The sequence below is a fragment of the Quercus lobata genome, chromosome 7, assembly GCF_001633185.2.
Source record: "Quercus lobata isolate SW786 chromosome 7, ValleyOak3.0 Primary Assembly, whole genome shotgun sequence".
NCBI lineage: Eukaryota > Viridiplantae > Streptophyta > Magnoliopsida > Fagales > Fagaceae > Quercus > Quercus lobata.
In genome coordinates, this window is record NC_044910.1 from 43,943,490 (window position 1) to 44,081,540 (window position 138,051).

Here is a 138,051-nt window from a genome sequence, read left to right on the forward strand (position 1 = left end):
CCCAACCACCACCAACATCACCTGTTAAAACAACCACCACCACCAAACCTCATTAAAACAACAGAAACCCAAAATCCACATAAAATCAACTCAAAATTAAACCATTAACTGAAAATCCATAACCTAAACCCAAAATCAAAATCAAATACAAATCCAATGATGGTAGAGATTTAAGGGCTCTGAGAATTAAGGAGAGAGATGAGGGGTTTGAGATAAGGGATCTTCATCTTCTTCCTCATCATCATCATCATCTTCTCTCATCCTTGTAGTTTTCGAATTGTAAAAAAAAAAAAAAAAAAAAAAAGAGATGCAGAGACTTTGTGGGTTAGGGGAAAGTGAGAGGCAGAGACCTTGTGGGTTAGGTGGGGGTAGGTGGGAAATAATAGAAAAAGTCATGAAAAATATTATTTTAATTAAAAAGTGTATATAATAGATAAACTGATGTAAGTGTTTTATAAAAATGATGGTATAAAATAGAAAAAGTAAGTTTTTTTGTGTGTAAAATAGATGGAATCTTTTAGATATACTAATGTGGTTGCTCTAAGAGACCTCTTTGGAGGGCATAAAGCTCGACAATGATGTTGGAGGTGTGACCGAGAAATTCTTGATTTAATATATAATTTGACTTTTAATTATATGTGAAAAATGCTCATTCAAAATATAGGAATAACTCTTAAATTATATGTCCATGCATTTTCACGCATTTTCTTCAAAGTTAGATCAGAGTGTATTGCATATTTTGTTTCTTGATTATCTTTGGTCAATTTTTTTTTTTTTGAGAAATAATTATAACATACGGCTAATCCTACAGCTCGAACCCTTTCCCCTCTAGACCCCCAAGCACTTTGTGCATGGGGAAGTGTCAATTCAATTACAAGACCTTTGGCATCTTTGGTCAATTTTGTTTTGATAATTCTTCTCAAAAAAAAAAAAAAAGGTTTTTATAATGACTAAGCCGTGTGTGTCTTGGTTATCTGGTTGTTATTGTCAATTATGCAAATGATAAATGCATGGGGTAATTTTTTTTTTTTTTTTCGTTTTATGTTTTTGGATATTTAACTGGATGATAGATAAGTGAATTGTTTAATATTTGCTATTGCATTCTAAAAGACCAATTGTAGATTGGGCGGGATGGATGCCTAATTTATTCCCACTTGGTAAACTAATATCGAACTTAGTCTATAGAATGTGCATAGATCTTTCCATGTAATTTTTCCTTATTATTATTATTATTTAGAAATAACTTGCATTTGCAATAGGATTACCTTATCTTTAAGTATGAGAGAGAAATATTCTAACGAGAGTTTGCTAAGGAAAGGTTGGTCCTAACATATCATCCTTGCAAACTAATCCCGAACTTAGTCTATAGAATGTACATAGATCTTTCCATGTAATTTTTCCTTATCATTATTATTTTTTAGAAACAACTTGCATTTGCAATAGAATTACCTTATCTTTTAAGTATGAGAGAGATATATTCTAATGAGAGTTTGCTAAGGACAATGTGCCCTTGCTAAATGACCGAAAGGTCGATCCTAACATATAGCCCTTGCAAAGAAAGCTGACAGCCACTTCAGAATGTCCCTCATAAATTGAGTGATTAATCCCAATTTCCTTAGCAAATAACATTGTTCTTCTAGCTACTAATATCGCAAGCATAACCACCGAAGATGGTTTTGAGAATTACGGATCACCAAGGATTAAAGCTGGTGTAATTTGTTTTTATTTTGACAAATATTGTAATTTTGGTAATTAATAAAGTTTGTTTGTTAATTTTAAGATCAGTTGCATCATTTTTATTAGATTTTGTTAAATTGTTTTTATTAAAAATTTAGTATCAGCAACTTGGTTTCTATCCTCATCCACATGCACAAAATCAAATTGCAAATTAATCACTAAACAAAAATTCGAATAAGATTCCAACAAACTGTTGACACTCTTCACAATAGCAATAGCAATAACCCTGAACTTTGTAATCATGAAACGCTATATTAATCATATTAACATTGAATGTGATGTTGCACAGAGTTAGTAGGCTGAATGCTCCGGCTTCGATGGGCTACTAGTGGCTGTGGATGGCCTACAAAGATGAACACACAATCAAAAGGGGACCGAAGTTGACCAGCCAAACACCCTCCAATGGCTAAGTTAGTTTCTCACAAAAATGGAGACCGGTCCTTTATGTAGAGAACCTTGGAGCGGTTATTAACTTAGTAACTTCCCCAAGATTCGTGGAAACCAATGAGTCCAGACATAACTTCCTCAACGGCTACAGAAGTTGCAACCGCTAATGGAAGTTATGTATTCGAGGAATTTATGGCGATAATCATGGGTTTGGTAACCGTTTCAAGGTGTTGAGAATTTCCCAAGTGTTGCACGTTCGTCTATCCATTTCATGGACGATTTGGTTGTTCTTGGATGTCTAATCATCGTCCATGGACAACTTCATTATCGTCCATGGACGATTTCATTGTTCATGAGCGATATTCTCGTCCATGAACATCTTTCTCATCCTTGGGTGATTCCTGATCCTGCTTGCTCTCTAGGTCCTGGACGATACCTTTGGACGAATTGGAGATAAACTAATTTTTCACTATTCCATTAGAATGCATATTGATATTTCAATTTGACTGAAACTCTTTCAATACACCAATCACAGTGATTTTTGACAGTTACCAAACTCTTGACAGTTCCAACAAAAACCTACTCAACACATTTTGGGGCTTGAGGTGAAGTATTTTCTTATAAAACTTGTCCTCAATTTAACGGGAATGTGCAGCACAAACAAACTTGAGTTGCTATACTAGATCCCTGCTGACTATATTTATTTTATGCGAAAAATTATTAATTTCTTCCAATATCTCAAAAATGATTTTTGTTGAACACTTCTTGGCAAAACCATCAATTTGATATTTTTGTGTTTTGAACAATTTTATCGTTAATTGAATTGATTTCCTTATATTGATACCACAATAATCATGCCAAAATCATGAAACATGTTAAATGCCTTTCATGCAAAATAAAGCCACATTATTATGAAGATTTTTATACGTGCATAATATTTTAAATATAAAATATTTATAAAAAAAATTAAAAAAAAAAAAAAACTTGTAAGTTCTAAATAGTGTCACTTCTATCAAATACCTCAATTCAACTTCAAATAGATTTATTTCAAACATTGCTCAAAATCACAGGGCCTAGTTAAAAATTTATTTTTCTTTCTTTTTGAGGTGCAGGATTACTACTAATTATGTGTTTTTGTGTTCAACCTAAGATTTCATTTTCCATTGGTAATATCGGTCAATTCACTTAATCTTCCTTGTGACATATTTTATCTTAAATATGATTTTATTAATTTTAATTTTGGATAAATTATTTTGGCAGATGCAAATGTACATTTATTGTTAGTTAATATTTTATAAGCAATACATGCATTAGAAAAATAATCTAGCATTTTTACATAACCTATTATGTTAATTGGACTATTTTCATCTATTTATAAAATGTATTTAATTTTTTTTTAAATATGATAATAAATCTAAATATTCAATATCATTATAAACATTATGTTTGAGATGATCATTGTCTTTCTTGACACTATTGGACTTTAGGTATTGAATAATGGATTTTAGTAATGAATTTTTCAAAAAACTATTAATACAAATTTTAATTTTGATAGACAGAAAAAGGAACAATAAATTTTGTGTGAGACTAAAATTTTTACTCTTTTTAAAGCGTATTAATATAACGCACAAAATTCAAAATATAATATAATATTTTTAAAAATTATTTTTATTCATTATATTTTTGGGCCTTAATTAAAAATTTTATATTATAAGACATATAGACAAGACATTCTATTGGCCAATAAAAGAAGTTTTTTTTTTTTGCTAGGTGAGATCGTGAGAGGCCTTACTTTTATTTATTTTTCATTATATTATATTTTAAGGGTAGTATTTTTTTTTTTTTTTAAAAAGGCCTTAGTCTATTGTCTAAATGGCCTAATGGTTGAGCCACCCATGATTCCAACATAGACTGAGAAGGCTGCATTTGGAAGGATCAGATTGTGTGAAGGTGGGGTAAGTTTAACACGTTTGGTGTCTAGTGGATGAATAGGTGCAGCAGAGGGGCCAGGGTTAGAACAAATAAATTTAGAAGGTCTAGTTTATAAAAGCATAGACCTCGTGTGGAGAACATAAGTTTCTACCATGTGGTTTGTATTTATGTCAAAGTATTTTGGTTTGCAATTATATCTAGGAAACCTTGACTTATTTTCTGTTTTTTTAAACTAAATTCAAGATCTTTGTCTTCTATTATTTTTTTTTATAGAACACTAAGTATTTTAACACACACATAAGGAAATAGGGGAGAAATTTTTAAAGAAACTAACAATAATGTATATCCATGTCTTTTGTTATCTTGAGTACATAGGATTAGAGTGAATGGACTGTGAGGCTTATCTTTGACACACTGCATGATGTCTTAGGTGTTCTGTCCCTGGTCAAACTAGCATAGCATGTGCTGATGTGCGTCATGTCCAAATTGCAATAAGTTCAGTGTCTGATTGTAAGAGAAGTTCTCCTGAGTTTGTTTGCGAATCAATTTATATGAAATCTTCTTATGATTTTGTTACAACGTAAACTATTCTGAATCCTTTTCTCTCTCTTTTGCCTGAGGCGTAGGCAGGAATTTTTATTTGGGAGGCCTAATTACATAATCATATGTTAATCATAACTCATACATATATTATATACAAAATTGATCATTGAAATTAAATAATATTTCTAAACTCAAATTAGTGTACAAAAATGAGTATAATTTGCTATAAAATTTATATCAACTCTATAGGTTTTCCCGTTCAAATATTCAAATATTTAAATAAATAAATATTTATTGCAACCTAAATTTTCTTCTAGAAAAAGATAAAATAAAAAATTCAATGTTAGCAGAACTTATCAAGCACCTAAATTCAAAAGTAAAAGATAATATCAACTAAAGAAAAAAAAAAATCAAATCTGTGGGCGGATAAAAGCTCATGGGTTCAAGTAGTGCACTGTGCACAATGCGCTTCAAAATTGAACATAGAATACATAGCACATAGAATACATAGCACTTTTGCATTCTTATTATAAAATATAAAAAGGATAGACATATGGCAACTAGGCATTTATTAGGTTTTGTTAAAATAGTTTGTTTTATTTGGGTGGGGTGTACATAAAAACTAACAGTGGAGTGTTATATCATTGCTAGATTTCAAAGGGTGGACTGGGTTCCATGAATTTTTTTTTGGGGGGGGGGGGGGGGGGGGGGTGTTCAATTGGTATAATTGTTAAAGCCCAACTTATTTTTGTAGAAATGCAGCTTATATACTATTATAAAGGGCCTCAATAGTTTTTGTTTTTTTTTTGGGGTGGGGGGAATGGCCCCTCCAATGCTGTACGTGCCTCCGCCCTGCTCTTTAGAGCCGATTTTACTTTATTTGTTTCCAATCCCTTTCTACTGGCAAGTATTAGCCTACCAACTTGTAGCATTATTTATTTTGGAGTAATATCAGAGACACATAAAATGGTACAACTTGTATTACAACTCGCTCACGTAGCGAATTATGAGTGGTAGAGGCAATATGGTGTGGACTTTCCTTCACATTCCCCTCTTGATGGTGACATCATGTGAGATCAATCTGTATTCTTACTAGTTTGTTTGCCTATTCGGCTATTCCTTATATTAGAGCATTCTCATTAGCTCTCTAAAAAAAAAAATGTCATTTTGACACACCAAAAACCCACTTTATCATTTTAGAACATCATTTTACAACATACCATGTATCAGATGTTCTATACTTCAATTCTATACATTAAAATAATATTTCCTACGCATTAAATAATATTAAACAAATTCCAACACATTAAACTACAATCACAATCAGCCTCCACAAACCACCAACGGCAACGACAAATCACCACCAACGGCAAATCAACCTCCACAAACTACAACAAATTTCGGCCCAAATCACAATCACTGGATCTCCAACAAATTCCAAATCAAAAAACCTCAACAAAAAAGAAAAGAAAAAGAAAAAGAAACTCAAAATCTTCAACAAACACTGCCGGACCACTACAGCCACAAACACCGCCGCCCACTACAACCACAAACATTGCCGGCCCAAAACTCAACCAACCACCGCCACAACCACAACACCACCATCGGCCCAAAATCCCAACCCAACCGATCAATCAATGACCCAAAACCCACACATCAAAACCCACTATAGCCACAACACCGCCGCCCACTACAGCCACAAACATCGCCGGCCCAAAGCTCAACCAACCACCGCCACAACCATGACTCCACCACCAGCCCAAAATCCCAACCCAACCGATCAATCAATGACCCAAAACCCATACATCAAAACCCACTACAGCCACAACACCGCCCACTACTGCCACAAACATCGCCGGCCCAAAACTCAACCAACCACCACCACAACCACCGGCCCAAAATCCTAACCCAACCGATCAATCAATGACCCAAAACCCACACATCGAAACCCATCCCAAATATCACACCCATGACCCGATTAAGAGATCTAAAGGTCGGCGGCAAGGGTTGTGGAGGTCGGCGGTGAGAGCTGTGGAGGTTGACGGCGAGGTGAGGCGGCAAGAGATCTTGAGCAAAGATGAGAGAGATCTTGAGCAGGGAGGACTGAGAGGGAAGAGATAGAGAGTGACGGAGAGAGAAGAGAAAAATGCAAAATGATGAGAGAGGAGAGAGAACGATGAATAAAAAAATAATATACAGAAATAGCATTTTCATCCGTATGCTCTCAAAAATGAGAGCGTATTGTAGCATGTTCTATAATTTTAGCACATTTAGCATACCTGATGAGGGCCTGTTTTTGTGTTTGGTGTGTCAAATGTGCCATTTGAGCACATTTGAGAGACCTGATGATAGTGCTCTCATATTTTTCAGGTTGCTCCATCATTATCAATAAATCTCTCTCTTTTAGTTCAGGTTATTTTTTAACTCTGCTTTTAAGGGCTTTGTGTGTGTGTGTGGAGTGTGTGCAGCTTCAAGGGATGTAAATATTTGCAATATATCTATATCTATCAATATATATATATATATATATATATATTGTTCTTTTCTGTTGGCTTTCTCTCGTTCCATACCCTTTTTTAACCTTCATTTTGTAATTGGACCTATACCTTGTATAAGTTATGCTTCCATTTGTATTCAGTACCTCACGTCATCCTGATAATTTTTTTCCTTCTCTCGTGAACTAGTCTGGTGTCAAATTATTTCTTGCTCTGTTGTTTTTTATTTTTTTGGTTGGATAATATTTTTCTGCTTAACATTGAGTCATTTGCATCAACAATAGGTAAAAGACGACAAGAGTTGAGTATCATGTCTGGCTGTCTGCCTCTTTCCTAACTTCACACTTATACTGTGTATTATAATTTGTTTGTGTCACTGTGTCTGTGTGAGAGAGAGTTATTGATTTTGCAGTCTGTTAAAAAAATATTTTTATAAAAACTTGAGTCTTCACTAGAAGAAACATATTTTCAAAGCAAAAATGCCCTATGTGCATGAAATTATGTCTGTACTATACTACTTACGGTTTTTTATTTTTAAATAATCTTTTTGATGTTTTTGTCTGGTTGGTTAGTTGAAGTAGGACAACCACACTATTTCAATTGAACAACAATAGAACAAAGGATAAACCCTAGGAGTTAGCACCAAGCAAAACTGGAGTCGGCACCAGTGTAAAAGAAACACACGTTTTTAATAATTCTCCAAAGTTGTCTAACAATAATCAGAAAAAGTGCTTAAATAGCTAACAATAAAATGCATAAAGAAACCCTAATTATTAAATGCTAGTGCTTACTTAATCTCAAGTCCAATAACTAATAGGCTCCATCCATAAGGCCACAGGTTGGGTCGTCTTCTTTTTTATCTTCCTCCCATACATGTGTATAATTGGGGGTTTGTACCTTGTGTCCGCACCATTAGTTGTCTGTCCTATACAAGTATTTTTTTTTTTTTTTTCCTTTGTATTCTTAGTGATTCACTAAGTGATTTGGTTTTGTTGATTCACTTAATTTTTATTTAGAATATGTTCACATATCTTCGGTGGAAGCCTTAGGTCAGATGTTTGGCCTTACCTCTTGGAAACAACTTTTACCCAGACTTGTTCCTACAATTCTGAATTGTAAGATTTTCATAATTAATACTACTTCAAGCCTAGTAATATTTATAGGATGTTTCACCAAAAAAAAAAATATTTATATGGATGTAGGACTTTTTTAAACCTTTCAAATTCTGATGTAACTGTACTGCACTCCTGTCCCTGCCTTGTACTATAGCAATTTGTATTTTAGGTAACTTGGCCTTGTAACATATTTCCTTTTAACAATTTTTTTTTTTTTTGGTCAGTCTGTGGTAATTTGGGAGAAGTGGAGAACTATTGACAGATACAAAACTGTAGAGAATATTCCTAGAAATATAATTACCTAAAGTCTAATTGGAATGTCATAATCACTTTATATATTTGATGTTTTCGTTATGCTGTTGGCAACCTTTCTCTTGGCATAGGAGATGCCTTAAGTTGTGTTTATCATGTCAGCGTGCTGTGTGTCTCATGTTTGATGATGATGATGATATCTATTCCAATTCGGCACCAGACATCTACATTTTATATCTGAATACTAATTCATCTTGACAGACATATATAAAAAGTTCAGCACTACTTTCTGACTGTTGATTTAGTATACCCTGAGGATTCATTCTTGTTCCTTCTGAGTTCTGAATGTGAGTACCATGTCAGTTTTCTTGCATTGCCAATGAAAAGTTCCATGTATCTGTCTGAGGTGACCAATAACCTATAAACCCTAAAAGGTTATATTAATAATATATTATAGTGTAATACAAATCCTGTGTTATAATGAATTATAACATGTGTACATATAGTAGACTTAACCCTAGACTAATAGACTTCTAATACAAGTAAGAGTCTTGACTTACACACAAAGTAGAATTAGGCTTGGCCTTATGCTAATGGGCTAAAATATCTCTAACAGTATTTATGTCAAAGTATTTTGGTTTGCATTTATATCTAGGAAACCTTGACTTATTTTCTGTTCTTTTTTACTATATTCAAGATCTTTGTCTTCTGTTATTTATTTATTATTTATTTTTTTATTATAAAATACTAAATATTTTAATACACACGTAAAGAAAGAGGATAGAAAGTCCTAAAGATACTAACAATAGTGTTTATCCATGGCTTTTGTTATCTTGAGTACATAGGATTAGAGTGATGGACTGTGAGGCTTATCTTTGACACACTGCATGATGTCTAAAGTGTTCTGTCCCTGGTCAAACTAGCATAGCATGTGCTGATGTGCGTCATGTACAAATTGCAATAAGTTCTGCTCTCCGTGTCTGATTGTAAGAGAAGTTCTCCTGAGTTTGTTTGCGAATCAATTTATATGAAATCTTCTTATGATTTTGTTACAACGCAAACTATTCTGAATCCTTTCCTCTCTTTTTAGCAAGAGACGTAGGTAGGAATTTTTATTTGGGAGGCCTAATTACATAATCATATGTTAATCATAACTCATACATATATTATATACAAAATTGATCATTGAAATTTAATAATATTTCTAGACTCAGATCAGTGTACAAAAATGAGTAATTTGCTATAAAATTTATATCAATTCTATAGGATTTCCTATTCAAATATTCAAATAAATAAATATTTATTGCAACCTAAATTTTCTTCTAGAAAGAGATAAAATAAAAAATTCAACGTTAGCAAAACTTATCAAGCACCTAAATTCAAAAGTAAAAGATAATATCAGCTAAAGAAAAAAAAAAAAAAAGAGATAATAACAATGAATAAAAAAAAATCAAATATGTGGGCGGATAAAACCTGAGTTCAAGTAGTGCACTGAGCACAATACACTTTAAAATTGAACATAGAATAAATAGCACATAGAATACATAGCACTTTTGCATTCTTATTATAAAATATAAAAAGGATAGACATATGGCAACTAGGCTTTTATTAGGTTTTGTTAAAATAGTTTGTTTTATTTGGGTGGGGGTGTACATAAAAACTAACGGTAGAGTGTTGTATCTTTGCTAGATTTCAAAGGGTGGACTGGGTTTCATGAAATTTTTTTTTGGGGGTGGGGGGGTCCAATTGGTATAATTGTTAAAGCCCAACTTATTTTTGTAGAAGTGCAGCTTATATACTATTATAAAGGGCTTCAATAGTTTTTGCTTTATTTGTTTCCTATCCTTTTCTACTGACAAGTATTAGCCTGCCAACTTGTAGCATTATTTATTTTGGAGTAATGTTAGGGATATATAAAATGGTACAATTTGTATCACAATTCGCTCACGTAACGAATTATGAGTAGTAGAGGTAATATGGCGTGGACTTTCCTTCACATTCTCCTCTTGATGGTGACATCATGTGAGATAAATCTGTATTCTTACTCGTTTGTTTGCCTATTCCTTATATCATATTTTTCAGGTTGCTCCATCATTAGCAATAAATCTCTCTATTTTAGTTTAGGTTATTTTTTAATTCTGCTTTTAAGGGTTTTGTGTGTGCGCGCGCGCAGAGCTTCAAGGGATGTAGATATTTGCAAAATATATATATATTTTTTTGTTCTTTTCTGATGGCATTCTCTCGTTCCATTCCCTTTTTTAACCTTCATTTTGTAATTGGACCTATACCTTGTATAAGTTATGCTTCCATTTGTATTCAGTACCTTACCTCATCCTGATAATTTTTTTCCTTCTCTCATAAACTAGTCTGGTGCCAAATTATTTCTTGCTCTGTTGTTTTTTTTATTTTTTTGGTTGGATAATATTTTTCTGCTTAACATTGAGTCATATGCATCCACAATAGGTAAAAGACGACAAGAGTTGAGTATCATGTCTGGCTGTCTGCCTCTTTCCTAACTTCACACTTATACTGTGTATCATAATTTGTTTGTGTCACTGTGTCTGTGTGAGAGAGAGTTATTGATTTTGCAGTCTGTTAAAAAAATATTTTTATAAAAACTTGAGTCCTCACTAGAAGAAACATATTTTCAAAGCAAAAATGCCCTATGTGCATGAAATTATATGTCTGTACTATACTACTTACGGTTTTTTATTTTTAAATAATCTTTTTGATGTTTTTGTCTGGTTGATTAGTTGTCTGTCCTATACATGTCTTTTTTTTTTTTTTTTCTTGTATTCTTTGCGATTCACTAAGTGATTTGGTTTTGTTGATTCACTTAATTTTTATTTAGAATATGTTCACAAATCTTCTGTGGAAGCCTTAGGTCAGATGTTTGGCCTTACCTCTTGGAAACAACTTTTACCCAGACTTGTTCCTACAATTCTGAATTGTAAGATTTTCATAATTAATACTACTTCAAGCCTAGTAATATTTATATGGATGTAGGACTTGTTTAAACCTTTCAAATTCTGATGTAACTGTACTGCACTTCTGTCCCTGCCTTGTAATATAGCAATTTGTATTTTAGGTAACTTAGCCTTGTAACATATTTCCTTTTAACAAATATATTTTTTTTTTGTCAGTCTGTGGTAATTTGGGAGAAGTGGAGAACTTTTGACAGATACAAAACTGTAGAGAATATTCTTAGAAATATAATTACCTAAATTCTAATTGGAATGTCATAATCACTTTATATATTTGATGTTTTTGTTACGCTGTTGGCAACCTTTCTCTTGGCATAGGAGATGCCTTAAGTTGTGTTTATCATGTCAGCGTGCTGTGTGTCTAATGTTTGATGATGATGATGATATCTATTCCAATTCGGCACCAGACATCTACATTTTATATCTGAATACTAATTCATCGTGACAGACATATATAAAAAGTTCAGCACTACTTTCTGACTGTTGATTTAGTATACCCTGAGGATTCATTCTTGTTCCTTCTGAGTTCTGAATGTGAGTACCATGTCAGTTTTCTTGCATTGCCAATGAAAAGTTCCATGTATCTGTCTGAGGTGACAAACTATGGCCAGTGTTTGCCTCTTACATGAACATACTACAGTTTTTACATTTAAATTATTGAAAAGGCTAGTAGGAAGGAAAGATTTAAATTGGTTTAACTATCCTTGCTATTAAGAATTATTTCCAACTAACCATTTTATTTCTCATCCCTCTCCAAAAGTTCCACAATCAACTTCACTCTTTGTGCCTTTATAATTCATACAAATCAAATATCACTCTACATTTCAATACCAACAAATGCAATTCACAACACTTATATTTTTCATCCATTTATTTTCTTGTCGATATATCTGGTGAAAGCTATGTAAATAGATATCATTAGGCAAATATAGAAGAAGGTTCAAAAATTAAGAAAATAACGTTTCCAATACATTACACGCTCCGAATGATACATGATTCCAATACATTACACGTTTCAAATGATACAGAACTTGATTAAACTGTTTATACTGATTCAGTAATAGATCTCAATCTCCCCTATAGGGATCTCCTAGTACCAAAAAGAACTAGCCTAATCCTCTTTTGCCCAACAAAATGCAACTCAAGTTACCTTAGAAGCTTATTGGTGTTTTATACTATCCTGATTAAGTAACCACTTTTGGCAAATCTGAAGTTCGCTACTACACAGCTCTATACATCCATGTTAAAAAATGGGAGGTACATATTACAACAACAATAAGCCTTAATCCCAAATTAGGGTTGGCTATAGATCCTCACAGATACAGAGGGGCATGCTAACGAGTTATCATTTGTGTGTATTGATGATGAATCCTCAGGCCCCGAAGTTCATTCAAGTTATCTAACAACCTATAAACAACTTGGCCAGCCAGTTTGCACAAAATCACTGTGATTAGCATGACCTCAAAAGCTTTGGAGTCCACATACGAACAAACCAACCACTTTCTCCAGATCTAGAATCTACAACCCTTTTCTTATTCTTGGCTTCAGTGTCCACAGAAGTTTCCCCCAGTGCCAAACTCTTCGAGGGTAATTGAGGACTACCAGTCTCTGTTGATGCCTCTGTAATCTGAATCACCATTTCTAACACCTCACTCATCTTTGGGCGACTTTTTGGATTTCTGACCAAGCACCGGTTGGCTACAATTGCCAGCTTTTGTGCTGCCTTTAGGGGATAATTCCCTTCAAGCCTTGGGTCCAATATTTGATGGAATTTTTTTACATCTGACAGAAATGGCTTTACCCATTCCAGGAGCTTCTGCTCGCTCCTGGGACGGTTTCGGTCTAAAGGGCGCCTACCTGTGATGAGTTCATAAAGGAATACCCCATAACTCCATACATCACTTTTGGATGTGAGACGTCCAGTTTGAACATATTCAGGAGCTGCATATCCCATTGTTCCTACAACCTGATGGAATTAAACAGTTGTGAATGCTAATAGATAATTGGTAAGTACTAAAAGATTGAATGCTTGGACAGCATAAATTAAATGGTTTAAATTAATTTTATTCAGTTTCTCATATTGTCTTGGAAGACAGAAAGAGCGTGTGTTGATTTTATTAAAAAAAGAAGTTGGGTCAGATCATTTTCTTAACATAGCCATTGAAGGCAAATCCATCCTCTACATTGGACTATTTGCATCAAATACAGCCCTAAGCACAAGAAACAGTACAAGAATTGGAAACGTCTAATAAATTTCATGTCCGCTTGTTAAAACGAGTACCAAAATAAAATGAGGCATGCATTTGTATGTATGCTTGCGAGTAATTTTAGTGATACCACGAGCATAAATGAATTCATTTTCCATGTGTAACAAAAGACTAATCCAATATTGATGGGATATCCAAATAGCAGTAAAATTTTGATCTCCCAAGTTGTTACATGATTTTCATTACAAGTAATTTTTCATGACCACTTATGGAGATATAACTAAACCTGTTCAGCAAGGAAGTTTGTTTGAGGAATCAGATCTGGGTTGAGGTCCCCTATCTCTAAAATGGATCTCTCAAAAATTTACATGCAAATGATTATGATGATCAGATGGTTGTGCAATTTCAAGGCATAGTGCAAAAGCAAAAGCAAATCCAAGAATGCAATATTTATAGGTTAAAATACTGTTTTTGTCCCTAGAGTTTGCATGAAGTTTGTTTTTCGTTCATAAACTTAAAGTTCTTTTTTCATCCCAAAACTATTGACAATGTTATAATTTTTGTCCTCAAACTTTCAAAAGATTGGTTTCGTATTTGAACTATTGAAAAAGTTATTGCTTCCCTAAACTTTAAAAAGATTTTTCATACCATTCATGTGACCAATAATTTCATGCCACTTGTTCAGCTCATGTGTGTCACATGTAACATTTCAATAATTTAGGGATGAAAAACAAACTTCATGCAAATTTTAGGGAGGGAAACAATACTTCTGCCGTATATTATCATTAGCAAGTAAGTAAAACAACCCAAAGTTAACAGCAATTGGAAAAATCTTTTGGAAGATTTATGAGGTAAACAACATGAAGTTGTAGCATTGCAGGTCCCACTCTCAGGTGAGTTTCTCATTACACACTAGTAAATGTATCTTTAAGTTGGTATGCAGTCAAGGAATAGAGATTAAGTAAGTAATCAGATTGTATGATCATACCGCTGTTGAGACATGGGTTAATCCTTCTGAAGGGCCCAACCTAGCCAATCCAAAATCTGATAGCTTTGCATTCCATTGCTCATCCAGAAGGATGTTGGAAGATTTGAAATCCCTGAAGATGATCTATAACAAAATTATTTGATAATGTCAGCAGCATGTCAAATAGAATGCTAGATTAGTTTGCTCTCTTTAGTTTCACTTATTAAAAAAAAATTAAAGAATTTGCAACTCTAGAAATTGTTCATAAGAAACAGAATCTAGCTTCCCCCACCATTTTTTCTTCAACATGGGAATCAAATAAACAAAGGAAACTTTCAGCTTAAATGCAGCCACAAATGCATAGGAAATATCCGTGCACTAGAATGAACACACTAACAAACCAAATATATCATGAAATGGAAAATAAATTTTGGCATATACCTGAAATTCCATTTCTTCATGTAGGTATGTTAAGCCTCGAGCAGCATCTTGGGCTACCTTCAATCTCATGGCCCATGAAAGAGGTATCTCTGCCCGAGTGGATAGATGGTGCTCAACACTTCTGTTAGGCATATATTCATATATCAGAAGCCGCTGGATTCCTCTTTCATCATCCTCAGCACAGTAACCCACAAGTTTGACAAGGTTAGGATGCTCAACCACCCCAAGAACATTAACTTCTGTCACCCATTCCTTGTGCCCCTACCAAAGAAAGGATGTCCACCAGAATATTAGTTAGGCAGAAAATCTTGGTAATAAATGTAAAAAAAAGGTTTATTAGAATTAGATTCAGTAATTTGCAGTGCCACTATCATGGAAGAAGAAAAATTTTGTGAAGGATGGCAAGAAAGACAGATTGTGCCAACAGTCACTGCTGAAAAACAGAAGATTGATGTAGTGGCCTGGTATGAGTGTGTCATCACCAAATGGACATCTTTTTGAAAGATTAGGATCTTTGGGTCAAATTTTATGAGTTTCCAGGGTATGGCCATTGAGGTTGCCATGCCATTCCCCAGGAATGCACACAATATCTAGAAAGAGATTATTTATTTTAGCTGAAACTACTTGCTGGTGAATACATTGTTTATGTGACTAAATCTCAAAATTCCAGAAAACAATGTACATTGCCTCAATGATTAGACTTATGATTAATTGTTGAATTTCTTCCTGAATGCAGCAACAAATACATACAACTAAAAAAATTAACTGATGTTCAACACTAGAAAACACACTACAGAAGTTTTCACTATGATACTTCTAGATATGATTCACAAATAAATTGCAAAAAAGTTATCAATGACAAATGGATTAAAGGAAATTTCTAAAATGAAATCATGAGGAATAAGCCTTACCTGCATCCCCCTTTTACCAAGTTGTTTCACTGCAACTTCAATTTTTGTTGATGGATCTTCTGCACTCTTGATTACCCCCTTATAAACACACCCAAAACCACCTTCTCCAATCATAACAGAGCGACTGAAATTTCTGGTGACTGATCTAAGCTCGGACATTGCAAACACTCTAAGGTTGCTGGATCTCTGAGAAAAACTAGGAAATGAGGTTCTCCGTAAGGACTCTACGGGATTGTCTAAGACATTCTGAGAATTCAGTTCAGACCCAGATCTCCTCACATCACCCTCATTTAAAGTGGAATTGGTGGACAGAACCGACACTGTCTTTGTGCTCTTTGGTTCATCCTTCTTCTCTCCATTGGAGAATGAGAAACACTTCATAGCTTCTAACAAGAACACTAATTATATCCTTCACTGCAGAACCAGAAGCAGTAGAGGTAAGTGGCCAAAGTAACTTGAAAATCATGGAAAGTGGGTCATGAATTGGACATTAGATGCTCCATAAATTTAAATTTCACTCTCTAATCATGCAGGGTTGACACACACACACACACACAATGAATTGAAATTAAAGAAAGTTCAAAGAGGATTAAATTAATAAAGATTTCCCATTTCTCTCCTCAACTCCAAGGCCACAACACAAGTTGTAATATAATTCAAATCACCAAACTTTACTCATTAAATTAGACCAAAATTAGAATCTCTTTTCCCCCAAAAACAAAATATTAAAGAAAATACTTAAGTAACCAGCTTAACAAAGAACAACTTTGAATTAATTGTTCTTTTGCTTAAATTCACTTATCTTTAAAACCCTTACCAACAAATTTCCAAAAAGCCAATGAAAATAAATTAAGAAAACATATTCGACGGTTGTTCCTATATCCATTGCAATACGAAACCATAGTAACTCAATATCTCACTTTCTTTACAAAAACCAAAGCTACCAACAAAGCCCACCTATCCCTTTGTTTTTGGCAGGAGGCATACTACAAAGACATAATAAACTCCAACCCTTTTTTTTATTATAGAATTGTGTCCTCCCAAACCCATGAAGAGCAACAAAAATCCAAATTAAAGTTCATTTCAATTTCATTTTTTTTTTCTTTTCTGGCAGCGGAAATCAGACAAAACAATAACTAAAAAGTAAAAAGTTGGTATATAAACAAAGTAAAAATTATGAAAGAACTAACCTTTTTATTATGCAATATAATAATCCACAGTTAGATCCCTCAAAAACCAATCTCCTCCTCTAAACTTTTAACAGATTCTCCTTCCTTTTTGCAAATCTAAGAGAATCCCATGCAGTCCACTGTCCCCAGAAGACCTCAATAGGCAAAATTCGAGAAGGGGTATTCAATGAATCCAATGAAAGTCCTCACACGGCAGCTGAACTTGAAGTCAAGCTTAACCCACCAAAATGAAACCCAACAATATTTACGTTACACGTATCATTAAAAAGTAAAAACATCAAATAATTAGACAGGAGTGAATCAAATCTAGAGTGTGAATAAGGTCTTTGAATATGGGGACCAGTCTCCAATAAGACCAGCTGACAAAGGAATAACGAGTTAAGAAGTCTCTGTCTGGGCAATATTTTTAAGTCAAGGTGGTCTTTGAAGGAATTTTGGAACCTTTAAACAAGCTTATCTATATCTATTATCTATTATCTACAGGTCTTATACAGTTACAGTTTTATTGGGTTTTAAGTTTTAACCGTTAATGTGTGAATGATACAGTTTTTGCAGTAAAAAGCTAAAAACGAGTAACTGTATTGTCTCTCGCGAGCAAGAGGACGCACACACCGTAACAACAACAACAACAATAACAAAACAAAACACTGGCACATTACCAAGGCTAGGTTAAGCCCATTACCCTCAAACTTTCCAAGTGGCCATAGCTCATTAACAAGCGAAAACCCATAAGTCAATGGCCCAAACAAATGCAAATGTATTTCTAGGCCCCATCTTGGTCCAGGTTCAGATGGGCCTAGAGACATTTGTAACGAGTTGAGTCTGGTTAATCTAGTTGGGGTTGAAAATGGGTTCAAGTAAAAATTTGGCTATCTTTTGCTTGTGAGTCGGGTTAATTGGGTTACAAATCAACCATATTTTTTCACATGTTAAATGAAAAAAAAAAATACTAAATAACAAAATACTCAAAAAAAAAAGTTAAATAATAGATAAACTCTTAATTTTACATAATTTAAAGTTTACTGATGCTATAATTACCATAAAATTTAGGTTATTTGTCATCTAAAAAAATGACAGTTTTTTTTTTCTTACATTAAAAAAATTCATAAAATAAAGAAAAACAATTTAAAAAAAATAACAGCAGGTGTCCATAACTTTGCTGGCATTCTCGTGCAATAGTGATATATTCCTTCGACTCTCTTCCTCTTAGATATAGACTTCATTTCGCTTGGAGACAGTGAAAGAGATGATTCATTTGCAATAGATGAATATGAAAATGACAAGGATCTTATGAGTTTTATTGCAAAAATTTAGGGTTTAGATCAATGCTTTGGATCTTTTATCACACCAAAAGATGTAGAAATGTTTCAATCTAAGCTATTTGATACTCTCAAAATTATATATTATAAGCTCAATTTCTCTTATTCTTGTTGCCTTACGGTCAAATTAGGAAGAAAAATTTTTGGTGGCTGTTATTTGATTCAACGTAGTCATTACCTTTGGATGGTTGACGTTATATTTCCTTTACATGGTTTAGCATTTGAAGTGATTTGCTAATTTATATGGTCACAGGTTAAAAGGGTTGACCCAACTTGACCTAGGAAAAAACAAGTTGAGTCATGAGTCAACCCATTTTTATTTAGATAAAAAAAATCTTAGGTTTGAGTCAAATATTTTCCTTCAAGCTATCGGATCTGAGTTTAATTTTATCAGATCTATTTGAAATTATACTATTGTTCAAAAACAGTGAACTTCTTAAAATGCCATTTGTTTTACACTAGAGGTGATAAGAATTTATATAAAAATCTTGTTTATTACTTAACAAAGCCAAAGGGTATCATTAAAGAGTGTCCAAGAGAATTAAGAGCATCTCTAGCTATCTCTTGACTTTCTTAACCAAAATGGAGAGAGAAAATCCACATTTTTATTACAGAAAGTCAATTTTCATATAATTTTATAAATTGGAGAGAGGTAAAGAGATATAGGTTGGGATTGTGTTTATATCCTAACGTGTCTAGTACACTAATGCACTGGACACAAACCAGATTCAGAGGATATAAATATAAGTTTGTTTGTTTGTTTTTGTTTTTTTTAAGAATGAATATAAATTTAAGTAGTTAAATGAGCCAATTTTTAAAAATAATAGTAATATTAATATTTTCCCTCCATTAATAAGAGCCAATTGTTTGTGTGTGTGTGTTTGTTTCTCCAAAAAAAACAAAACAAAACAATTCAGCTCCATTTTTATCCCTACAATTTAGCCACCCATTCCTCCCTGCCATTTCTTCATCTCCAAATCTGGACCCTACAAAGCTCACAAGGTTTAATCTCACAACACCTTTAACCAACATTTCCTAGTTACGTTCAACCTCCATTGTTGTTCTGCAACAAGATTCTCTAACGTTCAAACAGCATTTTTCCAAAGCACCCATTATCACTCAACTCTTGTTCTACAAAAACTAAATTGAAAAAAAAAAAAAACTTTGTTTTGAAAGTAGCACAATGAAGGACTAATACTACCCATGATGCCATGTTTAATCACTATATATGAATTACCCAAAATATAGTCTCTACCATTCAAGAATTTGGTTTATGATTGTGATCACTTGGATGGTTTTCCTAGAGTTTGTGATTTGGAGAGGTTCAAGTGATGGGAATGAGTGTTTTCAGGGCTAATGTCAATTGGGTTGCCCATGTTTTATTGTTTCTCATTGTACTTGTGGGTCTAGTGCCTTGTATTCATTGTGTGGATGGAGATGATTACAGTAAGACCGGTGACCCAGCTCTGCTTCCCGTTGTTACATAGGTTATCTATGGTCGCCTTTCCAATCTCACTAAAATTTTGACCCAGGACATTGTTAACAATTTGGGATTTTGCATTAAGGATGTGTGAGTAATTTGATTTATTTATTTACTTAAAAAAAAAAAAAAATAGTTTGATGCTTTATTCCACTTGTTTTGTTCTGACCCACGATTTTGTTTTTGTTTTTGTTTTCTTTTTCTTTTTAGGAATACTGATTGGAATGGTGCATTCAATTATGCTAGGAAGTTGGATTTCTTGACTAATTGTATTAAGAAGACAAAAGGTATGATTATCCGGGCAATTGCAAATGGATTTGCTGTATTTGCAGAAATGTTGTACCCATGTACAATGATGCTTTAGAACTTTTTGTTAGGACTTGTAGATTCATAACATCTCTATATAACAAACAAGAAGCATTCTTGTTTTGCTAGAAATAAACAAGGGGCATTAAAAATGAAACAAAAGGCACAAATTTTCAGTTTATAAGAGATAAGAATCTTATATAAATAATATAACTTGTGAGAGGGAGGGTTGTTCATTACATCCCTGAAGCTATGAAAATTACTTTTCATTTGGTGCATATCGTACGTTTGGATTAACTTTTTGCTCAAAGCTTATTTGATTATTTGTTGAAAGTTTGCAAAAGTATAGTTGTACCTAGAAAAAATGAGGCATTGAAGAACTATACATAAGTAAATATATAAGCTAATAAACTAATAGATAATAGCTAATCCAAATGCATCAGAATGGCTGGACCACCCTCATCTAGGGTGCAGAATGTTAAGATCTAGCTAGTATCAAGATAGAACTAGGAACTAAAGGGCTACATAGAGTTTGTAGGCTAAGTAATCTGATCCTATATATTAACATCTCAACTTTCATCTCTTGTGGATTCCTTCCTTTCAAAGGAATACCCTTGCCTATGTCCTGATGATGGATGTTGATAAATTATAGATTGACCCAAAAGTTTAAACAATTAAGAAATGGTAAATTTAATCACTTAACCATTACTAACACTTTTGCTCATGTGTGAACACGTGAAATTTTTATTAAGTGAATCCCAACATGTGAAATTTTTAACTTTTTAATGAGAGGTAGGGTGGAGACGAGATTCAAACTCAGAAGCACGTGCTCTAATATCATGATAAATTATTAATTGTCTCAAAAGTTTAAGGTATTAGGAAATGATGACTTTAATCACTTGACCATTATTCTAACAAATGTGAGCTACTTAGCAGGAGATGTCATGCAGAGACTATGTACAGCAGCAGAAATAAAATTCTACTTCAGTAGTTTATTTGAGAGGGGGACAGCAGATGACAATTACTTAAAACCTAACAAGAACTGCAACTTGACTTCATGGGCTTCTGGATGTGGGCTAGGTTGGGGTTGTAGTGTTGGCCAAGACCAGAAAGTTGATCTCAAAAATTCAAATAGTATGCCTTCTAGAACTCATGATTGTCAACCTTGTTGTGAGGGCTTCTTCTGTCCTCAGGGTATTACTTGCATGATACGTAAGTATGTTTTAAATTGATGGAACATAACTCATTGTTGGTGTTGAACTGTATCTAACAGTTTTTTTTTTTTTTTTTTTTCTTGTAAATAAGCTTGCCCATTAGGTTCTTACTGTCCGCTTGCAAAATTTAATAAAACGACTGGAATCTGTGACCCGTAAATTTTTTAATCTAATCTTGACATTCTTTATCTCCTATTCCAGAGGTTTCTTATGGCTTTGTACCATGCATTAATATTTATTAATTGAGACAAATTTGCAGATACAGTTACCAAATGCCTCCTGGAAAACCCAATCATACTTGTGGGGGTGTTGACATTTGGGCTGATGTTGAAGGCAGCAGTGAATTTTTCTGTTCACCAGGATCTTACTGTCCAACTACCACACAAAAAGTTCCTTGTAGGAGTGGGTAGTGCTTTTATCTCAGAACTCACAAAACCCATCTCATTTTTAGCATAGTGCTTGATACAAATCAGTACAATATATTAACCATTTCTTTACTTATAAAAAAAAATAATAATAAATCAATACAAGAAATTTATTGTCCCCAGTTTAATGTCTTTTGGCATGACTTGATAATATAGAATTTCCTTCAACCCACCATGTGGCAATTCGAATGATAATCCATTTGTACTTTTAGACACATAAATATGATATGAAATGATAATCACACAACCATGTGACTGGTTTACATGATTAATAGATTATGTGATTAAAGAACACATGGATAGTTATCTAAATGGCTAGATAATGGATAGGAGGAGATTCCTCCAAACTGGCTTTGTCCCTTAATAATATAGTGCAATTTTTCGGTTCTCTGTATCTGTTTGTCCTTTAATAATATGATTTTCTCTGTATCTGTTTGTACTAATATGATTTTCTCAGAACATCAACCTTCTTGTAAACTTTAGAACTGACTCACCAAGTAATTTCAATTTTCAAACACTCCATTGAAAAATTCTCAGAACATCTTAGTGATGTAAGAGCTTCTAGAATCTATTCACAAAAGATCTTGATTAGATTAATCAAAACTGTATGATTCAAAAGAATATAGACAAATCAAGAGAATAACCAAATAATAGGACAGACCAAAGCGCTTGAAATATGAAAGTTGCTAGAACAACAAATCTCTTCTCTAAGCTAGCTGGCTAACATAAGGAGTTCCAGCCAGTGCATCACTGATGGTAATAAATAAAATGATCTTAAAACTCCTCTGGAAACATCAAGCCTGATCAAAAGTTCAGGAGGCAAATGAACATGCATTTGCGCCTTTTTGACAAGCACACCTGCTTCCAATGTCTTACTAGTAAGGCCTGCTTAATTAGAAGAAAATATTAGATCCACAGCATTACTAAATCAGATTCAAGAACTTTATTTAAAAAAATAGAAATAGACATCCATCTAATGATTGTACAGTAACAACTTGTGTAATACACCAAACCAGCAGAGGAAAACCCACCTTAGATGATAAAATGTGTGCAATTTTTGTATGCCGACACATGCTCATAGAAATTTCCCTTTTCCCCCCTCCTTACAGAGCATGCTTCTAAGCCGGATTTCTATTACACCATAGAAATAGGGAACTAATAGTTGATTGCTACCTGATTTCTAAAACATGCCAGTCAGTTATCAAGATCCTTAAATTAGCCTTGAGAGAAGTGTTTAGCATTGCCTAACCCGACTCTCTTTTTGCTTCCTTTTTCCAATTGAACATGGTGTACCATATAGAGAGATCTCCATCTACCCTGTCTGTAACAATCTGATCCAACTAAAAACTCTTCCCAACCACAACCCCCATTCTCCCATCTGGTCTACCCTATGAGAATTGGGAATCATAGTAGTAGTAGACAAAGCTGAAAGCCATGACTTAGTTGAGGGGTGTTGATGATGGAAGATTAGGGTGACAATATGCATTGTTCAGCTAAACACCACTATAGGTATGGGGCGCTCAAACTTAAAAAAAAAAAAAAAAAAAAAAAAAAAAAACTTGCTTGGAACTGAAGTTCATGGAGCTCGAGTTCCAAAACGCCACTATAGGGTCTTTAAAACACCATTATAGGGCTCCAAATATATAGATATATATATATATATATTTTTTTTTTTAATTTTCAGTTTGTTATAACTCGATTGTCCAAAAATCGAGTTTTAAATTGAAACTCGATTTTTAGAAAATTGAATTTCAAAACAGGGGCATTTCCTTAATTAGTTTGGAAAATGGGGTAAAATGTTGGATTTTTTTTTTAAAAAAAGGGTAAAAGTCCATTTTCTCCGTCCATTTACTATTGACATAAGCTATCTTGTTGACATATCTATTGTAAATAGTTATAACAAAGCGAAATTTAGATTGATTACATCAAGTTCAAAACACAAAAAGGAGGAAATGATTTGAACTAAGATAACCATTATATCATACATTTAAAGTCCATTTATTAATAACGTGAGCTATCCTGTTGACATATCTATTGTAAATAGTTAGACCAAATCTGAATCATCAGTATTATTTGCGATTATTAAGTAGAAAATATATAGGGAAATACTACATTCATATGTATTGGCCTTTGCTTATTTTATTTTTATTCCTAATTTTGTAGGAGGCAAAATCTTGTTCAAATGACCACATAGCTTGATTATACTTTTTAATTTATTGTGTTTATGATAGAAATTGTATATTGAATAATGGCTTAAGACTCTACAATGGAACACTATTCCCATGCATGTCGATGTGTGTATGAGGTTTTATGAAATTTCCGTACTAAAAACACTCTTTCTTAAAGTAGACTAGTGATGTGAATTTCATGTATCTCATGAAATTCACATTATTTACATGATGCATCACATTAATTGCCTGTTTGTGTATGACTTTTTAGGGTCATGTGGCTTTGTTTGATAAGATTCATATCAAGCTAATTTCAATCCGTTGGACTAATACATGGGGATGTACATCATTGACTATACCAAATTGATGCATATAAATTTTGTATGACTTTATTCTATTCATTTTATAATATTAATTTTTGATCATATTAAAATTATGCAAACATTGAGAATAAAAAAAGACATTATAATCTAACGGTTAAATTCTCAAAATATAAATATAGTAAAAAGTTATTAAATTGTATAATATTACTTAGAATTGCACTGAATATAACCTTAATCTAGAAATACATGCCCATATGACAATTGATAAAATATAAATACAATACCACCATTATCTATTTAATTATTAGCCAAGTCAGCAAGAAGACTGACAAAAGTAATTGGATCACCAAGAAGACTACTAATAATTGTCTTGAGAAATATTTTGAGTATTTTCAAGCACATTTACCCATCCAACCGTTTCTTTTCAATCGACGTTGAATAGGCAGCCCCAAATTCTTCAAAGCCAAAATATCAGTTGTTCCATTCTCTAATTCGTCAACTATTAGTTCCCTTATGCAAGAAACATGAACATTATACTCACCACACTCGGACACGTACGACCAAACCTCAATTCCAGACAAATCAATTTGATTGCAAAATATGCACTTTGCCTTAGTCCCACGAAGGTGAAATTTCACATGATCAATTTGGAATTCTTTCATGAGGTTGAGACAACAGGGGTGCAAATCCAAGTCCTTTTCAGGGCAATGGTAGATGAAACCTTTGACATGTTTCCCACAAGCATTACAATATCTCTTGGTTCTTTTGCCGTAGAGTTTCGAAGGGGGTGGTTGCTCATAGAATTTGAAAACGAAGTCTTTGAAGATCTCGTGGGTTGTGGTGGGCTTGCTAAACATGCAATCTTTGTGAAGATCATAGTTGCAATCATCACATCTGTATCTCATTCCATTGTTGCCATATTCCTTGCATCCGTTGCATTTGTAGCATTTTTTGTTTGGATTGTTATATAGCTTGAGCTCATGCTTCTTGGGACAAGTGCGATTTATCTCCATACTATAGCCAATTTCCCCCCTTTCTGATCACATATAGAGGAAAGAGGTTTTTTTATTTATATACAATGTATCACTTAATTATTCATTAGTAATGATAGGATCTCGCATGTCTCAACATTTGATGTAAAAATATTTCTCATGCTATAAAATTAATGATTTATTATTATTGATTTGTACTGGTAGATTAATGCTTTGCACACACAATCTTTCTAATTATAAATTATTCATTAATTTTGTAAAAATAGAATCATAACTTATTTTATCAAACATACAAACAATATTTTGTTTCATGTCAACAGAAATAGGATAAATCATTAGTATTTTGCCTTTTAGTTCTTTACTTCTAGGGATAGTTTGCTTTTGGTCACTAGAAAAACTTCTATGTCAATTTAATCCATACCCCTTATGTACCCACTTCAGCGTGCTCCTTGTCATCATCTAACTCACCAAAAATGTTGATATTGCTAATAAATTGCTTACATGTCACTTAATCACAATAATGAAACTATTTAATTGGTTTTAGAAAAATTCACATCAAAAACTTATGTGGCATTTGTGTTTTATTTTTTATTTTCCTTTTTTCTTTTAACTTTCATGCCAATTTCTTGGTAACCAAACAAACACACACACACACACACACAAATTTCAAAACAGAAAATCAAATGACAAATACCAGCTTAAATATCCTCAAAATGGAACAATTCAAAATATATAAATATATATATATATATATAAATACATAAGAAAAATAATTTATATAAAAAAAAAAAACTTAAATATGCTATGAATTTCTATTTTTCAAAGTATTTAACATATTTGTTACAAGAAATTGGAAGATGTCAGGAAATGACGTTGTGTGAGGGGTTTGTTTCTTATTATTATTATTAACTTAAGGCTTGTTTGGTCTTAGTCATGTGTGGTGTGGCATATACCGGGTTGCTTAGGATCCTCTCCATTCCATTAGAAATGGAGAGTGTCTAGTTAAGGGCTAAGATTGATATAAAATAAATCCATGGCCTAAAATCTGCCATGTCATTTAAAAGCACTAACATGAGACTTAACTAAGTAAAAAGCTAAACTAATGTTAGTTTCAACGTCTAGGTTTTCTTTTCTAAGGGTCCGTTTGTGATCTGCTTATTTTGCTGAAACTGAAAACTTTTGGTTGAAAATACTGTAGATAAAGATAAAAGTTAGCTGAAATAGTACAGTAGAATCTATGAATAGTACTAAAAAGTGCAGTAGGACTCATAAATGGTACTAGAAATAAGCTAAATAGTAAAATAAGTTGGCAAAATAATCTTTGTCAAACGGACACTAACTCTCTATCCCTCTCCTCTTTGTTTCTCTCTCCCTCCCATCAAACCCAGCGATGGTCAAGCTTCTCTAGTTCTCCACCTATGTTTCTAAAGGAAATTTTGATATCAAATTTATGTTTTTTTTTTTTCCTTTTCTTTTCTTGTTGTATTTGCCAAGATCATCCCTTTCTTTCATTTATAGCACAAAATATTATGCTTTTCTTTAATTGAATTTTTTTTCCTTCTTTGCTATAGATTTGGAGTAATTGTAGTTGGTGTATGAGTCTCTCTCTATTTTTTTTTCTTTAATTTTTATTTTTGTTTACCGAACCCCTTGGATCTCTTTTTGTTTCACTTTTGATTGGCTTAATGATTGAGTTTTATTATTAAGTATAAAGCTTGATGATTTTGCTTGGGTTTTAAAATTGGGTTATTGGCGGGTCTAATTTGAATGCTAATGTAAGTTTGGTAGTCATCAGATCATAGTCGCAACTTGAATTAAGCTTTCATACGTAATTGCTTCTTATTAGGATACCCTTTTGCTTATATGGACAATAAGGATAGATGATAGAGATAAGTGTTGAGTTTGGCAAGCCTAGTAAGAGAAAAGGCCCAACAACATGGGCAAACCAAAGTTAGCAAGCAAGAAAAAGTCATTGAGCATAAGTGGCAAGAATGAATGGCTCACGGGCTCATAAAGTGAATCCTAAAGAAGCAAACGGGCCTGAATAGACCCGAAAAGAGAGAGGAAGCAAACCTATGGGCAATATGTAGAAAAGCGAGAATAGGCCACAACAAGCCCAAAGTAATGTAAGCAAAGAAAGTAAGGGGCTAATGGAAGACCCATTAGCCCCAAGGATGAAGTATAAAGTAATTGGGCTAGGGCAGCCCAAAGAGAGTTAGTAAAGGCCCATGGGAAAGCAGGATTGGAAAAGGGCTAAGGAAGCCCAAGGAAAGCAAATGGGTCAAGGATGCCCAAGAGGGAAATGAGACACAGGAGCTCGCAAACAGTGTAAGAAAAGGCCCAATGAACACACTGAGTCACTAGGAGGGAAATAAACAACAGGCACAAAAAGGCCCAGCAGGATTGAGTCAAACAACATTACAACAAGATTAGCAGAATGGAACAGTAGGAAAATGCTAACAAGGCCACAGAGTGAACACAGAATAGGCCGAGGGAAGAAAGACCCATGATCCAACAAGGCCCAATCCCCAAAAGAAGCAAGTCATAAAGAATGGCAGATTGGAAAACAACCCACGCCATAAGAAGCCAAAAGTACACGGTAGAACGTACAGACCAATCTCCAGAACATAGCAAATGCATGAGTGACGGGTGAAGAAGGTGAAGCACACGCGAAACCCAGGCACCACTAGCCTGTACCCAGCCAATATAAGAAGTGGTGGGTCATGGGTCAGAGGGCATGGTCTGGCAGTGGGGAGAGGGAAAAAACCTATTCTGGGGTTCTTACTTAGGCTCTTTTGGGGGAAATATCCTGCTGGAATAACAGGCCACCCAAAGAAGCAAGGATGAGTTGGAACCACTAGGTGCATGCTATGAGGGATAGAGAAAGAACACACACACTGTAACGAGTAGAAAAAGCCACAGCAAACAAACAAACAAAATAGCCTTTTTTGTCTAGCAGAGGGGAATGGCACAACCAGCACAGGTAAGTGATGATGGTTGAACCACTAACGACTAGTAAGTGGTCAGCAAGGACACCCACACTAGACAAAGGTAGTTACGGGCTAAAACAGTAAATACCAGTCACGGCAAGCTCTATAAAGGACCCTTTGCTGTGCATTGAGAAGAGGGGATTCGGAAAAATCACAGTAATAGGAATTTCCAGAGAAAAACACAACTCAGAAGTAAGCGTTGAGAAGGAAAGGAAGAAAACAAAAGAAAAAGAAAACTAAGAAGTAGGAAGGAGAGGAAAAGAAAAAACAGAGAGTTTAGAACGGCAGGCATGCACCGATAGGTTGACTTCCTCTCTCCCTCAATGGCCTTGCTCTCTATAAAAGGCAAGAGATCCGGATTTGGGCATGGACCATTTAGGCCTGTTCCCTCAAAGCAATTAATTTCTTCTCTGAAATTACTCACGTTGAGGGAACGGTTTTTTCCCTTCTTGGTTTCAACCCCGTGTATTACTTGGCGTGGCAGACTAACGCTTTGATTTTGCTAACTCTTTTTTTTTTTATCCTTCACTTAGCTTGTTCTATGTACAAAGAGTCTTTTGTTGCTCACGTTTATTTATTGTAGCTAAAAGTAGTGATTGTGTTTCTTATATCATCTTTATTATATCTACCTGCCATAACTTACTCATAGTGGTTCTGCCTGCCGTGGGTTTGTGATTAAACTCTGGCGAATGGGGCATAGTTTGTGCACAAGCCGAATCAAAGTGAGTTACAATTGGACCGGTCCCGACTCTCTTATTCAAAAAATTTGGGCCAAATACCACAAGAGGCAGCCCAGCCCAACATTGCAAAAAAGGCCCACTACAATAAGTAACCACACGTTTGTATTGAAATAAGCTTTCAACTTATTTTAGTTTTTTAGTTATTTTTTTTTGTATTATTTATGGGTTCCGTTGCACTTTTTGGTACTATTTATGAGTTCCATTGTACTATTCAGCTAGCTTTTAACTTCTTCTTTTTTTCTACACTTTCAACAAAAAATTTTCAGTTTCAACTAAAAAAATTTTAGTTTATAATTATTTAGAGGGAGTCTATGTATGCTACTTGTATATACTTATCCAAAAAAAGAAAGAAAGTATGATGCTTGTATATAAATTTTCTTGTTTACTAATACAATTTGTATCACTTGATTCACTTGTCAAATAATAAGGCTTCCACTTCTCCTTGAAATGTTAGTTTAGTGTCTTTTAAATGATGTGGCATATTTCAAGACATAGATTGATTTTAGTTAAATCTCAACCCTTAACTGGACACTCTCCATTTCAAAGAGAAATGGAGAGGATCCAAATCAACAATAACAAAACAAAACACTGGCACATTACCAAGGCTGGGTTAAGCCCATTAACCTCTAACTTTCCAAGTGGCCATAGCTCATTAACAAGCGAAAACCCATAAGTTAATGGCCCAAACAAATGCAAATGTATTTCTTGGCCCCATCTTGGTCTAGGTTCAAATGGGCCTAGAGACATTTAAAACGGGTTGAGTCTAGTTAATCGAGTTAGGGTCGAAAATGGGTTCAAGTAAAAATTTGGCTATCTTTTGCTTGAGTCGGGTTAATTGGATTACAGGCCATATTTTTTCACGTGTTAAATGAAAAAAAAATACGAAATAACAAAAATGACAAAATACTCAAAAAAATAAGTTAAATAATAGATAAACTCTTAATTTTACATAATTTAAAGTTCACTAATGATATAATTACCATAAAATTTAGGTGATTTGTCATCTAAAAAAATGACATAGTTTTGGTTTCTTTTTCTTACATTAAAAAAATTCATAAAATTAAGAAAAATATATATTTTTTTTAAATAACAACAGGTGTCCATAATGATGGTTTTTAGACCCCTTAAAAACACAATTGGATTAACCTAGGTAATTAGCCAAGTTGTTACTTAGTCCAATTTAACAAAACTAGGTTATCACAATCAAAACAATCATATCATGCAAAGCAGTGAAAAGATAAATAACATAAAGATATGATCACCCAGGAAACCAAACCGGTAAAAACTTGGGGAGGATTTAACCTAGCTATCCTCAAGGTAAACTTGAATCCACTATCTTGAAAGAATCGAAGTTCATACAATAAGACTTACAAGCCCCCACGCTCGACTTCTTATTGCTACCCACCAGTAGAACTTACTGACATGACCACGTGCAAGCTCCGAATCCACGGACTCCTTCTTTCTTGGATTCACCACCGGATACAAGCACACCCACTTATGTATCTTTAAACTTCAATGGCAGCAACTGAGTTGATCATCAAGGTGTAGATGATATCTCCTCCTTGAAAACCCTAAGTTTGTGTAAAGGAAAGCTCCTCTAGATCTCACAAGAGATTTACACAACCAGCAATATGAGCAACACTAAAACGTGGCTAGGGTTTGCCTTTTATACTTAGGACAAATTAGAAAACCCTAAACGTTTTAAACAAACTAGGGCTGAGTTCGAAATCTGTAGAAAAACGCATTCTACCTGAGATTCGATCGATCGAGCCTAAGCTTCGATCGATCAAGCCAGGTCGAAATGCATGTTAACTTCTGCATCAGCTCGATTCCAACTTTACATAAACGATACAACTTTGAGCAAGTCTAAACACTACTAAACATATTGTTTTGATCATGGTTTGCCAACAATACACATTAGAGTTCTAAATACATAAAAACCTAAGTCTTTAGAACCTAACACATAACTTTGCTGGCATTCTCATGCAATAGCGATATATTCATTCGACTCTCTTCCTCTTAGATATAGACTTCATTTCGCTTGGAGACAGTGAAAGAGATGATTCATTTACAATAGATGAGTATGAAAATGACAAGGATTTTATGAGTTTTATTGCAAAAATTTAGGGTTTAGACCAATGCTTTGGGTCTTTTATCACACCAAAAGACGTAGAAATGTTTAGACCAATGTTTCAATCTAAGCTCAATTTCTCTTATTCTTGTTGCGTCATGGTCAAATTAGGAAGAAAACTTTTTGGTGGTTGTTATTTGATTCAACGTAGTCATTACCTTTGGATGGTTGACATTATGTTTCTTTTACATGGTTTAGCATTTGAAGTGATTTGCTAATTTATATGGTCACAGGTCAAAAGGGTTTACCCAACTTGACCTAGAAAAAAACAAGTTGAGTCATGAGTCAACCCATTTTTATTTAGATAAAAAATCTTAGGTTTGAGTCAAATATTTTCCTTCAAGCTATCGGATCTGAGTTTAATTTTATTAGTTCTATTTGAAATGATACTATTGTTCAAAAATAGGGAACTTCTTAAAATGCCATTTGTTTTACACTAGAGGTGATAAGAATTTATATAAAAATCTTGTTTATTATTTAACAAAGCCAAAGGGTATCATTAAAGAGTGTCCAAGAGAATTAAGAGCATCTCTAGCTATCTCTCGACTTTCTTAACCAAAACAGAGAGAGAAAACCCACATTTTTATTATAGAAAGTCAATTTTCATATAATTTTATAAATTAAAGAGAGGTAAAGAGATATAGGTTGGGATTGTGTCCAGTACATTAAAGCACTGGACACTTTAGGATGTGGACATATGTCTATATCCCAACGTGTCCAGTACACTAATGCACTGGACACAAACCGAGTCCAAGAGATATAAATATAAGTTTGTTTGTTTGTTTGTTTTTTTTTTTTTTTTTTTTTATAAAAAAAAAACAAATATAAATTTAAGTAGGTAAAGAGCCAATTTTTAAAAATAATATTAATATTAATATTTTCCCTCCATTAATAAGAGCCAATTGTTTGTGTTTGTGTGTTTGTTTCTCCAAAAAAAAAAACAAAACAAAACAAGTCTTCTCCATTTTTATCCCTTCAATTTAGCCACCCATTCCTCCCCGCCATTTCTTCATCTCCAAATCTAGACCCTCCAAAGCTCACAAGGTTTAATCTCACAACACCTTTAACTAACATTTCCTAGTTAGGTTCAACCTCCATTGTTGTTCTGCAACAAGATTCTCTAACGTTCAAACATCATTTTTCCAAAGCACCCATTATCACTCAACTCTTGTTCTACAAAAACTAAATTGGAAAAAAAAAAAAAAAAAAACATTGTTTTGAAAGTAGCACAATGAAGGACTAATACTACCCATGATGCCATGGTTAATCACTATATATGAATTTCCCAAAATATAATCTTTACCATTCAAGAATTTGGTTTATGATTGTCATCACTTGGATGGTTTTCCTAGAGTTTGTGATTTGGAGAGGTTCAAGTGATGGGAATGAGTGTTTTCAGGGCTAATGCCAATTGGGTTGCCCATGTTTTGTTGTTTCTCATTGTATTTGTGGGTCTAGTGCCTTGTATTCATTGTGTGGAGGGAGATGATTATAGTAAGACCGGTGACCCAGCTCTGCTTCCCGCTGTTACACAGGTTATCTATGGTCGCCTTTCCAATCTCACTAAAATTTTGACCCAAGACATTGTTAACAATTTGGGATTTTGCATTAAGGATGTGTGAGTAATTTGATTTATTTTTTTTATTATTATAAAAAAAAAAAAAAAAAAAAAAAAAGTAGTTTGATGCTTTATTCCACTTGTTTTGTTCTGACCCACAATTTTGTTTTTGTTTTTTCTTTTTAGGAATACTGATTGGAATGGTGCATTCAATTATGCTGGGAAGTTGGATTTCTTGACTAATTGTATTAAGAAGACAAAAGGTATGATTCTCTGGGCAATTGCAAATGGATTTGTTGTAATTGCAGAAATGTTGTACCCATGTAAAATGATGCTTTAGAACTTTTTGTTAGGACTTGTAGATTCATAACATCTCTATATAACAAACAAGGAGCATTCTTGTTTTGCCAGAAACAAACAAGGGGCATTAAAAATGAAACAAAAGGCACAAATTTTCAGTTTATAAGAGACATAAGAATCTTATAGTAATAATATAACTTGTGAGAGGGAGGGTTGTTCATTACATCCCCAAAGCTATGAAAATTACTTTTCATTTGGTGCATATCGTGCGTTTGGATTAACTTTTTGCTCAAAGCTTATTTGATTATTTGTTGAAAGTTTGCAAAAATATAGTTGTACCTAGAAAAAATGAGGCATTGAAGAACTATACATAAGTAAATAAGCTAATAAACTAACGGATAATAACTAATCCAAATCAGGGGCGGCATTACACACAGCCCAGGGGGTTCAAATGAACCCCCTGAATGCCCCCAAAACAAAATTATATATAAACTTTTTTATTTATTTATTTATTTTTGTTTTGACCCCTTTAAAATAAAATAAAAATTTGAACACCTTGATCCTAATTTAAAAAAAAAAATCCAATTGAAATCAACTTAAAGATGATCATTTTACTGCTATTTCAATATTTTCACAATAAAAGTTAAATAATACGTTGTAATTGGCATTTATCTAGACCTGTAACTAACACAATTTTTTTTCCATCTAGATTTTGTTGCAATATTTTTCTGAAAGTGTTGTGTCAAATTGTTAATAGCACTACTCTTAAAATATTTAAATTTATAAGAAATAAAAAAAAGTCAAATTTTCGCTCATTCATTAAATTTTTTTTTTTTTTTTAAGCCCTCTCTCAGTATTTGGCTTACTTTGGCATTAACAACAGAATAAAGTTTTTTTTTTTCCTTACACTTTCCTTCTACATTTGTGGTTTATTAAATGTATGATTAGTTATTTGACAAGAATGTATGATTAATTATTTAATTCTATTTGTTTATGTATTCAATAATTGTTGTCTTACCAATCTTTAAACTACTAATAATTTTTTTAGACTATTTTAAAATATAGTTGTATTGTATACTAAATTGTATGGAAGTGGTGTATAAAGGGAAAAAAAATCTAGTCATTTTATTTTTTTAATTCCCTATAAATTCTTTGCTCCACTAATGCTAACCCCCCTAGAAAAAAATCCTAGAGCTGCCACTAATCCAAATGCATTAGAATGGCTAGACCACCCTCATCTAGCGTGCAGAATGTTAAGATCTAGCTAGTATCGAGATAGAACCAGGAACTAAAGGGCTACATAAAGTTTGTAGGCTAAGTAATCTGATCCATTATATTAACATCTCAACTTTCATTTCTTGTGGATTCCTTCCCTTCAAAGGAATACCCTTGCCTATGTCCTAATAATGGATGTTGATAAATTATAGATTGACCCAAAAGTTTAAACTGTTAAGAAATGGTAAATTCAATCACTTAACCATTACTCTAACACTTTTGCTCATGTGTGGACATGTGAAATTTTTAATAAGTGAATCCCAACACGTGAGATTTTTAACTTTTTAAATGAGAGGTAGAGTGGAGATGAGATTCAAACTTAGGAGCACCTACTCTAATACCATGATAAATTATTAATTGTCCCAAAAGTTTAAGGTGTAAGGAAATGATAACTTTAATCACTTGACCATTATTCTGACAAATGTGAGCTACTTAACAGGAGATGTCACGCAGAGACTATGTACAGCAGCAGAAATAAAATTCTACTTCAGTAGTTTATTTGAGAGAGGGGCAGCAGATGACAATTACTTAAAACCTAACAAGAACTGTAATTTGACTTCATGGGCTTCTGGATGTGAGCCAGGTTGGGGTTGTACTGTTGGCCAAGACCAGAGAGTTGATCTCAAAACTTCAAATAGTATGCCTTCTAGAACTCATGACTGTCAACCTTGTTGTGAGGGCTTCTTCTGTCCTCAGGGTATTACTTGCATGATACGTAAGTATGTGATAAATTGATGGAACATAACTCATTGTTGGTGTTGAACTGTATCTAACAGTTTTTTTTTCTTTTTTCTTTTTTCTTGTAAATAAGCTTGCCCATTAGGTTCTTACTGTCCGCTTGCAAAATTTAATAAAACGACTGGAATCTGTGACCCGTAAGTTTTTTAATCTAATCTTGACATTCTTTATCTCCTATTCCAGAGGTTTCTTATGGTTTTGTACCATTCATTAATATTCATTGGTTGAGACAAATTTGCAGATACAGTTACCAAATGCCTCCTGGAAAACCCAATCATACTTGTGGGGGTGCTGACATTTGGGCTGATGTTGAAGGCAGCAGTGAAATTTTCTGTTCACCAGGATCTTACTGTCCAACTACCACACAAAAAGTTCCTTGCAGGAGCGGGTAGTGCTTTTATCTCAGAACTCGCAAAACCCATCTCATTTTTAGTATAGCTCTTGATACAAATCAGTACAATATATTAACCATTTCTTTACTTATAAAAAAATAATAATAAATCAGTACAAGAAATTTATTGTCCCCAGTTTAATGTCTTTTGGCATGACTTGATAATATAGAATTTCCTTCAACCCACCATGTGGCAATTCGAATGATAATCCATTTGTACTTTTAGACACATAAATATGATATCAAATGATAATCACACAACCATGTGACTGGTTTAAATGACTTAATAGATTATGTGATTAAAGAACACATGGATAGTCATCTAAATGGCTAGATAATGGATAGGAGGAGATTCCTCCAAACTGGCTTTGTCCCTTAATAATATAGTGCAAATTTTCGGTTCTCTCTATCTGTTTGTACTGATATGATTTTCTCATGCAATTTCAGACATTACTGCAGGATGGGCGCCACTGCTGAAAAACGTAAGTTTTTGAATCTTTATGGTTTGTGCCATGTAACATGGCACTAATCTCAATTCTTCACTTGTGCACAAAATTCCATGGTCTTCTTGTTGTATGTAATCTATGTGCAAACGAGCTATCTTGGAGCTACCTTTTTCCCAGCACATCTGTCTCATTTACTGTTATGATTGCTTTAGATGAGGAATTTGGGAAATGAAGATTTTTAAGCCTAACCCATATCAATCGGTGTTAACGGAGAACTCATTCATTTTGAATGTCCTTCCTAGTATACTTGGTGAATTTCATACCTGTCTGGGGGAGAAATGAGTCAAACAATCAAAAAAGTGTCAGATTGTCACATCTCATATGGAGGAACTGGGCTCTTAAATACAGTAGATCTCATGACTAAATATATGCATTTGTATACTTTCAGATAAAGACATCAAGTTGTAATTTTATCTCTTTACTCGGATTATGTTATTTATTCTGATAATATGTAGTTTGGCTAGAGGAAGTTTGGATATAACCCAGGGTGTATTGTGATAAAATCAGTTTGATGCACCATATTATCTGTCTGTAATTGACATTTTCATTGATGATTCCTATTAGCCTTTTTACTACTTGTTTACATGGATAATTAGTTTACTCAGAAAATTTACTCCATATCTTCAGTTTGAATGATTTTGGTTCTTGTTAACCCTTTTGCAGGGTGCTTCAAGTTGACTACCTGTAATCCAAAAACGGCAAACCAAAATATTCATTTTTATGGGGTTATGCTTTTTGTAAGTAATTGCCCATCTTGTCTTAGATAAAAGGTTGACCATTAATTTTTTAGATGGTTCAGTGTGACTTGTTGTTTATTGAAACAAGAATACATACATACTTATTTGGAGAACAATATTTACAATCTCCTGAGTTTTCATTCAGCATTTCTAAAAGGCAAACATTTATCTGATATGCTTGTCAAGCATTATTTCTCCCGTGGGTCCAGCATTTTGAATTTGATGTGGTTAACTTGCCTATGCAGGCTGCTCTTTGCACTCTGCTGATCATCATATACAACTGTTCTGATCATGTTCTCACTCTTCGGGAAAAAAGAGAGGCTAAATCTAGGGAAGCTGCAGCCAGGCATGCACGAGAAACTGCACAGGCACGAGAAAGGTGGAAATCTGCAAAAGATACTGCCAAGAAGCGTGCAGTGGGGTTGCAAAATCAGTTATCCCGCACATTTTCTCGTAAAAAGTCTGCAAGACAGTCGGGGGAGCTGAAGGTTTTAAGTCAAGCCAAACCTGCAACAGATGCTGCATCTTTACCACCTTTGCCTTCAAGTTCTTTAAGCACATCTGGGCAATCATCAGCAGCTCCCAAAGCAAAGAAAAAGGAACCGAGTAATCTCACAAAAATGTTGCATTCCTTTGAGGAAAATCCAGATGGTCATGAGGGCTTTAATCTGGAAATTGGGGACAAAAATATTAAAAAGAACATGCCAAAAGGTAAAAAAATTCATACTCATAGCCAAATATTTAAGTATGCATATGGTCAACTGGAGAAGGAGAAAGCTATGCAACAGCAAAACAAGGACTTAACATTCTCAGGAGTAATTTCAATGGCTACCGGTAGTGAAACCAGAACTAGGCCTACGATTGAGGTGGCTTTTAAAGATCTAACTCTTACTTTAAAAGGGAAAAAAAAGCATTTGCTTAGGTGTGTCTCCGGGAAATTCATGCCTGGTCGAGTTTCAGCTGTCATGGGTCCTTCAGGGGCTGGAAAAACGACATTTCTTTCTTCTTTGGCTGGAAAAGTGACTGGATGCACCATGACAGGTTTAATTGTCATAAATGGAAAAGTTGAATCCATGCAATCGTATAAGAAAATTATTGGTTTTGTACCGCAAGATGATATTGTGCATGGGAACTTGACAGTGGAGGAGAATCTCCGTTTTAGTGCAAAGTGCAGGTATGCAATTATTTGCCATGCAATCTATCTGCAATATTTGTTACCATTCTTGAATTCATATGTGGAATTCATTTACTGCTCATTATCAATAATGGTAGCAACTATTTGCCATGGAAATTTATAACTCATTATCACTATCAATGGTCTCAGAGATTATTACATAACAGGATATATCATTATATGTCAGAGATTATCACTCGCCAGAATTTTCTTCACTTTTAACTGGAAACTTAAAAACCTGATGGTATTAATTGTACTCCTTTCAATTAGACACACATGGTTTTGCCAAAAGATTGATTCCATTTCCTTCAGCAACGACTGCAATCACCTTACATTTCACAAGATAGAGACTATTTTAATCAAACTCAGATTATTGCTGATTGGTCCAACCCCTCGACTTAACTCAATTATGAGTCTATCTAGTGTGCGTTTGGCATCAGGTTATTTGGCTATTTGCTGAACGCAAGCTAAAAAGATACTTGTACTTTGAAAAATTGAAGTTTTAAGAAACTGTTCATAAACAAAAAAAATACTAAAAGCTAAACAAAAAGGCTGGACACAAACGGACTGCAAATATGCATCCCCCCTTGATGGATTTATCATGTTCTGGAAATTGATGTTATAGGGGCATCTTTCTCCGTGTTTGTGGGCTGTAGCTTGGTTTTATGCCCCCTGCACCATGTGGGCTTTCCAAGGAAAAAAAAAAAAAAAAAATTTCTTCTTCTATTAATGCTGATATGAACTCTGATACCTAGTTACACACCACGGACAATTTTTTTTTTTTTAGATGAATGTAGTGACCCAAAAAGGGGGGTCTTGCATTCCATGGAATCCTGCCCACACTTCCGGCTAGGGCATGGCTCTGATACCATCTGTAACAACCCCACCCCAACTGTGTAGATATTGTCCGCTTTGGAGCCCATACCCCTCACGGTTTTGTTCTTCCCCAGGTTGCGCTGGGGAAAAGGCCTCTACACATTGAAGGGAGGTCATTCCTTATAAACACATTCTCATGTGGGCACACGCGTCCTCGCGTGTGGGGCCCACACTTCCGGCTAGGGCATGGCTCTGATACCATCTGTAACGACCCCACTCCAACTGTGTAGATATTGTCCACTTTGGGGCCCATACCCCTCATGGTTTTGTTCTTCCCCAGGTTGCGCTGGGGAAAAGGCATCTACACATTGAAGGGAGATCATTCCTTATAAACACATTCCCATGTGCTTCCCTAGGCGATGTGGGATTCCATAGAATGCAAGACCCCCTTTTTTGGATCACTACAATGAATGAGCAATTTATTTCAAAAGAATTAAAAGTCATATACAACAAAGCACCTAAACCAAAGAGCTGAAAATAATCAGCTCTATTACATCCTACCCCAGATCAATAAGAAACACTGAAACAAACAGGGGATCCACCTAAAGGAGTGTCCCTAAGAACAGAATGAGAAACACCCCAAAAGCAACAAATGGCTTTGTCAATAACAGAGTTACAAAAACCCTTTTTGAGATTCTAATCTGCACTTTACTTCATATTTGATCATCTTCAATATAACTTCCTCGGAGTTAATCCTTCCTTGATGAATCACTGCATTACACTGCTGCCATATGTAGTAAATACTTGACCATAGAGCTAGTTGACAAACCACAGCCTCTCCCCAACTTATGACTTCATTCCAGTGGAATTTTGGGTGTCTTATAAGGCACCAGTTTGAAAAAGGGCACTGGAAAAACAGGTGATCTTCGTCTTCTCTTCTACTCCTACGTAAAGCACATTGTGGATCAACATTGAGTCCCCAAAGAAATTTGTCCTTTGTTGCTAGTCTATTCTGAATAGCCAGCCACCCTATAAAAGTATGCGTAGGGATATGCCTAGGAAACCAAACTAGTTTCCAACAGCTCACTTCTTGGTTTTTGCTTCTGATGTGATTCCAAGTTTCTGCACAAGAGTTATGCCCAGATTTGGACAGAATTGAAACTGGCTTGTCTTCCTCTCCCAATATCCCCAAACCATGCTTGCTTCGTAGGTTCACTAAATTTTCTGATCTTGCAGGTTTCCAAAACCAGTTCTTTCCCTATAAGACACTTGAGAGCTTGGCATTGAAGTTAGCAGTTGCATCATATATAGCTCTATGTCCATATTTTTTATATAGAATACCATCTGGATGCCACCAATCATGCCAAAGAAATATATTTTTACCTGAACCTACTTCAAATTTAATGAAGGTTCTAGCCTCTTCTCGAATTTTTAGAATTTTCCTCTAACTCCGATGATAACTAGCCTCTTCTTGAAGTTTTTGAATTTTCCTCTGACTCCATAAATAACTTCTTTATCCTAACATAATTTAAGGTGACTTGAACTTGTGAACTTAGGATCAATCTCTCACTCGGGAAGTGCCATCCCCCACCCTCCTACTAGCTGGGGTGCCATTAGACCAACTGGTAAATGTATCAGAAGTATTACACCATTCAATTTCAGTAATTAGAGCCTAAAACTTGAAAACTATATTAGTAGAAGATATGACATAACCAAAAGAAGTAAGCCTACAAGAGATCTGTAGGTCAATTGGTTGGCACCTCCTGGTGTTTCCAAAACATCTAGGGTACAAATCTCTCTTACCCCGTTGTAATTATCGAATTATAAAAAAAAGAACACCAAAAGCCTTGTAGCTCAGTTGCTTGGAACCACTTGATGTTACCAAGACATCCAGGGTTCAAATCCTCTCTCCTCAATTTTAAGTATTGAATTATCCAAAAAAAAAAAGTTAAGCCTTCAAAATTTTCAATATCTAGAGTTTCATACTTTATTTAAAATCTCTGACAAGACACAATGTAGAGCACATGATGTGTCTCAAACAAATATGCCTGCATAATTTCAACAGTGAGAGCCTTATACTTTTGTGGAGATCCTAGTTATTATATTTTTATTACCATATGTTTCACTTTACAAATCCATGTTGTCAATTAATTGATCTGTCATGCTGAACCAAACATATTCTTTTCTAATGCCTGTTTATGATTAAATATCGTTTTTCTTGCCACTGATTCTTCACTCTACAATTTTGACTTCCAAATTAAATTGATTGATATCTGGAGTTTATTTAGTTCCACTCTCATTGTTCTTTCATTTCTATTTCCGGACTCCTTGATACTGTAGACTATCTGCTGACTTGCCCAAACCCGATAAGGTTCTAGTTGTTGAAAGAGTCATTGAGTGCTTGGGACTTCAGGCAGTGAGGGATTCTCTAGTTGGAACAGTGGAGAAGCGAGGAATCTCTGGAGGCCAGAGGAAACGTGTAAATGTGGGGCTAGAGATGGTCATGGAACCTTCATTGTTGATCTTGGATGAGCCAACAACTGGTCTGGACAGTTCATCTTCTCAGTTACTTCTTAGAGCACTTCGACGTGAAGCTCTTGAAGGGGTAAACATCTGCATGGTTCTTCACCAACCGAGGTATGCTCTTTTTTTTCTCTAAAATTTTTTTGTGGTCTACATAAATGGCCAACAAATAACTGCTCTTTTAAAACTAAAATGATGACATGTTTCTCCTTTTTCTTTTGTCTTGCTCATCTTTCAGTGTTTATGCATAACTTGTCACAAATTGCAATCAAAGAATTTTACTGAAAGCTTTTATATATACATCTGAGTTCTATATTTTACTATTTCGCACAACAACAAAAAAAAAAAAAAGGCATAGGTTTTAATGGTGAGCTACTGGCGAAAAGGATCACAACGAGAGGTTCATTAGGTCTTTATATTTTGGTTACTGTCCATGGTAGTGAAGTTTTATTGTCCATGTTAGTATAGTATTTCCAATCAGTTAACTATGGAAATAAATTCAATGAATTTTTGGCCTTCATGTAGGATTTCTGTCAAGTAATTTATAATTGGGTCGTTCAATCATGTTATCAGCGTTGTTTTCTCTTCCTCTTAATAGATTTATGAAGGAATAGAGTCACATATTTATTTTTCTTTTTCATGACTAGTTCAGTAAAATTTGAGGTTGATTCTTTTCCCCCCCTCTTCTCCCATACAGTTATTCTTTATTCAAGATGTTTGATGATATAATACTTTTAGCCAAAGGTGGTCTTACTGCATATCATGGACCTGTAAAGAAAGTTGAAGAATACTTTGCTGGTCTTGGGATCACTGTACCAGAGCGAGTTAATCCTCCAGATCACTTCATTGACATTTTGGAAGGTATAGTGAAACCAAGCTCTAGTGTGACTCCTGAACAGCTTCCTGTCAGATGGATGCTTCACAATGGGTACCCAGTACCCCCAGATATGCTGCAACTTGTTGATGAACTTGCAGCTCCCTCAACTAGCTCAAATCCTGGTGATGGAGCTACCGAACAATCTTTTGCCGGGGATTTCTGGGAGGATATGAAGTCTACTGTTGAGCTGAAACGAGATCATATACAGCATAACTTCTTAAGGTCCAAGGACTTATCCAACCGACAAACTCCCGGTGTAGCCCGGCAATACAGATACTTCCTTGGGAGGTATAATCCACCATTCTTTTCTGATTTGGATAACTAAAGCAACCAAAAATTTTCTACTTTCTGAAACTGGTTAGATACAAATGAACCAATAACTCTTAGATTCCTATTCCACACAAGGCAATCAGCTTTGCTTGTGTCTATAGCAAAAGTAATTTGGAAAGATAGATGAGAGGTTTACACATCTATGTGCAGCTTTCTTCTGGAAGGTACTGTTTTGATTGGTCATCCTCAAAAACTTTAGTAGCATTGAATTTGAAATTGATCTGCTAGTTAAGCTGTTCAGTTTTAAAGATATAACTCACAATTTCTATTTATACAAGGGAGTTGGTTATCCTTCTTTGACTTCCATCAACTATCAAGCTTGCTACACAAATTTCTTAACATATGGTCAAATGTTTCAGGGTTGGTAAGCAGCGACTACGAGAAGCTAGATTAGAAGTAGTTGATTACCTGATTTTATTACTTGCTGGAGCCTGTTTGGGAACTCTTGCTAAAGTGAGCGATGAAACATTTGGGTCCCTCGGCTATACTTACTCTGTCATTGCTGTTTGTAAGTCTGAAAATGCAAACTTGCTAGCTATTTCATAGGTGTTACTTCCAACACCTTTGCTGAATTGCATCATGCTAGTATCACTTGAAACCACATGTATTGCATTACAGGAGAGTCAAACCTGAGAGGCTGAGACACCTGGTTTTAATCCACTGCCTTAGCCAACTGTCTCACTGGCACTGGTTTACTTTGCCTCTTTTAAATCTTAACCATTTTAAATGAAAATTTATCATCCCCACTCCTCTCCCTTTTAAATATAAGTAGCAATCTGTTATCTCCCTTATGAAGTACATAGTATCTTGCAAAAAATTAGAATGTACAAATTAATTATGTTTTCATAACTCATAAAGTAGATTTTTTTTACTGCGTCCTTTCTTATGGTATATCTTTAACTGTCCATTTTCAGCACTACTAAGCAAGATTTCCGCATTGAGAACATTTTCTCTGGACAAATTACACTACTGGAGAGAGAGTGCATCTGGGATTAGCAGTCTGGCCTATTTTCTGTCCAAAGACACAGTTGATCATTTCAGTACAGTCATCAAGCCTTTGGTTTATCTATCCATGTTCTATTTCTTCAACAATCCAAGATCATCCTTTGCGGATAATTACATTGTTTTGCTCTGCCTAGTTTACTGTGTAACAGGCATCGCTTATATACTTGCCATCTACCTTGAACCTAGTCCTGCCCAACTGGTATATACTGGAAGATGACATTGATCAACTCATTGTGTATAATATGTAATTTTTCTCTCTCTGTCTCTCTCTTTTCTAATGAGTGTTCTAATTCATTTTCCCCTTGCAGTGGTCGGTGCTTCTTCCTGTTGTTTTAACTCTTATTGCAGCCCAGGATACAGACAGTGTTTTTGTGAAGCATCTAGGCAATTTGTGCTACACAAAGTGGGCTTTAGAAGCTTTTGTAATTGCAAATGCTGAAAGGTTTGTTGTGACTATGTTCCTCCTCCCCTCCCCCCTCCTCCTCCATGTAATGGACTCACACTCACTCAAATATGAACTTGGCAACCTAGTGCATGCATAGACAATCATGCAAAACTGGATATTGTTATCGGGAATTCAGCCCAAATTTGCTTAAAACCTCATTGCATCATTTTATATGGAATAATGGCATCAGTGAATATTTTATTTGGGGTACAATGCTCAGAATTGCAATTTAGACATATAAGTGAGGAAACTGAGTGGTAATGAGAAGTTCTTTCTATGTGGTTCCTCTGTGCTGCCTTCTGTTGACTTCTTAAGGCTGCATTTTGGTTAACGAATAAGTTGCTCCTTGCATTTTCCAGGTTTATGCACATTGCCTTTTAAATACCTAATAGAAGAAACTAGTTTTACCATCCAAGAAAACCTCTCCTAGATACTGTAAAATGCTAATTTCCTGATAATGTGGAATATGCAGTACCTATCTATTGAATATGTAATAGTTGCTTCAATAATAGCTACTCAGATATAGAGAGTTTATTAGTGACCATAGGTTTGCTTACAAAATTGTTTACTCTAAATTACCAAGAGAATGCTACAACTTGCTGCCTATTAATTAATGGAACTATGCCTGGAGATTCAATAGAGATTCAGTGGCAAGACAAGAAAAATATCAGAAATTTTAACTGAATGATCTGAATATCATTGTATTTCAGTGGCGTTGACACAGAAGTGATGATTCATACTTAGACATGATGTAAGTCTTTTGGATTTGATTAGGTTGTTTTAGGTATCATTGAAGTTCAGCAGTGTTCTCAAAGAAATTAGACCACTCTCATTCAGAACTTGTGTTTGGGTTCTTTCTGTCATTGAACTCCTCTGTACAGTTTCATATCTATGCATGTGAGCTATAATTTGCTTCTACATCATACTCTTTTGACTCATATAAGATCCTGATGTAACTTGGGGAAACATTGCTTCATAGTAATTATTTTAAGATTGTACATCTCTAATCAACTGCATTACGTAGCCAATTTGCCATGTAACAGTTTTATCTGCTGTGTTCCTCAGGTACTCTGGAGTGTGGTTGATTACTCGATGCAGTTCATTAATGCAAAGTGGCTATGATCTCCATGATTGGAATCGTTGTTTAATTTACCTCATTATTACTGGAATCATTAGCCGTGTCGCGGCATTCTTTTGTATGGTAACCTTTCAGAAGAAGTGATTTTGGACATGCTCTTTTTACTGCTGTCCTAGTGTACAAATTTTAGAAGTCAATTTTGGTACCCTTATATCATAGAGGCTCACAGTGGGATCCAAAACTGTCAGTGATGAAAGAAAATTCCCTTTAGGAATAGGAATTGATGGCTAACAATTAATCAGAATCATGTAAATCAAGTCTCATGACCCAGTTTAGGATTTTTAGGATATATGGTCATATCCTTTTGTACTTTAGTATGTTTATTTGTAGATAATTAGAAAACTGACACGTTTATTTGTAGGTAATTAAAAATGATGTTTATTTGAGATTCTCTATTTAATCTTTACTCCCTTACTCACTCTCTCTCTATCATTAGGGCATGACAGGATGGCCCATAAAGCAATTAAACGCTACTTTTTGTATCTTGTTTGGGTTCTCTGTCTCTCTCAGTTTTTTTATTTGGATAATTTCAAAGTGGGTGGAAAGGAGATTTAAATCCTAAACATTCTCAATGAAAATGCTAAGAAATGTCAATTGAGTTATAAAGTTTTTAGTAAAAATTTTATTTATCTTTGAACTATTAAAAAACGCTTTTTTTTTTTTTTTCGTCCCTATTTTCACCCTTAAACTACTGAAAAAATCTCTTAAAAAGGTTTAGAAAAAAAATGCGAAATGTATAAAGTTGAAGGTTGAAAAAAGAGAAATTCCTACAAATTTTATGGACATAAACAATATTTTAACCAAATATATGAATCTCATTCTAATTGCGTGTCTCCATTTGGATGGGGGTGGACTTATAATAATTGATTTCTTTTGGTTTATCAAGGAAGAGATCAACAGAAATCAATTGGGAAATAAAAGAGTAATGATAGTCACTCTATATTACACACTCACTGTGCATACATGCGGCCACATGAACTGAAATCGTGTTTTAATTGAAATTTTTTTTTAAAACATAATCTTAAAAGGAAATGTACACAGAGTACAATAACAAGTGCGTAATAAGATTTTCTGTAAATAAAAATAGTTCTTGGTTGAATCAATTAAAGAAACCAGCCCATGGGCTTCAATAAATTGGAGAGGTACTCAACACAAGGTACATGCATAGACACTGTCACTATTCAAAAACATCAGTTGGTTTAGGTGGTTTTCGACTGTTGTAATAAGATGTTCAAGGCATTCAAATGGCCCAAACTCGATGTAAACCATACCAAAAAAATAAGGCGAAAAACACATTTTGGTCCCTACATTTTTAGTCGATTTCCGTTTTAGTCCCTAAGTTTTTTTTTTACCGCTTTTAGTCCCTCTCCTGAAACACGCTTCCATTTTAGTCCCTGCCGTTACATCAAAAACGGATATTGCAGACATGGCAAACGGCAAAGTTAAATAATAATAAACTAATGTACACGTGGCCTAAATTAATAATAAAAAATATTTTTTAATGCCACATCAGCATCTAAATTAAAAAAATTAATTTATTAATTTTAACTAAATAAAAAAAATTAAAAACTAAAAATATTATTGTGGGGCCCAATAATTTATGGGCTAGGCACATTTGCTCGTGGAGAGTCCGAAGGTCCAAGCCGAGGAGAGCTATGGCCCAAACCCGATAACATAGAGCACAAGACAATTTTGGAATACAGCCGAGGACAGTTCAGTCATCGACAGATCCAAAATCCCACCGGAAAAAAGGGGTAAAACTGGTATAGGACTAAACTTGAAAAGAGACCTAAAATATCTTGGGAAAGTTACCCTTATGACCCTTCCCAAATAAGACTCTGCACCTAGCAGAGCCGTATTCTTCAGCTTTATCAATCATCCCCAACAATTCTGGGATTAGACTGATGGGACAAATATCAGTCTTGTAAAGGTTGACCCTACACGTGGACGAAGGACAGCTAACGCAGGCGAGTATAAAAGAAAAAAAAGTAAGTAAATCTAGAAGGAGGCTCCCATTCCACCTCCAAAAAAAAAGGGCTCCATGGGGGAAAACACCAGGAGAACACCTGCACATCACAGAAAAACCCCCCGTCGGGTAACCGGGGTAAGACCTTAATGATCCTCGAATCAAGTCCGAGGAGTCCAACCTCATAGGATGCGACACTGTAGGGCTTAAATGTTCAAACCCAACTCCTCTTTCTATATGAATTCCTCTAAAATCAAGACCGGAACATCGCCCCGTGACCAACGGCTAGTTTTTCAAGCCCACTCTCTACAAATCATATTGTGAGGGATCTTTCATGTGCGAGCCTAACATCATCATTGGGCCGCAAAAGAATCGTGTCCTTACAATTGGCGCCGTCTGTGGGAAAGGCTTGCGCGTTGGCGCGGGTGGCGGTGGAGTCGACTCTCTAGCAAGCAGAGGTTCGTGAGGTTTCCTACGTCACCGGCAACACACAGCTGTTGCTCCGACATAAACTTCTGCTAGGGGTTATGCCTTGCAGTGCCAACGGCGCGGGCAGCTCTAGGGGTTTTTGGCCACAAACCAGCTCTCCCAGCCCTGGTCTAGGGGCTTACATTTGAAGCATAAAATAAAAAATAAAAAAAAAAGAGAAAAAATCACAAGTTTTGGACAGAACCAAGGCCTTGTATGGTCCTCGAACTCAAGCCTATGGGGAAACCAAGTACAAAAAGAAAATCTTACAAGTTTTGGACAGAACCAAGGCCTTGCATGATCCTCGGACTCAAGCCTATGGGGAAACCAAGTACAAAAAAGAAAAAATCACAAGTTTTGGACAGAACAAGGCCTTGTATGGTCCTCGGACTCAAGCCTATGGGGAAACCAAGTACAAAAAGGAAATCTTACAAGTTTTGGACAGAACCAAGACCTTGCATGATCCTCGGACCCAACCTATGGGGAAACCAAGTACAAAAAAGAAAAAATCACAAGTTTTGGACAGAACCAAGGCCTTGTATGGTCCTCGGACTCAAGCCTATGGGGAAACCAAGTACAAAAAAGAAATCTTACAAGTTTTGGACAGAACCAAGGCCTTGCATGGTCCTCGGACTCAAGCCTATGGGGAAACCAAGTACAAAAAAGAGAAAAAATCACAAGTTTTGGACAGAACCAAGGCCTTGTATGGTCCTCGGACTCAAGCCTATGGGGAAACCAAGTACAAAAAGGAAATCTTACAAGTTTTGGACAGAACCAAGCCTTGCATGGTCCTCGGACTCAAGCCTATGGGGAAACCAAGTACAAAAGGAAATCTTACCAGTTTTGGACAGAACCAAGGCCTTGCATGGTCCTCGGACCCAAGCCTATGGGGAAACCGACTATTTAAAAAAAAAAAAAAAAAAAAAAAAAAAAAAACTATGGCGCATAAACCTCAAAATTCATCCGAAGAGAACTCATCGTTAACAGTTGGGTTAATCCCTTAATTGCACGGATTCCCCGGTCTACCCTCGGATCCCCAGTACCAAAGGGGCTGATGCGATACGGTGCAATATATTACCCAAAAGCACAATCAAAGTCCCTCGCTACTCGGCTACCCTCTCGGACGAATTATTTAGAGTTTATCGTTCTTGGACATTGGTCTAGCATGCATCGCGCAGCACTCAGCGGTTATCCCGGTTAGTTCCAAGAGTTTAATTTATTGAGGGTTACCATTGTGATACTTGATAATATTTGTGATTTTAAACCGGTAAGAATCTATGTTAAGGCATTTTTCTGCCCGGAATATCATTAAGGGCAAGTTTACATTTAATATTCATGCACAAAGTAGTTGTTGCAGAGAAGAAAAGTATGTGTAAAGAAATAAACACATCTTTTATTAAGACAAAGGAACAGTACAGTGTACAATGAAAAGCTGAAACAAGCTTACATTAAAGCTAACTACGTAAGTAAAGAAAAATACAAGAGAGTGAAGATAAAGCCGAGGAGGTAGCACAGAGGAGAGGTTGGCTACTGCTTCAAGACCTTATTCTTCCTCAATGCTTTTGCATGCCCATAACTCAGGCAGCCAAAGAACCCAACTTGAGCCTCACACCGCTGAAGGAAAGGTGCAGGGAGCCGGAAGTTGAGTAGCCTTCACCAAAAATTTGCCTGCAACAAGGCAGAGGTGCTGGTGGCGGAGAATCTTTCTTCTGGCACACCAAAATTCTGGCATGAACAGAACCTGCTTCGGATTTTGACTAAAAGAAGGAGAAACGCCCTTTCCCCTCTATCGAAACGGAATATTCCCTTGAATTTATGCCTCCTTTGCCCGTACCTCACTATCTTGAGTCTCAGGAGGACACGGCGCCTTTGTGGCGGAGAGAGTTCCTTTTCCCCAACCCTCGCCTCAAACATGATGTACTAAGGGAGGAAACTGAAGGATTTGTGCATAGGTAAAGCAACTTTCTCTCCTATTTATTTAAAAAGATAAGGTGGTGGCATTTAATTCACGCAGCGTCCCAAGGAACGCTACAGACAAAATGTCTCCGGCTCGATTTCCAACGCTGTCTGCAACCCTGGGATTAAAGGAGTCTCGTGAAGGCGCACCTCGAACACTGGGACGCCAAAAAGTACCGCGTGACCTAAGACTACGGAAATACCTCTTAATTTGTGGGCCCAGTAAATTCGCGGCCCAGGCCCGTTCTGCATGGGGGCCCAGGGACAAAACCAAGGCCTTGCATGGTCCTCGGACTCAAGCCTATGGGGAAACCAAGTACAAAAAAGGAATCTTACAAGTTTTGGACAGAACCAAGGCCTTGCATGGTCCTCGGACTCAAACCTATGGGGAAACCAAGTACAACAAAGAAATCTTACAAGTTTTGGACAGAACCAAGGCCTTGCATGGTCCTCGGAATCAAGCCTATGGGGAAACCAAGTAAAAAAAAAGAGAGGAGAAAAATTACAAGTTTTATAACTGCTCAGATGGGGAAAGTTCCCGGCTCAAATACTGTAAAATGTTAAGGCCAATAAAAGTGTTAGGATGATGGTGGGGCACTCCACTATTCGGTAGCCTAAGGGGGCTGTTCATTTTTGCGGGTGATATGTCTTCGAATGATTACTTCCTACACCGAATAGAGCATCCAGTTCTAATCTCGGCATTGTTTCGGGCAAGTATCGTTATTCACAGGTACGCACTGCTATATCAAACAATTCTGTTAAAGTTGTGGTGACATCTTTTTATTAGCAAGTATTTTGGCCTTAGTTGTCATCGATTCAAATGTTATATTATTGTGCCGAGCAGCGTTTGCAAATTTGTAAAAACATAGAGACAGAACATGCGAAGTAAAATAACAACAATTTTTATTAATATGAAAAATTATTACAACGTACAAAGAGGGGCTCAAACAAGCCTATACAAAAGGTGAGCTGCCGAAGCAACACTAACATCCGCAGTACAGATAAGTAAACAGCCAGGTGTCTTTTAAACTCGTCTTCAAAGTCTCTCCAATCTCTGCCTCAGTATTGCTCATATCGAAAGAAGAACCTTCTTTGGAAAAAGATGAAGGAGAAGGAAGAAGAATTTGAAGGAGAAGGAAGAAGAAGATGGAGGAGATGAATGAGGAAGATGGAGGACATGAGTAAAGAAGGAAGAGAAGAAGAGAGAAGAGATGAAAAGAAAGAAAAAGGAGCAAAAGAGGGAGAAGTGAAAGCACCAGGAGGGATCTGGTGCTGGGAAGACTAAGAAAGGGAGGCGGAGGGGGCCACCAGTGAACAAAGAGAGGAAGAAGCGGAGACACTTAGTCCCTGCCTCGGTCCTGACTCCTAACACGCTGAGGCCATATTAGGTGAGCTCATAAGAGAGCGGTTGGTTATGATGACGGGAGTTATCGACTCAGTCACGCCGAAAGTTGGACGTGATGAGCCCCTGCTTCGAATTTTGGCTGAAGGGAAGGTGAGACAAATCTTAAGTCTCCGCCACCCTTGCCCTAACCGAGCCATTCCGAATTTTACTAGAACATGGTGCTTTGAGGAGGGGTATGGTTCCTTCATCATTCGTTGTGGTAAACGTATTCTGATTGGGTGTATAACAATTGGGTTAAGTAAACGCTAAGGAAGAGGGACTGAGGATCTCGGATCTCGGAGAGGCAAAAGGGTCTCTGTACGAAAGTGATGGCCTCCTACTTGCCTTCTTATAGGGAGGGCAAAATGGAAGGTATTAAATTCGTTCTGGTTTCCAAAAGAATCTGAAAAACAAAAGGTGCGTTCGTTCCACTTCCCCACCTCATCAGATGAGCCGTCGGACGTAAAAGAGTCTCGTAAAGGGAAGTCATTAAAGGCGCGTTTTGGACAGCCAAGCGGCAGGAGCGGGTCACAAGCAAATTAAAGGGAGCGCCTTGTAAGCCGATATATTTTCTGGGCAGGTGGAGAAACCGTCAGCATTAATGGAGGGCTAAATTAAAGGAGCTGTAATAAAGGCTCGACATTGCCAAAACCCCCATTTCCAACCGGGAGGTTGGACAGCCGGGTTTTGAGGGGCTATTATGGAGCCCAATAATTTATGGGCCAGGCACATTTGCTCGTGGAGAGTCCGAAGGCCCAAGCCGAGGAGAGCTATGGCCCAAGCCTGATAACATAGAGCACAAGACAGTTTTGGAATACAGCCGAGGACAGTTCAGTCCTCGGCAGATCCAAAATCCCACCGGAAAAAAGGGGTAAAACTGGTATAGGACTAAACTTGAAAAGAGACCTAAAATATCTTGGGAAAGTTACCCTTATGACCCTTCCCAGATAAGACTCTGCACCTAGCAGAGCCGTATTCTTCAGCTTTATCAATCATCCCCAATAATTCTGGGGTTAGACTGATGGGACAAATATCAGTTTTGTAAAGGTTGACCCTACACGTGGACGAAGGACAGCTAACGCAGGCGAGTATAAAAGAAAAAAAGTAAGTAAATCTAGAAGGAGGCTCCCATTCCACCTCCAAAAAAAAAAGGGCTCCATGGGGGAAAACACCAGGAGAACACCTGCACATCACAGAAAAACCCCCCGTCGGGTAACCGGGGTAAGACCTTAATGATCCTCGGATCAAGTCCGAGGAGTCCAACCCCATAGGATGCGACACTGTAGGACTTAAATGTTCAAACCCAACTCCTCTTTCTATATGAATTCCTCTAAAATCAAGACCGGAACATCGCCCTGTGACCAACGGTTAGTTTTTCAAGCCTACTCTCTACAAATCATATTGTGAGGGATCTTTCATGTGCGAGCCCAACATCATCATTGGGCCGCAAAAGAATCGTGTCCTTACAATTATGAATTGAGATCTAAGTGTGCCTTGAACAAGAACACAAACCCAGATCCAAGAACACAAACCCAAAAATTATTTATAAAAAAAATAAAATAAAAAAATAAAAAAATAAAAATCTAACCAAAACTAGAAATTCCGATCTCAAAGCCAACCCACAACAACCCAAGCCAAGAAAATCAACCCACAGCCACAAACCCAGAAAAAAAAAAAATGTCAACAGCTCAAATCTAAACCAAAAGACAGCAAAAAATAATAATAAAAGACAAGAAAAACAATTTCTTAGGAGCTGATGGATATTGTTAGCAAATTTGGGTTCGTGGATATTGTTATGGATTTTTGTTGTTTTTTTATTTTTCTTTGTCTTGGCTGGTTTCGGTTGAAAAAGAGAGAGCAAATCTGGGTTCGTGAGAGAGAAAGTGTGAAGGGAAAAATGGGTAGGGGGTTAGAGTGCTGGGTTGAGCGACGACGATGGCGAAACAACAGCAGCCGCCGCCCCCGCCCCCGCCCGTGTCGGCGAGGAAGCTGGCGGCGACGCTTTGGGAGATGAATGAGAGTCCGTCGCCGATTCCGAGCGTCAGAGAGAGCTCCGACGAGCGGCGGATGAGAAAGAAGGAAGCGATCAGAGGTAGAGAGAGAATCGCTCGGTCCATGCACTCCGGCTCTCTGCCGCCGCATTTGTCCGATCCGTCTCGCAGTCCCGCTTCTGAGGTTCGCGATCTTCTTCCCCTGTAGATTCTTTTGCTTCTTTTTTGAATTTTTTTTTTTTTTTTTTTTTATAAATAATTTCTGAGTTTGTGTTCTTGGATCTGGGTTTGTGTTCTTGTTGTTCTTGTTCAAGGCACACTTAGATCTCAATTTATAATATTTTTAGTTTTTAATTTTGTTTTTAATTTTTTTTATTTAGGGTCCGTTTGGATTGAGCTTATTGTTGCTGAAACTGAAAACTGAAAACTGAAAACACTGTAGCAAAATAATTTTTAAATGTGTAAATAGTGTCGTGGGACCCATGAATAGTGCATGAACAGTGCGTAAACAGTGCATGAATAGTATTTTTTGTCCCCTGCACAGTGCTTTTACTGTTCACGTGCAGAGGAAAAAAAAAAAAAAAGGTAGGAAAACGTAGAGCTGAAACGCAAGTTTCAGCTCTACCCAAACGGGCACTTAGTTAAAATTAATAAATTAATTTTTTTAATTTAGATGCTGATGTGGCATTAAAAAATATTTTTTATTATTAATTTAGGCCACGTGGACATTAGTTTATTATTATTTAACTTTGCCGTTTGCCACGTCTGCAATATCCGTTTCTGATGTAACGGCAGGGACTAAAATGGAAGCGTTTTTCAGGAGAGGGACTAAAAGCGGTAAAAAAAAAACTTAGGGACTAAAATGGAAATCGACTGAAAATGTAGGGACCAAAATGTGTTTTTCGCCAAAAAATAATGAGAGAAACAAACCAACAGAGATATCCCTTATCATCACAAAAACCTAGCAAATCACTGAAACTAAACCCCTTACAAAATACAATGTCCCATCCCCCATACAATGTGAGAACATTGCAGAGAAATCCCAATCACATGGACGTTAATGGAGGGAATCCAACTCTAACATATATATGTAATGTTGTACACCAGAGAATGTCATCTCACCCTCCACCGTATGAAGTATAAACCATCAAAACAAAAATTATGTCAACCGCAAAAATGTCATGCATCAACACACAAGATGGCTAGCAAGACTTATATTAGATCAATATTGCTCGGCACTTCATCAATATGAGTATCGTAGTACTGCTCTAAGTCTTGTAGGATTTTGATTTCATCAGCTTTGGCCAAGTTTATTGCAACAACCCACAAACATTGAAAAGTCGGTTTCGACAATGCCCAGATCAACTACAAGATAGAGAGAGACAGATGAGGAAAACAATAACATTAGCTAGCAGACTAGTTAGCAAGAAATGAATAAGGGTGACAAACATGGAAAAAAGAGAATTTGAGACAATCAGCAAAAATATTTCCACAGCGCAAAATATTGATTATAAGTATCCGTTTGGGAACAGCTTATTTAATTGAAACTGAAAACTTTTTGCTGAAAATACTATAGATAAAGATAAAAGTTAGCTAAAATAGTACAGTGGAACTCATGAATAATAGCAAAAATAAGCTGACAAAAATAATCAATGCCAAATGCACACTAAATTGCAAAATCAAGCAAAATGTAATTTGCACTAAAAGGTTAAGTGGCATCCAGTAACAGTTAATTGAACTTGTAAGTTTACCAGTAGTTTCAATTTTTCATTCACAAGCAATATATATTTTTACTGTTTGTTTAATTTGGTAGTCAGAAACAAAATGTTGTTTATCTTTTCAATTTTGCACATTAGAAGCAATATGATGTGCTTTGAATATCTTTCATGCAGAGAAAAAAAAAAATGACAGTCAACTCCTTGCACAGAAGAAGGCCAAGCAGCATCACCAATTTCTGAATTCATCCATGATAATTGATACAATATAACATAATAGAATAAATATTTACCTTTCTTCCTTGAGGACCAGAACAACCAATCCGACGAATGTAAAGCTCAGGATTGTTTGGAAGGTCATAATTGATCACCAGGAGAGGAACCTGGCAAGAGAAAAATGAAGATAACATGAGTGGAGAAGTATAAACACCACAAGTCATTCTTCCACATAAAACTACATGGCCACAAATAGAAATATAATATACAAGTGAATATATATTGTGGTTATGGAAGCTCAAATGCACAAGATGTGATCATTCTTGTGTAGAACAGAAAATGAGTAAAATGATATTTGCCTATGGAGGACAAAACTCAGAATATACAATTTACGGACCTTGCTTAGAAGATCATTTGCCAAAACCCTCCATATATATATATATATATATATATATATTACATTCAAATACAAACACACATCAACACATGACTACATGAAACACACCTAACTATTGTAAGTTACACTTACACACACCACCAGTGGGTTTTAAACCCACAACCTTACCCTCACTCAGGTTTGTATGAGGAGGAAGTGTTATTTGAGTCAAGGCACTTTGTTACTGACAGTGTTTTAGCAATGGCAACTTAAGGTTTTCTCATTTACCATTACAAATTTTAGCTTGTTGCAGAATAGTAATACATCGCCAAGAGCCTTGTAGCTCAACTGGTACTGCATGATATTTCAAATTCTCCCCCCCTTTGTTGTAACTAATTATTTAAAAGAACATACAGTGCCCGCAACTGCAGAACAAGTTCAGTTTGTTAAGTTCAAGGTCTAGCTTTCGATCCTTGGGCCAGTTCCAACTTCTCCTCAAGGTCTTCCTGTTCAGATAATACATTCAACCAACTACAAGAGCAATACCCAAGAATCAGAATATGAAGTGATGCGAGAATAGTTCATAATCCTGAAGATGAAATTCTATTAGGAGAAACAAGTCCCCAAAGCTAATTAATGTAAAATATAACAGAGAGGACTATAAATTCTAATATCTGCAAGAGATGCAACTTTTGCACACTTGAGGATCCATTGCTGACCCCAAAAACTTTTGGGACTTAGGTTTTGTTGTTGTTGTTGTTGTTGTTGTATGTTGTCGCAAGAGATGAAACTTTTGCACACTTGAACTCAAATTTAACAATTTATGAGTATCATAACAAAATATAACTGATTGATAGAAAAGATGAACTGCATACCCTTTTGCTCTGGTACACTCCCATTGGTGAGAATAATGTGGGACTGAAACTTCTTCCTTTCGAAGAGAACTCCTATATAAGCCCATAAATAGTTTCTACTAGAGACGCAAAACAAACTAAATATGTGTTGCTAACTCATATTAGCTCTCTTCTTTCACTTTTTACTGCCAGCAGAAATGTGAAACTGAATTCTTTTTGTGGTCTAGAATCCTTTAAACGGTTATTGGTGATGAACCCTCCAAATCTAAGGCCTGGCAGTATGAAGGCTGCTCACAAGTGAAGAATATACTCTATCATCAGGTGTAAGGCCCAACTTCATCATCTCATCATACAATCTAAAAGCTTCATCTGATCTCCCCTCCTTAGATAAGCCTGAGATCATTGCTGTGTAAGTGACTACAGTCCGAACTAAACCCTTCCAAGACATTTCATCAAACAGTTTTAGTGCCATATCTACCTTCCCATGAACACTTTCCCCATGTATAAGAGATGTGTATGTATATGTGTCCAGCTTTATACCCTTATCTTCCATCTCATCTTTTAGCCTATGAGCTTCTTTCATCTTTCCTTTCTTGCTATACCCATCAATTAAAGCATTGTATGTAACTGTATTTGGTTTCACTCCCTTCTTTTCCATCTCACTGAACACCCTCTTTGCCTCTACAAAGTTTCCTTCTTTGCAATATATGTCAATCAAGGTAGTCAAAGTCACTGTATTTGGAGCCACACCCCTTTCTACCATTGTGAATAACAACGTTTTCGCTTCCTCATGCCGATTCAATTTACACAACCCTCCAGCAATTATGTTATAAGTAAATGTATCAGCCTCAAGTCCTTTATTTTCCATGACACCCTTCAATCTTAGAGCTTCATTTATCATCCCCCTTTTGCAATACCCATCCATCAATGTATTAAATACCACTTGATTCAGGTCAAGTCCTTTGCTTTGCATCTCATTTACCAAGATTTCCGCCGCTTCCATCTGCCCCGCCTTGCATGAACCATTAATTAGAGCGCCATAAGTATGCACATTAGGAACAAGGTCTCTCTCAGTTAATTCATCAAACAACACAAATGCCCTTTTCATATTTCCCAATCTACAATTCCAACTGATAATTGAAGTATAAACATGAACATCTGCTTTTATCCCTTTCTTACACATTTCCTCAAACAACCTCTCTGCCTCTTCAATCTTGCCACAACTCCCATACAATTCAATCAAAATTGTATAAGTCGCTACATTGTAAGCCACTTGATCCCTCTCCATCATGCTCAACATCTCATTCACACCCCCAAAATCCTTTCTTTCAACATATGCATTCACAAATGTGTTGTAAGTGATCACATTGGGTTTAATCCCTCTACCAACAACTTCAGCCATCAACTCCCTACCCCTTTCAACCTCTCCTCTCTTGCACAACCCATCAATCACACTAGTCATTGCATAAACCGTAATCTCAACACCCGACTCAACCATTCGATGAAAGAACTCGAAACACAGCTCCACCCTATCACACCTCTTCAAAGCAAGCAAAAGCACAAAGCAAGACCTTTCCTCAATCTCAAACCCATTCTTCTCCATATAATCAAACACCCCAACAGCCTCTTCAAACATTCTATCATCCGAGTAAACCCTCATTAGCATATCACACAATTTCCCAACAAATTTAGGCTCATTAAACCCATCCTCCTCAACCAACGAAACAATAATGGAAACCGGGCATCGGAGATTATCATCAGCCACAATACAATTCAATATATTCTTCATTTCAGCAAACTTTCGAGCCCCATGTAACCTACAAACAAGAGTTACATGGGCTCGAAGATCAGGTTTTTGTGGAGTTAAAGATTGATTTTTTTGCAAAAATTTGAAGAAACTCAAGCAAGAATGAGGTGGGACATGTGGGTTTGAGAGAACAAGGTGGATTATGTGGGAATCGAGATTGGAGAGCAGGGATGGTGTGGCCTGAAGGGGTTTAAGGCCCGAGCTCACAAGGGTTTTAGCTAGCTTTTCGGCAATTATTTCTTGGTTCGATATCGAAGTGGGGTTTGAGGGGATGACTTTGTTGAAGGTTTTCAAGAGCTTTGCGATCGACATTTTCTACGACAGAAATGGAAGAAAACTACAACTGAACTGGTTGCACACCAAGTTCAAGTCGATGACAACTTTTACGAAACAGCCCAATTTCTGCACTTTTTTAAATTCCCACTTTTTCAAAAAACTGAAACATACTCATCCTAAATTAACATTATACACTCATTTTATATGAATTTTTTTTTTTTCATAGTGCTTAAAGTTTTAATTCCAGTATAATATTACATTGTAATAGGAAATGAAATATGAGTTTTACTAATGTATGCCTTAGCCTTAAGGGCATACACTAGTGAACAAATTTAAGAAATATTTTATGAAAAAATGAAAAAATTATCAATTTTTTCAATTCTCCATAAAATGTTTTTAAAAATAAATGATTAATATGTATCTCAAGGACATACATTAACTGGACTCATAAAATATTAGGATTGATGCTCAACTGGAGAGGAAAGCGAGCATTATAGAGGCTCAAGCAATGTCTTGGTAGTGACAGGACTTAACTTGGGGCATATGCAGATTTGCTTTTTTAGTTGTTAAATGATAGAGCTAGGTTTGGTAACGTTGTTTGAATAACAGTTTTCATTATTTAAACAACAAAACACGTATTTTCATCCACACATATTTTCACAACACTTAAACAACGTTATTAGAACAACATTACCAAACGGGCCCCTAGCTACTATGGATGTGGTATTTTTGCCTTACGGTTAGGTTTCTGGTATTTTAAATGACTGATGGAAATTTGCTGTTACGGCTTTTGTCTCTTGAAGATGGATTTATCTCTTGCTAGCTGTAGCTTCAAATCTGGAGGGTGTCCCAACTTGACCTTAAGCTGGCTGTTCAAGAATTCAAGCTAGCCTAGAATATAACTCAAGTTCTTCAAAATGTTAATATGTATGTTATTTTGTTAGGTAAAATTGTGTTCTTCAAGTGAGTGTGTATCTATTTCTCCACAGCTTCTTAGCAAGTATTATAACATCTTAATTTGAAACGGGTTACATGATTTTATTTTTCAGATAAGATCCTATTTGTCACATGCACTACCTTCTTTCTAAGACCAATTACTTGTTTGCTGTTGAGAAACTGTGAGCATTTCGAGGCAGTTTGGAATGGATGGCAATATAAAAGGGTCTCCTTCTAAGCTATTGAGGTGAACAATCAAGGTTCACTAGTACTATGCAAAGGATTTAAGGTCAAATTATTAGTTGTAATGCATGTATATGTACCAATACTTTAATGCTACTTCAGGTTTTCACAGCTCCTTCAGTGAGATCACAACAGGTCCGCAAACGCCAATGGCACCTTCAGTCTTCTCTTACTATCGCTGTTTTGGAAAGCTTATCCCCAGACTAGGAATCTGTGAAGAAATGAATCTGAAAGGCCATTAATAACCCCAAAAAAAAAAAAAAAAATGTAGTGACAAAAAGGGGACGGGAAATGCAACACATGGGTTACAACATTGTCACATATTCATGCCATGATAACAAAAAGAAGTGAACTTTACTAGTTAAGAAAGAAGAAAAATAGGGATCATTCTGCTTGTTGAGTTATGTGGAGCTTAATTTGAATTTGATCAGATTATGATCCAACCTAATATAAGAGTGTCATGGTTTAATTGGAGATTTCTAAGCCTGAGAAAAATTTTGGCCTGTCTATGTGGGATATAAATACAAAAACATTGTATCTCTCTATGTATTAAGTTCAAAGAACATCTTACTCTCATGTGGCAAGAAGCAAACAATTGTGAAACTTTTACTTTGTCTATTTTATTACATTATGTTATATAAACACTAGTGTAACCCTAAATTTTTATATAGTGGAGGTGGAGGCACTCGTTGTCGAACCATGTAAAATCTTTAAAAAACTGGTTGGTGCCCTATCATAATAATAAAATAGAAGAATGAAAGTACAAATGAAAAACTGTAAGGTATCAAACACCAGCTCTGCAATATCGACGTAAAAAAAAAAAAAAAAAACTTGTATTCCAGAGCTACGCATCCAAATTAAGGTTAGCTGATATAACACATACAACCAAAAGTTACCTCCAGAGTTAATTGTGTAGGATCTATGGCGAACTCAGACTCAGCCAGGTCAGGAATCAACTCGAACTCCGGGTCGGCCATGTACATGCCTCTCTCTCTGTCTCTAGAAAATTATAGTGTAAAAAAAAAATCTCTGTTTTTGATTCATCGTGTGTAGAAAGTAGAATATATATACAAGTCCAGCTAGAGTTGGTTAGTACTGGGTTTTTTTTAATTCTAAAAAGTATAAACAATGGCTAGGCCTAGTTGTGTTAGGAACTAAGATGTTGATGAAATCAAACGAGAGGTAAATTACACCCTTTGTTGAGTAGCAGAAGTAGCAGGGTGAGGGAGAGAGAGCTCTCAAGTTCATCACTGGCGACATTATCAAAATGAAGAAGTACTGGTTGAGAAAGAATTAACCTTATTCTCATTGATTACAGTGTTATTATATATACAAATCTCTTTTTTTTTTTTAATCGAAAACAGAGGAAGTGAGGGAGGAAATTAAATAAATTTGAAAGTAACTAATTAATCTAGTAGCCTTTATACAGTCATAACGGCCTTGACGTGCTGCGTGTAATAAATCCTGAGCGCACTCGCATCAAAAATTGTATAATAGAATAAGAGGCATATATATTTTAGTTAATTAAGTCCAAAATTCACCCATATTAAACCATGCAAAATTATATAAAAATACATGATTACTACAATAGCTTTGTATTTTTTTTTTCTCTCACCTCTTACTCTCATGTCTCATTAGATTTTCTTGATAATAATTTTAAATTAATTAATGAAAATGATTTTTTAAATAAAATATAATGTAGAATAGATAATTTGATGTAGGTATTTTTAAAAATTAGTTGTGTAAAATAAAATAAAAATAGGTTTTTATGCTAAAATAGATTAAAAAAAATTTACATAAACTAATGCGAATGCTCTAACATATTCCTTGTTATTTTACTTTTAAAAAACATTTTTAACTATTCAATAAGGGTAATTTTTGCCCAATAAATAATGGACATCGAACCTAATAATAGTATAGATAATAGTCTAGAAGATGAAGGGGTTTGCTATATTTGGATGTGGATATAGGTGGTACGAGGCAGCATTTGTGATCTTGGCTCCAATGGTAGCATTATTGACTCCATGCATGGTTTTCATGAATATTATTGTCCATATGTAAGCTTGTAAATGAGTAGAGTAAAAATAAGTATGAAAAGTTTAGGATATTTTCATTTAATTTTGTTGTCAAGTTGGAATTTTTCACCAATGTAGGTTGTAAATGAGCTGAGCAAACTTTGATTTATTTATTTTTATTAAACAAGTTTGAGCTTATTCACAAATTACTCGATAAACTTGTTCATAAATATTAATGCTAATATTTTTTACCTTTTTACAAATATATATTTGTAAGGACTCGATTTTGCGACGAACCTAAACAGTATTGGGTTCGTACGTACAAAGGCCCAAACAATATCATTTGTAGAGCGTGGGTTTGAAAGGCTAGGCCTTGGTCACCAGACGGTGGATTTTTCGTGATGTTCCCATATGGTTAAGTTTTCTTCACCCCTGGAGTCTTTCTCCTGGAGGTGGGCTGAGAGGCTCCGGTTTCTGGCCATTTTTCCCAGCCCCTTCCCTAGGTCACTTATTTTCCCTTTTATACTGGTCTGTGTTCGCTGTCCTTCGTCCACGTGTAGGGTCAAACTTTCCAAGACTGATACTTGTCCCATCAGCCCATACCCAAAGTCGTTGGGGGTGGTTGTAAAAGCCAAAGAATGCGGCTCTGTCAGGTGCAGAGCATTGAATGGCCGTAAGGGCAGCTTTCCCCGGATATTTTAGATTTTTCTTCCTAGTTTTAATCCTATACCATTTTTACCCCTCTTTCTGATGGGACTTTGGGTCTACCGAGGACTGAACTGTCCTCGGCTGAATCCCAAGGCTAACCTACCGAGCTTGGGCCATAGCCTTCCTCGGCTTGGGCCTCTGGCCTCCTCACGGGTAAATGGGCCCGGCCCATAAATTATTTGGACCCCACAATAGCCCCTCAAAACCCTGCTATCCAACTTTTTAGTTGGAAAGGGGGGTTTTGGTAATACCAAGCTTTTATTATGGCTCATTTAATTCGGCCTTTCACTAATGCTGGCGGTTCTCCATCTGCTCAGGAAACGCACCGGTCTGTGAGACAGTCTTTTGATTTTATTCCTGATGCGTTCTTGTCGTTTGGTTATCCAAAACGCGTTTTTAATGACCTCTATTTACGAGACTACTTTAATTCGATGGTTTTTTATGAGGTGGAGAAGTGGAACCGGCATATTTGTGTTTGCAAATTCCTTTGGAGATCTGAACCTATTAAATGCCTCCCGCTCCACCCTCCGTATAAGAGGGAAGGTAGGAGGTTATTGTTTTTGTAAAGAGTCCCTTTTCATCCTTCTAAGATTTGAAATACTTGGTCTCCTCTAGAGTTTATTTTACCCACCAGTTTATACACTAAATCGTGATACGCTTTACCATAACAACGAGTAATGAAGGAACCATACCCCTCCCGTAAACGTCACGTTCCAATAAAGCTCGTAATGGCTCGGTCAGGACAGGGATGGCGAAGACTCAAAATCAACCTCACCTTTCTTTCAGCCAAAATCCGAAGTAGGGACTCGTCACGTCAAACTTCCGGCGTGACTGAGTCGAGGACACCCATTATCAGTACCAACCGCTCTCTCATGAGCATACCTAACATGGCACCAGTGTGCTAGGAGTCAGGACTGAGGCAGGGACCAAGCGCCCCTGCTTCTTCCTCTCTTCGTTCACTGGTGTCTCTTTTTGCCTCTCTTTCTTCTTCTTTCCACCACCAGGTCCATCCTGGTGTTTTTCCTTCTCCCTCTTTTGCTCATTTTTCTTTCTTTTCATCTCTTCTCTCTTCTTCTCCTCCTTCTTTTCATTCATCTCCTCCATCTTCTTCATTCATCTCTTCCATCTTCTTCCGAAGAAGGTCCTTCTCTCAATATGGGCGCTACCGAGAAGAAGGTCCTTCTCTCGATATAGGCGCTACCGAGGCAGAGTTTGGAAGGACCTCAGAGACGAGTTTAAAAAGAGATCTGACTGTTCACTTAATGTATTGCTCTTTTTTCTTCTTTTTTTTTTTTTTTTTTTTGACAATCTACTTTTTGTATAGGCTTGTTTAAGCCCCTCTTTGTACGTTGTAATACATCTTTATATTAATAAAAATTGTTATCACTTTACTTCACATGTTCTTTCTCTATTTTTTCGAGATAATAGCGTAATGCATAGACATACAACTTTGTGAATTCTTTTTATTCTTAAACCGTGGCCGACGTCTAGGACCAAAGTCCCAGTTAATAAAAAGATCTTGCTCTGTGTTTATAAAAACAATCCGACTTAATAATAATACTGAATCGAACAAATGATACTTAGGGCTGAAACTCCCATTAGACAGGAAAAGAAAGGACATTATGATGAGCTTATTGGGTTGGCCTGGCACAATACCGCCGACCTTAGAGTACAATACTTGGGGGCCCTAATCCTTTATCAAAGAGAAGGGCACTATTATGAATTTGCAAGTGTTGTTCGGCACAATAATATAGCATTTGAATCAATGACACTTAGGGCCAAAATGCTTGCTAAAAAAGATATCACCATAACCTTAATAGAGTTGTTTAGCACAACAATGCCAACCTATGAAAAACGATACTTACCCCAAAACTAGCCAAGATGATAGCTCAATGCCCGGTGCAGTGTAGGAAGTAACCATCCGAGAACATATCACCCGCAAAATGAACTGCCCCCCTATGCTACTGAATAGTGGGGTGTTTCTCCATCTTCTTAACACTCCTATTGGCATTAGCCTTTTACAGTATCTGAGCCGAGGATTGAGTAACTTAGAATTGTTATTAAGTAGCCAACCTTTACAAAGCTCAATCTTCTTCTCATCCAAGAAATTGGTTGCCCAAGTAGCTGGTTTCCCCATAGGCTTGAGTCAATACCTTGGTTCTATCCAAAACCTAGTTTTCCTCATCCAGGTAGTTGGTTTCTCCATAGGCTTGAGTCCGAAGACCATGCAATGCCTTGGTTCTGTCCAAAACCTAGTTTTCCTCATCCAGGTAGTTGGTTTCCCCATAGGCTTGAGTCCGAGAACTATGCAATGCCTTAGTTCTGTCCAAAACCTAGTTTTCTCATCCGAGTAGTTGGTTTCCCCATAGGTTTGAGTCCGAGGACTATGCAATACCTTAGTTCTGTCCAAAACCTAGTTTTCTCATCCAAGTAGTTGGTTTCCCCATAGGCTTGAGTCCGAGGACTATGCAATGCCTTGGTTCTGTCCAAAACCTAGTTTTCTCATCCAGGTAGTTGGTTTCCCCATAGGCTTGAGTCCGAGATGCAATGCCTTGGTTCTGTCCAAAACCTAGTTTTCCTCATCCAGGTAGTTGGTTTCCCCATAGGCTTGAGTCCGAGGACCATGCAATGCCTTGGTTCTATCCAAAACCTAGTTTTCCTCATCCAGGTAGTTGGTTTCTCCATAGGCTTGAGTCCGAGGACCATGCAATGCCTTAGTTCTGTCCAAAACCTAGTTTTTCTCATCCAGGTAGTTGGTTTCCTCATAGGCTTGAGTCCGAGGACCATGCAATGCCTTGGTTCTGTCCAAAACCTAGTTGTCCTCATCCAGGTAGTTGGTTTCTTCATAGGCTTGAGTCCGTGGACCATGCAATGCCTTGGTTCTGTCCAAAACCTAGTTTTCCTCATCCAGGTAGTTGGTTTCCCCATAGGCTTGAGTCCGTGGACCATGCAATGCCTTGGTTCTGTCCAAAACCTAGTTTTCCTCATCCAGGTAGTTGGTTTCCCCATAGGCTTGAGTCCGAGGACCATGCAATGCCTTGATTCTGTCCAAAACCTAGTTGTCCTCATCCAGGTAGTTGGTTTCTCCATAGGCTTGAGTCCCGTGGACCATGCAATGCCTTGGTTCTGTCAAAACCTAGTTTTCCTCATCCAGGTAGTTGGTTTCCCATAGGCTTGAGTCTGTGGACCATGCAATGCCTTGGTTCTGTCCAAAACCTAGTTTTCCTCATCCAGGTAGTTGGTTTCCCCATAGGCTTGAGTCCGAGGACTATGCAATGCCTTGGTTCTGTCCAAAACCTAGTTTTCTTTGGCGCTGGACCTTGGCTTTAGGGGAGTTAGCTCCTCGGCCAAGCCCCTAAAATTATCTGGGCGATTAACGCTACCAAGCGTAGCCCCTAGTCAAGAAGCATAGCCCCTAGCGGAACTTTACTCTAAAACTCTATAACCAGTTGTCAGAAATGACAAGGGAACTCTCTCGACCCACCGCCTATGCCAACACACAAGCCTTTCCCACAGACGGCGCCAATTGTAAGGACTCGATTTTGCGACGAACCTAAACAGTATTGGGTTCGTACGTACAAAGGCCCAAACAATATCATTTGTAGAGCGTGGGTTTGAAAGGCTAGGCCTTGGTCACCAGACGGTGGGTTTTTCGTGATGTTCCCACATGGTTAAGTTTTCTTCACCCCTGAAGTCTTTCTCCTGGAGGTGGGCTGAGAGGCTCCGGTTTCTGGCCATTTTTCCCAACCCCTTCCCTAGGTCACTTATTTTCCCTTTTATACTGGCCTGTGTTCGCTGTCCTTCGTCCACGTGTAGGGTCAAACTTTCCAAAACTGATACTTGTCCCATCAGCCCATACCCAAAGTCGTTGGGGGTGGTTGTAAAAGCCAAAGAATGCGGCTCTGTCAGGTGCAGAGCATTGAATGGCGTAAGGGCAGCTTTCCCCGGATATTTTAGATTTTTCTTCCTAGTTTTAATCCTATACCGTTTTTACCCCTCTTTCTGATGGGACTTTGGGTCTGCCGAGGACTGAACTGTCCTCGGCTGAATCCCAAGGCTAACCTGCCGAGCTTGGACCATAGCCTTCCTCGGCTTGGGCCTCTGGCCTCCTCACGGGTAAATGGGCCCGGCCCATAAATTATTTGGGCCCCACAATATTAATTTTAGTAATTAAATTATAGTTAAAATTATATTGTTATATGTGTCTAAATGTAATAGTTCTCATTCAAAGTAAAAGAGTATCTAAGTTGGAAAATCTTTCCATGGATGTTTAGTTAAAGCCTAGGAATTAAAATTTTGAATTACCCTATAAATGATTGTGATAAGAGAAGAATATACATAACTTTTTATTTTTTCAAATTATTTTTTAGAATCATACAAAATTATTCTTATAGGTTATAATCCCCATTATTGAGCAATCCCATAAAATTTTAAATCCTAATTCCTATGTAATCATAATAAAACAAGAAATAATTTTTACTTTTTAAAAGGCAACAGTGGAGACATACAATGCAAACATGAAACAACCCCACTTTTCGGATTTTTTTAGAAAATAACTATAAAATCTAAACAATATCATTAGTTAGCAAACGTTTCAAACTATTTTGGTTTCTAACAATTCGAGTTTATTGGAGTCGATTTGTGGGTTGTAAAATTGAGTTTAGGATACTCGATTTTCCTTTTTTGCAGTGAATGGCGTGGGAAATGGGCGTACAGAAATCGAGTTAAATAAACTCGATTTCCATGCTTACAAACCAAGTCCAACGAACTCGGTTTTTACACATGGAAATCGAGTTAAATAAACTCGATTTCCATGCATACAAACCGAGTCCAATACACTCGGTTTTTACACATAGAAATCGAGTCCATTGGACTCGATTTCTGTGTTTAAAAAACAAGTCTATTAGACTCGGTTTGTATGTATAAAATCCGAATCTAAGTTGGTTTTGCCACACGTGTCTCTCAACAAAACTGAAAAAAAAAACTCTCATTCAAAACAGTCTCAAAAAAACTCAGTCCTCCCCACACTTACAATACTCTCAAAAAAAACTCTTTAGTTCAAAAAACTCTCTCATTCCCTCCCACACTCACAGTGCATCACTCAAAAAACTCAGTCTCTCTCTCTCTCTCTCACTCTCAGTCCTCTTCAGCTCCGTCCTTCTCCGTCGCCGTTCCGTCGCACTCATCCCTCTCTTCAGCTCCGTCGCCGTTCCGTCGCACTCATCCCTCTCTCCGTCGCCGTCGGCCCTCCATCTCGCTCCGGTCTCTCACTTCCCGTCGCCGTCGCCGTCTGGTTTTCACAAACAATTTCCATTTAGGTACGTTTCTATTACTTCACCGATTTCTTATTTTCTAACTTTTTAATGTCAAGTATTGGGCTTTCCCTCTGTTTGGCAGCCGAGAAACTGCAGGAAAGCAAAAGAAAATTAGTAAGAAAAGTTTGAGTCTTATGTTAAAGTATTTTTTTTTTTTGGAGTTTTTATCTCAGCGAAAGCATTGGTTGAGTGGTGAGTTTTGCTTTTTGTTGTGTACCAAAATAATGAATAGCCTTGGATCATGTTTCTACTACGATCTATCATCAAATTAATATGGGGTTTCATTATGTTGATTTGTCATGTGTTAGAAACGGTTCATGCTTGAGAAAATTATCTGTGTATTCTTGTATAAAGTATGAGTACTATATGTTTGAAGAAATGTTTAAATGAATAGAATCTATTTTATTATGACTTGTACCTCAGAGCATGATTTAAGTATTTGTATATGTGTGTACTTTTGCGATTCCTTTATTATGTTTTTATATGGTGGTTGAAGTAATTTGCCTGATAGAGGTGCTGAATGCTGATATTGTCATCCTAAACATTCAAACTGGTTGGCATCTTCTAAGATGGATGTTGGCTCCAAGTATAGCATAATATGTTGTTAAGTTTAAACGTCTTGTAAAATGGAAAATTGGGTTGGAAACATTAGATAGTGTTATGAATGTAGACGTGTTAGATGTTTAATTGGTGTCATGTAGTTACCTTGTGCATCAATTTATTATACTGTTTATAATAGTATTGTTTTGGCTGCTTTGTGCTTTTTGTATGTAGTCTTTTTTTCAATAAAATTATTCTTATAAAAAAAAGGCTCTCCTAAATATTACAATATGAAATTCATCATATATATTAAAATTTCTGTCTAGAAATTTATTTTCCTTTCTTCCTTCTTTATATAAGCATAGAAATGATGTATAGCCTCCTAATGTGGTGCATTGATCATCTAGGACTGCAAACTGTAGACATGTAGTTGTTTGTACAATTTCGTCCTCTACGCCGACTTCTGCACGAGGCTCCAAAGTGACGTATAACTCAAAATCTGCTACTTGTTTCCATTTGTCCATCTTACTAAACATGAATTTCACATGTTTGTCCTCTGTTATCGCCATATATCTGTAATTAATGCATTGATTGAGGACTTCATATGGAGAACGGAAAGTAATATGTATGTCATGCAAAGCAGGGTTCACTTGCAACTCTTCCATAATTTTTACTTTCAGCTCATTCAAGATCTTTAGCTTACGGCGTATCATCATATAGTAGCACTGGATACCCGGACCTTGAAATGAGACTCCATCATAAGGGTTGGCATTGCTAAGGGATCCACCGTAGTATATATTTATATAGATCATTGTCAACCTATAGATCATCAAGTGCAATTGTGTTAGTGATAAATTTATAACGCTCAATCAACATCAATCACAAAACTTTGCGTATGAAATGCCAACAATACTAACCTCAACCAAATTTGCATATATACTCACCTTTAGTAATCTTATAAAAATAGTAATTACCAATTTCATATTCTTTAAAAATTCTAAATCATTCTAGGGGCATGACTTTCAAAACCCATTCAAATAAGTTATGATGAACAAAAATATTATATACCAACCAGTTATCCATTGAAATCTCTGTTACAAATCTTAAACAAATATATCTTGAAATAATTTATGGTAAAAAGACTACTATCTTAGGTATCAAACTCATAATCCATTTCATATCCATGAGAAAGACCTAAAAGTACTAAATATTCCTAACAATTGATCACAATATTTAGTACTAAATATTCCCAATAATTAATCACAATATTAATTTTTTTTTTAACTTAGCATATTATCACAATATTTACACTAACAAACAAAACAAATATTCCCATATGTTGTAATAACATAATAATCACAATATTTGGTACTAAATATTCCCAATAATCACAATAGTTGTAGTTATTTTCTAAAAAAATCCCTAATGACTCCGTTCTTTTTGCCAATATCTAATCCCCTAAAATCCTAAAGGGCTATGGAAATGGACAGTGTTTGCTCTCTTTCTATTTTTAAAGTCTGCTCCTTTTTTCCTAACTTGGAATGTTACAAATGGTAACAACACCAAATATTTAATTTTTTTCACAAACTATACGTGCTCGTGCTGCACCATCCTTACACATTCATTCATGGTCATGGTCATGGTCATGACCATTTCATGTTACAATTTTACTGTTGCAACTTCCTTAAAAAAAATAAAAAATAATTGGATTTATAAGATTTTGAGCTTCGAACCTTTAGCCAAAAAAGTTTTATATATTCTCTTAAATGAAAAAATAAAAATAAAAAGGAACAAAATTGCATATCTAGAGTACTCAAATTTTCACATAATAATCACAATATTTGGTACTAAATATTCCCAATAATCACAATATTAACTTTCTTAAAAAAAAACTTAGCAAATAATTTAATCACAATATTCACACTAACAAAAAAAAAAAAAAATTCCCCAATATGTTGTAATTTAATCAAAATATTTTACACTAACAAAAAAAAGTTCCCCAATATGTTGTAATTTAATCACAATTATTTACTAAATATTCCCAACAATTAATCATTAAATTACTACTCATTATAGATATTTTTTCTTAAGTAGATTCATGATCTTATATAAATGTGTCATAACATTAATTTAAAAAAAAAAAAAATAGCAAATAATCACAATATACTAACAAATAAATTAATCACACTATTTACACTAACAAATAAGAAAAACAAAACATTTCCTAATATGTTCTAAATTTTTCTTTAAAAAAAACCTAGCAAATAATCACAATATACTAACAAATAAATTGATCACAATATTTACACTAACAAATAAGAAAAACAAAACTTTTCCTAATATGTTCTAAATTTTTCTTTAAAAAAAATCTAGCAAATAATCACAATATTGTAAAAATATTACCTGAGAATGTTGTGTGATGAGTGTTCTGTGAGTGAGTTGAATATAGAGAGTGTTCAAGAGAGAGCTGAATATAGAGAACTTATTCCCAAGAGAGAGCTGAATATAGAGTGTTCTGCTGATATATGGAAGACATTCACAATACAGAGAACTTTCCCACGGCAAGAGGGACAGGTCCAGCTGGGACCCACAGACACGTGGAGGGCTGGGGGACTGAAGCTGCTGTGGGGGAACTGTGATGCCCACGTGTGTTGCTGCTGTGGGGATGCTGTTGGATGGGAGTGCTGCTGTTTGATGGAACTGATGCTGGCAGTTTTAAAAGGAAATCGAGTGCAAAGGACTCGGTTCCTAAGCCTGAAAATTAAGTTTGATGAACTCGTTTTCAAAGAGTGGAAATCGAGTCCAATGAACTCGATTTCCAGGCTTTGAAACCGAGTGCAAAGGACTCGGTTTCCATGCTTTAAAACCGAGTCCTTTGAACTCGTTTTCCTTTTAAATTTTAAAATGAGAACAATTTCGTTCTTCCATTTATTTTCTATTTAAAAGAAATTTATTTACACGTTCTGGATCAATTTGATTTATGTATTTCTCTCAAATAGTTTTTATTTCAATTTGGTTGTAGTGAGATAGCTCAACATTTGTTGTTGACTTGTTGACCAACGTAAATAAATTCTGAACAAAAAAATAGATGAAATTATTATATGTTAAACATTAAAAGACAAAGATAGGATAGGATTACATGTCTAAATGGAGTGTGTACGGATTACATGTCAGATTCACGTTTATGTTGCTGCTGTGGGGATGCTGTTGGATGGGAGTGCTGCTGTTTGATGATGCTGGCAGTTTTAAAAGGAAATCGAGTGCAAAGGACTTGGTTCCTAAGCCTGAAAATTGAGTTTGGTGAACTCGTTTTCAAAGAGTGGAAATCGAGTCCAATGGACTCGATTTCCAGGCTTTGAAACCGAGTGCAAGGGACTCGGTTTCCATGCTTTAAAACCGAGTCCTTTGGACTCGTTTTCCAGGCTCAGAAGTCGACTTCTTTCAACTCGATTTCTCGCAATAATAAAATAAAAAACCCAGGAAATCATCCCCTCTGAACTCGAGTTGTTATATTCCAAATTAGTTTCAAACGTTTCCTAACTAATGAAATAGTTTGAGTTTTGTAGTTATTTTCTGAAAAATCCCCCACTTTTCCCAAAAAAGCCCAAAAATATGAGGCCAGCGTTTCGAAACGCTTACTTCAACCTGAGTCGCTCCTTAAACCCCAACCCCACCAAGCTCACTTTACCACCCTTCTCACTCAACGCATTCCCAACTTTCTCCACTTCTCTACCACCAACGTTTCGTACCTTTCGCTTAACAACCGAAACGTTTCGTCCAACTCGCACCTGCTGCTCCTACTCTCCGATGGCTGACGGTGAAGCCCACGCGCCGCCCACCTCGTTTCCTTCGCTGGAGAAGCAGTTCGAGGTCTTCCGCGTCCAGCTCGAAGACTCCGGAAGCTTGCGCGAGCGCATTCGAGCTGTGGTGATGGAGATCGAGTCCACTACAAGGCTCATCCACGCCAATCTTCTCCTTGTCCACCAGTCTCGCCCAACTCCTGGTACTCAATCTCTCTCTCTCTCTCTCTCTCTACATTTCTAGGGTTTTGGTTCGCACTCTGTTTTGTACTGATTTGAAAGAAAATGGTGTGTGTGTGTGTTTTTATTTTGGTTTGAGTTAGAGCTTTTAGAGAAAGCGAAGGCTCAGGTTGGTGTGCTGAAGGAGCTGTACAATCGGCTTGCTGTGGTTCTGAGTGAATGCCCTGGGCAGTACTACAGGTGAGTCGTGAAGAAGAGACTTTTCTTATGCAACAAGTTCATTTCTATGTCTAATGCTATGAAGCACTGAAACTTCGAAAACCCCAGCGTGTCCGGACACGTCTGGGACACTTCTACATGCGTGTTTTTTTCCCTTAAATTGAAAAAAATCCATAAATGAACAAAATTTACATAAAAATATGTATTATTTAATTAATTGCGGTATCCCCACTATGTCGTGTCCTAATTTTTTCAAAGAATTGATGTGTAATTGGTGTCCGTGTCCGTGCTTAATAGGTCTAATATATGGATGTAATTTGGTTTATTTATGTATGGTTAGGCAATTTATCTTGGTTTGTGTTGTGCTTGTGAAAAGGTATCATGGTGATTGGAGGAGTGAGACACAGACAGTGGTTTCTTTGCTTGCTTTCATGCACTGGTTGGAAACAGGAACTCTTCTTATGCACTCTGAAGCTGAGGAAATGCTTGGGTGTATGTTTGCTTTTACTCTCTCTTTTTTGTTTCTTTACAATAACGAGTTTTTATTTTATTCATCTTGTTCTTTATTATCCCTCCCCCAAGTGGGTGTGTTTGTAAGTGCATACATCTGGATTATGTTACTTGAGCTATGTGCATTATATTTCATAATTTTCCATGTGATAGAAGTGGCAAAAACTGCTCAAACCCATTACCCATGTGTCTCATGATTTGATCCTAGGATGACTCATGGTAGTGCAATGCTAGACTAGCAATGGAGTTATAGGGCCAACGTATACACATTGCATTTTGCCTGAATTTGTGTATGAATAAGTGCTATTTTTTAAGACCATGATTTGGAGCAATTTATGATTACATGTTTATTTCTCTTTTAAATATGGCACCTCCATGTGAGTTGACGTTGGTGGTATCTATGGGAAAGAAGTGGCATGGGGGGAAGATCCTTGTGATAATCTCATTAAGAGAGGAGTCAAATTAGTAGGGTGGTGTTGTATGCTTGTATGTGTCGTTGTAATGGACGGACCATGTAGCATATTTTGTTATGCTGTAATGTTGCGTTCAAGCTGTGGAGTTTTGTTTTAGTACCTTTGGGCTTCCATGGGTGCTACCCAGAATGGTCACTGATCTTTTGTTTTGATTGTGGAATTGCTTAGGCAAGTAGTCTTCACATATTTGGAATCTGGTTCTGTTATATTTGATGTGGACACTATGGCAAGAGTGTAACCATATTACAATTGAGAATTTGGAAATTACAGGGACATATTTGATAGAATTGTTTCTAGATTGTTGTTTGATTGGTCCTGGGTGTGGGGTTTTACTAATGGTAACTCCATTTCTGAGTTTCTAGAATCATTTTCCCCTTGTGCATAACATCTTGTAATTCTTTAGACTCCTTTGTATACATTCCCATGTGCATGAAGTAGTCTCACTCAATAAAATTATTATTACTAAAAAAAAGGAGAAAGCAGTGGCAACAATGTGGTAAGGGGGTGTTTGGATATGTGGGTTTCCATCACTCATCACCCAAAATAAGTGGGTCCCACGGAGAAGAAGCTTGTTTGGCTGTGTTTCCAAGTTTTGTTTTCATCACTCAATTCTTTGATTTTTGAGTAATGAGTTAGCAAAACTGAAAACAACTTTTGGGTGTTTTTGAGTTAGCAAAACAAAGTGATGATGACATTTTCGTAATATCCCTCACATAAGTGGGCCCCACGGTCAGAGTGTAGTCAAATCCACGACAAACTTCGTACTCCCCACCAACGGCTCTAATGAGCATTTGCTCCCACGCCTACTCCTCATCTGCCTAAAGCCACATACCTCCATCTTTCTTCACTTCCTCATCACAACCCCATCTTCAGAGTAAATGAAGGAAGTTCAGCCCAGCCACGTCTAGCGAGCCATCTGACCTGATACAACCCGTGGCGGCCATAGCTCAGATCAGCGAAGGATGACGGCAAGATAACCCGAAAACCCAAGAGCATTTCTTCAAAGTTTCAGAAACCCCAAGCTAGATCCACCACTCTCTCTTCCTTGAACAAACATGAATGGGTGTTGGGTTTACTTGTTTAGATTCTATTTTTATTTTTCTTTTATTTTTCCTGCTTCTGTATTTAGAACACCGTGGTGTTGTGTGTTAGGTGTTCTTTTTTTTCTTGTTTGGGATTTTTGAAACTTCAGTGGGAGGGTTTGGAAAATTTATCACGAAATCAACACAACTTTCTTTCATGGATGGGTTTACATGGTAGCAGAGGAAGGAAAGGAAGGAAGAAAATAATATCATAAAATCCAAAAATTTGAAGAACAGAGGTTTCGGGAGAAAGAGAAGAAGCATTGGGTGAGTTGAGTGATTCTTTATTTTACATTCTTCTTTTATTGTAATAGTGTGGGTCCCACTTTTTTGAGTTTTTGGATTTGAAAACATATCCAGGTTTAGGTGCCAAACCGGTTTAAGGTGATATTTGGGGATTTTTGAGTGATAGGAAATGAGTTATAAGGTGATGAGTGATGATATTTGAGTGATGGGTGATGAGTGAGCATTTTCTTTCATCCAAACAGCCCCTAATTGTTTTTAATTCTCACTTCCCCTACACTTATCTTCCCCCCAAAAATATCTTGAGTCTTTATGCCCTAATTTTTTAGTTAATTAATATCTATTACTGCCTACAGTGTTTCCTATCATTTCCGGTCATAATAATACAGTTTAAGTTGCCAAAGTAATATGCATGTATCCAGCTTTTGTTCATTTTTCACTTTTGCACTGAACTATATTCTAATATTATTTATTTTTCAAATATGTAGTGAACAATTCAGAGTTTGGTCTGGACATTGAAGATTATCTTGTTGGTAAGTTTTCTTGCAGCATCAAATATCTTATTGGTAATTTGTCATAATGATGTGGATGATACCAACTTGTTGGTCACATATAAGTTCCATACAACTTCTCCTTTTTGTGTGTGGGCCAAAACACCACCAATACACACAGTGACACAGACTTATGAATTCAATACAGGTGCGTATGGTACAGACTATAGAAGTGTGATAATCAATTTCACAGTTCATTTGCACTTGTACGACTATCCTCAAGAGTCCAATTTATACTATCTAATTTGTTGTAGATACTAAGTCAGCATGTAGTAGTGGTCATTCTTTTTATGATAGATATATACTGATGTTGGCATGTTCTTAATTATGCAGGTATTTGTTTCATGTCCAATGAATTGGTAAGTACTCTTCTGCACAATTTCAAAAGCATGGCATCTTGCATATGCAAACTGCAAACATTTGCTCTGCATGTTTGTCATTAGTCTTGATTAAAATGGTAGGGACACCAGGAAAGTGTGAAAATTGTATATGAAAGTAACAAAATGTGAAGAGGTACATTCTGGAGTATACACTCAAACCATGTATTTTGAACATTATAATATGATAAAGATGAGCAAATTGATTGAGTTACGCTGCTCATTGATTGGCCTATTTGTTAGTGTTAAAGTAAACGATAAATTAGTAAAAAGGAAGGGTTTCTTAGGCAGTACATTGTGTCTTTGCAGCCAAGGTATGTGGTGAACCAAGTGACAGCTGGAGACTATGATTGCCCAAGAAAGGTGTTGAAATTCTTAACGGATCTGCATGCAGCCTTCCGTATGCTTAATCTCCGAAATGATTTTTTGCGCAAGAAGTTTGATGGTAGGCCATCTTATCAAACCTTTTTCCCTTCATAAACCTTATATCAATGCAAAATTTTCAAGTCTGCTATTATTTTGAATGGGGTCCTCTTGTATTAATCTTCTCTCATCTTTCACCTGTGGCAGGTATGAAGTATGACCTAAGAAGAGTTGAAGAAGTTTACTATGATGTTAAAATTCGAGGTTTGGCCGCTGCCGGTGATGCAATTGGAGAACAAGGAATTGAAGGACAATCTTAAATTACAAGAAGTTTTCTGATTCTTAGTTATCTCTGTACGTCTTGATGATATGACAAGTCAGTAACTTCGCTTAATTGAAATATTTAAGATGGCTCAAAGGGTTTTTGTGGTGCAAAATCAAAATCAATTCCTTTGAAAATGCCTGGTCTATCAAAGTCATCAGATAATTAGGTGAGATATACAGGTGATAAGTCAGTAATTTTGCTGTTTGACAGATTTAGATAGCTCATAGAGGCTTTTGTGTTCGCAAAGTCTAAATTAAATTCCTTTGAAATACCTTGTCTGTCAAAATCATTATAGATAATTGGGTAAGATACAATCATACAAGTAGTGCGATGAAGGGTTTTGACCTTTGCATTCATAAATAGCGTTTTAGATTCTAATGTTTCAAAGCTTTTTGAAGGACATAAATGGAAGTTTCTTGTGCGGATTTCTTCTCTCTTTGTCCAAGTAATAGTTTTTTTTTTTAAAGCTTGTCCAAGTAATAGTTTAGCAATTATGATTGCAACCACTATTTTTTTAATTTTTCCCCTTTTTATGCTTTCAATAAAGTTTTCCAGTTCATTCGAAAAAGATATTAAAACACAGACATTTACATTTTTGACCATGAAAACAGAGACATTATTGGTGTCATTGTCAATTCTTAAAAGTGGAAAATAGCAAGGTGTTAGAAAATCAGAACTGTACCTACCAAACTCATTACAAGGGCGTTAAAAGACGCCTCTGAACTCTGAAGTCATGAAGATATTTGCGATGCGAACTGTTATTCTCCTTTAGCGGTGGATGTCAATGAAATTAACATATGATATGATTTTAGTAGGGACCATCAGATTTAAAAACAATAAATCTTCATGATTATATATATATATACACAATTTGCACAAGAAGCTAATGTTTCTTTATGTTAGCGATAAGATTATGTGAAAAACCAATATTAACTTATTATGGACAAATTTTGACTACAAATCTGGTTGTAGTTAATTACTACAATTCTCACTAAAAAATATATATATAATTTGAAAATTTAACTGTTGAATTATATATTCTTTGTGTTCTTAACAAGAGTGTCAAATTCTGTGTCAATCGGATGTTATTTACTATTTGATTCATAAACTTAATTTTTATACATAATTTTAGACTACAAAAACTTGAAATTTAAAATTTGGAATAATAGCATAGCTATTGATCTTTGATCTTTTGGAAACTTTGTAAGCATAGCATAGAATATATAAGAAGAAAATATAATTCAATGATAGATTTGTCAAAATTTACATCCAATAAAAAGATATTGAGTATAGTTGTAGTCATTGCCCACAACATAGTTTGTGACAATCTTTGTCCCTCCTCAATAGCACTTCTTTGGAATTCAAACTAAGATGTATGACTAAATTCAATACTAATTTAATTGTACAATCTTTGATTTTTTTTTTTTTTTCATCTTCTTTATAAAAAAATTGCATATTTATTTAGTATAACTTATTTTTATTGATTTATTTTGTTTTAAAAAATAAGTAAAGAAACTAGAAAAAAGTGAGACTTCTAAAGTTGTATACATTCTAAATTAGTTGTTCATTAATCCATCACACACACAGATTTTATTTAAGGTTTTTCTTTAGTTGTGTGATTAGAAATTTCATCTTAGGATCATACTGGCACATGTTGAAGTGGAGTTTAGTAAAAGCCTAATGTTAATAGCATATTTTATTGGGACACGTCTTGTGTTCAATGCATCAATACATTAAACACAAGGTTAACCCATTTTATGGAGAAACTATACCATGTTTCGGTAATACCAACTCAGTATCTGGTTTGATATTTCCTATCCAATAAATGAGTGACATCTGTTTCAAAAAAATCACATCAAACTACTCTAATAAATTAATCACAATCTTCTATATTATCGGGAAGATAAATTAATCATTTATTGGAATAATCTGATATGATTTTTTGAAACATGTGTCATTTATTTATTGAGTAAAAAAATACCAAAACAAAAACTGAGTTGATATTACCAAAACATAGTATACTTTCTCCATTTTATGATATCTTACATTCAAAGTTCTAACTCTACCTTTCCTTCTCTACTATGTACTTATATAATAATAATAATAATAATAATAGCTGATATTTATTGATCACTAATTATTATGTAATTTAATCGGACCATTTAAGTAATTTAAAAACTTGGGAAATGGCCCCCCCAACCCCAAGTCCACACTTTTGTTGTATAGCCAGTCTGGATTATGAAAGCTTTTAGTCGGTGAATCATGTGAACTCATGCTCGTCCCTAGTTTAGCCACGCGTCAGGAATCTACTGTACACCAATGTTTTTATTTGCATTCCTAATTTGGCAAAGACGCATGGATATGAAAATTTTATATTTTACCCCACTCAATTAAATCAAAACTCTAAATATAGTAGAATATACTCCCTCCGTCCCACTTTGTTTATCCTGTTTGAAAAGTCAAACTTTTTAAGGGAACATCATTTATTGTCTTGTCTACCTTTTAAAAATATATAAATTTCCAAAACTACCCCTAAATAAATTTATCAAAAAATTGAATTAGTAAATTAATAAGGGTATAATAGGAACATTAGTAAATTAATGACTTTTATTTTTAGAAACAGGACAATATTTTGGGACATCCCAAAATGGAATAGAGGACAAACAAAGTGGGACGGAGGAAGTAATTATTTGTGGTTAGATGATATATAATTTACCACCGCACACCCTTAGCTTGATGGTCACTTCATAAGTATAAGTGTTTGTGGAATGTGGGAAGTAAGAACTGCGGTTCAAGTCTCCAAGTGAGAACTTTACACATATATACACTTAAATTAGGTTAGAGTAGAATTTTTATTTTGTATTAAAAAAAAAGATGTTATATAATTTAAGCATTTTCCTATTCAAGCTAGATGTGGATTTATAAATGGTGTTGGTATTTTTCCTTAAATAGATAAGACAGAATTTTAATAGGAGATTCTATAATAATGGTTTTTTATCATTAGATTATGATACTAAATTATTTTTAGTGTAGATGAAATGTGAACCTTAGATCTCTCAATATTATTAAGATTTTTTTGACAAATAAAATATAAATTTAATATATGATGTTCACTAATTGGTTTTTAGTGTAGATAGGTTTGAACCCCGCAAAGGAAAACAATTTAGAATAACTAAAAGAAGTTTTAAAACTCCTTTTAGTTATTAGGTAGGTATTGGAGTCTGTTTGTATTCCTAATTTTATAAGGAAATGACAACGTAACAAATAGAAATATTTATGTAGTGTCAGTGTTTCTCTGATCTAATGGTTTTCAGGGCTCCATCACCTGCTAACATTAGACTGTAGAATGTTCTTGTGAGTGTTTTTGTTTGTATCCTTGAAGTAACTAGCTTACTATCAAGGCTTGTAGGGCTTTGTTTCTTGGGGTTCTAGGAAACAGTAAGTGCTTTGAGTGTTTGATCTCACAGTTTTATCTATGGACGATATCATGAATGGATGGAAAAAACTATCCCTCTCAGACAGGGAAGGGGGTGAATTCAAATTTCAGGCGCAGCACAAATCTCAAGAGTTCTCGATTGTGGCGAAGTTCTTCACACCTAGAGCTCTAAATGTGGAAGCAGTAGCGCGCACTTTTAACCCTATCTGGAGATCAAAGAATGGGTTTCAGATCCAAAATCTTGGTGAACACCGATTATTGTTTCTTTTTGAAAATAAATCAGATGTGGAAAGGGTCTTACGCAATGGAGCTTTGACAAGCATGTTATTGTACTACAATACTTTGACAAAACCCTCCCTTTGCGTGATGTGGTGTTTAAGGAGACCGTTTTTTGGGTGCAAGTGCATGACATACCGATTACATACATGAACCAAGCTACGGCTAAAGCTTTGTGTGCATCGATTGGAGAGGTGATACATGTGCCGGGGAATTCTCCCTTGGGCGGAAGAGGTTTTATGAGGGTCCGGGTTAGAGTGGATGTTACTCAACCCCTTTGTCGTGGTAGAGTGGTGACTTTGGAGAATGGTGAGCAGTCATGGGTGGCCTTTAAGTATGAGCGGCTACCAATTCTTTGTTATTGGTGTGGACGTCTGGACCATACCGATAAGGACTGCGAAGAATGGATACAGAGTAATGGCACCCTCAAGCTAAAGGACAAAAGGTATGATTCTAGCATTAGAGCCTTGCCTTTCTATCCCTCAAACAAAAATTCTGTTTGTGTGCCTGGTTATTTTGAAACACAGAAACAGAAAATCAAAGAAAGGGCGTCTTCCACGTTGAAATCCAATCGGAGAGGAGAGCCGGATGTTCAGTGCCGGCAACAAGAAAAACCAGATAAGGAAGGTGCGCCAAATCAGGATGAATTTAATGCTGACTTGAATTCAGACAAGCCGGATTCACCGCCTATTTTTCAGAGTCAACATGAGGCCGTTAATGATGAGACAATTTCGGAGCGCACGTCCAGGGATTCTGATCTGCATGGGGTTAGCCAGCTCGCTGATAACTCTTTGGATGACACGGTGGAAGTAACTGGGTCTAATGAGGCCCGTGTGGGGCTAAGCCCAACAAGCATTGGAAGTAAAAAGGCCCCAATAGTGAGACCGGGCCTGGTAAGTGAAGTTTCAGCTAAATGGGTGAGGATGGCTCGGCCCATTATTCATTACGTAGAAGCTAATAACGCTGCACAGCTGGGAAAGCGCCATGTTGAAGCTGCTTCCTCTGAACATCCATAAGCAAAGCGTCGTTTGCAACGAAATGAGGCTACACAGCCACTCTCTTTCTCAACGGTGGAGGCTGCCCAGCAACCCCGCCGATTCCAATGAGTTGGCTGTGCTGGAACGTGCGGGGGCTTGGGAACCAACGCACCGTTCATGAGCTTGCATCGATTATGCGGGCGCAAGATCCTGCTGTCCTGTTCTTGGCCGAGACATGGGCAGACGATGATAGGCTTTCTAAGATTTGTGATGACTTGCATTTTGATGAGAAATGGGTAGTTCCTAGAGTGACAAGGGCTGGCGGTTTGGCCCTCTTATGGAAGAATACAATTCAGATTGATGTGGACTCCTCTTCGCTCAACCATATAGACGTTATAGTCAACAAAGAGAAGGAGGATTCATGGAGGTTCACGGGTATTTATGGGTTTCCGGAGGCTAGCCGGAAAAGTGATACTTGGAGCTTACTGCGTACTCTCCATCGGAAATACACCCTTCCATGGTTGTGCGCCGGCGACTTCAATGAAATTCTAATGTCACACGAAAAGCTTGGAGGGGGACTAAGAAGTGCAGCAGTGATGAGTGAATTCAGAGAAGTTGTGGATGATTGTGGGTTCATGGACTTAGGTTTTGTGGGGAAAAAATATACTTGGAGAGGCAAGAGAGGTAATACCATGGTATTGGAGAGACTTGACCGTGCTCTTGCTACTCATTCATGGCTTGCTCAGAATCCAGCTACTAGAGTTCATTGCTTTCGGTCCAATGTTTCGGATCATTATCCCATTATTATTAATCCTGAAGGGGTTGCAGATAGACCTTGCAAACCCTTTAGGTTTGAACACATGTGGTTGAAAGAAAGTGGGTGTGGTGATACTGTCAAGGAAGCATGGCTGTCTCCTTCCCCTGATTCAAGCTCTCCGTTCATGCATGAAAAAATAAAGCTTTGTGGTATTAGGCTTATGGAGTGGAGCAAGAGATCCTTTGGCAGCGTGAGGAAGCAGTTGGGGGAAAAATCAAAACTTTTGGAAAAGGCTGAATTTGCTGCGGCAAGAGGAGCAGATTATGAGCCAGTGAGATTACTAAAATTGGAGGTTAATGAATTGTTGGACAAAGCGAGCCTAATGTGGCAGCAGAGGGCTAGAGCTTTGCATCTTAAGTGTGGTGATCAAAACACACGGTTTTTCCACAACAAAGCTTCTCAGAGATTTCGACGCAATAGGATTATGGGTTTATTGGATGATTCTAATTCATGGTGCACAGATACTAAGCAGGTGGCTGATATTATAGTTGGGTTTTATTCGAGGTTGTTCACATCGGAGAGACCAGCCAATGCCCAAGGTATTTTGGAAGTGATACAACCAATAGTCACTGAAGAAATGAACACCAACCTAACTAGAGAATTTACGAGACAAGAGGTTGATCTTGCTTTGAAGGAGATGGCCCCACTTAAGGCTCCAGGACCCGATGGTATGCCTCCTCTTTTCTTTCAGTCTTTTTGGCCTTTGATTGGTGATGATGTCTCTAAAGCTGTCTTGGATTGTTTACATTCTTGTTATATCCCTAAAGAGTTCAATTTCACATATGTGACTCTTATTCCTAAAGTGAAAAATCCTGTAAAAATTGCTGAGTTCAGACCGATAAGTTTGTGTAATGTTATTTATAAATTGATTTCAAAGGTTCTAGCAAACCGATTGAAAGCTTTATTGCCTTCTATTGTGTCTGAGAATCAAAGTGCCTTTCAAGCTGGGAGGGTAATCACAGACAATATCCTCATGGCATTTGAAACTTTACATTACATGAAAACTCAGCAAACTGGCTCCACAAGTTTTATGGCTCTCAAACTCGACATGAGTAAGGCGTATGACCGAGTTGAATGGTCTTTCTTGGAATGCTTGTTAAGAAAGTTGGGTTTTCATAACCGTTGGGTTGATCTTATGATGGAGTGCATTACTACTGTCTCTTACTCCATTCTGATCAATGGGGAGCCTTCACAAACCATCTATCTTAGCAGAGGATTGCGACAAGGGGATCCTATCTCTCCATACCTATTCCTCCTTGTTACAGAGGGTTTGCATGGCCTTATTTCAAAAGCGGCCACTTCTGGTGATATTAGAGGTATATCTATATGCAGGAATGGACCTCGCTTAACCCACTTATTTTTTGCAGATGATAGTCTTCTTTTCTGTAGAGCTTCTTTACAGGAATGCAATCACATACAAACCCTTCTGGCTACTTATGAGCAAGCTTCTGGGCAACAGCTTAATCGGGAAAAGACAACGCTGTTTTTCAGTAAAAATACGGGCATAGAGGTCCAAGAATCTATCAAAGATTTGTTCGGGGTTCCGGAGATAAAGCAGTATGAAAAATACTTAGGCTTACCATCTTTTGTGGGTAAGCGAAAGAAAGCAAGCTTGGCATACATTAAAGATCGGATTTGGTCTAAGCTCCAAGGGTGGAAAGAGAAGCTCCTCTCCCAAGCTGGTAGAGAAGTCCTTCTAAAGGCTGTGATACAAGCGATCCCAGCCTACTCTATGAGTTGCTTTAAACTCCCTATTTCACTTTGCCAGGAGATTGAGACTTTGATTCGTCAGTTTTGGTGGGGACAACGTGGTACAAGAAGACGTATTCATTGGGTAAAATGGCGCACTTTGTGTAGGTCAAAAGCCTATGGAGGTATGGGGTTTAGGGAACTCAGAAATTTTAATGACGCCATGCTCGCCAAGCAAGTATGGCGCCTATTAAAAAATCAAGACTCCTTATTTTACAGGTTCTTTAAATCAAAATATTTCCCTCATGGATCTATTTTTGATGCTAAAGACACTAAAGGCTCTTTTGCATGGAAAAGCATTTTGAAGGGTAGAGAGCTCATTAAGGGGGGATTGAAATGGAGAATTGGAGATGGTGCACAAGTGCGCATTTTTCATGATTCTTGGCTGCCTGGGTCTCAACATGGTAAGGTGGTTTCCCCTGCCCCTGAAAGCCATGAAAATGCCTTGGTGTATAGCCTAATTAACCATGAAGAAAGGAGTTGGAATGTGGATGAGATTGACAGAGTATTCTTACCAGAGGAGGCAGCCACCGTTAAGGCTATCCCACTGAGTTTGTTTGCTCAGAACGATCTTCCCTTTTGGCCGTTTTCCCGTGATGGAAGGTTTTCGGTAAAATCTGGTTATCACCGTTTAATGGAGCTTGATGAAACAGAGATGCATGGTACGACGCCCACTGGGAATGCAGCTCCGGTTTGGAAGACCATTTGGCGCATGAACGTGCCAGATCGTGTTAAGTCTCTCGTATGGCGAGCTGGGAGAGATGCCCTTCCTACACGAGTGAATTTGGTCCGGCGAAGAGTCCTTACGGATGCGTTATGCCCAGAATGTAAGGTGCAGTCGGAGGATACGCAGCATGCTCTCTGGTCCTGCCCGATTCTAAAGGATGTGTGGAAGGTGAATTTTGAGAAGCTTGTGACAGACACGGGATCTTGCTCCAATTTTCTGGAAGTTCTGGAACGTGCAGCAGCGGAAAAACCGTCGTTGGATCTGTTTGCAATGATCGTAGCAGAAATATGGCAGCGCCGAAACAAAGCTCGTGTGGGAGAGCCTACTGTACCGGTCTGCCAGGTTGCTCTTAAGGTCACTTGTGCGCTTCAGGAATTCCAGCAACTCCGCCCCATCCATGCTGTGATTCCAAGAACAGCCCGTGCAGTAAAATGGAGGCCTCCCTCTGCAACATGTGTGAAGGCGAACTTCGACGATGCTATCTTTTCCCAAGATGGACTAGCTAGCGCCGGAGTGATAATCCAAGATGAGCAAGGATTGGTTATGGCTGCTTTATCACAACAAATTCCATCACCTGCTTCGGTGGAGATGGTGGAGGTGTTAGCAGCTCGTCGGGCTTTGGTTTTTGCTAAGGAACTTGGGTTTGATAGGTTGATCTTGGAAGGTGACTCTGAGACAGTTATCAAGGCTATTCTTGGTGACTATATGGACTGCTCCTATTTGGGTCATGTACTGAAGGATATTAAGTTCTTGTTTTCTAGTTTTTCTTTCATTTCAGTCAAGCATATTCATAGGGAAGGGAATTGTGTTGCTCACAAACTTGCTAGACGGGCTATTAGAGATCCTTTTCTTGTCTGGATGGAGGCTGTTCCTCCAGATATTTTTGATGTTTATCAACTTGACCTCCTGAGGATGCATTAATAAATTTAACCCAAGGGGGTTGTTTCTCAAAAAAAAAAAAAAGGTTTGAACCCCAAATTCCTTGCTTGATGACAATATATTTTACCAATTGTACTAGTTAGAATTCACCTACACTCCTAAACTGAGGTTATTTGGATTTTATACTATGAAGTTTATCTCCATTAAAAAAGGCAGCCACTTTGTTAGTAGACCTATTAGCATGGCTATCAAGTGACATTTGGAGTTTAATCTATAGCTTTTTTTGCCACATTAGCAAAATGGTGGGCTACTTTTGTTAACACATGTAAATTTTAGGATATAAAATTTAAATAGTTCCAAATTTTAAAGGTATACTTTGCCATTTACACAGTAAGTTGGGGAAAAAAAAATAGCTGTATTTAAAAATGGTATAAATGCATAAGAACAAAAAAGAAAACACAACCATTTTTTGTATTTTTGAGAGTACAGTATTAGGATATAAATTTATCGATAACAACAAAGCAGGCAAATTCAGCCATGGATGTAACCTGAACCAACCTGTGGGCTATATATGTAGCCTAGAGCCTAGCTTAAAATAAATGGTTAAAACTGAAAATATCTTTCTTCTTAAAAAAAATAAAAAACTGAAAAAAAAAATAATAATAATAATAAATGACTAAATGACGCGATAAGGAATTATCCCCCGGATCTGGTGCCACGCATCATCATCATCGCAGCCCTTTTGACGGTGCACGCTAATAATTTAACGATTGTCAAAAATCTATATTTATTTTGGATTTTGCTAATGCGTACTTAAGGGTAAATAATAATTTTTATTTTTAGAAAATAAAAGAAATTTTAAATTAAAAAAGTATTGACAATTTTTTCATTTCTTAAAAAAATGTTTCTAAAAATAAATAGGGCTCATATTAATCAGACACATTTATTTTTGAGAGAGTTTTACGGCTGGTTTGGTAAAATTCTAGTTACGTTGTTTTATATTTTTTTAAATATGTGAGTGGAAAAGTGTGTGAAAATATATGTAATGTTATTTAAACACTTATAATAAACGGATTCTAATTTCTGACGTCCATTTCTGATGGTAACTTTTTATTATTAGATCGAGATACTAATCGATTTTTGGTGTAAACAGAAATTAAATTCTAAATATCTTATCCAATCATTAAAAATTTTACCAATTAAACTAACTGAAGCGTACCTAATTTTGTTTTCAAACGTGGACTACGAGCAAATTGAAGACTGAGTATACAGTAAAAAAAGCAACGAGTAACGCTCTTTATTAAATGTTTACCACGTGGCTTACCTCACTCGCTCTCTCTTATAAATCACATTCATTTCACAAACAAGAAATTAGGTCACGAACTCAACTGTGTCAGTGTGTGTGTCAAATAAATTTATTGAATAGGTCGAAAAATACTAAAATTATAAAATAAATAAATAAAACACAGAGAGAAAAAAAAAACATTTAGATTCCATCGAATAAAGAAAGAGAAAGAGAGAAAGAAAACGCACCCATCCATTTTTTTTTTTTTTTTTTGTTTGTTGGTTTTTCTAATTCGTCTATATTATCATCCCTCGTTTCGTGTCGCTTTTTGGCGGTTTTAAGGCTTTGCAGTTTCGAACATTCGCTCGAATTTCTCTCACTCTCTCTCTCTCCATCGCTCACTCACAGGTTAGATCTCTTTCTCTCTCTAACTCTGCTTTTTTTTTTTTGATTTATGGTAGATCGTGATTTTGTTTGTGTTTTTTTGGTTTAGATTGTCTGAGCTTACAGATCGGAGAGTTTGAGGTCGCTGGGATTTACTTTTACCGATGAATGAGGTATTTTTTTTTAAAAAAAAAAATTTGGTACTTGTTTGGTTGCGGAGAAAACGAAGGAAAATGATGGGAAATATATTAACTTCCGTGTTTTTTTTTTTTTAATTTTAATTTTTATTAAAATAAACACCTTTGACTAAGCTAAGGTAAACAGTTCGGGTACAGCTCACGTTGTTGTCTTTTTCATTTTTATTTTTTAATTTTTTAAAAAAATGTGTGTATGGCCCTAAATGATTTGCTTGTCTGTGTGGTCCTAGATCATGAAGATTATAATATTAGATGATTTATCTTCTTTAGATTTCTTCATTTTTTTATTTTTTAAATTGATTTTCTTTTTTTCCCCTTTTATGAAAATCTTTGATTTTATTTTAAATTTATTGATTAATTACTTTTGTGATTAGATGGGTATTGCATATTAATGCAGATGGTTGTTTTTGGTCCATCTTGTAGTTATAAAAATTCATGGGCAAATTCTTTCATGGTGGATTCCCCATTCATAAAAAGATAGTCATTACTCATTAACAGTGACATTAGAGGACATAGGAGTGATCACAATAAATGATCAAAATAGACACAAAATTCTAGAATTGATCCTTGGTCTATATATATATATATATGGAGTGGTGTCCCGGCCTTTGGCTACACTATTCCACTCCCTGCCCATGAGACGCCTCGGAAATTCATGGAGACTTTGTGGTGGATTGAACTTGTAATATGAGAGTTTTTTTTTTTTTTTTTTATAAAAAAAATGTTGAGATTTACACTAGTAACAGCAATGATTATAAGGGGTAGCACAGTTAGTTGGGGATCATGCTTCAAGAAGTGGATGTCAATATCCTGAATCTCTCCTTTCCCTCCCTATGGTGTCAAAACCTACTTGTAAAAAAAATGATGGTTTGATGATTTAGGAAGATGGCGATGATAGATCTGAACATGGGATGTTAAATGTTGGTCAGAAATACTTTAGGCTTTTAGGCTGTAGCGCAACTTTGTAAGCACAATATTGCAAAAGGGGGGAGTAGAAGTTGAGCTAGGAGTTCAATTCTTAAAGGGCCAAAACCAAATGTTTCACCTAGTTCCTACTTGAGGAAACTAATATCTAAACTTTGAGAATTATGATGCATAAGAGGTTATCTACTTATAAATGGGAATAAGTAATTATGCGTTATGTTTGGCCGTGTGTTATGACTATTCCTTCATACTCTTTGTTATTGTACCTTACAACTCTGCAGATAAGGAAAAATGCGCAAAAAGGATTAGAATATCAGAAAGTATACTCTATGTCATATGTAATATTAGAAGAGATGAATGCAAATATGCTTTTACTTCGTTTATGAGGATCTTAAAGTATTTTCTTTTACCCCTAATGTCACCTTTTTATAAAGCTATTTTCTTCTAGTAATTCTGTGGTGCTTTATTCTCATTTTAATTTTTTTTTTGGTCACTTTTAATTGTTTATGATTGACCTGAATCTACTTATTTAAAAAAAAAAGAAGTTTTATGATTGACCTGAATCTGTATAGTTTGTCTACTTGGGCATTTTCTGATGGCCACGACAATAAATTTTACTAATATGTCTTTTCCTGTATGTGCTAGGCACAATGAGCCAACTGATGCATCATTGAAACTGTCATTTCAAGCTTAAGAGGATAAATGATATGGATAAACAAGCACATTTTCATAAGAAGGTTGCTAACATGAAATGCCAGAGGGTGAGAATATCTTACTGGGTGTTGCTTTTATTATTATGCCAGAGGTTGCCAACAAATCATGTTTTTAATTTGGAATGACTTGTGATTTTTTTTTCTTCTTTCAACATTGCAACTTGCAAGGAAAGGATTTACATACGTTACTATTTCATTAGATTGTGCAGAGTCATTATTATAACATGGAAAACTTCTAAAAGTAAGAAACTTAAGATTAGGGAAAGCAACTAGGCAAAGAAATGAGTTTGTCAAACTAAAGTATGTGATGTCTAATATTTAATTATAAAAAAGGGTTGAGTGAAAAGCGTTTTCATTCAACTCATTACAATTGGTAGGAAAAATACTAGAAAATCTGGTCAATAATTTCACCCAAGCTGATCAAACTTTTAACAATTTTTAAACGATGGAGTCTTATATCTTTCTGGTCTTTATAACATTTTTCATGTGTGGAGTCATGATAACATAATATGATGTTTGCGCTTTTGAAATGAATATATTTCCTTCTCTGTTAGTTACACATGTAACCAGTTGGGTTAGAACCCATGGCATCATTGTCCCCCCATACTTGGAGAAAACGAAGTTCCATTTGAGCCAGAGCTCATTGGAAAATTTGTTAAAATTAACAAACTTAAGATTAGGTAAAGCAACTAGGCAGAAAATTGGGAGTATCAAAGTTATTAAAAAAAAAAGAAAAAAGAAGAAGAAGAAAGAGACGAGTCTAATATTTAAGCATAAAAAGGGGTTTTCTTTAACTCATTGTAAGTGTTAAGCAAAATACTAGAAAATCTGTTCAATTTTAATCCCAGCTGATTAAAATTGAAAAAATTTAAAGCAATTGAGTCTAATTCTCTTTGAATGTTTTAGGAAGCTTTTTTGTTTTTTAAATGAAATGTCGTAGGAAACTTTGGTTCTGCATGATTTGTAAGATGGTACTTTAATAAGGGATTCAAGTAAAAATTTACATAAGTAGCATAAATATGATTAGGAGCTGACTGATCAAAAAAAGAAAATAAAAAGGGATTAGGATCTGGTAGGATAATGGCAAGGGATTGTGGTTAGTGTGTTTCTGACTTTCTGACCAAACATACAAAACACCGTTTCACGCAATTCAAAAGAAACCTCTTTGTGCACTGCTTGTGTGCCTTGTTTTCTCTGTATTTTCTTTTATCATATTTCAACAAAGTTTATTATTTATCAAAAAAAAAAAAAAAAAAAAAATCTTAAAAAGTTGAAGTGAGGAGTGTGAGAGGTTTCATGAGCATGGAATATTTTTTTTTTGAACTTATCTGTTTGCATGATAGTGGCATAAAATAAGCGTATTTGGGCCTTAAGATGTTTGCATGTTTTGTATGATGCATGTCCCAGTTCATATTACATATTTTAAAAATGTTTTCTTAAAATTGCTAATGGAAAAAATTGTTTCCATAAAGTCAGTTTATGTAATTCCTGCCATAGAATATGCCTGTCTGTATCTTGACCTTTCCTTAACTGTCTCTTGTGACATTGTCCTTTACAAACATCCTTTTGTTGTTCGCTTTGTAGGTAAAAAAAGAAGAATCATTTGTTTCTGCTTTAGACGATGAAGCGATTGAAGTTGAGAACTTACTTGCGGAACCAAAAAATGAGCATGTTTCAGTAGATGGTGTCCTGAGCTTTGGTGGGGAGAATCTGGGAAAAGGCTTGCAAATGGATGATTTCTCCTGTGGATTTGAGTATGGACTAAGAACAAATAGTGGTAATACTCTAATGACTTGTCAGCTGGCTCCTTGCTGTTGCTTTTATCTTTGAAAGAATGTATATCATGGTCCGCTTGTTTAGATAAAGGGGAGAAGATAGAAGTTTCAGGAGTACTTGATAACACCCTCTCTGTCTAATCCATCATGATTATCGTGAGTAAATTTGGAATATTTTCTTGGGTTCATAAACTTTGTTGAACAGACTGAATCCCCCTCCCCCTCCCTTTTTTTCTCTCTAATGATATCATCCCAACCTGTTGTGGCTGAAGATTACCTAAATATTGCAGAAGTAAAAAAAAGAATGTGAGAACACCTATATATACATTACTCAAAAAGACGATGGAGATGAGTTTCATAGAGTTTTCAGCACTTCCTCAAAAAGTTTGAAACAGATTTTTGTGGGAATGATTCCTTGTGTCTGTAGTATGCACCTAGGTTGTCACACACAAACAGCATTGCAGGGAATTTAATTTTTAAATTTTTTTTACATTAATTTTGATCACTATATAATCTTTAAATTTGGACTTATATTTCCCTCCATTATTTTTTATGATTATGTTGTTTCATAGTTGAGTGTTTTCTGTCTCTGAGAAATTACTAGTGAAATTTGATACAGTATTGAGTGGGGATATTAATATCTGTAAATGAGCCAAGCTGAGTCATATTCAGGATTGGTTTATTAATTTTTACTTGAGCTCCTCATTAAGTTAGATTACATATTCAAGCTTGGTTCATTTTCTTATCTAACAAGGCTTGTTCATGAGTTATTTGATTAACTTATCTTTCTCCTATGTGTGGTAAACATTGTGGCTAAAAAGGTTTACGCCTTTACAAATCCATGCTAATAATTACCAACTAAATTATAGTTGAAATTATATTATTTGAGTTAATTAGATAGAATGATTTTCATTAATGAACTTTTTATTTTATTTATTTATTAATAAGTTAGTGAATCTTGAACCCACGACCTCGTCCTCCACCAAGCATATATAAAGGGAGGAGTTGTTGATTGAGTTAGATCTCATTGGTAATCAACTTATAAGAATTAGATTCACCAACCTTGTATTGGTAAAACTACAAACTACTGTTTAACTTATTTACAAAATTACATAATCCAATCTCAAACTCCCTCTCTCTCTCAATATATTTTTTGATAAATATATGAAGATAAACATATAATATTATAATATACTCAAATTGAGCCTCATACTCACATACATGTTATTAAGTTTGAGCTTGGCTCATTTAATAACCAAGCTTAAACCTAGGCTTGATCTTAGCTCATTGCTAAATAAATGAACAAAAACAAGTTTTTCAAGCTGATCACAAGTTGTTCATAAATACCTTGATTCATTTACAGCCCTAATTGGAATACATACTTGCACAGTCATATCAGAGTGCATTAAGGGATTCTAATGTTTGACAGACATCTTATTTAAAAAAAAAGGGATTCTAATGTTTGACGCAGATATCCTGGATATCTGTACTTAGAGATAATTTGATACATTTACGTAGGTTAACCCAAGAGCTGTACATCTGGTGTTCACCTTTTTCCTTGACAATTTTAGCTTTCTGGCTATTTGCATGTTTTCTGCTTTTCCTGTTTACTTTGTTTATCATGCTAATACTGGTGAATATTTTATTCATCTCAAGGTGGGTTGGATTCTAATACTACTCAGGAAGGAGAAGATTTACAACTTGAAGTACGTATCTGTTTTTGTGGATATTTATACATCATGACACTTTTATTATTCTGTATGATTTTCTTTTACCTTGTGAATACTTCTATTTACCACTCGAGGGCATGGCTTAGTGGTAGGAAGTTTGAGTAGTGGCAAGCCCCATTATTGCTTGGGCGGTTGCACGCCATATAAGAATAGGGTTTAAGTGGGTGGGGACAATGACCACATGCACAAGTGCCCCTTTTATTCTGTCAACAAAAAAAAAAAAAAGTGTATACTTCTATGTAATTGGTTGTTCCCCATTTTGGCACTTTTTAAATTAATTACTTATCAGAAGAATACACTCAAATTTTCTTTGCAAAAGTCATCCATCAGTTCTGGCTTGCTTGAATTTGAATTTTCATCCCCTTTTGAGAACTATGCACTTCTAGAACTGTTTTGATGCTGCTAATTTATGAGCAACATCAAAAAAAAAAAAAATTGTTTGTGATTGATCTCTGATTAATGTTTTAGTAGGTTCTTGATGGATTTCTGGATGAAGTTGAGGAAGTAGATGATCTGGAAGCGACACATGGTCTCTCCAATGCATGTGAAGATTTTCTTCTGGGTAAATTTTTATGATGTCTCATTTGCTAATCTGCTATTGTAACTTGATTAGATTCAGTCAATGTGATACTTTCTCGCCTTTTCTCTGCAAGAACAGACATTGAATTTGAGAAAGTTGAATTGATTTCTGGTCCTCGTGTGGGATCATACGTGGGAAACTCAAGCTCGGAGAGTCAGTCTCCTGGATTAAGTGGAAGTAGTAATGGTGCTGTAGGGATTTCAGAGTCATCAACAGTGACTATTCCAACATCCGAATGCAAGAATGGTGCTATTAACAAGGCATTAACCTGTGAGTTACATGGTGGCTTCAGGAGCAAATGTGGATGTCAAACACCAGCTGAAGGCCTTGCTTCACTTGAATTAAGGAAATTTGATGACTTTGATAATGACGATAAGAGCTTTTTAGAAGCGAGCAAGATTGGTGGAGTTCTTAGAGAGAAGAGATTGCGTAAGCCTACTAGGAGGTACATTGAAGAAGTTCCAAATAAAAAACCGAAATGTTTGAAGGGAAGAGAAAAATATTTGGCTGCTGCTACAAAAGATACAAGTCTGAAGGTTAGATCTCATAGTGAACTTCATAATGTGAGACGTAGAGCATTAACAGTAGTTCATGGGGAGAAACCTTTGCGTGTTGCTAGTATTCAGTCAGTGTCTGAAGTTCGGGCACGGAGGGGACGGCCAAAGAAACAGGCGACAAAACAGGCGCCAATTTTGGTAAGGAAGTCCTAACCCATCACATCCTCTCATTTCTTCCAGTAATTTAGAGGCTTCATTGAACTCAAACCCCTCTCTCCCAATATGTGTGTGTGCAGGCTTATAAACATGCTCACATGTTTCCATGGCTTAGTTGAGTTGAAACGTGTCCAATCTTTTGTAAAACAAAATTACAATAACTGTCTTTGGAGTATATTTTTGAAATGGTAAAACTATATTGTCAGTTTCAGATTACTATCTACTTTTTTTTTTTTTTTTATATCAAGATGTTAGCAGTTAGTGGCCAAGGGGCTATGGTTTTAATTAGTCATTTGTACTGGCCAGGAGCAATGTGGCCCTCTGAGATGAGAGCCTGAGGGTCTTATGATATATTTAACATTTTCAGTCAGGATTTTGTTGTTGCATTTCAGAGGGATCTGCATCCTAACATTTGTCATTAGCCACCAATGAGCTCTAGCTCAAATGGTACGTCCTCTCACGAAAGTGAGTGGAGGGTGAGGTTGTGGGTTCAAAACCCACTAGATGTGCATTACTTATCAGTAAAAAATAAAATAAAAAAGGACATTTGCCATCAGGCATATTTTATGCCTGCATATATCCATAAATATTTTGATTCTTGTAGACTGATTTGTTTTTGGTTGTACCTTATTGATGAAATTGTCCTTTGTCTATCAAAAAGGATATAACTGAAATTTTCAGGGGAAAATTGATTTTTTTCCATATTCAATGATAGGTAAGTTTTCTGTTCTTTTCCATCCTTGCACGGGAAGTATTGTTTTGCTTGAAATGCTGAGGTTTGGTAGACATGATCATGTGCTGCTGTAGTTTCAGAATATCAAATATTTAAGTTTATATATGATCATGTGCAGCTGCCTGAATCTGATGAGGAACCTCTCTCATCTGAGTCTGAAGATGACCGTGTGACAAAGAAAAAATCTAAAAAGCATGATCGGAGAAAGCATCAAAGGATGTGGACCCTTTCCGAGGTGATGAAGTTGGTTGATGGTATTTCTGATCATGGAATAGGCCGATGGACTGATATAAAGAGGAACCTGTTTTCAGCATCTGCTTATCGCACTCCTATTGATCTCAGGGTATTTTACAATGCCTTTCTAATTAAGCAGTTGTATTTAAACATGAAATTTCGCTTACTATCCATGACTCTGCAGGACAAATGGCGAAATCTTTTGAGAGCTAGCGGTGCACAAAAAGCAAGCAAAAAAGGGGTTAGCTCTCTTACTTTCTTTTATTTGCAAAGAGTTAGTTAAACTTGTTATGATATATACTATATTACAACTATTCTAGTGCTTGAAGGATTTTATGCTGAATCACTGTAATAAAAGCACATTTGTTCTTCATTTTAAGTTGCAAATGTCATCTGGACTTGTTTTGGTACAATCAATAATAATGTTAATTTTATGGCAAATGCAGGTTGAGCAGAAGCAGGAGCATGCCTTGCGTCCCTTACCAACTTCTTTGCTAAAACGAGTCCGTGAACTAGCCAAAATTCATCCATATCCAAGGGTGCGCATGTCAAAGAAATCAAGTCTAGGTCAAGTTGCCCCTCTCATGCTTCCTGGGCCAAGTAAAGGTGCACCATCTAATCTTGGCGGAGGAAGAACTGTACGTAGGAAGAACTGTACTTGAAGGACCATTTCGCCATCTGCAGTAAAGCAATAGTCAGGAATATTAAATTAATTTTTAGTTGTAAAAATCTGCATTTTGGATTACAAATCTTGTTAGCTATGCTCTGCACATAAACATCTAATTCTCGGATCTTCTCAAAACTCTGGTTAGAGAATGTGATGTATGTTGCAAAAGTGTCTAAAATTTCCATTGTAATAGATGCTAGCAACTAACTGATATGCTTAAACAATAGTAGTTTATCTTTGACAATTCGAAACCCCATGCACGGCCTGATGTTCTTAACGGCCTTGGTTTAAAGGGTCGATTATGTAAAAAGTCTTTTTCTCTGATTTAGAATTATTATTGCTGATGATGAATCTGCCATTTTGGAGTTTTAAGGCTTTAAGCTAGTTAGTTTTAGACTTTTAGTTGATGGGTGTGGTGGTTGAGTTGGGATTTTCTGTGGAGAAAGTGGTGGGAGGATTTGCAGGTGTTTTGTTGGGTTTGCTATGTAATATCCATCTTTGGAGTTGCATATAGCAAGAACTTTAAGTAGAGATTAAAACATTGGAGGTTCTCTCTTTATTCTGTTATATTTAAATTTTAATTAATTTGATTTTGGATGATTCATACTTTTTATTATGTAAAAGCGGTAGGGTCCTTGGGTTGAATTTATTGGAGGAAATTGAGATTTTGGGATTGTCACCATTTATACTTATTTGTTTGTCTTTCTCCTTTTTTGGCCCAATATCATTCGTATTGGTTTGGGAATTACCATCGGGGGGAAATGGATAGGAACGTGACATCTAAAACCTGGAAGTTTCTTCCATAGCTGCATTAACGAGAGCATCTTTTGCACAGTTTTATAAGGACAGAAAAGATAAGATGCAGTATTCTTCTGCTTCGTCCAAATTCAATTCTTATGTTGACAACAAATAATTTGCACAGGCTCTTCGAGTGAGACCGTTATTCAAACTTTATATGTAAAAGCATTGGAGAACATGTAAGTGTTGAAAATATGCTCTTTGGGCTCGCCCTAACGATTAAGGATTGCAATAGGGTGGGATGGAGTTGGATTAGAGGTGCTCCTCTCCCTGTCTCCTTTTTGCGAAAAAAACTGAGTGGGGCAAAAATAAGGCAATTAGAGGCGGGATGAGTTGGAGGTATTTTGCCATTTCTAATGAAATGGTTTTGACATTAATGTGAGAGAGAGAGAGAGGCAATTGGAGGCGAGATGAGTTGGAGATATTTTGTCATTCCTAATGAGATGGTTTTGACATTAATGAGAGAGAGGCAAAAATAAGGCAATTGGAGGCAGGACGAGTTTGAGGTATTTTGTCATTCCTAATGAGATGGTTTTGACATTAATGTGAGAGAGAGAGAGAGAGAGAGCTTTGAAGAATAGTAATAAAATATCTAAATAAATAAATTAGGAATATATTATGTATAAAAAAGATTAGATATGCGAAACTCACCCCCACCTAAAAAGGTGATATAGCACGATATGCAAAACTGGCTTCCAACCATTAGTATATTTCATCCCTACTAATCTTACAATGAAACATACATTATTATGATTTCTAAGTCAGCTATAAACAAGCCGAGTCAAACCAAGTTTAAATGTTTAAATTTGTTAATTTAATTTTATTTCGAACATGAGTCGAGCTTGAACTTATTACCAAATAAGATAACATGTTCAAGTTTAGTTGATTTTCTTGTCAAATAAGCTCAAGCTTTTTCATGAGCGAGTTGATTAACTTATTCTTTTTCTATTTATAGTAAAGCCATAACTAAAATTTTTTATCCCTTCACAAATTTATGAATTTTTACTACAAATAATAATTTGATATCATATGAATCTATTAAAAAACTTATATAATCTAATTTTAACTTTGTGTAAGATAATTTTAGACAAGTATAATATTATATATACTTGAATGGAGTCTCATCATGTTTACAAGCTTGTTAACAAACACATTATTATGTTTAAGCTTGGCCCATTTGATAGTTGAGCTTAAACTTGGACTTGAGTTGGACTTAGTTGCTAAATAAACAAATATAAACAAGTCTTTTCCCCGAGTTGAGCTCGAGTTGTTTATAAACAGTTTAATTTATTTAAAGCCTACAATTAAGTGTTAGGGACGTTTTGGAGAGAATGATTTAGAACTTTTCATGAATTCCAACAAAAACAAGACTAAGTGAGATCTTTAGTCAAACTTAATATCTTTTACATACAATATCACGATAGTACTGAACATACACTCTTCAATTTGGATCCTAACGTTCCTATACTGCAATATACATTCTTATGACACCTGAAGTGTTGAGGGACTGCTAGAGATAAAGATTTAGAACTTTCCATGAATCCCAACAAAAAACAAGACTATTATCACAAACTTTGCAAGCTATATAAGGAAACTAATAATACGAACGAGACCTAACAAGCCATCAGAAACACACACAAAACTACTGACAACCATTTAGATAAATAGATATATCAACACTTTATTCACATCAAATACTCCAAGTTCATGGCCAAGTATTGTTACCCATTTCCACCTTCATTACTCTCACCATTTTCTCCTTGAGAAGAGCCATCCCCACTATTGAAATTCTGTCTAGGTATGGTATGGTGGTTGTTGATGCTGCTATCAGGGTACTCAACTTTGCTCTCTTCTTTACTATCTTCCATTGCCTTTCTCTTCTGAGCATGGTATAGCTGCTCTTGTCCATATATACCACCCAACATACCTCTCCTCGGCACTGCCAAGCAAGAAGAGCTCACGACCATTATAACCAAGAACAACACTACAAGCTTCATTTTTTGTGGTGTTTTGTATATACACAATCTAGCTATAGCTAGTTGACACTATTTATATAGGAAATAATGCCAATGTCATTTAGTGACACATAGTATTTAAAATTAAATTATGGGCTCTCCACCGAAAATGAGACAAGACATTGGGACTAATATGATTTGTTTAATAGCGGATTCGCAGTAGCAGCCTCAACAGGGAAAATCCACCTTTTCAGTGGAAATATCAGTATATGCAAAGTCAATCAAGCATAATGAGTTTCCTATTTGGTTGCTTTTGGTATGCATCAAAGCATAAAAATAGATTTTGCAAGCTAATTACCTGTAGAAGATATTAATATTAGGTAGAGGGGCTCTTTGATTTGCAACCTTATCAAAACTGTCTGTCCATGCTTAAATTGGAGAGTGGGAATAGAAATTAAATTGTATGAAGGTAATTGAAAACCATAAACCTGCTAAAATGCTTGTAATTGGAGTTTAGAAGTAATAATAGAGTGGTATTAGTTAGAAGTGCCCCCAAATAGTTGCCTTGGCCATTAATGGAAAGATACGTGCATGAGAACCAACATTGCATATTTTTCCCTTTAGAAAAAAGAGGTACTGAGTCTGAGGTAAGGTAAGCACTCTGATTTGCTCTAGAACCACATTTTGCTTCCCAACAGTAACACCCCCAAAAAAAAAACCATCCACCTCTGTTTTTTCTCTTCCCTTTCTCTTCTATATGGGAGACTCACTGTAGAGTATAGAATAGGGATAGGGGTCCTATGAGTGATAATTATTGCTAATATAATGGGTCCATGATAGATTCTATTATGTAAGAGAGACTGATGTGAAGATAATGAATTTTAATGTTAAAATGGCACCACCCAGTTTTTTTTTTTTTTTAAATAATTCAATAGTTATAACATGGAGGGAAATTTGAATCTAAATGTCTTGGAATTACCATAAAATATCAACAAGTTAAGTTATAAGACTCTTGACCCTAGATGTAATTCTCTTCAATTCTTCACGTGTCTAATAAGTCTTAAGAGATTTATTAGTTAGATTAATTATAATGTGCAAATTAACCTGTAATACTTCATATTGTTGACAATGAGTTTTTTACAATATTTTATAGTAGCATCTGGTCTGATTCACTTTGCTTTGTTTCCAAGAAGTTCAACTACAACCTGCTATTTCAGTCAAAGAACTGTGGTGAGGGTTGTGGATCTTGTCTCTTTTTTCTTTCCACTTGCTTGTTGAAAAAAATGATGTCATGGGAAAGAGTTCTTTTACCTAACGATGTGTTACTTTTATTGTTTTTAGGGATGGAGATAGGATATGGCGAGAACGGAATACGGGCGTTCTGTCCCCTCTTCAAGACAAAGAAAATTTATGTGAGGATATGATAAGATCGAAATATGGGCATTTTGTCTCCTCTTCAAGACAGAGAAAATTTATGTGAGGATGTGATGAGTGAAGATGTGATGAGATTGGAATATGGACATTTTGTCTCCTCTTCAAGACAAATAAAATTTATGTGAGGATGTGATGAGATCGGAATATGGGCGTTTTGTCTCATCTTCAAGATAGAGAAAATTTATGTAAGGATGTGATGAGATCGGAATATGGGTGTTCTGTCCCCTCTTCAAGACAGAGAAAACTCATGTGAGGTGGAAGTGAAATATAGGTCAAGATGGGATGAGATGGAATCATTTAACCATTATTAATGAGGTGGCATTGATGCTAATAAGATTAAGAGAGATGAGAAAGAAGGGGCAAAACAAGACGGAGTAAGGTAGGCAAGGACAGAATCAAGACTTATCCTTGAGCCTGGACAAATTAAACATGAACAATAAAATTTAATCATTTAAAAATAAGAAATATATTAAAATTTAGTATTGATAAAATTAGTACCTATTCAATATTAAAAAAATGTATACAGAATAATTGTTTCATAATAATTTTTTTAAATTATTGGTTCATAATACATCTTAACTCAATCATTTATAATGTATCAAAATGAAATATGACTTTTTTTGCTAAACCCCGATAACCAATTTTTTTTTATTTTTAAAATCTCTTTTAATATACAAAATTAAAAAATAATTTACTCGAACATCCATGTCCATTTTGTTGCAGAACCTAGTTTTGATAATATTCATGTTTGAAAATGTTTGTTCCATAGTTGCAGTAAAAACTAAAAGAGTATACGCAAATACAAAGTGTTATATAAAATACGTAGTTATAATATATAGATCATGTATATAAAATGGATTTGTTTTCGTTTTGTTAGTAAAATTAAGGTATTTGTGTTTTTGTTTTATTTTGGAAAGGGACACCCGCCACAAATATAGGCTAAGTGACCACTTTACTTATTAGGTTAATTGAGGCTAGATTTTAATTTTGGTGAATCAAGTATGAATTTTTTTTTTTCCCAAAAAGTAAAATAAAATTCTAACATTGCCTCTTAATATATAGTGTTTTAAAATTTTCAAAATTCCAAGAGGGCCATGACCCTTGTTGGTCTCTTCTTGGTTCCATGTCGAGGGTAGGCAACATCCATCCTTGTCCTATCCTCTCATCAGTGAGGAACTTTTGAAATGAACATTATGTATTTTTCCACTTCATTTCAAAAAATTTGATGACTCTGTGTTATTTTATTTATTTATTTTTTTTATAGGAGACTCTGTGTTATTTAATTGTTATAGATGTAGAGAAAGTATTGAACCAAGAAACTAGCTTTGGTTTGCAAGAATAATTAGGAGTTGGGAGTTATATACTGTGGTAAGCCCACTATCACAAAGACAGAGAAATTGAGACTTGTTATTTCACAAGGTGCCAAAATCCCCGAAAATCTAAGATACCATCCATTCAACATATTATATACATGAAAAAAAAAAAAAAAAAAAAAATAGCATTAGGCTCTACCTTTGTGCCTGCACCATTATAATAGAAGTTTCACCCCAAAGTGAATGGTGTGTGGTGATACTGATGAGTACTTTCTAGAATCTACATTAATCCAAGAGTTCAGGTTTGAAATTCATTGGTTCAATGTGCATTGCCAGTACTTTATTTTATCCTAAGTTCCTAACCCACTATCAGCTCTGATTTTCAGGGTCTCAACCTGTCTATTACTCTATATTTAGGGATTTACAAAATAAAATTATCTGTGGGAGTTACCATAAAATAAATAGAATTGGTAGATTATACTTGGATATAAAATTAAAAAAAAAAAAACAAAAACAAAAACAAACTAACTAACTAATATCTCTTTTTTTCTTTTTCTTTTTCAGTGGTAAAGAGTTTATAAAAGAATAAATGAAAACAAAATAAAATATACCATTTTTTATTTCACCATTTATCTTTTATGTGTCATTTCTCAAAATAGGGATATAAAAGTATTTCATCTTCATTTCATTAGCAATTTTTTTTAAAAATGATTTAGTAGAATTTAAATTTATGGTGTCTTCTCCATGACAATTACTCCTTATCAAGCAAAAATACTACTTTTTTTGTTGTAAGCAGGATTCGAACCCAACCTAAGTCCCCTATTTGATGATAAGTGATTTTACCAGTTAATTAAACTAAAATCCACAATTTGTTTGAGAGAAAAAAAAAAGAATAAATATAAAAGGGACTAAAATGAATTTTTAAAGAATATTTCAAATATTCATTTGTTTGGGAGTTTTGTGGGAAAGCATGAAACCCATTTCATTCTATTCTATTCTTATATATACTTTCCTCCTAAAAGGTGGGTGAAAGGATCTATTTCTCTTATAAATTTTGGAGAAATTACATTTTTGTTATACGTAAAGCTACATACATAAAAAATTTCATAACAATTAGATTGATAAAGTTTTTATTGATTCTTATTTGAGCCCACCACTAACATTAATTTTTTTTACCTACCATTAATAATCTACAACATTAGGAAATGTTAAACTTTTGTACATATAGACTTGCATTTTTATTATTACTATCGCAGACTCACACGATACGAGGAAAAATTTTAATATAATCATTTTATAAGAATATAATGTAAAATTTGTAGGTTAAATAGTGCTTGTGTTATTTAAAAGTATTTTCTATTTGTATAAGTTTTTATAATTGAACATATAATGTATTTTCAATTCAACAACAATACAATGATAAATATATGGAAAACGTAATTTAATAAAAAAAATTAATTACATAATTATAATATTATTTTATATAAATGAAGAAGATGTTAGTTAAAATTATTTTCTATTTTTATAGAATTTAAAAAAAAAAAAATTGTACACCTCCATTCCAAGGAACACATGTAACAAGTTACATTGAGTTTAAATTATTATATAAATTTAGAATTGTAGTATTTTTTTTCCCCTTCCAAATATAAGTATAATGGCTATATTATTTAAACTTGAATTTTTAAGGTAATCTTTTGAATATTTATCATTTTCATTACTTTTTTAGGGACCATATCTCTAATTTCTAGTGCCTATTTTATTTGTATTTTTTAGCTCAAAACTAAAGAGTTTTGTCAAAATAGGATAAATTTTATACTTTTCAAACCAAAAATTAAGGGGAAAAATGAAATTTTGAGCCCAAAACTAAAAAAGAAAACTACAAAACGAATCAATTTAAGGCGCAGTTAGTCTAAAATGGACTAAACTAGACCAAACTGGATCAATTGGATCGAAATGGGGCAAATGGAACAGAAATGGACCGAATTAGACCAAAGTAGACTAAAATTCTATGCTAATGGGACTCGAAATAGTGTAGCAAAAGTAAATACTATGCTTTAGCTTTTATATATTCTAAAGATTTGTAAAACTTATACACAATATAACTTGTACTAACTTCATTTTGTAAATTTTTTAGTTAGTAAACATTATCGTTTAAATGTTCTTTTTACTATTAAAATTTTGAATGAAAACACTATGCATTATTTAAAGGATCTTATTGTTTGATTAGTATTACTTAAAAGAAGCTTAAATGAATTCATGTACTAATAGATTTGGACAAAATAATTAAATTAACTCATTTAATTATATACTAATAGATTTTACAATTGAAATGGACTGAATGGATTGAAGTAAACCAAAATGGACCAAAATGATATGCTGATATGGCTCAATAGGAGTATAAGAACATTAATAAATGCTACACTTTAACTTTTATATATTACATAAATTTCTTTAAAACACAAATAAAATATGCTAAGCATGGTGGTAAAAGTATACATTTATTTCATTTGCTTTCTTTTTCTTCTGCAAACTACCAAATACACTTCAAAATATATCTATATATCTCGTTGCTTTCCATTCTATTCTGTATAACCCATGCAATGTATTCCATTCCTCTATCAATTTCTATAGATATTATATAGGTTCTTCTCAATTTCAGGATGAATGCTTGCGAGGAAATGGGATGAAACCATTCATTTCTTTAAAAGCACCTCCGAAATGAGAGGGAGTGGTTTTTCTCCATCTAAACAGGCTGTAAAGGAATGGAAAGAATAAATAAATTAGAAAGGAATGGATGGAATGAAAAGATTTGTGAGCTCTTTCTCTTAGTACTTATTGCAGTTTATAAATAAAAGAAATATATAATTCTATTTATATCATCATCTTTTATATGTAATATATCCGATAACAATAATTTAGAATTTTCATCCACTTTTGATTAAATATTTTTTTATAATCTATTCTTCTAAAATCCATTCAACCCAATAATTATCTTATTTATTCGTAACATCTCTCTCATAACATATGGGACTTTACATATGTCATTGATATATTACATATATGATATATCAAAGATATAAGATACCTTCTCTATCTAAACAAGAAAGGATGTGAGTCCATTCTTTCCCTGCCATTCATTTTCATCCTAAAGAATGGTCAAAACACATAAACACCCTATCAACCACTCTCAACAACATCTTAAGCCAAAGCAAATTCTAGTTGCAGACCCCAAAAAAAAAAAAAAAAAAAGTATTTTCCATTCCAAGCCCAATGTATTGCTTGACAAGTAAACTTTGATTGATTCTTACCAAAAAAACAAAAACAGAGGGAGGTAACAATTTAACATTATTAACCAGTGCTTCCCCAAAGGAAGCATGGGGAGGAGTTAATAAGAGGTTATGGGTTGGGGTGGTTGGGGGAAATATTTATATATATATAAAAAAAATGTGGCAGAGATTGGGAGTGACAGCTAATAAGAGCTGAGGAATGCACGTGCAAGGAAGCTGAGTGAGTCTTATCAAATCATTGTAATGCAAAATGGCCTGTTGTCGGCTGAGACACAATACGATATTGACTATTGAGTGCTTTGAGGTGTCACCAACTGTCTCTGTGAGTGAGCCCTCCTCTCTTCTTCCTCCATTCTCCCTTCTCTTCTTTTGTGTGTGGCCCAACTTCATGTGCTCCCACCACCCTCACCCTATCACATACTTGTGGCTCTCCTCCTCCTTGAACAATTCTCTACTTTTGTCAGTTCGTTTTTTTTTTTTTTTTAAACAATGATTGGATTTGGGGTGACTTATCTATTATAATTGGTACACGTAAAAGTGATGTTAGATGTTAATGATCGGAACCTCATGAAAGTATCTGGGTGATAGACTTATTGGTTTGGGACGTGATGTAAACCTAAATGTCTCAGTTTAATCTTCCGCGCTATTGGTTTATAAGGTTACTGAGGTGTCTTATGGGATCAAAGAGTTTTAATGATTATAAACTAGTAGTAGAAATGTATCGGATTTATTTAAGTTACTTCAACGTCAAGTATAATCCATTTTAAGTTAATTTACAAATTATATCCTCCAATTTTAACATGTTTTGAATTTATTCTTTTAATATATATTTTTTCATTTCCTTCCTTCCATTTTAATATGTTTTCAATTTAATTCTTCTTCAACCAATTTTTTCATTGGTTTTAGTATTTTTTGAGAATCTTTATTTTATATATATATATATATATAATTAAAAAAAGGGTAGCAAGAAGCCACCATCTTAGCTTTCCTACATGATATCACTATAATAGCATTCTACTCATTGGGTTCGAGACTACAAATAGGATACTAATGAGTCAGTTGTTATCCCAACCTCACAAAAGCACTAGTGGACATTGAGCCAGAGGCATGAGGTTTTTTCCAAGCGGTTTCCATTGTAGAATTCAAAGTTGAAACCTCTACCTCAAACCACTTGAGAGTAAATCCAATGACCATTAAACCACCACTCTCAATGGTATGGGTTGGTAGTTGTCTTTAAAATATAAATATAAATATATATATATATATATATATATATATATATATTTTTATAGATTTGTTATTTGCTTCAAACGAGTCTCAAGCACACATACCCTCTTGAACTTGAACTTACCCAATAACTAGCTAAATAGGCTTCTCCTTTTGCCTCATCTTAATTTCATTTAAATTTTAAGAAATAAGTCAATAACTGCACTTGTAAGGACACGATTCGCGGCGGACCGTAACAGTGTCGGGTTCGCACGTAAAAAGGCCCAAACAATATCATTTGTAGAGCGTGGGTTTGAAAGGCTAGGCCTTGGTCACCAGGCGGTGGGTTTTTCGTGGTATTCATTCGTGGCTAGGTTGTCTTCACCCCTAAAATCTTTCTCCTGGAGGTGGGCTGGGAGGCTCTGGTTTTTGGCCATTTTTCCCAGCCCCTTCTCTAGGTTACTTACTTTTCCTTTTATACTCGTCCGCGTTCACTGTCATTCGTCCACGTATAGGGTCAACCTTTCCAAGGCTGATACTTGTCCCATCAGTCCATACCCCAAGTCGTTGGGGGTGGTTGTAAAAATCAAAGAATGCGGCTCTGTCAGGTTCAGAGTATTGAATGGCAGTAAGGGCAGTTTTCCCTGGATATTTTAGATTTTTCTTCCAAGTTTTAATCCTATACCGTTTTTACCCCTCTTTCTGGTGGGATTTTGGGTCTGCCGAGGACTGAACTGTCCTCAGCTGTATCCCAAGGCTATCTTGGGTTTTATACTATCGAGCTTGGGCTATAGCCCTCCTCGGCTTAGGCCTTTGGACTCCTCACAGGTAAATGGGCCTGGCCCATAAATCATTTGGGCCCCACAATAGCCCCTCAAAACCCTGCTATCCAACATCTTGGTTGGAAAGGGGGGTTTTGGTAACACCGAGCCTTTATTATGGCCCATTCAATTCGGCCTATCGATAATGCTGGCAGTTCTCCATCTGCCCAGGAAATGTACCAGTCTATAAGACAGTCTTTTGATTTTACTCCTGATGCGTTCTTGTCGTTTGGTTATCCAAAACGCGCTTTTAATGACCTCTATTTACGAGACTACTTTAATTCGACGGTTTGTTTTGATGAGGTGGAGAAGTGGAACCGGCATATTTGTGTTTACAGATTCCTTTGGAGATCTGAACCTATTAAATGCCTCCCGCTCCACCCTCCGTATAAGAAGGAAGGTAGGAGGTTATTGTTTTTGTAAAGAGTCCCTTTTCATCCTTCTGAAATTTGAAATACTTGGCCTCCCCTAGAGTCTATTTTACCCACTAATTTATAGACTAAATCGTGATACGCTCTACCATAACAACGAGTAATGAAGGAGCCATACCCCTCCCGTAAACGCCACGTTCCAATAAAGCTCGTAATGACTCGATCAGGGCAGGGATGGCGGAGACTCAAAATCAAACTCACCTTTCTTTTAGCCAAAATCCGAAACAGGGACTCGTCACGTCAAACTTTCGGCGTGACTGAGTCGAGGACACCCATCATCAGTACCAACCGCTCTCTCATGAACATACCTAACATGGCACCAGTGTGTTAGAAGTCAGGACTGAGGCAGGGACCATGTGCCCCTGCTTCTTCCTCTCTTCGTTCACTGGCGCCTCCTTTTGCCTCTCTTTCTTCTTCTTTCCACCACCAGATCCATCCTGGTACTTTTCCTTCTCCCTCTTTTGCTCATTTTTCTTTCTTTTCATCTCTTCTCTCTTCTTCTCCTCCTTCTTTTCATTCATCTCCTCCATCTTCTTCATTCATCTCCTCCATCTTCTTCCGAAGAAGGTCCTTCTCTCGATATGGGCGCTACTGAGGCAGAGTTTGGAAGGACTTCGGAGACGAGTTTAAAAAGAGACCTGACTGTTTACTTAATGTATTGTTTTTTTTTTTTTTTTTTTTTTTTTTGTTTTGGCAATCTACCTTTTGTATAGGCTTGTTTAAGCCCCTCTTTGTACGTTGTAATACATCTTTGTATTAATGAAAATTGTTATCACTTTGTTTCACATACTCTATCTCTATATTTCCGGAATGATAAAGCAATGAATAGACATACAATCTTGTGAATGAAAAAAAATTTTAAACTGTGGCCGACGTCTAGGAACAAAGTCCCGGTTAATAGAAAGATCTTGCTCTGCGCTTATAAAGACAACCCGAGTTAATAATATTAAATCAAACAAAAGATACTTAGGGCTGAAACTCCCATTAGGCAGGAAAAGAAAGGACATTATGATGGGTCTACTGAGTCGGTCTGGCACCATACCGCCGACCTTAGAGTATAATACTTGGGGCCATAATCCTTTACCCAAGAGAAAGGCGCTATTATGTATTGATAAGTGCTGTTTCAGCATATTAATATAGCATTTGAATCAATGACACTTAGGGCCAAAATGCTTGCTAAGAAAAAGATATCACCATAACCTTAATAGAGTTGTTTGGCACAACAATGCCGACCTGTAAAAAAAAAACGATACTTACCCCAAAACTGGCCGAGATGATAGCTCAATGCACGATGCGGTGTAGGAAGTAACCATCCGAGGACATATCACCCGCAAAATGAACAGCCCCCTTAGGCTACTAAATAGTGACGCGTTTCAACATCTTTTTAACACTCCTATTGGCATTAACCTTTTACAGTTTTTGAGCCGAGGACTGAGCAACTTAGAATTGTTATTAAGTAGCCAACCTCACAAAAACTCAATCTTCTTTTCATCCAAGAAATTGGTTACCCAAGTAGTTGGTTTCCCCATAGGCTTGAGTCTGAGGACCATGCAATGCCTTGGTTCTGTCCAAAACCCAGTTTTCCTCATCCAAGTAGTTGGTTTCCCCATAGGCTTGAGTCCAAGGACTATGCAATGCCTTGTTTTTGTCCAAAACCCAGTTTTCCTCATCCAAGTAGTTGGTTTCCCCATAGGCTTGAGTCCGAGGACCATGCAATGCCTTGGTTCTGTCCAAAACCCAGTTTTCATCATCCAGACAGTTGGTTTCCCCATAGGTTTGAGTCCGAGGACCATGCAATGCCTTGGTTCTGTCCAAAACCTAGTTTTCATCATCCAGGCAGTTGGTTTCCCCATAGGCTTGAGTCCGAGGACCATGCAATGCCTTGGTTCTGTCCAAAACCTAGTTTTCATCATCCAGGCAGTTGGTTTCCCCATAGGCTTGAGTCCGAGGACCATGCAATTGCAATGCCTTGGTTCTGTCCAAAACCTAGTTTTTCCATCCAAGTAGTTGGTTTCCCCATAGGCTTGAGTCCGAGGACTATGCAATGCCTTGGTGGTTAAAAACCTAGTTTTCCTCATTCAAGTAGTTGGTTTCCCCATAGGCTTGAGTCCGAGGACTATGCAATGCCTTGATTCTACCCAAAACCTAGTTTTCCTCATCCAAGTAGTTGGTTTCCCCATAAGCTTGAGTCCGAGGACTATGCAATGCCTTGGTTCTATCCAAAACCTAGTTTTCCTCATCCAGGCAGTTGGTTTCCCCATAGGCTTGAGTCCGAGGACCATGCAATGCCTTGGTTCTGTCCAAAACCTAGTTTCTTTTAGCGCTGGAACTTGACTTTAAGGGAGTTAGCTCCTCGGCCAAGCCCCTAGAATTATCCGCGCGATTAACGCTGACAAGCGCAGCCCCTAATCAAGAAACATAGCCCCTAGCGGGACTTTACGTTAAAACTCTATAACCAATTGTTAGAAATGACAAAGGAACTATCTCGACCTACCGCCTATGCCAACACACAAGCTTTTCCCACAGACGGCACCAATTGTAAGGACACGATTCGCAGCGGACCGTAACAGTGTCGGGTTCGCACGTAAAAATGCCCAAACAATATCATTTGTAGAGCGTGGGTTTGAAAGGCTAGGCCTTGGTCGCCAGGCGGTGGGTTTTTCGTGGTATTCATTCGTGGCTAGGTTGTCTTCACCCCTGGAATCTTTCTCCTGGAGGTGAGCTGGGAGGCTCTGGTTTTTGGCCATTTTTCCCAGCCCCTTCTCTAGGTTACTTACTTTTCCTTTTATACTCGCCCGCGTTCACTGTCTTTCGTCCACGTATAGGGTCAACATTTCCAAGGCTGATACTTGTCCCATCAGTCCATACCCAAAGTCGTTGGGGGTGGTTGTAAAAGTCAAAGAATGCGGCTCTGTCAGGTTTAGAGTATTGAATGGCAGTAAGGGCAACTTTCCCTGGATATTTTAGATTTTTCTTCCAAGTTTTAATCCTATACCGTTTTTACTCCTCTTTCTGGTGGGATTTTGGGTCTGCCGAGGACTGAACTGTCCTCGGCTGTATCCCAAGGCTATCTTGGGTTTTATACTATCGAGCTTGGGCTATAGCCCTCCTCGGCTTAGGCCTTTGGACTCCTCACGCGTAAATGGGCCTGGCCCATAAATCATTTGGGCCCCACAACACTTTTATTCAATAAAATAATAAACTTTTTTTTTTTGTTTTTTGAGAATCGAATAATAACCTAAATAAACTAAGGTATGGTTTTGTTTGTTTTTTTTAAAAAAAAAAAAAATAAAGATCCGGTTAATGTATGCCCTTAATTAGGGCACACATTAATCATCATTTTATGAAACTTTTTCTGGAAAATTGAAAAAGCTATCAAAAAATTAATCACTTTTTTGCTTTCCTATAAAAAAATTCTTTAAAATGGTTTACTAACATATGCCTTAAGAGTATACGTTACTAAAACCAAAATAAACTAACGAAAATATTAAGTCCCTTCAAAACATTATCTTAAATACCAACCTGGGTACCCATTTTTTTATACAGATGATAGCATTGATTCTAAAATTGAACTATTGCATGATCTGATGATAATCAGGGAGTGTATTGGCTTCAATTTGGAAGATTTTTTGCCCGAGGACTAGTTGAGAGGGATGACTATGCATTGGAGCTGGCCATGGGCGATGAATAAGCAAATGTACAATATCAATATAGGAAAATGAGGATCCATGGAGAGAAACATGTAGATTGTATTTTGTTCCCCTCCCTTTTTCATATTCCTTTTCAATTTTTGCCCTTTAATGTATGAATATTACTGATTAAATATTCCACGTTATGTATGTTCGGCTAGTAAATTCCATATAGTTGTTTTGAAGGTTTAAATTAAGGGTTTTACTAACGTATGCGCCTAGGGCATACGATAATAAACTATTTTAAGAAATTTTTTATTAGAAATTAAAAAAGTTGTAAAAAAAAGTTGTTAACTTTTTCAATTTCCCATTATCTAAACCCTTAAATTTAAATTAAAAAGGTTCGGAGATTTACATACACGCATGCACCTCTTCCAAGAGACATGACAGATATATATTCGAAAATAGAGAGTTGATGCCTTTCTCTTTTCCAAAAAAAAAAAAAAAAAAAGAAAGAAGAGGAAGAAGAAGAAGAAGAAAAGAAAGGGGGAGTGTCAGTAGAAATGTTAATTATTTAAGTGCTTTACAATCAATGTAATGTTTTGAATGAACTGACGTTGACCCTGACTCCAAATTCTTGGGGGGCTGTTTTTGGTATATAATTTTAAATACATGTTTTCAGTTTTCAAACAACATTACACGTATTTTTACATACTTTTTTACTCACATGTATTTTTAAAAAAATTGAAAACTGTTGTTTAAACATACGTACTAAACACAGACCCTTGGTCGTCACAATAAATTCTGTGCTCACAATAATGAAGGTGTATTACTGTATTTAGCTAAATTCTATAATTTCCTGAGATGTTTTTACAAGATAGAAAGCATTTATATGTTTAAAAAACCCAAAAAATAATGACATAAAAATATCAACCGTTTCTCTTCTCAGTCCCTCTCCTTGTCTGCAAAACTGTTGTCAGTCAAGACAAATGATGTGTCCTGGTGAGGAACTCTTTCTCCTTCAAACAACTGAGTACAGCACAAACTGTCTTCAGGGGATGAATCCATGCGCTGGCTTTCAATCATCTCTGAGCAAATATAAACTCAGCAATGAACCCATGTATATCCTCACACAAGTGTATCCTCCACGCTACACTTTCTCAATCTCACAAACTATTCTTGTATTTACACATTGAAAGAGACTCTGGACAATGTTGAGTTTGAACTTTATCGTTTTCTATTAATGTCCCTTTCCAACCTCAAGGTCCTCAACAGCCCCTTTACATTTGAGCCAGGACCTCACAATTGTGTACTCATATTAACTCACTTATTTCAAGACAATTGAAAAGAATGGAAAACCAGCTATAAGGTTCTTATTGTATTTAAAAATATCTTACATAGAAAGCATAAGCCTTCCATATGTATGTGTTATTCATGCATATATTGTGTAGATCTATGTATATGTGAGAGTGGTGTTGCATAAACAACTATTGTTGGAGAATATAAAAAGTGATACTTCCAAATAATGGTATAAAGTAATTATATAACGAGGCGAGTGATAGATATTGAAGCACATATCAAGTCGTTCTCTTGAGACAATTTGTACCCTCTTAGTAAGATTATTGATGAGGAAAGGATAATGGCATGTCATTCCTAAGATATAACAAGCTTAACCAAACGTTATACACCTTGCAAATTTATACAAACTTATAAGGTAGAAGTTGCGCAAAATATAACAACTCTAACAAGTAGAAGGATGTAAGAAATGAGGTAGTTGTGGAAAGTTCAGCAAGAAATCTTGCTTGGTGAAAAGAGTTCTCACAAGTGAGTTATTCATAAGCAAATATAAATCATTTGTCTCACTTTTTGTATTCTACTTGATGTTTTATCAATATGTCTAATTTTTTTTCTTCTTAATAGAACGGAGAATAAAAATAGATAATTGGTCTTTTAATACTAAATTCTATTAGAATTAACAACAAAATAAACGGCTGGAGGTTAACTTTAACGTATTTTAATTTGAAAATAGGGGGTCAATCATGCATTTTGATAATTCAATGGGTTAAGTTTAATTGATGGGATAGTTCATGGCATGGAAAAATATAATTTTTCCAAAATTCATTTTTTGAAACTTTAGTGTTAGCTATGCACTATAGCTTGCAACTGCAAGGTTTTTTTTTTTTTTTTTTTTGATCAAATTTTAGCTTGATTACCCCCCAAAAGTTATCGGGTACTCTGGAGGTAATGCTCTTCCCTCTCATATGAAACTCACCCCTTATGTGAGAGGGGGAGCATTGCTCCCGGAGTACCTAATAAATTTATTGACTACCTCAATGGTAATGCTCTAATTGCATATTAAGTGACAATAAATGCTTAGTTAAATAAATGAGATAGTAACTCCAAAAGTTGGCCTAGCAACTACGGAGGCCTCATGAGATTCATGAGAATTTAAGTTTGAAAACTCTAGTCAGTAACTTGGGGCCACTCTCCAAGGGATCATCCTTATAATTACTTGATGTATGTAGGATGAAAGGATTATACACACAGAAGAAAATAGGCAAATGCTAGAAGAGTTTTGGATAATAAACACCCTTATAACAAAAATGTAAATAAGAGAAAAAGTGAGTTATCACTCATTTAAATGTTGTATGACATCCTCTATCGTTGAGTTCAAAAAAAAAAAAAAAAAAAAAATGTTGTATGACATCCCATACAAGATTAACTTTTCATTAAAACAATATAACACCTATTACTTAAGATACCTCCATTTATGGTAAAGGGTTATATTCCTTTTTGTATGTGACATAGGTATCCATGTACAAGGAACTAAAGAGAGATCTACAAAAGTTGATTTCTTGATTTCTAAAAATAAACCCCAAATATCTCCATTTGGAGGCAAAGGGACATAATTTGAACGTCCCAACTATCGAGGGTCCTTTTCTAAGATTCAAGAATGTGGCTTCCATTCTATTTGCAATTCAAGATTCTTTCTTCCATCCCTCTACCTCTGCATAACCCATCTCCTGCATCATGCAAACATGGTCAGAACACAGAGATACGCAATATTTATCCCAAATCCATTTGCAGGAAAACGGTAATAACCAGTTTGGACTTTGCATAAAGAACACTGTTGCGTACGGATACAGGACACAGCTTATACTTAGTACAAAGTAAAGATTAAGTCAACATAAGTGGCGTACAGCGTAAACCATTGGAATAAGAAGAATACAAAAGCCAAATAAAGTTGCTTATGTCTATGGATACAATGGCAAATTAAAAAGAAAAAAGTAATGGCTTAGCTCACACGGCATCATTCACCAAAATGATCCAAATGTGATCTCTAGCTGAGCTAGTTGCAAACATCATTTATATTAGGATTGTACTGATGTGTGCCTTAAAAGCATACAATAGTAAATTAATTTTGAAAAAAGTTTTTCAATTCTCAATAAAACTTTTTCAAAAATAATGTTAATGTGTGCTTTAAGGGCATATTAACCGGACCCTTTATATTATTAGTTCAATATAAATAACAACCCCCCCCCCCCCCCCCCAATAGTCTCTCTCACACAGTACCGACTTGAACATGGCAGTTACATATGCATGACAGTGGAACATATATACGTGGTTCTGAACTTAAAACCAATCTTCATCTTCATCTGAAGAAAGTGATATTATAGTCTATATTTTACAATATATATAACTTCGTATTAGGAAAGTGGGATCGCACTGTGCCCAAGAAGAGTAACCCATCCCTCATTGATTCATATCTTATCTTTTCCATCCCCGCCAACTTGTGGGGTCTTTAACTTAGTGAACTTCGAAATATCATCAATGATCAAGAACCATACTTTCTTAACTTAAGATAGAGAGAGAGACGTAGAACTTGCTTCCCATTTCATTTGACATTGCTAGAAAGATGTATATTATATAGTAGTAACTAGTAACTAATCATGTTATGCATGTTCGTACAGTTTCGTATCAAAGTGTGATACTATAAACTATAAAGGACTGAATGGTACAACACAATAAAAGCAGCACCTATCATTATTTATTGTACGCGCTTTGAAAAATAATATCATTGCGCATATATAGCTCACCAAACCATTTTAATGCCCTAAAATATAATAGTATTTTTTTTTTTTTTTAACTTTTTTCATTTCCACACTTATATATACCTTCATTTTCGTTTTATCACCCCCACATTCTCTCTCTGAGTCTCTCTCAATCTATGAGTATAGAAATGAAGATTATGAAGGGAAAGCTTTTGAGGGCATGCATGAACAAGTGGAGAAAGATGGGGAGGAGTAGAGTTGGGCCTTGTGCTGCCTGTGAGTACTGCTGTCAATGGGCTTTGTGGCCTTCAACACATGAAGAGCACTCAATTCCAAAAGATGTCCCAAAGGGTCACTCAGTAGTGTATGTGGGTGAGAACTATAAGAGGTTTGTAATCAAAATCACCTTACTCAATCACCCACTCTTCAGGGCATTGCTGGATCAGGCTCAAGATGAATATGATTTCACTACTGACTCAAAACTCTGCATTCCTTGCGATGAAAACCTTTTCCTCAATGTCATTCGCTGCGCTAGCTCTCCAGACGATCGAAGGACTTCTCTTCGACTTTAAGAATTCATCAACAGGGAACTTGAGAGCAATTTGACTGATTCATGAGGCTGATGTTCTAATGATGACAATGCTGATACGTAGCCATTATAATGTTGTATACCATGTAGAATTGTAACATAAATATCCTCCAGCTCACTAATGTAATCCTTTATTTTGTGTTAATGATATGATTTAGTTTAAGAATTATAAATTTAATTCTGCATGGGAATTCTTAATGTAATATGTAACTGGGGGCAAGATAATACCCGTTGTTACACATAGTAAATGTGTCTTTTTCTTTCTTTTCAATAGTTAGTAAACGAGACCAGAGCGGAAGTCTCGGAGCTGGTCATCTGCAGATCAAGCCCCACTCACTGACATGACAACATTTTAAGACAGTGAAAGTCATGAATAGTTCCAAAAGTTTCAGTTCTATGTCAAAGAACATTTTGGAACTGAAGTTTAGGATTGATGGAAATGAAGAGTGGGCTGCAATGCAACAAACTAGTGTAGCATGAGTTTCGAAAAACATGTTACTATAATGTAACTACTTTAAAGGTCCATAGCGAGCTACCGACACTGAAGTCGCTTGGACATGTCACTATCAATCATGGGCAAGAACAAATTTTCAAGATAACAACAGAGGTTTTTCCACCCTAAACCATAAAATTTTGTCCAGTATCACTAACCTGTCCCCTCAAATTCAAGTTATTCAACCACATCTAATTCTGTGAAATCATGTACAGGACAAGATACGGTGCAAAAGAGAATACATGCTTGGAGTTGGACATCTTGGAAGAAGACAGTTCCAACCACAAGTTAAGAAATCTACCATTGTAGGCTAAGAGACTTCAAGTTACATCATGCACAGGTCAAAAGACATTTGCAACTAATTCTCATATTCTAGGCAAGAAAAATGCTCAGAAGAAAATCTGGCCAAGCAGGTAATGATTTAAGCAGAAAAGCTTTGGAGTTTCCTCTATATGGGGAAGCTTATAATAAAATGGCTGATGATTTAGCAAGTCATAGACACATGAAATTCACTTTTGCTCCTTTACAAATGAATGAGAGAAGTGAAGTTTAGTTTTCTTCTACCAAAAGCTTCAGATTTTACCTATCAAAAAAATGCTTTAGTTTTGCAAATTGGCTAACCCAAAGGAGACATTTGATCAACGAAAAATGAAATCTGTAGCACTAATTAAAGAATCCATGACACAACCAGCAATAGAGAAATGATAGATGAGGACCTTATGCCAGAAAGAGACAGTAAAGCAATAAAACAAATTATACTCATGTACTCCACGCTGTGTGCAGCCTATCAATCCCTCCTCTATATGTTACAGATTTCAAGTGAAAATTTACACAAGGTTGATGTCCTCGAAACCCCTTGCCTACTCCCATGATTGCAATTTACCCATTTAATCAAAACGTTTTCCCATGTAATCCCAAGCAGATTTTTTTTTTTTGATAAGCATAATCCCAAGCAGAATTTCCAAAGATGATAACTAAACAATTAAGTTAGCAGCAAAGAAACCCAATGTCAAATGAGACAGCCAAGATGCAATCAAAACAGTTACTTTTAGTTCCATGTGCATATCAAAGAACTGAATCAGTGGTAGAAAAGGTCAGATATCTTGTAAGCTTGTGAAGAAGAAAAACCATCAAATTTAAATTAGTTTCCAGTAGTGAGTAGAGAAGCTACAATATAAGATAAGAAAATTTTCCAAAAGAAAAATAATACAGGAATGATTTTGCTAGTATCAACTAGGTAACTAGTAACATCAACTTTTTTGATTACGACTAGTAACACCAACTAAAACTACCACTAAATTAGCTGGTTGGCTGGTAGTTATGTGATGTAGATTCTTACACGTGTCTAACGTGGATGTACATGTGCGCATGTGTGCACAGTGAACAAAAAAGACATACAGAAACTATCTCATTCTTCCTATAACAATCAATATCCCTGGGATTATCCAAACTATATGCTCAGAACAATTACTGAGTTGCATACAGCCATTGCACAAAGTCATCATACATTGAAATCTTCAGTTGACCTTATTTTAGAAAAATACTTAAGCCATCCTGGTAGACTCACTGAAATGCTACCTAAACGTGACGAATTTATTTATCTATCAAAAATTATCTGTCATCACAAGCTGACTTGATAAACATATAGTATTTCCAAACATCCTGCTTTTAATTTAGCAAGAGCATGCAGAGAAGTAAAGTTGAGTAACATTATGGTAAAAAGGAAGAAGATTTCAGTGTAATCAGATTACCACAAAGACATATCCAAAGGTCTTAAGCCACAACCCAAACCCAATCAATGCAGTTGACAAAGCCCATGAGCTGTAATATAATTTTTAAATTAATGGTTCCCCAGCTTCTCAAGCACTCATAGTTAAGAAATCAACTTCATCCACAAAGAAAAAAGAGATATATCTGCAAACTGATTGCTAAAAGACAATGCAAATTTCTACACCCCACAAGGCTCTCCATCAATAACCCATGGGTTTTAAAGGGAAAGGTAAATCCTGGCTAAACTAAATTCCATTTCGGTCTCGGTTTCCTGGATAGGTAAATATAACTCAGAAGCCCATTCAGATTTGGCCCCATGACCCCTCACCCTTCACCCCTTTTATGATGTGGAGGAGATGCCATTTAGTCCAAAGACTTTAGGGTCTCAACTTTTCTAGAAGAAAATCTTAAAAACTCTAACCAGTTGAAGTGCGGGGCTACCCTTAGTATTCATTAATGTGGCATGTCACCTTAAAAGGAAAGAAGCTCCTAAGGGGTCCCAATTAACTTGTGCATGATGCAAGGAAAAAAAAAAGGTTTTTCAACACTTCATCTGGCATGATCCTCTCCAAGAAGCAGCAACTAATCAGAGACTGACCGAATAAATAAAACAGCTGCTTTGTAACTGCAACCCACTTGGCAGATAAACTGGTTCTCAGCATGCTGCCCAGCAAATTAGTGATGCTTCCTTCACTCTAGACCTGATCATGTGATATTGGAAGGGTAGGGAAATAAACAGATCTCCTGAAAGGTTGCCTTGCCAGTTATCTACTCACTAACACATATCCTGTCAGATCAACAGGATGATGGAAACCAATTATTTTTTTGATAAATAAAGGAAAAGGTTAGAGAGGGCATGAAGGAAACCAACCTCCACAACATTACGTCAAACAAGAAGCAAATTTTTTGCTTGCTTTGCCAGAAGGACAGCTTAAGAACAAAAATAGCTACGCTTTCATGAAAACAAGGTGTGAAATAAGGTTTCCCCATGTAAGACCCCAAAGAGAATTCCTTCAATATAACAAGGGACGGCATAGAGCTTAGTTCACTGGGAAGGACAGTGTATGGAACAACAAAGCCAGGATAGCTTGAAGCCTATCAACTGACTATAGATTCCAGCCCAGAACCACCTAGAAGATCACTCCCTCCATGCTCCAAGGGACTGCATGGACCTGAGCAAATCCATTCAGAAATTGCAGCTTCTTCTCATTCACAATTCTTTTGTGTGATCCTAATGGTAGGGAGAAGGGGAAATGAAGGGAAGGGGGGATTGCTGATGGTTGATACCCACACTCATACCATAGGCAGAGTAATGGGCAATCACTAAAATTTCCCCAGGAAAAGGAAAGATAAATTTTCTAGAAACCTACGTTCATTCTGTCATAAGTCACATAACTCAGAAAGCCAACGTCATACTTCAATCCTTGCTACCATGATTGAACACTGTAAACACATTCTCAAATGGCCATGGAATTGCAGTGTCATTGATACTGCTCATTTTCTTCATTGGATAAGGATAATTTGAACATAAGACTGACCTCAACCCCATGCCATGTTTTTATGACAAGCCAAGTATGTCTTCTTCTTCTTCTACTTAATTTTTTTTTTTTGGAAAGTAAGAGTCAAGCGTATTCCATTGATTATATATGGCGAAATTTACTGCACTCAACTTTAGCTTTCAGTTTTTTAGAAACACACTTGAAGTCATTTAAGGATAATGAAATTGGGGCTTCAGCCCCCAGAATGCCCCCACCCCCTCCCCATCTTTTTTTCTCCTCTTTAGACCATCAAAGGTTATGTGAAGAAAGAGAACAGTGGGTACCTGTGATGAATATCTGTGATGGTGTTAAACCGCCCATTTGCCAAACTATTCATAAGAACAGGAAAAGTGGTTAAAAACAAACAAGCTTTAGTCATAATCCCCACCTAGCACCTAGACTCTCTTGATAAAACACGATCCTAATCTTTATAAGATCATATATCTGTTCTAGTTTAAATATTGAGCACCATGCTTCTTGATTGAATTTCTCACAATCTTTCAGAAATCATTAGCTATTTGTAAGACATATAAAATTCCCCTACCCTTAATAGCAACACCTTAGGAGGGCAAGATAGAATACCACAAGACCTCCCTCAGTCTAAACAACAAAATCTTAGCAACAATCTGATAGAGGCAAGTCAACAAACTTATCAGCACACACCACACTGGACTTCCTTGATCCTAAAGTTATAAAAGTAGCTTTAGTGACTTTATTGATGGCTCAATTCTGATAGAATTCACCGCAAACCTCTGAAGATATCTTTTCTGCAATATCCAAAAATCCTAAGAGAAAAGCATAATGGAACCGCTAGAACTCAAAGTTTACAATTTTCCCACATCTCAAGTCTTTTACAATAAAAATTTTCCCTACTCCAAATATCCCAAGAATTAATTCATGCAATCTTCTAGAATTACTAAAATAAAATTGTGATTGACCAATCCTAAGATAAATATAATAACTTCTTAAAGCATGCCTTTCATATCTAAAGCTGCATAAAAGTATGAAAAAAATAAACCGGTACAAAGCACAATGATGTACTTACTCTCAATTCCTATCTAGTTTCTCTTTAATTTTTCTCATTTTCAATTAGTGTACTGCAGGCGAAAGATTAGCATATAACCAAGGTGGTGGCTTTTTAAGTAAACAGAAAAATATATCCAGAGAAGCCCATATATCATGCAAAACTACAACAAAGTGATGGAATCTGACCAAAAATAAAGAGAGAGAAAATCCAGCAGAAAACAAAAACAATTCAGAAGTCCAGCTCTTTCTGCTTATTATTATTCTATTTTATGCATCCTCATTTGCAGGATATAAATGGAAAATGACTACAAACATGAAGGCTCTGTAGTATAACAGCACAAGTAATTCCTGCAATGAGAAAAATCATGACCGTTTGCAAGTTCTTACATCACCATTACTGGCGGGAAACATTGCATAATTGCGAGGCATTAAAACAATGAGCACCACAAGATATACACATGAAACATTTTCGTGCACAAATATACACAAGTAGTATATTGCCTCGTGATAAAAAGTACATACAAGTACAAATATTGCTGATGGTGACAAACACCGAACTACGGCAGTGCTAATCAAAGGTATTGCAAAACAGGAACACACAAAGCACCAAAAGATCTCCGCTAATAATAATATTAGCATTACCATTGAAGCCTCATAGAGCTGAAAGTCTCACACCCGATTACCACCAACTATCATCTTAGGCCCTCAATCAACCCCTCTAATTCTCTTCTCCCAAACCTCCTCCCCTGCAAACTAGCATCTCTACACCTCACAGCAAAGTAAAATACCAGCCAAGCCACCATGAAATAAACCTCCACAACGGATTGAAGCCCCATGGCCAAAAATTTCCCACAAACCCGAGAAAGAGCCCACCGCACAAATGAGCCACAAAATATAGCTTCGAAACACTTAATCTGTATAGCCTGGTTTAACATGGTTGATATCAAATAACAACCTTCCTTCATAATCTCCCTTCCGGTCCTCCTCGAATCCACAATGGCAACCCAAGCATCCACAGCAAATATAAAAGCCACTAAAGTATCAGTCAGAAACCACGCGAACAAAAACCCCGAAATCTCCCTCTCATAACCCCTAATCCACGGCGACAAAATCGAAAATGGCATCAATTTCAACCTCACGAAGAGCTTAAAAAACGAGTACTGATCTTCAATTTCACCGAAATACCATAACCCTAGGATCTGAGTCAGTGCATCTCTCACCGCCCATCTCATCAAGATAAACCCTGAGAGTCTCTTGAGCCCTACTCTTGAACCTTCCCAAACTGTACCGAGAAATGAACTATACCTCCCTAACAGATCATTCAAAGTAATAATGAAAACAATGCCTAATACCAACGAATACGTAACGAGAAACCCTAGAATCACCCAACCGTAAGCGGCGGAGAGAAAACTCACAAGGAAGAACAGCGTCGCGGCGTCGCGGCGGCTGAGCTCCACTCCTCTGAGGAAGAACTGGAAATCCACGATTCTGTCCAATTCTTTAACTTTCTCTTTCTCTTTCTCTTTCTCTTTCTCCAGTCCAATCGTCTCGTTCTCTTCCTCTTTCTGCTCATCGTTTTCGTCGCCGTTGTCGGAAAGAGACAAACGCTCGGCTCTGAATGTGATTCCGGTGCGGACGATCTCGTTGATGTTGATCCCATGGTCGATTACCCGATCCGAAAACCCTAGCGCCTTAGGGTTAAGAATGAGGAAAGTACCGTTGATCGGAGCCTTGCGGTTGGAGCCAAAAGGAGTGCGATCGTCATCGTCGTCGCCGGAGAAGAAGTCATCGTCTAGGGTTCCCACGCGAGTGAGGTGCAGGAACGGCCGCCTCCGGCGGCGGAGGTGGCGAGGGAGGGAGTCCTGGTAGGAGTGGCGGTGCGCGTCAGGCGCGTCGTGGGAGTCGTGCGGCGCGTGGGGGTTTTGGGAGCCGGAGAGGTCGAGGCGGGAGAGCAAGGCCTTGAGCGAAGGGTCGCGGTCGATGAACGAGGTGACGTGGCGCGTCCCGTCCTCGACGGTGGAGCGGAAGCAGAAGAGGAGGAGCGAGAGGATGAGGAAGGCGGCTAGGTTCGACCTGAACAACGACGTCGCTTCGCGGAACAGCTGCGACGTCGTTCGGAGATTCTCGTGCCGAAGCTGCTGAAGATGTTGATGATGATGGTCGCTCATGTCGGTCGGTGTGTTTTTTGTAAAAATAATAAAATCTCTTTAAATTTGTTTTGATTTTTAGTGTTTTCTCTGCTTTCTTTGCTTTTGCTTTTGCTTTTGATTTTGTTTGGACTTAGGAGGAGAGGAAAATGAGAGAGAGAGAGTGGTGGTCTGTGTTTTCAATGAGGTTTGGTTGGGGTTCACGCGATGTTGTTGGCGCGTGAGGGGGACGCGCTACATTGATGGGTGGTGGTGGTGGTGGTGGAGGAGGTTGTAATGGTAGTAGTAGTACCGTTGAATTATTGGAAAGGAAGTGGTACTAATACTATAGAGATTCTGTTTCTTGGTGTTATAAAGTTTGGGTCTTTAAATTTCAGGGCCCCAGAATGTTGGGCGAGAGAGAGGATTTTGCTTTGTTGCAAACCATTTTCTCTCTACCCGTCGGTTCAATCCATTTTAAAGGAGATTTTTAGATATTGATTGGATTGAGAAAATTGATATCAAACTGTGACTTTTCAATTATCAAATAACCAATTAACAGCGTTTATTTATAGATAAGTAGAGGTGTTTTCAGGAAAGTATAAAAATATAATTAAAATCAACACCCTCCCAATTTCAAACTATACATCTATTAAAAAATAATTTCGGTTAGAGTTGTTTGGAAAAGTTGACGAAGGCTGAAGTAGAAGGTGTTTGATGGCTAAAGGTGCAAGAGTTAAGTATAGGCTGTTATGATGCTCCTCCTTTGTTTTATTTTTACGATCAATTTCATTAATTAAATTTATAGTAAAATTGTTTCTTAAAAAAAATTTATGGTAAAATTTATAAAGAATGTAGAAGAAGGGTGAGATTTGGGTTTAGTATCCAGTTGTATTAGATTCATTGAAATTATAACACGTATCCATTTTTGAACTCATGTTATCATCTTAACGAGTCCAACGTATCTATTTTTGAACACATGTTACCATCTTAACAAGTCCAATGCATTACATGTACTGAACCTAAACCTCACTAGTAGAAGAAATTAGTACCACATCATTGTGCTAAGGGAAAATATTTTTCTTCTTCTTCTTTAATATAATGTATGGACTGTCTCTCAGTGAGTTAAGTCTCTCTTAATTTTCAAACTATTTTTGGCTCTTATATTTATTTATTTTTCATCGATCGGGCTTAAAATGGTGTAAAGATCGGGCTTTCGACTTTTAAAAGTGTGAACGTGGTAGGTTTTTAATTGGGCAGTTTTTCTAATGCGTCAGCACTGCCTTAATTATAGGAAAGAGCTTCTGCTTATATAGTATTAGATAACCTAAGCTTTTTTTTCACAAATAAATAAATAAAGAGGTACATTAAGGTTTGGGGTTAAGACCATCTCTCGCAAGGGCCTTATTCACATATAAGGGCAGAAGCTGAGATGGGGACCGGCTCAGACCATTTACAAACCAAGCCCCAACGAGCCAGGAAGTGAGCTAACTATGTTTCTGGTCCCCAAGTTGTGCGCACGCAAGGGCCAACGATACAGTGACCAAACCTGCACTACCATAGGGCTGTGTCTGGACTGCCCAAGTGTATTAACTATCTTGCTCGTGGTTGGAGGGTCAAATGCTTCAATTTAATTTTTGCCTATCCCATTGTTTTGTGCTTGGGTCAATTAGTTCCACAGTACTCTGTTGAAAGGCCTTTCTTCTATCTCTTTTGGGTTAGGCCTTTACATCTAGAGGTCACCATTGGACTTTCGTTTGTTTTGTATAAAACACATGTGAAAAACTTTTTTTGACTTGTGTTTTTAACCATGTTTAGTTAGACTCTAAAAATGATTTCAAAAGCCTTTTTATGTAATCATGGTGGTGGCAATGATGGTGATAGTGGTGGTGGCCTTGCTCTATAAGGTTAGGCTGATAATCTTGCCAGACATATTTACTTCTTATTTGCTTAACATGGCATAATAGTCTTATTTGAGATGGTTAATATTGCTGATATTTTGGGCAGAGTAATGCATCCTCTTGTTGATTTCTGCAGGGAGCTGATGAATAGGATACCTAGCACTCAAGTTAAGTACCCGTGTCGAGAAAGGGACAGGTGTGCAGATGCTCTGGCCTGGCATGGAAAAGCCCAGCATCGAGATTATATTTTGTATTATCAACATAACCACAACATGAGGGATATTTAACCCTAGATTTCCCTTTGGAGTGGGAGGGTTGAAGAGGGAAACCCCAGCAACAAGAGATGGATAAAATCTATGGCAAACCATGCCGTTTTGTATTATCAGTAGAGCCAAAAAGTTAGTAGTCCACTGATCCAAAGAATTCATGAGACTTTTGTTAATGAAAATATAAAGATGCCAACAAATTTAGGTTCAATATAAAATAAAGATTTGGCTTACCTCTAATACTTTTTTTTAACTGGACACCTCCTTTTATTTTAAATAACAATGACAAGTGGTAGTGAGTTTTAATTTTCACATTTTATTTAGTCAGTGGGTAATGTGGTAGTTTCTCATTAAAACAAAATGAGATTCCAGTTAAAAAAGTACTGAATGTAAGCCAAACCCATAAAATAAAAATAATAATACAGGAACATTTAATTTCTTGCCTGTTATTCTACCAAAAAACATATTATTGCCTGTTATACTTTGTGATAAGCAATTTCATTTATTGATCGATTAAATTAACCATTGAACATTGACATACTTGACTCATCACAAGGTAAAGTATATAAGTTTCTGTTTTCCCCTTTCCTGTGAATCAAAATTCCATACTAGATGCCTCAGTTATTGATGATATTTTGGCATGCAGTTCTTCTAATACTTCAAAAATAACAAGCCTTAGTCCCAAAATTTTGGGATCAACTAGGAATACTCAATAGACTAATCAAGGTTGGCCGCATATATTCTTTTCCAGCATGTAGTTATTCTAAAAATACAAAGAGCAACGTGATTCTCAACCAAAACAACACCCTGAACTGCAGGGAAATAAGGAGCCACTTAATTAAAATCAGGCTTCTCTGGGAATGTGCAGCCAGGTCTCTGAATTATAACATTTGCTGCATAACAGCCAGCTCTCACACAGTCTTCAATGGATTTCTCTTGAACCAACTGCGATAAAAATCCTCCAACAAATGCATCCCCTACAAAACATAAGTTAACAAGCTAGTTAATTATAAAAAGGTTCAATTTCTTCTTTGCGTGGTATTGGACAAACATTTCTGGTACATGACTTTACTGCCTTCGTGTTTTAAGTTATATCAAGGCCATCAGGTACTTACGCAATCATGATTTTAATGTCAATGAGCAAACCAAACTTATTCGTGGGGCATAAAAAGCAGTATGATAAAGATACCCTAAATTCATTGGTAAGGAAGTGGAGTAGTTGGAGTAGTTGTAAGGAATGAAATGGGTCAGGTAATGGCTTCCTTAGCTGAAAGAATTCCCATGCCATCAAGTGTGGAAATTCTTGAAGCGTAGGCAGCAAGGAGGGCAATCATTTTCACTGCAGAATTGGGTTTAAATCGAGCAATTATTGAAGGTGACTCAGAGGTAGTTAAAGCCTTAACAGGAGGTTTTTTTTACCGCTCTTGTATTTGTCATATTGTTAAAGACTGTAAGTCTATAATGGGTTTTTTCCAAACCTGTTCTTTCTCTCATGTCAGGCGGCAGAGCAATACAGCTGCTCATGCTTTAGCTAAGAGAGCAAGAAAGTCTTCGCCACTCTCGGTGTGGATGGAATCTGTTCCACCAGACATCTCTTACTTAGTTTATGTTGATGTAACTCCCTAGTTTCTTTTGTTTTAATGAAATCCGAACGTATTTCTTCTCCAAAAAAAAAAAAAAAAACAATTCATTGGTAAAACCGTAGTAACATTATTATTATTAATAATTTAGATTGGTGCTTTCAATTGTTCTGATCTGCCAAACAGGAAATGAAAGTAATAAATTAGGCAGATGCTTATGGCTATTTCAGTCTTGCCAATTCAATGATATATTTATAGACGGGTATAATTTGTAAGGAAATGAAAAGACAGAAATGGTGATAATGACCTTTTTCATTGAATGCTCTAGATGATTTAACTTTTTGACAATAATTTGCATGTAGAAGAGTAAGCTAGCCTATTCTGACATTTGAAACTTTTACCAGCACAAGACAACACATACCTGCTCCATTTGTATCAACAATTTTGTCTTTAGGTAATAATATTACAGGGAACTTCTTCACTTTTCCATCTTCGGCAACAACTACGGGATCTGCACCCTGAGTAATTACAACTATCCTCTTATGTGTTCCTGATGCTTTAGGCCATCGGGAAAGTCTTAGAGCTATTTCCTCTACATTTTCAGTCTGGTCAAGAACAGACCAAGCATGTTAAACTTTAAAACAAAAACAGTGAATCTGGTAATATCTGATACCAAGCAACCATTACCTCCCAGCCTTGAAATTTTGAGAAGGTTCTTGCTTCTGTCTCATTTCCAAAAAGAAAGTCCATATACCTGAACCCCGAAGAAGGCATGTCCTATGTCAATATGTATATATACTTATTACCACAAAAGAAGATGATAAAAATGCTTACGGCAAAAATTTCTCCAGTGCATCCTTGCAGAACTCACAGATATATGGAGCAGAAAGGTTCATCATGAAGATCTGCAGAAAAAAATTAGATATTAGAGATTTCTCATGCAGAAGCTACTTAAACCAGTTGATAAGAGAGGATTCCAAATATGTCTCATTATACCTTGTCATGTGCAGCTGCATGTTCAGAAACAAGCTGTATGGAGTCTGGGGATACAGTGAGGAAAAAGCCAGCGATGTAATAGTACTTAGCCTTCTCAACTATCCAAACAAGATTTCACAAGGAAGTCGGTTTACAAGAATGACTACCTAGACAAAGGAGATATAAAACAAGAATGCATAGGCAGAAAATGTACCCAACGCCCAGTTTTCTGGCCTTTTTAAATGCTCAGATTTGTAGCAATTTGCCGCCGACAAGTTAGCAACAAGTGACCTACATATTCAGCCAACAATAAGTGTTATTAATCCAGCCAGGCACAAATTTGAGAACATTTGCTTAGTTTAAACAATAAGAGGAAGATGATAGACAACAGTTTCTCAGGAAGTGTGACAAAATTTGACAGCAAGTTTGATGCAACCAACCTTTGATCACCCACAACACAGACAGCACAAGTTCCTGTTGGTGTAGATTCATCCTCATAATATTGAACCTGATTGGTATGTATTTTAGATAACATTGGCAATATTACTACTCTATGGCCCAATGCTTAAGAATATATTTATGCAAAATCAAAAAAGTGAAAGAAGAAGGAGAAAAGGAAACTTACATTGACACCAGCAAGCTTTGAGTTCTTCTTCATCTCCTCTCCAAACTTGTCCTTGCCAATGCAACCAATATAAGTCGTTGCACCAGGAATTTGAAGCATCCACTGCAAAAGCAAAGGGTAACTCATTTACTGAGCAAGGGGATAATACCACTGAATTCTTCCACTCCCCTCAAAAGGAAGTAATAATGTACCTGAGCAACTCTGATTGAATTTTGAGTAGCACCTGCAGATAATAAAATCAAATTGAACTCATCATTGATCAATATTATCCACTGAAATCAAATAGAAAAACAATTTTTGAATTTCATTATTTGAGCAATGAATCCATTACCTCCAGCAGTGTACTCCACATTGGGATTGTTAGCCATTTCTTCATACCTGAGACATACATTTAACATTGGTCTATAGTCGAGCAAAGTAAAGAAGCATAGTTTACAGAAAAATTCTCATCCGGATGGGAAGGGGGATCCAAGCAGTATCCAACATAAGCTTATATTGAAAAATTCCTAATCTTTAAGCAAGTTACCATGTACATTTTGGTGCCCATTTGATGAAAAGAGATGGGAAAAACTCTTAAGCTCCATAAATATGACAATAACAGTTATGTCACATTGCAGTTTCTCAAATACCTAAGCTAGTAAGATACTATTCCTTAATCAAAGTGTACATGCCTTTGTTTCGTAGGAGGGATGGAAAGTATGAGGGATAAAGAGGTCAGGAGAGTCCACCACTCCCTCATGTTTTCTAGCAGGAAGGAAAGCAGAGAGAGAAAGAAAAGTATAGATATCTAATTTATGCTATTATAAAGAGAAGCCAATGAGCTCTAGCTCAACCTCAACGCCTCCCCTTATACATGCTACGGATGATTTTGTGGGTTCAACACCCATTGGATGCATGTATAACATACCAATAAAAATTAAAATTTTAAAATAAATAAACCCAATTATAAAGAGAGTAGAATTTGGTGGTCTCATTACCAACAGGACATAATTCAAACTACAAATAAAAATTGTTAAAATAAAAATCTTTAAATTTGGCAAAGTGATAGAAAAAAATAGGAATGGTGGAGAGGTGGTCATCTTTTAAAATTTCATCACTAGATGCGTATGTAACTTACCAAAAAAAAAAAATCATCTATAAATATATAATGAGAAATGAGTTAACAATAATTATAATAATTAGATAAAACAAACCTTTAATTTAAAAATATAAAAATAATAAAAAGGTACCTTTGAGCATGTGTGAAAAGGCTAGTTATACTATTATTTCCATATTTAAATTGTTTAAGTGAGGGTAAAAAGGAAATTTCACAACTTTTTTGTGCTCTCCCTCCTCAATCTTGCCCACTTTTTTTTATAAGTAGGTTTTGGCGGACCCGAAGGGGTTTAGTGATTTAGAACAATGAACAACTTTGATACGAGAACTTATGCAGCACAAATTCTCAAAGTGGATTAAAAATCAACAAGATCAGAAGAATAGAAATTAAAACTATGAATTAGCACCTATAGTAGGAATCAAACCAAGCCACTGGGTAAAAAGGAAATTTCACAACTTTTTTGTGCTCTCCCTCCTCAATCTTGCCCACTTTTTTTTATAAGTAGGTTTTGGCGGACCTGAAGGGGTTTAGTGATTTAGAACAATGAACAACTTTGATACGAGAACTTATGCAGCACAAATTCTCAAAGCGGATTAAAAATCAACAAGATCAGAAGAATAGAAATTAAAACTATGAATTAGCACCTATAGTAGGAATCAAACCAAACCACTGGAAAAATTCCAGCTAAAATTAAATTCATCATGAACTTATCTCTATAGGAGTACAAGAGCACACTTATATAAACTACTAGGACTAAATCTTAACCCTAATTGACTTGGATCAAAGCTTAATTATTGAATTATGAAAATAACCTTAACTCCAAGAAATTAAATAAAATATCAATAACCTAATTAGTTAATAAGACCTAAAATAAAATCCAATTCAAAATTTGGAAAAAGGAAAGATTTGTACAAGTTATACCTTTCGTCACCAATACCATTTTGTGGAAAATCATTATCCAATAGTTAAAATACAATTGACTTCTAAAAGTATATAAAACTAAATCAAAATAAAACAGACTTTGCAGTTGCACTCCTTGCATCATTTAGCCTCAGCCTCCCCCTCCCTTGACCCTTCTACAAAATGAGAGGATTTGCCCTCTCCCTTCATTTTCTCCCTTCTCCATCCTTCCTTGGTTCCTCCAATCCCTCCAAGGATTGGACCATAGGATAGTAAGGAGAGCTCATGGGTGCTGGTAGGTTTTTCTGTGACATTGCAGACATTTTAATTAACTGTTGAAGACTTGAAGTTGCATTCAAGTACTGTCCTCGCAAAGTAGTATGCTTTTGCTACCCAAGTCATGATTAACTTAGAACATTATTTACATGCTTCTAATAAGCTGATTTCCATAGTTCTTCTATTCCACTCCACGATATAGCAATTGAAACTGCTGGATAAATACTCGTGGAACAAAATAAACACTTGTGCAATACTCATGGAACAAATATTAACACTTGTCCTGTCACTACACACACACACACACACACATACATACAACGACCTTGTGATTATATTCCATTGATGATCGTATGTAACTCAAGTGAATTATCTATAGAAAATTGCACTCAAGTAAGACAAATCAAAATGAGATTAAGCTATGTCAACTTTAACATACTACATTTTTTTAATTTATCACCACTCATATCACCCCTTCAAAATTGATGGTTATAATCTCACTGACTAAATCTTTACAGATCAACATTAATAATGCCAATTTTATAAAGTCTTTTCATCGCCCCTATTATATCTTCTAAATTGATGGTTATAATCTCACTGCCTGAATCTTTAAAATATTCAACAATTGTAGTACCCATCTTATACAGTATTAATTAGATCTCTAGTAAAGTAAAATTCAATCAAAGGAAATCACATCCAATTCAATATTCGAGCAATTCTCATTTTCCATGGCCCAAGAGTGAACATAACTCAAACTGAGACCCACCACATCAAAAACATAAACAAAAATTAGCATTACACTGATCTTGACATAAAAAGAAATGTCTTACATTGGTACATGCTTTTCCTCTGCGAGAATTGCATTGTTCGACTTCAGGTCATACCTGTTACAGAAAACACGACCAGCCAATCAAAACAATGAAACTGTATTTCTTTTCTCTCTTTTTCAATACATGTTATTCGAGGAAATTATCCGAAAAACCATCACAATGTCCTCTCCAAAAAACTTAACTGAAAAACAGTTTCTGAAATTATCAACGCAGGATCCGTACAATTAACATTAGAAACAACTGTGACTAATTTAGTAATTTATGGGCTGTTCCAGCAATTCCCAACTCCACCAAAATGGGAACTGATAAATGTAATATGTGAGCAATAAACTAAAGGAAAAGTTAGCGGAAATCTTTTTAAAAACTTTTTATGGTAAAAGAAAAAAGCAACCGACTTTTTTTGACACTTTTTTATATTTTTCACAATTATGGTATCAAAACTTTCTTAAAATAGTACTTTTAACAAATGCCTATCATTCCGTACACTTAATATAACACCCACATTTATATGAGAGGAAGGTGTACTCCACCAGCTACATTGAACAATTTCAACCTATGTCCAAGCTTCAGTAAAAATTAAGGAATCTAAAAACAGTAACTAATATGTAAAACTGAACTTGCTAAATACAAAAGCCTAATAAAATGACTAAAGTCTCCAAACAAAGACAGGTCAAAGTAGTTTTAACATTAGAAGCAGTAAATGCAAAGATCAGACACGAAACATAAGTATTTGTACTGTTTTACACTGCAAAATTAAGAAAAGCAAAGCAAAAACGTTAAAAAAATTCAAATTTTTCTAGGCGATAAAAGTAAAGCTGTTAAAATTGGTTGGTGGGTGTGACATACATTTGCAAGAAGTGTTCGTCGACAGCTACTGAGATGTCGAGGAGAGGGTTACCCATGCCCATGAGAATGCCTTCGTGCGCCATTGAATCAGAAGAAGCTGATCTGAGTGGAGAGAAGAGATAAGTTTACACAGAAATCTATGAGAATGAGAATGATCAAATGAAGGTATGTATGTAAGTGTTGGGTTGACTTCCAAGTCCAATTATAGACTCAGTCTGTTTAGATATATACTGACTCAGTCTGTTTAGATATATAGTTTATGGTTGAAAATGAAAACCGAAAACATTATCATAAAATAATTTTTAAATGTGTGAATAGTACTGTGAAACTTTAATTTTAAAGTTATTTTTGCTTTAAAAAAGTACTTGAGGGATGGGTCTTATAAACAGTGCACGGAACTTACACAAAAAACGTAAATGCGCATCTGCTTTCCTTTTCAGTGCAATCCAAACGTGCACTTAGTGACATTATTTTATAAGACTATCATACGTGACAGATTATGATTAGTTAATTTTAACTAGCCTCTGGCTCTTTTATTTATTTTTTTTTAAAGTTAATAATTTGCATCCATTATAATTTGAGATTACTATATTTTTCAATTATAGAAAAATTTAGGGGTGTGATGAAACGCATAATACTCATCACACCCCTAGATTTTTTATGATTGAAAAATATAGTAATCTAAAATTATAATGGATGCAAATTATTAACTTTTTTTCCCAAAAAAATAGAAGAGCCTCTGAGCACGCGCTCACGCGCATGCTCAGAGGCTAGTTAATATATTGATTAAGATTAAAAAAAATGTTTAAACTTTAAAATAATAAAATATTGATTATGTTGTGATCTAATGGAATGAGATTGGATATATTCACTTACTCTATAAAATTAGATTGCTTGGCTTTCTAGAAATAACATATGGTAGATTTATGAGATATTGAAGAAGAAGAAGAAGGATTGTTGGGAAGAAGCAAGTGGAATCTGAAAAATACTTCAAAACGACATTGGGAGATAATTCAATCAAAATGTATAACATAATAATTCCAAACATTCCAAAAGAAAACACCGGCATTCAATCTTTACAAAAAGTACATCACATTCACATCATTCACTAAAGAGAATGAGAGACATAAGGACTTCATGAAATAAGAATGAATGTCAAAGAAAAATATATATACTGAAAGTACCCTAAACAAAAGGCGAGATTTTGGATTCCATCTTATTTTTGTTGTTGAGTTTGAGCAGTTTGTCTTAAAAAGCTTTCCTCCTTGTATCCTTGCTCATCCAGCCACATGCAAAACACCCATTTGAAATCCTTCTTCTAAGAGAGAGATTTATAGTTACATATCATTTTTTTTTTTTTTTTTGAGAAGGTAGTTACATATCATTTAAGTAAATCAAACCCAAAAATAACTCTGTTATAAGCATGTTTCTGCTATAAATGTTGAGATACCAATGTAACACACACATATAAGAAGAATTTGAATAATGATCGAAATTCACTTAGTGTGAGTAGCAACTCTTACTCCATCTTGACTAATACATTCCTTCAATTATTGTTATTTTTGGTCTTCCTCTATAAAGCAAAAACAAAATTAATAGATCTGTTACCTACGCCATAGACCTTGAAAACCCCTGAAATGAAATTGATAGTAAATTTGTTATCTTAACTTTGGTACTATTAATGCCCCTTAAACTATTCGGTGTCGAATCCAAAGTTTGTAAAGTTGTAGCCACCAACCTGTCAAGCTTCAGGTAAGATAACATCTTAACCCTTTTCTGCATGCAAGTGGGTGGGTTTCAACTCAACTGATAAAATTACCAACACGTGCATAAAACCATGTAAAATGATAAAAAGATTATACTAATGTGTGCTGGGCACACATTAATTTCTATTTTTAGAAAAAAATTTCTCGAGAATTGAAAAAGTAATGACAGCTTTTTCAATTCTCGAAAAAATATTTCTCGAAAATACTTGTGATCTTGCATAGCCTCTCTCTCTCTCTCTCTCTCTCTCATCCTCCTTGCTTTCTGTATTAACTATATAGAAGCAAAAAAAATATGCAAATAGTCATCCTTCAACCATTTTTACATCTGTCATGATACAAATCCAATTTTTTGTACCTTGGCAATGAGAGCCTAATAAGCACAGAACAAAGGCGATTGATAACGACTCCATAAATATTGGGAAAGAAGAATTCAAATAAATGAATAATAAAGATATATAACATCCATACCTAGGTTCCCAACCAAGCACCTCTGCCATTCCAACAACCGAAAAAATAAATGGAAGTCCAAACTTTGCTGCTTGAATTGCAAATTCTCAATGACCAATGTGAAGAGCATCAAACTTTCCCAATGCTACTATTCCTCCGAGATGATAATCTTAGATTCAATACTAAAAAACCATACGAAATGAAAGTATGATAGGTTTTCTGTTTAGAAATAATAAATAGATGGTAAATATAGCTAGGATGAAAGAAACCTACCACTGGGGAGAAACGAAAAAAAAAGAGAGAAGCAAATCAGATTCTACACCAAAATATTATATGAAGCAATGCGTATATTCCCACATTAGAATTAGAATTTAGATCCTTTTTTATTGCAACCACCAAATCATCTCAAGGAACTTTCTGGTAAAGTTACAAAATCATAATTATTTCTTTCCTAAACTTCTAATGAGAAAGTAGAGTATAAAAGTAAATAAAAATTGTCAACAAGTTAATACAGTAAGTTATTAGTAGCACTGTTGAAGGTAGATTTAGAGGATTTTTACTTTTAGTGCCTCTCAATTCACCATTTAAAAAATAAACAATCAGAAAGCAAAGGAATTTGTACAATTAAGAGCGAAAAGCATAAATATTAATAGTTGTCCTTGAATGTGTGCGTACCTTAGTTCATTGGTGATTGAACAGAGAAGAGGTCGAGACGTTGAACGCTGATGTGGTTGACAGAAAACGGCCCCATGTGGCCAAAGGTTGACGGCAGTTTCCGATGGCAAACGGCGTCGTGGGCATTGCCATGAAATGAGAGATAAAGATTAATTTTTTTTTTTTAAATGACAAAATAAATTTGTAGTATAGATTGAATTTTGAAAACCAACAGAAAAATGGTCTTATTTTGTAGGCAATATTGTACGTGGAACTTAAATAGTAGAGTAGTATAGATAATTTGCTAAATTTAAGGATATGGATGGGAAGTTATAGTAATAGATTTTGGGAGCTAATGAGTGTCCTTAGGATACTGATTAAGAATCTAATTAGAGAAAGTTTTTATGGAAAAAGGAAAAAAAAACAATTAATATTTTGATAGTTTTTTTCATTTCTCATAAAAATGATGTCAAAACTTTCTTTAACTAGATTCTTAAGACACTCGTTAGCATAACCCATAAATTTTTAATAAGGGTGTTTCTTGCTTTCCAACAAAAAAAAAAATAGGAGTGTTTTTTTTTTTTTTCCTTTAAATTTAAAATAAATAAAGATATTTGAAAAAAAAAAAAAAAAAACCAAACAAACATACGTGAGATCATGGAGTAAGGAAAGCAAATTTTATTTTTAAAAAAAAAGTTTGAAAACGTTTAACCAACCAAGAGAGTGGTCCTATTTATCGAGAAATTATACAGTCCTCTGGTGGACCATGTTACTTGTTCACCATTCTACTAAAAGACTTACACTTGTTTAAAATTGCTAAGTCAGTAATCAATTTTTGTTTAAAAAATTTTCTAACTCAGCAATTTTAAATAGGTGTGAGTCTTTTAGTGGAACGATGGACCACGTCATTTGTCCACCGTGTGGACCTTACAATTTCTCCTATTTATCACAAAAAAAAATGATCATATTTTGTTGGCAATGTTTTAGTAGGAGCTAAAAGACTTAGTTTTACCAAATTATCCTTTTTTTTTTCTCTACTTAAATATAAGAGTGTAAGGGTATTTTTGAACTAAAAAAATAAGGAATCTAAAAAGGGAAAGCTTCTTAAATAGTAGTATAGATAAATAAATAAATAAAATTATCGATGTTTTTTAGTGGGATAAAAAAAAAATGTTTGGTAGGATAGTTTAACCAAGTGTTTTAATCGCAATTCTCAATTTAGAATGTTTATACATTGAGAAGTGTTATCAATTTTTAGTTTTCAAGTTACCATTTTAAGTAGCATTGTTATAATTATTTTGAAAACAGTGTAACTCATATGACGTTGACAACACATTTTTACACCTCATTTTTTGAAAACTAGGTCCATTTGGCAATGCTTTTTTTGTAATGTTTGTTAAACATTATAAATATACGTTGGTAAAAGAATATTATGAAAATATATATTATATTGTTTAAATAACAAAAGCTATTTTTCTAACGACCATACCAAATTTAAAGTATCTTACCAAACCAGAGTTTGTGGTCCAGGACATCAATATTTCTCACCAACCCATTGGGGCCCTTTCGACCACTAGTGTTGTGCCACTACTGTATTCTTTTTCTATACCCTCTGTGTCGGCGACTGCACTGGCGACTTTTTTTTTTTTTTTTTCTCTTTTTTCTCACCAACAAAGTTGGTGGTACAGAAAACCAAAAAGACCATTTCGGAATTTTCAAAGTACACAATTCTTTTTCAAATAAGCCCGTTTTCTGAAAAGCTCAAAGAAGCATGTTAAGGTGGGTTGGCAGTGGATAGAGCATCCACAGTGAGTTAAATTTTTAATTTTGTAGTTATACGAAAAGTTATTTTATCTATTTTACTTTCTCACATTCTACAGCAGTGGAGTTATTTTAACTTTTAATACAATAAAATAATATAAACACTACAATTAAATAATATTTCATTCGACCACCAACACACAACTACAATCACCATCAAACCCATAAAAATCATTGCACAACCCCAACCCCATCGTGCCCATCAAAACCAATGAAAAAAAAAAAAAAAAAAGCATAAAAATCACAGCCCAAAACACAAACCCAGCCCAAAACAAAAACCCTGCTCGAAACACAAATTTGAAACACAAGCAAGCCCGAAACACAAAGCCAAAACAGAAGCACAACTCGAAACACAAAGCTGAAACACAAGCGCAACCCGAAACACAAAACCGAAACGTCGAAAATAGAGAAGAGAGGTCGAAATGGGTTGGCGACGGCGGCCAAACGTGGGTCGGCAGCGGCTGGGCTCATGCAGATCAGTGATGGGTCTCTAAGGAAGAAAGAAGGATATGTGGGTATGTGGAGGAAGAAAGAAGATGGAGAGGCAATGAGGAGAGAGAGATGGAGAAAGGAGAATGAAGGAAAGAATTAAAAAAATAAAAGTGTGAACACATAATAAAAAATTATTTTTCATTTTAGTTTTGAGCTATAGTGCACACTGTAGCAAAAAACTAAAAAAATTTTAAGTATAGATCCAAAACTGCAGCCTCTTTTTTGTGTTTTGGTGTACTTAAAATATCAATATAACTATTTAGCTACACTGCTGCAAATGCTCTAAGGTTCTAGCTAGGGAACAAACTAGGATATATTAGCCTAGATTTTTAATTAATCTATGACACTTTTATAATAAATTTTAGGTATAAATTGTTATTGGTTTTAATTTAAATTTATTATTTAAATTATTTTCTTATCTATTAGTAATAACTAAAAACAACTTTCTATTTATGATTTATTATAAAAGTGTTATGAAAATATTGTAGATATAATAATTTTGATTTCTAACTAATTTAAGAAAATAAATAAAAAATGAATTGCAAATTTTTTCAGTAAACAGTAATACTTATTATAATACATACAAAAATAGTAATATTAGTATCTTAAACTGAGTTTATAATATATTATATAATTAGAATACAACTACAAAATGACTTAACCTTTGTAGATATAGACTGGAGTTATAAAAATTAATTGAACCTAATTGTTTTAAAAGGAAAGAAAAGAGGATAAAGCACTACTTTTTTACTTCTTCTTTTTTTTTAATTAAATAGTAGATACTAGAAGAGGGGAGGGGGAGGAGAAACTATACCATATTTCGGTAATACCAATTTAGCATCTGTTTTTGTATTTTTTACCCAATAAATGAGTGACATCTGTTTCAAAAAATCACATTAGACTACTCCAATAAATGATTAATTTATCTTCCTAATAGTATAGAAGATTATGATTAATTTATTGGAGTAGTCTGATGTGGTTTTTTGAAACAGGTGTCACTCATTTATTGGGTAGGAAATACCAAAACAGATGTCGAATTGGTATTACCAAAATATAGTATACTTTCTCGAGGGGGAGGGGGAGGGGTGTAGTATTCATGGTGATTAGCTGTCAGTTTTTTTTTTTTTTTTTCAAGGAGTTTGTAAACTTCATTGAAAGTTAATGCATTGTCTATCTTTAATTTTTATTAAAAATAACCGTGGTGTTTTTTTGTTGAACTCTCAAGAGAGAAAATTATGAGTTTTTTGCCTACTTGGTACATTTTTCCACACTTTCCTTGATAAGAGGAAATAAATTGAACAATATTGTGTGTATGTGTGTGTTGCTGCTAAAGTTATTATGTAAAATAAAATAGAATGGAATTAGGGTTATTAGTGTCATAGTAATGAATGTGTAGGGTTTTAAATTCTTATAATTAAGAGTATATGAAATAATTTGTTACAATTATTTCCTAAAAAAAAAATTGCCACAATTAAAAAACTATGTTTTTTTTTTTTTTTTTTTGGTTTGATTATGTCTGATTTGTTGCAAATGTAAAACTTAATAATTTCCCCCCTATATTAAGAGCCCCATTGTGGAGGTTTGAACCTTAAACATATCCTATAGAGATGCCATGTGATGTCACTCAACCACTAGGGTCATTGGCATAAATCTTAATAGTCAACTATCCGTATTAAATTATGACGACATTATAAATATGTACCTTAAATTATAAAAGTTTTGGCAATGTGCATGTAATCTATAAGAACACAACTGTTTTGAATGTTAGGTGGATCTTGTAAATTAATCTCAAATTGGGATGCAAATTGCAAATTTTTTGAAATTTTGGGTGTGCATAGTAAATACCCCCATGCTTAAGGTGCATAATTGGAATTAACTCTATTTATAATATATTTTATTTACTCTTTTCCCTCTTACAATTAATTAGTAAATAGGTATTTTTTTTACTTATCAACAATGCTCTAACCATATATTTGGTTAGAAAGATATAAAAGTGGAAAGACTGAGACAGTTGGGAGAATATAAAATAGTTAATTTATACCATTTTGTTTTCGGTACAGATGATGGAAAAGTGTAATAAAATAATATGAATATATATATATATATATATATATTTTTTTTTGTTTGATTAGAAAAGAAAATGAGAAAATTGAAAAGATAGTTTGTTTGGATTTACTATATTGCCCGTGTTAAAAGTAAAGGTTTGATCAAATACTCAAATGCAATGTTCTAAAATACTGTTTCGGTATTTATTATATATATATATATTTTTTTTTTTCACCAAAAATATATTGAAACAAAATATCTTTATACCGGTATTTTAGACTATCGTTTCGAGTTTATTTATATATATATATATAT

The 138,051-nt window shown here is 35.6% G+C and overlaps 11 protein-coding genes across 16 annotated transcripts; 5 read left to right on the forward strand and 6 right to left on the reverse strand.

Moving 5' to 3' along the window:
* Window positions 1-12,374: 12,374 nt before the first annotated feature.
* LOC115953153 (serine/threonine-protein kinase PCRK1-like) lies at window positions 12,375-17,592 on the reverse strand. The gene is made up of 5 exons (XM_031070681.1): window positions 17,162-17,592; window positions 15,972-16,385; window positions 15,061-15,321; window positions 14,641-14,763; window positions 12,375-13,411 (listed from the first exon to the last, which is right to left on the reverse strand). The coding sequence occupies exons 2-5, from the start codon at window positions 16,350-16,352 to the stop codon at window positions 12,896-12,898; spliced, it is 1,281 nt and encodes a 426-aa protein (XP_030926541.1). The 5' UTR covers window positions 16,353-16,385; window positions 17,162-17,592; the 3' UTR covers window positions 12,375-12,895.
* Window positions 17,593-24,788: 7,196 nt separating this feature from the next.
* Window positions 24,789-25,409, reverse strand: LOC115952097. Its single transcript, XM_031069179.1, has one exon. The coding sequence runs from the start codon at window positions 25,407-25,409 to the stop codon at window positions 24,789-24,791; it is 621 nt and encodes a 206-aa protein (XP_030925039.1).
* A 7,219-nt stretch (window positions 25,410-32,628) lies between these two features.
* On the forward strand, window positions 32,629-45,356 carry LOC115952098 (putative white-brown complex homolog protein 30). The gene is made up of 14 exons (XM_031069180.1): window positions 32,629-32,867; window positions 32,994-33,070; window positions 34,822-35,097; window positions 35,194-35,257; window positions 35,362-35,508; window positions 35,959-35,993; window positions 36,681-36,754; window positions 37,000-37,928; window positions 41,085-41,381; window positions 41,965-42,432; window positions 42,834-42,982; window positions 43,389-43,678; window positions 43,788-43,921; window positions 44,990-45,356. Exons 1-14 carry the CDS (start codon window positions 32,629-32,631, stop codon window positions 45,144-45,146), a joined length of 3,336 nt encoding a protein of 1,111 aa, XP_030925040.1. The 3' UTR covers window positions 45,147-45,356.
* Window positions 45,357-53,739: 8,383 nt separating this feature from the next.
* On the reverse strand, window positions 53,740-58,203 carry LOC115953754 (pentatricopeptide repeat-containing protein At2g32630). 5 transcript variants are annotated; one of them, XM_031071526.1, is made up of 4 exons: window positions 56,010-58,203; window positions 55,549-55,665; window positions 54,836-54,925; window positions 53,740-54,192 (listed from the first exon to the last, which is right to left on the reverse strand). In XM_031071526.1, the coding sequence occupies exon 1, from the start codon at window positions 58,105-58,107 to the stop codon at window positions 56,254-56,256; it is 1,854 nt and encodes a 617-aa protein (XP_030927386.1). In that variant the 5' UTR covers window positions 58,108-58,203; the 3' UTR covers window positions 53,740-54,192; window positions 54,836-54,925; window positions 55,549-55,665; window positions 56,010-56,253. The 5 variants fall into 5 exon arrangements, with proteins under 5 accessions (XP_030927386.1, XP_030927384.1, XP_030927385.1 ...); XM_031071524.1 differs by having other exon boundaries at window positions 55,423-55,665; XM_031071525.1 differs by having other exon boundaries at window positions 55,324-55,665.
* A 13,214-nt stretch (window positions 58,204-71,417) lies between these two features.
* On the forward strand, window positions 71,418-76,311 carry LOC115953423 (translin). The gene is made up of 7 exons (XM_031071062.1): window positions 71,418-71,831; window positions 71,952-72,048; window positions 72,404-72,519; window positions 74,824-74,868; window positions 75,220-75,245; window positions 75,573-75,708; window positions 75,834-76,311. The coding sequence occupies exons 1-7, from the start codon at window positions 71,441-71,443 to the stop codon at window positions 75,944-75,946; spliced, it is 924 nt and encodes a 307-aa protein (XP_030926922.1). The 5' UTR covers window positions 71,418-71,440; the 3' UTR covers window positions 75,947-76,311.
* Window positions 76,312-80,834: 4,523 nt separating this feature from the next.
* Window positions 80,835-84,854, forward strand: LOC115952099. Its single transcript, XM_031069181.1, has one exon. The coding sequence runs from the start codon at window positions 80,835-80,837 to the stop codon at window positions 84,852-84,854; it is 4,020 nt and encodes a 1,339-aa protein (XP_030925041.1).
* Window positions 84,855-86,322: 1,468 nt separating this feature from the next.
* Window positions 86,323-95,094, forward strand: LOC115952891. The gene is made up of 10 exons (XM_031070224.1): window positions 86,323-86,505; window positions 86,591-86,654; window positions 88,248-88,363; window positions 89,900-90,092; window positions 91,747-91,796; window positions 92,292-92,382; window positions 92,479-93,095; window positions 93,965-94,189; window positions 94,265-94,321; window positions 94,527-95,094. The coding sequence occupies exons 3-10, from the start codon at window positions 88,310-88,312 to the stop codon at window positions 94,740-94,742; spliced, it is 1,503 nt and encodes a 500-aa protein (XP_030926084.1). The 5' UTR covers window positions 86,323-86,505; window positions 86,591-86,654; window positions 88,248-88,309; the 3' UTR covers window positions 94,743-95,094.
* Window positions 95,095-97,244: 2,150 nt separating this feature from the next.
* LOC115952101 lies at window positions 97,245-104,728 on the reverse strand. The gene is made up of 3 exons (XM_031069182.1): window positions 104,607-104,728; window positions 104,335-104,350; window positions 97,245-97,536 (listed from the first exon to the last, which is right to left on the reverse strand). Exons 1-3 carry the CDS (start codon window positions 104,726-104,728, stop codon window positions 97,267-97,269), a joined length of 408 nt encoding a protein of 135 aa, XP_030925042.1. The 3' UTR covers window positions 97,245-97,266.
* Window positions 104,729-113,813: 9,085 nt separating this feature from the next.
* LOC115951180 (indole-3-acetic acid-induced protein ARG7) lies at window positions 113,814-114,440 on the forward strand. The gene has a single exon (XM_031068366.1). The coding sequence runs from the start codon at window positions 113,850-113,852 to the stop codon at window positions 114,243-114,245; it is 396 nt and encodes a 131-aa protein (XP_030924226.1). The 5' UTR covers window positions 113,814-113,849; the 3' UTR covers window positions 114,246-114,440.
* A 4,877-nt stretch (window positions 114,441-119,317) lies between these two features.
* LOC115953457 lies at window positions 119,318-121,688 on the reverse strand. Its single transcript, XM_031071102.1, has one exon. The coding sequence runs from the start codon at window positions 121,255-121,257 to the stop codon at window positions 119,782-119,784; it is 1,476 nt and encodes a 491-aa protein (XP_030926962.1). The 5' UTR covers window positions 121,258-121,688; the 3' UTR covers window positions 119,318-119,781.
* A 2,176-nt stretch (window positions 121,689-123,864) lies between these two features.
* On the reverse strand, window positions 123,865-133,510 carry LOC115954038 (adenosine kinase 2-like). Of its 2 annotated transcripts, XM_031071892.1 has the most exons (14): window positions 133,399-133,510; window positions 132,745-132,905; window positions 130,511-130,612; window positions 129,665-129,718; window positions 126,894-126,940; window positions 126,754-126,785; window positions 126,563-126,664; window positions 126,378-126,445; window positions 126,152-126,228; window positions 125,959-126,056; window positions 125,797-125,867; window positions 125,650-125,716; window positions 125,384-125,567; window positions 123,865-124,359 (listed from the first exon to the last, which is right to left on the reverse strand). In XM_031071892.1, the coding sequence occupies exons 2-14, from the start codon at window positions 132,771-132,773 to the stop codon at window positions 124,217-124,219; spliced, it is 1,074 nt and encodes a 357-aa protein (XP_030927752.1). In that variant the 5' UTR covers window positions 132,774-132,905; window positions 133,399-133,510; the 3' UTR covers window positions 123,865-124,216. The 2 variants fall into 2 exon arrangements, with proteins under 2 accessions (XP_030927752.1, XP_030927753.1); XM_031071893.1 differs by lacking the exons at window positions 132,745-132,905; window positions 133,399-133,510 and adding an exon at window positions 131,695-131,815.
* Window positions 133,511-138,051: the final 4,541 nt, after the last annotated feature.

Bases quoted from the DNA above. Each gene is read 5' to 3' on its own strand.
- LOC115953153 (XM_031070681.1), bottom strand. From the start codon at position 16,352: ATGAAGTGTTTCTCATTCTCCAATGGAGAGAAGAAGGATGAACCAAAG. The intron at 15,322-15,971 runs GTAAGGCTTATT...TTTCTTTGGTAG, and splicing joins TTGGTAAAAGGGGGATGCAG to GGGCACAAGGAATGGGTGAC. The intron at 13,412-14,640 runs GTATGATCATAC...TAATTCCATCAG, and splicing joins TAACCCATGTCTCAACAGCG to GTTGTAGGAACAATGGGATA.
- LOC115952097 (XM_031069179.1), bottom strand. From the start codon at position 25,409: ATGGAGATAAATCGCACTTGTCCCAAGAAGCATGAGCTCAAGCTATAT.
- LOC115952098 (XM_031069180.1), top strand. From the start codon at position 32,629: ATGGGAATGAGTGTTTTCAGGGCTAATGCCAATTGGGTTGCCCATGTT. The intron at 35,098-35,193 runs GTAAGTATGTGA...CTTGTAAATAAG, and splicing joins GGGTATTACTTGCATGATAC to CTTGCCCATTAGGTTCTTAC. The intron at 43,922-44,989 runs GTTTGTTGTGAC...TGTGTTCCTCAG, and splicing joins GTAATTGCAAATGCTGAAAG to GTACTCTGGAGTGTGGTTGA.
- LOC115953754 (XM_031071527.1), bottom strand. From the start codon at position 58,107: ATGTCGATCGCAAAGCTCTTGAAAACCTTCAACAAAGTCATCCCCTCA.
- LOC115953423 (XM_031071062.1), top strand. From the start codon at position 71,441: ATGAGGCCAGCGTTTCGAAACGCTTACTTCAACCTGAGTCGCTCCTTA. The intron at 74,869-75,219 runs GTAAGTTTTCTT...TTAATTATGCAG, and splicing joins CATTGAAGATTATCTTGTTG to GTATTTGTTTCATGTCCAAT. The intron at 75,709-75,833 runs GTAGGCCATCTT...CACCTGTGGCAG, and splicing joins TTTGCGCAAGAAGTTTGATG to GTATGAAGTATGACCTAAGA.
- LOC115952099 (XM_031069181.1), top strand. From the start codon at position 80,835: ATGCGGGCGCAAGATCCTGCTGTCCTGTTCTTGGCCGAGACATGGGCA.
- LOC115952891 (XM_031070224.1), top strand. From the start codon at position 88,310: ATGGATAAACAAGCACATTTTCATAAGAAGGTTGCTAACATGAAATGC. The intron at 91,797-92,291 runs GTACGTATCTGT...ATGTTTTAGTAG, and splicing joins GAGAAGATTTACAACTTGAA to GTTCTTGATGGATTTCTGGA. The intron at 92,383-92,478 runs GTAAATTTTTAT...CTGCAAGAACAG, and splicing joins ATGTGAAGATTTTCTTCTGG to ACATTGAATTTGAGAAAGTT.
- LOC115952101 (XM_031069182.1), bottom strand. From the start codon at position 104,728: ATGGTCATTGGATTTACTCTCAAGTGGTTTGAGGTAGAGGTTTCAACT.
- LOC115951180 (XM_031068366.1), top strand. From the start codon at position 113,850: ATGAGTATAGAAATGAAGATTATGAAGGGAAAGCTTTTGAGGGCATGC.
- LOC115953457 (XM_031071102.1), bottom strand. From the start codon at position 121,257: ATGAGCGACCATCATCATCAACATCTTCAGCAGCTTCGGCACGAGAAT.
- LOC115954038 (XM_031071892.1), bottom strand. From the start codon at position 132,773: ATGGCAGAGGTGCTTGGTTGGGAACCTAG. The intron at 130,613-132,744 runs GTATGGATGTTA...CTCTCCACTCAG, and splicing joins GTGCTTGGTTGGGAACCTAG to ATCAGCTTCTTCTGATTCAA. The intron at 126,941-129,664 runs GTAAGACATTTC...TGTATGTCTCAG, and splicing joins GAGGAAAAGCATGTACCAAT to GTATGAAGAAATGGCTAACA.